This window comes from Microcaecilia unicolor, chromosome 14 (assembly GCF_901765095.1).
Source record: "Microcaecilia unicolor chromosome 14, aMicUni1.1, whole genome shotgun sequence".
NCBI lineage: Eukaryota > Metazoa > Chordata > Amphibia > Gymnophiona > Siphonopidae > Microcaecilia > Microcaecilia unicolor.
The window spans coordinates 34,119,938-34,241,833 of record NC_044044.1 but is presented as its reverse complement, the minus strand read 5'-3'; the positions used below and the strand labels follow the sequence as shown (position 1 = coordinate 34,241,833).

At 45.7% G+C, this 121,896-nt stretch overlaps 6 protein-coding genes and 1 long non-coding RNA gene across 12 annotated transcripts in view; 4 read left to right on the top strand and 3 right to left on the bottom strand.

The window, feature by feature from the left end:
- Positions 1-206: 206 nt before the first annotated feature.
- CLSTN3 (calsyntenin 3) lies at positions 207-16,909 on the top strand. The gene is made up of 18 exons (XM_030187084.1): positions 207-359; positions 1,785-1,907; positions 2,312-2,507; positions 2,767-2,975; positions 3,162-3,311; positions 3,446-3,631; positions 4,749-5,009; positions 6,017-6,129; positions 7,207-7,369; positions 8,373-8,420; positions 8,520-8,677; positions 10,749-10,897; positions 11,731-11,957; positions 13,337-13,507; positions 13,676-13,821; positions 14,514-14,649; positions 15,361-15,551; positions 15,999-16,909. The coding sequence occupies exons 1-18, from the start codon at positions 230-232 to the stop codon at positions 16,110-16,112; spliced, it is 2,871 nt and encodes a 956-aa protein (XP_030042944.1). The 5' UTR covers positions 207-229; the 3' UTR covers positions 16,113-16,909.
- A 5,204-nt stretch (positions 16,910-22,113) lies between these two features.
- Positions 22,114-31,398, top strand: PEX5 (peroxisomal biogenesis factor 5). Its single transcript, XM_030187086.1, has 16 exons — positions 22,114-22,323; positions 23,449-23,640; positions 23,821-23,856; positions 24,077-24,209; positions 24,367-24,498; positions 25,080-25,182; positions 25,402-25,492; positions 25,653-25,775; positions 25,951-26,040; positions 26,361-26,480; positions 26,675-26,818; positions 26,902-26,972; positions 27,703-27,903; positions 27,984-28,149; positions 28,566-28,723; positions 29,559-31,398. The coding sequence occupies exons 2-16, from the start codon at positions 23,479-23,481 to the stop codon at positions 29,758-29,760; spliced, it is 1,932 nt and encodes a 643-aa protein (XP_030042946.1). The 5' UTR covers positions 22,114-22,323; positions 23,449-23,478; the 3' UTR covers positions 29,761-31,398.
- A 6,369-nt stretch (positions 31,399-37,767) lies between these two features.
- Positions 37,768-42,959, bottom strand: LOC115457839. The gene is made up of 2 exons (XR_003940005.1): positions 42,880-42,959; positions 37,768-38,921 (listed from the first exon to the last, which is right to left on the bottom strand). It is a non-coding gene; the product is annotated as an uncharacterized LOC115457839 (long non-coding RNA).
- Positions 42,960-59,960: 17,001 nt separating this feature from the next.
- NECAP1 (NECAP endocytosis associated 1) lies at positions 59,961-65,486 on the bottom strand. Of its 2 annotated transcripts, none has more exons than XM_030187270.1 (8): positions 65,388-65,486; positions 65,168-65,268; positions 64,984-65,088; positions 64,806-64,887; positions 64,347-64,455; positions 63,179-63,341; positions 61,199-61,295; positions 59,961-60,961 (listed from the first exon to the last, which is right to left on the bottom strand). In XM_030187270.1, exons 1-8 carry the CDS (start codon positions 65,477-65,479, stop codon positions 60,919-60,921), a joined length of 792 nt encoding a protein of 263 aa, XP_030043130.1. In that variant the 5' UTR covers positions 65,480-65,486; the 3' UTR covers positions 59,961-60,918. The 2 variants fall into 2 exon arrangements, with proteins under 2 accessions (XP_030043130.1, XP_030043131.1); XM_030187271.1 differs by having other exon boundaries at positions 63,179-63,338.
- A 4,458-nt stretch (positions 65,487-69,944) lies between these two features.
- C3AR1 (complement C3a receptor 1) lies at positions 69,945-75,438 on the top strand. 2 transcript variants are annotated; one of them, XM_030187677.1, is made up of 2 exons: positions 69,945-70,036; positions 73,797-75,438. In XM_030187677.1, the coding sequence occupies exon 2, from the start codon at positions 73,810-73,812 to the stop codon at positions 75,085-75,087; it is 1,278 nt and encodes a 425-aa protein (XP_030043537.1). In that variant the 5' UTR covers positions 69,945-70,036; positions 73,797-73,809; the 3' UTR covers positions 75,088-75,438. The 2 variants fall into 2 exon arrangements, with proteins under 2 accessions (XP_030043537.1, XP_030043538.1); XM_030187678.1 differs by lacking the exon at positions 69,945-70,036 and adding an exon at positions 72,592-72,648.
- Positions 75,439-80,405: 4,967 nt separating this feature from the next.
- CEP250 (centrosomal protein 250) lies at positions 80,406-102,708 on the top strand. The gene is made up of 24 exons (XM_030187218.1): positions 80,406-80,498; positions 80,753-80,917; positions 81,007-81,051; positions 84,506-84,588; positions 84,943-85,108; positions 85,746-85,852; positions 86,265-86,513; positions 86,652-86,748; positions 87,302-87,394; positions 87,548-87,670; positions 87,748-87,935; positions 88,027-88,209; positions 88,421-88,565; positions 88,892-89,038; positions 89,360-89,590; positions 89,666-89,859; positions 90,648-90,775; positions 91,357-91,526; positions 91,802-91,981; positions 92,483-98,293; positions 98,384-98,542; positions 99,676-99,786; positions 100,951-101,019; positions 101,150-102,708. The coding sequence occupies exons 1-24, from the start codon at positions 80,487-80,489 to the stop codon at positions 101,468-101,470; spliced, it is 9,177 nt and encodes a 3,058-aa protein (XP_030043078.1). The 5' UTR covers positions 80,406-80,486; the 3' UTR covers positions 101,471-102,708.
- Positions 102,709-102,780: 72 nt separating this feature from the next.
- Positions 102,781-121,896, bottom strand: part of FOXJ2 (forkhead box J2) — a 584,760-nt gene continuing 565,644 nt past the window's right edge. The window contains exons 2-12 of one of the 4 annotated variants that reach the window (XM_030187236.1): positions 114,399-114,638; positions 112,786-113,116; positions 110,474-110,548; positions 108,973-109,047; positions 108,660-108,785; positions 108,401-108,578; positions 107,674-107,874; positions 107,077-107,178; positions 106,650-106,850; positions 106,342-106,425; positions 102,781-106,231 (exon numbers count right to left, since the gene is read on the bottom strand). In XM_030187236.1, the coding sequence (XP_030043096.1) occupies positions 106,098-106,231; positions 106,342-106,425; positions 106,650-106,850; positions 107,077-107,178; positions 107,674-107,874; positions 108,401-108,578; positions 108,660-108,785; positions 108,973-109,047; positions 110,474-110,548; positions 112,786-113,109 (1,500 nt within the window). In that variant the 5' untranslated portion in view covers positions 113,110-113,116; positions 114,399-114,638 and the 3' untranslated portion in view covers positions 102,781-106,097. Of the gene's footprint in view, positions 106,232-106,341; positions 106,426-106,649; positions 106,851-107,076; positions 107,179-107,673; positions 107,875-108,400; positions 108,579-108,659; positions 108,786-108,972; positions 109,048-110,473; positions 110,549-112,785; positions 113,117-113,788; positions 114,097-114,398; positions 114,810-121,896 lie in introns of those variants that run through there. The other 3 variants (XM_030187235.1, XM_030187237.1, XM_030187238.1) reach the window with 3 other exon arrangements.

Sequence of the window (121,896 nt, the reverse complement as noted above, 5' to 3'; positions counted from 1 at the left end):
AGCACCTGCTGCCTGCCCTGAGCTGGGGATTGGCTGGGAAACATCGTCAGCATGTGGGGCTCATCACACGTCATCCTGCAGTGCAGGGGCTGGGCTGGGGCTCTGGTCCTTTCCATTTCTGGAGCATCCTCCTCCTCCTCCTCTTCCTCCCATGCCTGCTCCCCCTCCCACCCTATCACCAGCACCTGCTGCCCCCCAAGCCTGGCTCCCATGCAGCACTGAGAGGGAAATGGAGTCTGTGATGGGGACTGTGCGCCTCTCCTGCAGCAGCCCCCGACACCCCCTCCTCCATCACCTCCTCCTCTCCCTCCGCCTTCTCTTCCTCGCCTCTCTGCTCCACAGTGGAGCCTGTAACAAAGGTTAGTGATGGAGATCAATCCTTTGTGTGTGTCTGGGTCTGTGCGTATACCTGTGACTCTGAGCCATTGTGTAGCTCTGCCTGAGCCTTTGTGTGTCTGCGATTGCAATATTTATCCCTCTGTATGCTTGCACAATACATGTATACACACATATATATTATATTGTGATAGAGAGATAGACAGTTGTACATTTTACTTTCCTTTGTAGTCTAATTTTCAGTTCAGACAGATGTCTGGTTTTGGACCAGCTCTGGATCAATATACATCTGTATTTATGTACAGAGAGGTGTCGGTTCTGTGTATAACACATGAGAAATCTCTGGAGCTGAGGATTATAAATGTGTTTATCTGTACAGAATGTGTAACAGTCCTACTGACACATATGTGTGTGTGCTCATGGTTTTACATGCACTCTGCAAGCCAGGGCTGAAAAGAGAGAGGATGAAGGGTTGTGTCTGCAGGGGAGGAGGGGCCACTTATTCACCATCACCATCTATGATATTCACATGGGGTGGGGGAGGGAACGAATACCGTGTGTGGTATTCTGGGAGACAGGAAAGGAGGGGGTGGACGATGTGACCTCTTCTGCACCCAAAACCCAAGGAAACAGTTCCCACTCCATCCTTCTCTATCCCCTAATCCTCTCGCACACCTACCTCCGCCTACATTCTCATTCAACCTATCCTCAAACATTTCCCCCTAATACTTCCCTCCACACACACCCTCATCTTAAAGCTACCTCCCCCACCTTAAATATCTCCCCCAACACATACCCTCATCGTACACCTATCTTCCCCAACACCTCCCTCCACACACACCTCATCACTCCACCTATGTGTCACTCAGCACCTTTCCCCACACACCCTCCTCACACATCTGTCTCCCCACCCTCCCCGTCCTCATACACTTTCCCCCATGTATCCCCACCCACACTCTCTCCTCACACACCTCTCTCCCCACACTCCCTCACCCCATCCTCACACACTTTCACTTCCATACATCCTACACCTTGCTTCTCCCACACCCTTCCTCTCTCTCTCCTCACATTTCATCTCTCATACACTGTCCTCTGAACACACTTTTTCCCAGCTCTCTCTTCTTTCTTATGTCTTTCTCTCTCTCTCCTTGTCTTGATTTTTTCCCTCCCTCTTCTGAGCCCCAATCTTCTCTATAGTCTGCTCTTCCTGGGTCATAGACTTATTTTCATAAGCCTCCAATGAATCCCTTTGCTGGGTGCGTGGCTGGGGGGATCAGATAAGGAAGCACCTCTTTTTACAATCTGTGTAGTGAAATGACTATCACGTATTTGGCATCTTATGTGTTTGGATGAGGGGTCTGGGTCTAGAGGCACAGATTGGGGGGATGTGAGGGTGTTTGGTATTCAGTATGAGCAGCAGCTACAGTGACACCTTGTTTTCCCTGCAGCCAATAAGCACAAACCATGGATCGAGGCAGAGTATCAGGGCATTGTCATGGAGAACGACAACACGGTGCTGCTAAATCCACCACTGTTTGCCCTGGACAAAGATGCACCACTTCGCTACGCAGGTAAACTTGGGAGATGAAAGGATAGAGAGGGAGTGATAGAAGAGAAAGAGAAGAGAGGAAAGAGGGAGGGATGGAGGGACACATGGGTGAGAAGAAGCGGGATGGGGAGAAACGGAGGGAGGGAGGAAGGGAGACAAAGGATGGGGAAAAGGAGAGGCAGGAGATGGAGAGAAGGAAATGGTGAGGGAGATTGGTGAAAGAGAGGGAGGAAACGAGATGGGGCATGGAAAGAGAGAAAGAGACCAGATTTGGCTGGAGAGAGAAATGATGCGACAACGGTGAATTTGTGATAGGTAAGTAAGAAATTCTCTCTTCCATGGGATTCTGAGTGCTGATTCTTGTCCATGATTTATTCTGTACCCCTACTTCCTGTGGGGTTTCTGTCTTCTCTTTCCCCTGCCCAGGAGAGATTTGCGGGTTCCGGGTCCATGGGCAGGGGGCCCCCTTTGAGGCAGTTATCCAGGATAAATCTACAGGGGAGGGGCTGATCCGGGCCAAGGAGCCTGTGAATTGTGAGGTGCAGAAGGAGCATACCTTCACCATCCAGGCCTTTGACTGTGGAGAGGGGCCTGATGGGGCCAATACCAAGAAATCACACAAGTAAGAGGCCCATCCCATGCGTTGCCTGCTTCAGTCCTAGAACTGTCATACTACACTCATCCATTCATCAGAGTCACGGTATTATCATAGCATGTGTAGTCATTTCTAAACATAGTCTTTTTCATCCCATGATCGGTCATTCCAAGTCATGGTCAATGACTATGGATGGAGAATTATCACACCGTGACTATCCTTTGCTTACTATGATTAGGAGTGGGAGGAGTTTGTATGTTTTACACTTACACTATTAATATCACAGGGCCACAGTCCATGTACGAGTAAATGATGTGAATGAGTTTGCGCCAGTCTTTGTGGAGAAGGTGTACCGTGTTGCAGTGACAGAGGGCAAGATGTATGACCTGGTACTCAAGGTGGAGGCCACCGATGGAGACTGTTCACCTCAGTACAGCCAGATCTGCTACTATGAAATCCTTACCCCCAACGTTCCCTTCGTCATAGACAATGATGGTGAGCAACCAACATGACCTACAAACTTGACCTCTATCTCATCAACTCCTGCTCACCTTCCCACCATCCCCATGAACTTGCTCTCATGTCATGGGTCCCTATATCCCTGCTCCTCTCCACCGTCATTTCTTGTGACTTCTTCTCTTCTCTGGAAGTAATGCCCCCTCTATCTCTACCTCCCCTCAGGGAACATAAAAAACACAGAGAAACTGGATTATAAGGGGGACCAGCAGTACAGGTTCACAGTGACAGCTTATGACTGTGGGAAGAAACGAGCGTCTGATGATGCTGAGGTGGAAATTCAGGTGAAACCAACCTGCAAGCCATCCTGGCTGGGTAAGTGACCATCATTCCCACCCATCCATCTGTCTGTTGGTCTCTCTGGGAGCTGGCTGTGAAGTGATATGGAGATGCCTATCTGTGAGGAAAAGAGATTGCCAGTCAGTACTTTTGTCTTCTGTCTCTTGCAGACTGGAACAAGCGGATTGAGTATCTACCAGGTGCAGGGAGCATGGCTCTCTTCCCCCACATTCATCTGGAGACCTGCGAGGAGCCACTGTGGAACATCCAGGCCACAGTAGAGCTGCAAACCAACCACGTAGCCAAAGGCTGTGACCGGGACAATTACTCTGAGAAATCACTGCGTAGAATCTGTGGTGAGTGCAAAAACCACAGATCCACCATGACAGTTATAGAATGAATCCTAAAGATCCACCACACCAGTCACAGAATGAATAAGATCCAGGACACCAGCCATAACATGAAACTGATTCCATATCCAGGGAGTAATCTAGTTTTTGATGGTAACTATGTGCAGAAATATTAGTTCCATATGTGAATGATCTCTTTTAAATAACGACCAGTGTAAAGGTCCACATGGACAGTACAGGTACATAGGTAGCTTACACAAGACTATGAATTGGCATGTTCTTGCTAACATCTAGGTACAGGGATTTGCAGCAGCCCTAGAGCCATTGGAGCCGACTCTGTGGGTGCTGTGGGTGCTGTGGGTGCTTGAGCACCCCCAATATTGAGAAAATTCCTTGTATGTGTCCAGGGATGGGTTATTTCCATTGGGCTTAGCACCCCCAATAATTCTGAAAAGTTGGCTCCTATGCCTAGAGCTGGTACCTTATACAGGAAAGTAGACCTGCTTTTTCTTGATAAAATAAGCTTCAGAGAGACACTTCCAGGAAGTCCATTCTAATAGTGAATTTGCAGTAAGCCCAGAACACTTCTGTTTGAATTTTGAATGGTTGCACGCGTATCCTTGACATTGTCTCCAATCAGCATAAATCTGTCATGTATAATGGGGAGATTTCTGCCCTGACCAGGTTTTGGCCCCTGGGAATGCTACCTTTTTCTTCAGTTAAGCCTACTTGTGTTGAGAATGTTTAAACCAGCCAAAAATCCACTTAGAGGATTTAGTCATTGTATCCTTGTAATCCCTGATGTTGTCTTTGTCCTTCCCCATGCTTTGGAAATGTAACTCCATAATGACCGGATCAAATTTCTCACTCTCTTGGTTTCTCTGTCTCTCTGCAATTTTTTTTCTCCTTTCAGCACTCTTTGTTTGTTTATAAACATTTTCCCCTCACTCTTTTCTTTCTTCATGTCTGTCTGTGGGCCATTCTCTGTCTTCGCTGTGTATGTCTGGCTCTGTCCCCTGTCTTAGTGGTTGGGTATCTGTCTCTGTTTCCCCTCCTTTTGTCTCTCTCCAGCTCTTCCTGCTTCTCTGAATTTACTGCCTCTTTTCCTCCTTTGGGAACACAGGTGCCTCCACTGGGGAGATAGACCTACTTCCAGCCCCAGCTCCTAATTCCAACTGGACGGCAGGACTGTCCATTCACTATAGCCAGGACAGCAGTCTGATCTACTGGTTCAATGGATCTCAGGCCACGTCTGTGCCCCTAGGAGTTGTGCAAGATGGGTTGAGTGACCACTTCACCCTCTCCTTTTGGATGAAGCACGCCTTGGGGTCTGGCAAGCTGAAAAAAGAGGAGGAGACTGTGATATGTAACACCATAAAGAATGGTAAGGGGTCCTGGGGACTGGCAGGAAAGGGGAGCTGGGAAAGGCAGAGATTTAGAGGCTACTCCGCAAAGATAAGTTGACGGGTATCTAAGCATGACATGGCAAGATTCTGTGCATTGAAACTGGGAAGAACTTCTGAATTACTGTCAGATGTCTAAAACCCTCATATGCTTATCAGATTGCTTAACAGTCTGGGGCAGCTGAGACCTGGGGGTTGCATTCCCCCTGCAGTTCCTTAGAGAGGAGAGACAGCCTCCAGTCTAAACCCTGATCCAAGAAATCAAGGAATTAAAATCTTCAGAACTAGATAAACAAGGAAGCTGGAGTTTGAAAACACAGACCATGAGGCATAAAGTGATAAACTCTCATCAGTGCGGCAGTGGAGGAGTGGCCTAGTGGTTAGGGTGGTGGACTTTGGTCCTGGGGAACTGAGGAAATGAGTTCGATTCCCACTTAAGGCACAGGCAGCTCCTTGTGACTCTGGGCAAGTCACTTAACTCTCCATTGCTTGCCGCATTGAGCCTGCCATGAGTGGGAAAGCACAGGGTACAAATGTAACAAAAATAAATAAATCTTGGCACTCCTTCCAGCCTTTATTTTCTAAAGTGACCCCAGAAACCAGAGCCAAAGGATTGGGAGAAAGGAGTGAATGAGTAGGTTAGAGTAAAACCAAAATCTATGATTTTTGGGGTGGGGGTCGTGAGAGGGTTTTGAGCTCCATGTTAGATACCTTGGAACATCACACTTGGTCGGGACACAGGGAACCCTGAAAGTCCCCGAGAGAAAGTGGGTGTGTTAAAGTTGAGAACACTGTTTCCCCTTGTCTCTCTGTGTGTTTGTGTAAGGGGGGAGAGGGTAGTGAGTGTTTTAATGTGAGTAACCCAGGTACAGCGCTAGAGATCTCTGGGCCATGTGACAGTATCATATTTAGAAAGCGCAAGACTAGGCTGTTTGGGGATTCCTCACACAAACCCTTTCCCCTCTTTTCTGTCTCTTTCATTCTTCAGAGGACAGTTACTCTCATTATTCTCTGGCCGTCCATGGCTGTCGCATTTCCTTCCTCTACTGGTCACTGGTGGATAGTGCACATCCTGTCAAATTCCTCTGGAAACTTGAGCAGGTAAAGAAGGCTTTATAAATTTCTGTTGTGTTTGTTTAGTGTCACTTGATACACTGCATTTCCATTAAAACAATCAAATCCATTTTATAATATAAAAATAATGACAGAAGGAAAAGAACTACAATCTTTGAATAGGAAGTTGAGCAGAGAATGGGAAAGGGAAGGTGAAAGGGGAGTAGGGATAGACAGAGAGAGGTTGCAATCACTGTGGGATCTCAATTGGTTATGAAAGCCCTGGAAAGCCTGGAAAAGAGCAGAGGTTAGGAGGGAGAGAGAGTTCCAAAGAGCTAGAACGGTACAGAAGAATGTGTAGTGAAATCATATTGGAAACAAAAAAAAACAGAGGGAATAAGTCAATGATTGAAAGCACAGTGAAGGTCCTGGATGGGCTTAAGGGGTGATCAAAGCAGCAAGATAAGAGTAGGATTCAATATCCCCATGTGTCCTATCTGTCTGTCCTACCCTTATCCCTTATTTGTCCTGTCTGTCCTGATTTAGATTGTAAGCTCTTTTGAGCAGGGACTGTCTTTTCTTCATGTTCAATTGTGAAGCGCTGCGTACGACTGGTAGCGCTGTAGAAATGATTTGTAGTAGTAGGATTCATTATAAAGAGCCTTATGAATCAGGGTTAGAATTTTATGCTGGATTTGAGAAGATACTGCAAACCCACAGTGACAGAACAGCAATGGAGTTACATGATCAAAGTATCACACATGGGTAGGGAGTCTAACAGAGGTGTTTTGAACTGATTGACCTTTTGACGACAGCAGAAGTAATACCAGCAGTTGCGATATTGCAGTAGTCAAGTCCAGTATAACTAGAGCAAAAACAAGGGTTAAACAAGCAGGCTCACCTATGTAGTTTCAAATAGTATGGATGTAGCTTAGTGTCAAACAACTAGATTTCATAACAGAGGCTCTCTGTAGGTCAAAGGCAAGTTGATAATCAAGGAGAACTCTTAAGTATGTGAGTTGTCTACATTCTTTCTCCATTTTCCTTCCTTCTTCATTGAAATAACCTTCTTGTTTTTCCTTTATTTCTCTCTGTGGTCCCTCCTGCTTTTTATCCATACCACAGGTCTGTGATGACGAGTGGCACCATTATGCACTGAATCTGGAGTTTCCCACCGTCACACTCTTTGTTGATGGGGTGTCCTATGATCCTGCTCTTATTCATGACAATGGGCTCCTTCACCCTCCCAGGCATGAAATCCACCTCATGATTGGTGCATGCTGGACAGGTAATCTACCCAACATGGCTTGATGTGAGCAGTTCCATCCAAAGATACTTTTTATTCCGAAGAAGACTGAGGAATTGTTGGAGATTTAAAAAAAAAACCCAGAGAAAACAAATGTAGCTTAATTCATGAAGATTTAGTGCAGAATCAGTTTATGGTGCTGAAAAATACGATCTGAGGGCCCAATACAAATGTAAAATCTGACTCCTCAGATATTAAAATCTTCTAATAATAGATCTATGGGAAGAGATTGAGTTACAAAGATTGAGGAGAGAGAGAGAGAGAAAGAGAAAGGAGAGAGACACAGAGATAGAGAACGAGAGATAGAGAGAAATCGATTCCTGTCTTCCACCTTTCTTCCAGAATATATATATTGAGATCTTGTAAGTTTTTCCTTGTACTTGTTCTGATGAAACCACAGACCATTTTCCAGCTTATGGGGACAGACTTAAAGATCTTAGTATGTATTCTTTAGAAGAAAGGCAGGAGATGAAAATATGATGGAGCAGTTTAAATACCTCCATGGTACAGGAGGTGGGTCTCGTTCAGTTGAAAGGAAGCTCTGGAATGAGGGGCATAGGATGAAGGTGAGAGGGGATAGACTCAGAATACTTCTTTATGGGAAGAGTGGTGAATTGGTGGAATGGCTTTCTGGTGGAGGTGGTGGAGATGAAGACTATATCTGAATTCTTGGGACAAGTATATAGGATCTCTAGGGCAGAGGAAGGGTTAGTAGATGGTATGGGTGGGCAGACTGGATAGGCCACATGGTCTTTATCTACCATCATTTTCAACGTTTCTATGCACAGATGATCTTCAAGGAAAAGGAAGGAATTGTAGAGTTTAGCAGATGGTGTGGATGGGCAGGCTGGATAGTCCATATGATCTTTATCTGCTGACATTTTCCTTGTTTCTATGGGGGAGATAAGCACAAGGGCTGTGTCATATGTCAGATCACGCTGTCTCTAAAATCGTGTTCTTTATTGTACATTTTTCTTTCTTGCAGATGAAAAGAAAGAAAAAACGACTGAAAACTCCACAGTTGCATCCCAAGGTATTGCTTTCTATGTGGGTTGTTTGTCAGCTTCTCTATCTCTTTGCTGCCTTCTATCTGTCTCTTTCTCCTTTGATGCTCTTCAATATTTCCCTTTAGGAGACTCAGTGCAGATATATCGATATTTTCATGGCTACCTGGCCGGCTTCACAGTCCGTCCAGGAAAACTGGAGAGCCGCGAAGTGATAGAGTGTCTTTATGCCTGTCGTGAAGGTTTGGACTATAGTGACTTTGACAGCCTTGGAAAAGGAATGAAGGTAAAATCCTTGTCTCAACGACTCAATACAACACAGCCCATAGGAGTGGTATAGCATAACAAAAAGTCTAACCAAGAGCATGCACAGCTCAATCAAGCCCTGGTCAGTGGTAGACAGCACTTCTGTGAAGCTCACATCATAGGAGAAATTCGACATTCAGCAGTACCATGGACAGCTCAGCTAGGCTCAGTGCATCACAGACCTACTAATGGGAGGGGTGGGGGGTGGAGGAGACAGTGCAGGATATTCAGCACTACAAAGATCAGCTTATTCAGTCTTTGTATATCACAGACCCAGTAAAAAGGTGTGGGGAGGGGGGAGACAGGACATAAGCAAACCTTAGTCTCTGTATCACAGGCCCACCATGGTGGTGGTGGGGGGGGGGGGGGGGAACTAGACCCTCAGCAGTACCATAGACAGTTCAGTCAGTCCCTGACTGTGGGGCCAATGCAGATAGCCTAGTGGTAGAGCTGGCTCAGCACCTGGCTCTACATCAAGATTAGTGATCCCAAAATACTTCAGTATGCTGTAAAAAATGAGAATGCAAATTACTGCCAATTTAAAACTGCATAGAGTTGTCCATGGTACTGGATGTCCTGTTCCTCCCACCCCCACCACACGCATGGGAGTGTATTTAATACAGTCCATGCCTGATTGAGCTGTCCATGGTGCTTAATTATTTATTTATTTGGAGTTTGCTCACACCTTTTTCATTAGTAGCTCAAGGTGAGTTACATTCAGGTACACTAGGTAGTTCCCTGTCCCAAAAGGGTTCACAATCTAAGTTTGTACCTGAGGCATTGGAGGGTTAAGTGACTTGCCCAAGATCACAAGGAGCAGCAGTGGGATTTGAACTGGCCGCCTCTGGATTTGAAGACAGGTGCTCTAACCACTCATCCACTAGTTCTCTCTCTCTCTCTCCTCTCTCTCTCTCCTCTCTCTCTCTCCCCTCTCCTCTCTCTCCCCCCCCCCCCCCTCCTCTCTCTCTCCCCCCTCTCTCTCCCCTCTCTCTCTCTCTCTCTCCCCTCTCTCTCTCTCTCTCTCTCCCCTCTCCTCTCTCTCTCTCTCTCTCTCTCCCCCTCTCTCTCTCCTCTCTCCCTCCTCTCTCTCTCCTCCCCTCTCTCTCCCTCTCTCTCTCCCCCCCCTCTCTTTCTCTCTCTCTCTCCCCTCTCTCTCTCTCTCCCCCCTCTCTCTCTCTCTCTCCCCTCTCTCTCTCTCTCTCCCCTCTCTCTCTCTCCCCTCTCTTTCTCTCTCTCTCTCCCCTCTCTCTCCCCCCCCTCTCTCTCTCTCTCTCCCTTCTCTCTCTCTCCCCCCTCTCTTTTTCTCTCTCTCTCTCCCCTCTCTCTCTCTCCAGGAGTGTATACAATACAGTCAGTGCCTCATTGAACTGTGCATGGTGCTGCTGGATGCACTTAGGCACATAACTGCAAATTATAGGTGTCAACACGTATGTAAGCTGCTAATATTGTAATATTTTGCAGCACTGTTGGTTACCCGTTTATAGAATGAGGATGTTTGTTATAGACACACATGAGAAAGACAGTCTATTCAGCACCAGGGGCAGCTTAATCAGACTGACTGTGTTTTATGGACCCACGAAGAGGGGGGGGGGGGGATGACAAGATGTAGGACATCGAGCATCACAGGCAGTTTGCAGCAAGTGAGATAATGAGGTAGATACTCAGATGGCTGATGATCATAGAAATTTCAAATGTATAACTGTGTATTTTCAGCACCACTCTTACTTTTAAACACTGTTTTGCAAGTCTGTCTGTAACTTTATATGTTTATCATACATTCAGAATCTACACCTGCTATCTGGGTGTTGACACATACATGTATAATTTCTATGATCAGTGGCTGATTCTTCCTTTTAAGAGTATCCTCACTCTGCCCCTTTTCCTTGACAGATGTATAGAACAGCCAAATGTATGTATCAGTTGATTGCTGATTGCATAAATGCTTTTGAGTATTGGTCCAAATTTTCTTTCTTTCCTCTCTCTCTGTTTCACTTTATTTGTTTTTTTTTTTCATTTCTTTTCTAACTGCTTTTCTTTCCCTTTTCCCGCAGGTCCATGTCAATCCCTCTCAGTCTCTCCTGACCTTGGAGGGAGATGATGTGGAAACTTTCAACCACGCTATCCAGCATGTTGCCTACATGAACTCCCTACGCTTTGCCACATCTGGGGTTCGGCCCCTCAAACTCTCCACCATTGTCAAGTGAGTCACCCAGTGACAAAAACAAGGAGCAGAATATTGTCCTAAAAACCAAAGTCATCTCAAGTCTTACATAGTGAAAGGCTGTGATCGTGCATTCAACCTCTCCTGGCTAGATGATAAGCAATATTACATAGTTTCATGTCCCACTAACCAAGCAAGCACCAAACATCCTCCTCTCCCCCCAAAGCTCCCTATAAGGTGTGCAGGAGTCCTTCTCCTGCATTTGTCATATCATGTTTCAGTTCTAAGGGCAGGTTAGCTCTGTGAGACTCCCAGGGTACTTGCCTGCCTCTCACCATCACTACCAGTACTGATGTAGGTGGAGGACTCCTATGCAGCTTAGAGGGGACACTGCTGAGCCCCTGTTTCTCTGCATGCGTGCTTACAACTCAGCCATCACAGTAATGTCACATTCTCCCCTTAAGCTTTCTGATTTGTGCTTTCCCACATGTTTTTCTCTTATTTCTTCCTGCTGCCTCTTTGCCACTGACTTTGCTCCACATCAGGCAATTTATTATAACGGCTCTCATGCTCCATTGATTGGTCTGGTTTTCAGGGTAACTGAAATATCATTAGCTGGATTCTTAGCCCAAACATATTCAATCATATCTGATGTATATTCATTGAGGACATCCTGAGACATTGATCTGTTTGGGGATCACAAGAATGAGACTGGAGAATCGGTACAGGAATCTGAAGCTCAGTGTTTCTATTCTAAATCAGCCTGCTGGCTGCTAGAAGGCGCTCCATTGGTACCACCAGATGGAATATTCTACCTATCTATAGTTAATTGTTCTCTGAATATTCTCTTTACTTGCTCTTCTCCCTTCCAGATGTTTCAGTGAGGAATCCTGTGTCTCTATCCCAGATGTGGAGGGTTACGTGGTGGTGTTGCAGCCTGATGCTCCGCAGATAACACTGAGTAGTAAATCCCATTTTGCCCGTCCTGCCTCAGAGTTTGAGAGACCTGAAGGAGTGCCCATCTTCCCAGAACTGCAAATCATGTGCTCCATTTCCCACCAGGTGGAGACCAAAAAGGACGAAAGCTGGCAAGGCACAGGTAGGCATCTTGGAAACAGTGACTGTAGAGACAGGAAGCAGTGGCTCTAGAGACAGGAAACACTGGCTGTAGAGACAGGAAGCAGTGGGTTCTAGAGACAGGGAAAGCAGTGGGTTCTAGAAACAGGAAACACTGGCTGTAGAGACAGGAAGCAGTGGGTTCTAGAGACAGGGAAAGCAGTGGGTTCTAGAGACAGGAAACACTGGCTGTAGAGACAGGAAGCAGTGGGTTCTAGAGACAGGGAAAGCAGTGGGTTCTAGAGACAGGAAGCACTGGCTGTAGAGACAGGAAGCAGTGGGTTTTAGAGGCAGGAAGCACTGGCTGTAGAGACAGGAAGCAGTGGGTTCTAGAGACAGGAAACACTGGCTGTAGAGACAGGAAGCAGTGGGTTTTAGAGGCAGGAAACACTGGCTGTAGAGACAGGAAGCAGTGGGTTTTAGAGGCAGGAAACACTGGCTGTAGAGACAGGAAGCACTGGCTGTAGAGACAGGAAATAGGTTCTTTTTAGCAGTAGACACTCATGTTTCCAAGTACAAGAGTTGGTGGTTCTAGAGACAGGAAGTAAAAGTTCTAGGGAAAGAATTCAAGGGTGTTAGGAATATGAAGGAACATTGCTTGCTGGCACAGAAATGAGATGTCGTAAATTCAGAAAGTGATGTGAATAGGCCTCAGTTCTGGTAGCTGTGCACTGTCTTGTTGTCATGTCCAGGAAATGATATGATGAGAAAGAGGGATGTGCATCAGTAGGTCCAGACAGAGGGAAAGTCAAGTCTGAGTCAAGCTGAGTTCAGTTGCCCTACGTGAGAAGGGGAGACAGGCTGTATCTTTCACTGTAGAAAGCATAAGGTTCAAGAAATGGAGCTGACTTCAGCAAGTACAGAGAAATGTAATAACAGAGAAACAAAAAAACCTAGAGGTTGATATTCAGTGTGGTTGAATCTCCCGCCCCCTTACACCACGCTGAGCGGGCCAGCTGCTAAAATTCAGCAGCATTTAACTGGGCAGTACTGCTGAGGTATTATCTGGTGAGTGCTGGGCTCTCAGTGAGTGAAGCTGTCACTTACAGCGACATTCAGTCCATTAACTGGCTAAGGAAGTGCAGAAAGTTTGGACAGCAAAAAGGTCCGTCCAAACGAGATCTGTCAGATTAACTGGGCACAGGTCTGAATATTGGCTGGAGCCCAACTAATTTCCATGTAACTGGGTAAAGAATCCTAGGAGAATGTGAGGGGGAGAAGGGACAGATTCCTGGGAATGTCACAGGGGAGAGCGTAGGGAGGAGGGCACAGATTCCTGGGAGAGCATGTGGGTGTGTGGGGGGGGGGGGGGAGGGAATACAGATTTCCCTTAACTCTTGCTTTCATATAACCTTTGCACAGTGATGGACACTCGGATGTCTGACGAGATTGTCCATAACCTGGATGGCTGTGAAATTTCGCTGGTAGGAGATGACCTGGACCCAGAGAAGGAGGTTCTCCTCGTAGACCTCTCCTTACTGCAGCAGCGAGGATTAGAACTGATCAATGCCTCAGCTTATCTCACCATTGCAGGTAATTTGCCTCATCCTCTCTCTCTCTTCTCTCCCTCATACCAGGTATATTTTCTCAACTTTTCTCCACCCCCTTCCTCCTGTTTTTGATTGATACTGCAGGGGCGGAGAGCACCTGAGTTGCACGATAAGACTGTATAACCCAAGCCCCACCCCCTTTCCCCTGCAGGTGTGGAGAGCATCGCTGTCTATGAAGAAGTCCTGAGACAGGTGCGCTATCGTATCAGACGGGGCGTGGCCCTGTACGAGAGGAAATTTCGTCTCTCCTGCACAGAAATGAATGGACGATATTCCAGTAACGAGTTAACTGTGGAGGTAGGAGCTGGGTGTATGAACGGTGGGTGAACGGGCAGCAGATGCGTGGTTGCCTGTACAGTACGTATGTGTACGTGAAGAGGGAGCAGGGCACTGAAGGGATCCTATTTCCCTCATTCTTTCTGAGTTGCACTAGTTAATGTTGAACTTTAGAATAAAGTTAAACAGTGTCACTGATTTTTAAGGGCTTCGCATAACTTGGGTCCGGTGTATTTAGTGAACTGCTTGAAAGCGTATAATGCAGCCTGCACACTTCAGCTAATACGTATCCTTGGGGGGAGGTGAAACTGGAGGGTGCATGAAAGAAATCCTTTTCCCCGTTAGGTCCCAGTTCTAGAATACACTCCCGGTGGGGGAGGGGTGAGCTTTTAGTATTTTATTACTGCAGCTTTCCTTCATTTTGTTATAGCATTGTATGTATACTATTTTATGCGTAATGTAAATGAATTAATTGTAATTCACCTTGATCTGCCATAGATGACCAATTACTACATTAGCACTGATGTATACGACAGTGTGTGTGTGTGTGTGTGTGTGAATGTGGGGAATGCGTGTGCACATATGGGATCTTGCGTGTGTTGTGTGCACGTACGAGATGAACAGAAACACATAAGTGAATGATCATTGTAACCGAATCTCGCTTTTCTCTTCTCGGCACCTTCATGTCTGACTCCCGTCTTGCTTTTTCCCAGGTGAATGTCCTGCACAGCATGAACCGGCCAGCCCACCCCAACCATGCCCTCACTGCACAGCAATACCTGCACGGCGCTCATCAAATCGCTCCTGAGATGACCAAACATAACTTGGGAAGTAACCATCACTACTCCAGTAAGTGTCGGCCCGTATCGTGGGAGACAGCGATGAAAAGCTGGTTTTGAAAGTTCTTTTACTAACGATCAGAACATGCCGACTGCGGCAGGGGCCAATACGTTTAAAACGGGTCCTAATGGTTGGTAATAAAAGAACTCCTTTGTTTTGTTAACAGTCTTCACCAACCATTTATTAGGAGGCTGTTCTAAGATATTCTAAAGGGGAGGGGCTGCATCTGTTAGAAAGTTCTGGAAGACTGAAACACTGAATGATGATTTTGCTCTAGAAAGGTCTAATACTGTGGATCCTCTGGAGACTTCTAGGCTTTTTAAAGGCCTTTCAGTACTATGTTGTAGAATATTTACTGGTCAGTAACTCATTCACCTACTGCATGTTAGAGATATTCTATTGTTCTGGTTTTCTTTTGGCCTTGGGGAGGTCGGGTAGACACCAGGATACATTGCTCCGTTGTCTGAACTGGAGAATTTTTGTTCATGAATGGTGCACAATGACTGAGGTCAGAGAAGATGTTTCATATAAACAGAGACTGCTGGATGGAGGGGGGTAGGGGGGAGAAGGGAATATCTGTGAGGGGGGGGGGCATGCGGAAACTTGTCTGTTCTGATCAAAGGATTGTTCTGCTTTGGAGGGGGACTGAGAAACACAAGGGCAAAAGCAATAGAGGCTGAGTGTTGCTTAGTACAGTTTCTCTCTTTCCCAACTTCATAGTGGTCCCTAATGCTGCCACCATCATTATCATCGTGTGTGTGGGGTTCCTGGCCCTGATGGTTGTCCTTGGCATCTTCCGCATCCATTCCATCCACCGGCGAGTCAGCCAGGAGGACAGCGGTGCAGGCGGAAAAGACAATGAGATGTTCTGGGATGATTCTGCATTGACCATTATAGTCAACCCTATGGAGGTGAGAGGTGAAGGCAGGTAAAGCAGAGATGGAGAGGGTGGGTGGTGGACAGAGGACACATAGACAGAGAGAAGAGAAGACAGGGAGAGACTGAAGGAGGATCAGAAGAAAACAGAAGAGAGGGAAAATAAAGGAAGGAAACGACTCAGAAAAAGATAAGAGAGATGAATAAAGATGAGGAGGAGGAGGGATAAATGAGAAGGCAGAAAGACAGGGAGAGGAAGAAAGAGAGAGAGAGAGCGAGACTAGAAGAGATGGGGATAGAAAGATGGTGAAGAGGAAAAGAGAAATGGGGAAAAAAAGAAATGGGAATATGAATAGAGAATGGGGATGTAATAGGAAGGAAGGAAGTGAATGACAGCAAGAAAAGGGAATGAGAAATATGATGGGCAGAGATTTTCCTGACTCCTTTTCCATGTCCTGTGCTCCCTTTTGTGAATTTCCCAGTCATATGAGCAAGGCCCCGAGGAAAGAGAGGCCGAGAAGGGACACAGCAGCGACTCAGAAGACCAGAGGATGTTGGGCGAGAAAGACGGGGCCAGCAATCTGCGATGCAACTAAAGGCCAAACTCTGAGCCTCCAGTGTCAATGTGGCTTCTAGTCCATTTTCCTTGAAGATTGATCAGGATCAGTTTTGGGGAGGGGAAACAAGGAGTCTCACACCCCAATCATAAAGCACTCAACAAATTCAAAACACATTCCTTCATCAGCCACTGCACTTATGAACACGAAGCGGAGAGTCCCCTGCCTCTCGTGTTCAATAAATGACATTAATCCCTCAGATATTCACTGGTAGAGACAGAGAAGGAAAGAGGCAGAGGGAAGGATGCCAACTCCCCCCTCTGTAAAATTCTTTTCCTGAAAGAATCTGCTGATGGTGGGCGAATCTGTCACCTCTGATCATTTTATCATATTTATTTCTATTCTGCCAAGCCAACAATCCTTCTGCTCATCAGATCACAGCACGTAACATAAAAACTCAAAGCATAACAAAATAAGGAACACAGCTAGAACACAACTGATAAAAACACGTAAAGCAAGTAATAAAACCACAAACAGAGACTGTCCGCTCAACACTTAACAATATCAAAGACACCAGTGTCCCCGTGCAGCTCGTTTCCGACTCACCTTCCCCCATGTTCCATCAGCTGCATCTCTGGGAACAGACGGTTCAGCAAAGATGGGGCTGAAGCTGGGGTGAGCGGTGGGAGGATGGGCTTTGGGGGTACAATAAAGATGAATGTTATATTATAAATATATTATATGATATTATCTATTTTTTCAATGTCTCACTGTAGCGTGTAACCGTTTTGTTCTCGTGTGTTATCTGTCTCCTCTACCACTCATTAAAATGAACTTGGAAGGACCTGGGTTTTAAGAAAAATACTCGAGTCTGTCGTTCTTCCTCTCCAGACAGAAAGGGGAATGATGAGAGTTTTTGGGAATGATCGACTGCTTGTGATGAGTTTTATAATGAAAAATGCAGAGTTATGCGGGGGTTGGGGTGGGGGATAATCATCTATACATCGCCTAAAGTTAGATGCCAGGATGATGCGAGATAAGCACAAGTGGCAACTGCTGTTATAAAATACTAGTGTAAGTCTGTGTTTACACACCTAACTTTATGTGCCAGCACTTACACTAACTCAATGGTGGTGTAAATGTAGGAGGTTGGGTGCACGATCGTTAGTAATTCTAATACCTGTACGCATAACTTCTGGCCACTTGGACAAGTTGAGATAATAATAATAATAAAAAAAAAACTTTATGGACATAGGGGAAGCCACTGCTTGCCTCAGGATTAGTAGCATGGAATCTAGGTCTCAGGTGCTTGTGACCTGGATTGGCCACTGTTGGAAGAAGATACTGCCTAAATGCTGGTCTGACCCAGTATGGCTGTTCTTATGTATTGAGTGGTGCGACATGGTTCCCTGGGAGTAGCCCTGAGCCCCAAGAGCAGTGGGGGATGAGAAGGGCTGCCCTTTCCCTCAGCCTGTGCATCTGGCATGACTTTCTACTACTACTACTACTTATCATTTCTATAGCGCTACTAGACATACGCAGTGCTGTACACTTGAACATGAAGAGACGGTCCCTGCTCGACAGATTTTACAATCTAATTAGGACAGACAAACAGGACAAACAAGAGATAAGGGAATATTACGGTGAGGATGATAAAATAAGGGTTCTGAACAAGCTCTTCTGTCCTTACATATAGCTTGAGCAGGAGAGAAGACTGATCACTTGCTTTTCAGCCTGCCCCTTGACCACATATTTAAAACAAAGAGGCACCACTTGATGCAAGTCTAGGTCAGGAAGGAAAGAGTAATCCAGTTGTGATCATACCCCATTCCACTCATTAATCCCCAGTCCCAGGGGAGTCTCAGCACTACTCAGAAAGATGCTGCCAAGTCTGTCTGTCTGTCTGTCCTCAGCTGGTGGCAGAGTTCTTGCAGGATCAGAACGTCCATCTCCAGGGCCGCTCACCACAAACCTTCAGGATGGACGACCTGCTGGCAGAAATGCAGGAGATCAGGACAACATGCACAACCTAGAGCTGGCCTGAAAAAAGAGAATAACTTTACCAAGAGTACAATATCCAGAAAAACACACAGAGCACACAGGCAGAGCTGCCGAGACACCAAACACAGATGAAAAGATTGCAAGCCTGCAGTGCTGATTCTATCGGGTATGTGTTGCAGAAGGTGCTGGAGTTCTGGTCTCTTGGATCTCTCTTTGAATGTGCTGCAGGAGGTGCTGGGCTCTGATCGCCCAGGTGTCTCTTTGCATGTCTTGCAGGAAGTGCTGGGAGCTCTGATTGCCCAGGTGTCTCTTTGCATGTGTTGCAGGAAGTGCTGGGAGCTCTGATCGCCCAGGTGTCTCTTTGCATGTGCTGCAGGAGTTGCTGGGAGCTCTGACCACCCAGGTGTCTCTTTGCATGTGTTGCAGGAGGTGTTGGGAGCTCTGATCGCCCAGGTGTCTCTTTGCATGTGTTGCGGAAGGTGCTGAGGACTTTGACCTCCCAGATGACTGTCTGTATGTTCTGTCAAGCAGGTTAGATAAAACAGGAGGCGGGGTGAGCACTATGGAGCTGAAGCCAGTAGGCGGAGCTTGCTGGCAGTAGGCAGAGATTGCCATTGCACTGGTTCACTCAAAACAAAAGCAAAAAAGATTATTAGAAATAAGGGACTGCCTATACGTGGTCCATCGGTAAAAAGGAAAACGCTGTTCCTGTTGGATAGGCAGTGCCTTAAAAGGTAGAGGACAAAAAAGAATTTTTTTTTTGCTTAATTTGACAGATTTTTAATTTATTTGAAAGCTTCCCATATCTGGATATAAATATCATGAAATAAAAATTGAGTATCACTATAACAGCTTAAAAAATTATTGCAACTTGTAGAAACAGCAGTTATAAACTCTGTATTTTGTGCTCATTTTTCTACACTGTTCTATACAATACAAATTTTGGTGAGGATATCCTGTTTCCTGATGGGTTCATCTTAACTGTTGTTTTATTCTGTTTTGAACATGTTGCAGGGACAAGTGGTTTTATAAGTCAAAACAAACATAAATATTTTGTTTCATGCAGATCTCTTTTGATTAAACATAACTAAATGGGCTATAAAACCCTAATGCAGTCCACTTGTTTCTATATTTTGTTCTTGTGCTGACTTATACTGTGCTAAAACTCTTATCTCTTCTTGGTAATAAAAGGAGCTCATTGTAAACACTAATCCACCCTAAAAGGTTGTTTTGTGTCTGTACATGAGGAATTGTGATACTGAATAAATAAATGTATGTTTTTGTCCCTAGTCATGCAGCCAAAGTTTATATAACTCTTTCAAGAAATCCAATTAATCATTTGACTTATTTGTGGAACATAACCAAAGGGTATGGTCGCATTTTCACTATGGTAATACTAGAGCCCAGCTAAGGAACAGATTATTTTGATTTAGTCTTCGCTGGACCAAACTTGCTTTCCTTGTGCCATGGATAGGCAGTGTCTTAAAAGGTGGAAGATAAAGGATTTTTTTTTTTACATTTATATCCCACATTATCCCAAGCAAACTTGGGTTCAATGTGGCTTACATTTGAAAATACAGTGAGACAGAATAATAGAATTCAGTTATATCATGTGAGTAAGGAGATGGATATGTCTGAAACATTTAACATAGTTGAGATTAGCATATACTGTATACCCAACTGGTCATTTAAAAGTCTGTACTTTAATGATGCCGTGTGTTCAGAAATCATAGCCATAAGTAGGCAGTTATTCAAAGATACGGTCTGTGCCAGATCCGGTGGTGGGAGGCGGGACTGGTGGTTGGGAGGAGGGGATAGTGCTGGGCAGACTTATATGGTCTATGCCAGAGCCGGTGGTGGGAGGCGAGGCTGGTGGTTGGGAGGTGGGGATAGTGCTGGGCAGACTTATATGGTCTATGCCAGAGCCGGTGGTGGGAGGCGAGGCTGGTGGTTGGGAGGTGGGGATAGTGCTGGGCAGACTTATACGGTCTATGCCAGAGCCGGTGGTGGGAGGCGGGGAGGGTGGTTGGGGGGCGGGGATAGTGCTGGGCAGACTTATACTTTGTGCCAGAGCCGGTGGTGGGAGGCAGGGCGGGTGGTTGGGAGGTGGGGATAGTGCTGGGCAGACTTATACGGTCTGTGCTCTGAAAAAGACAGGTACAAATCAAGGTAAGGTATACACAAAAAAGGCACATGTGAGTTTATCTTGTTGGGCAGACTGGGTGGAGCGTGCAGGTCTTTTTCTGCCGTCATCTACTATGTTACTATCACATGCACACACCAGAACAGGCATCCATCAGATTGCAAAAGTAAACAACAACTTCTACAGAGTACATTGAAAATGTATTTTTATTTTCTCATTTCCATCTTCCAAAATTCCAGACAGCAGATGTACAGATCAGCAGGACCTAAAGCCCTCCAAACAAAGTCAGAAACAGTTTATACCTAATTGTTCAACCACCCTTAGGATTCACCTTTGGTTTTAAAAAGCACAACCATGTGCATGTAAGGTCTGGATAAACAAATTAAAACAATCAAAGTTTAAAGCAAATGCCCGTAATATGTGGTAGCAATAGTGAAACAGTGATGGGATATTTACATAGAAGGCAGCCTGAGCCAACAGATTTATTTTCCACTGAACATAATTCACTTTTTGTATGAACTTGGTGTCTAATAGTGTGGTGAACTAGACAATGTTGGCACAAGACTGAGGCTGAACAGAAGTCTGCATGAAGGAAGCCCCTCCCTCATTATTCAATACCTCTCTGTGAAATAGCAGCAATTAAAAAAAAAGGCAAGTGCATTTTTATAGTATACCACTGCAATCCACAAAGCAAAGTAAGCAAGTTCCCATATGCCATCTTTTTCTTTTGATTTAGGCACAGGGGAAATTTTTTTTAATGCTCCCAGGTTTCAACCTAATTCATGTTTAATGTGGTATATAAATGTCATAAATAGAAACTCTGAATGTTGAGCACCTGATTCTCATAACATTTTGTCTGTTTTAGTGGCCTTTTAGCAGGAGAAAAAAAAATGTCTGCACGAATATAGCACATGCTAGGGTGTCCTTATAACCAGCACCCCCTTCCAAATGACTACTACTATTTAGCATTTCTATAGTGCTACAAAGCATACGCAGCGCTGCACAAACATAGAAGAAAGACAGTCCCTGCTCAAAGCGCTTACAATCTAATAGACAAAAAATAATCAAATCAATTAATGTGAACGGGAAGGAAGAGAGGAGGGTAGGTGGAGGCGAGTGGTTACAAGTGGTTACGAGTCAAAAGCAATGTTAAAGAGGTGGGCTTTCAGTTTCGATTTAAAGGATTTAAAGGCCAAGGATGGGGCAAGACGTAGGGGCTCAGGAAGTTTATATCAGGTATTCAGCGTGCAGCGAGACAGAAGGCGCGAAGTCTGGAGTTGGCAGTAGTGGAGAAGGGAACAGATAAGAAGGATTTATCCATGGAGCGGAGTGCACGGGAAGGGGTGTAGGGAAGGACAAGTGTGGAGAGATACTGGGGAGCAGCAGAGTGAGTACATTTATAGGTTAGTAGAAGAAGTTTGAACAGGATGCTGAAAACGGATAGGGAGCCAGTGAAGCGTCTTGAGGAGAGGGGTAGTATGAGTAAAGCGACCCTGGCGGAAGATGAGACGGGCAGCAGAGTTTTGAACCCACTGGAGAGGGGAGAGGTGACTAAGTGGGAGGCCAGCAAATGACACACTGATTACAATTTATAACAAACTACTACTCTGCCTATGAAAAGTTATTCCGTTATTATACTTCCTCTGTGTATATTCGTATGCTACACAAGCCAACATGTTTGGAAATACAAGTGAGACAGTTACACAATGAAGAAGGGACAACGTGGATGGTTCGCTGGCTTTATATTTGAGTGTACGGCGATGACGGCTGCGCGCGCGGGGAAGGGGAAACGGAGATTGCCCTAAGTGGCTTCAATTTGTTGACGTCACCCTGCTCCTGTTTTATCTAACCTCCCCGGGTGCTGCGGCTCTTGCGGGAGCTCTGACCTCCCGGGTGTCTCTTTTGCATGTGTTGGAGGAGGTGACGTGGATTCTGATCTCCCGGGGGTGGTGGGGGGTCTCTTTTGCATGTGTTACGGCTCTTGAGGGAGGTGGGGGGCGTCTCTCTCTCTCCCCCCCTCTCCTTCCGTTCCCGGGTTGCATTTCTTGCAGCTGCTGTGCTGGTTCAGCCTCTTCCTCTTGTGCAGAGAAGGAGGTGCAGGAGGAGGTGAGTTGAGCTTTTTTTGCGGGGGGAGGGTCTTCTCCTCCCCCCCCCCTTCTTATGCATGCAAATCGTCACCCCGATACCCCATTCCTGTGTGGCTACTGATACCCTGATCCTGCCCTGCGCAGTCTCTGACCTGGTCCGAGCACCGGATCTTGCTGGAGCCTGATTCAGCTGCCTCCCCCCCCCCCCCCCACCCCCCACACACACTTCCCGGGGGGGGTGAAATGTTTGTCTGGTTGGGGCGATTTTGCATTCTTAAAGGGCCCAGCGGGGTCCGCGGTGGTGGCACAAACTTTGTACAAATGTCATTTCTACTCCCACCGTGCAAAAGGTTTTACTTTCCCTGTTCTGCACTTTCTTCCAGCCAGGCTTCCCATATATTGGCTAAAAACAAGAGCTCTGCCCCCCCCCCCCCCAATGAACCAAGTATCAGAGTACTTCCTCCACCAGGTACTGTTCCTGTGATAAGTGTATCCCCTGCCCCCCCTCCCTCAGGAACTGTTCATGGGATAAGAGTGTTTCCCCTCTCCCCCTCCCCTCAGGAACTGTTCTTGGGATAAGAATTCCCCCCCCCCCCCCCGCCCAGGAACTGTTCCTGTGATAAGTGTTGCCCTGTCCCCCCTCCCTCAGTTACTGTTCTTGGGATAAGAGTGTTTCCCCTCTCCCCCCCCCCCCCCTAGGAACTGTTCTTGAGATAAGTGTTTTACCTCTTCCCCCCCCCCCCCCCAGGAGCTGTTCTTCGGATAAGAGCGTTTCCCCTCTCCCCCCCCCCTCAGGAACTTCGGATAAGAGCGTTTCCCCTCCCCCCCTTAGGAACTGTTCTTGAGATAAGTGTTTTACCTCTTCCCCCCCCCCCCCCCCCCCAGGAGCTGTTCTTCGGATAAGAGCGTTTCCCCTCCCCCCCCCATAGGAACAGTTCTTGGGATAAGAACGTTCCCCCTCCCCCCCTTAGGAACTGTTCTTGGGATAAGAGCGTTTCCCCTTTTGCCCCCCCCCCCCCCTTGGGTACTGCTTATGGGAATAAGACTGTTTCTCCTCTTTTGTTTTTCTAGTGATATAAGATCTGTGTAATGGACAACCTGTGATTCTTTGCCCTTCCAACCCCTTTCCCATTTTTCTTGGCAGGGCTGAGGAAGGGGCCGGCGCTCCCCCTTCATGCGACTCTTGGTCGCCATGGCGATGCGCGACTTGGTGGAGGCAGAGTGTGGCGGGTCAAACCCGCTGATGAAACTCACCAGTCACTTCACCCAGGACAAGGCACTCAGACAGGAGGGTATCCAACAGCCGGTGTGGCCCCTGGGGGCCCTGGCTGAGGTGGTGAGTATCTAGGTGCTGAGATGACCTGGGTTTTCTCAAGCTCTTTCACCTTATCTGCAGGTGTTTAGGGGCAGTGTGTGGGGGGGGGGGGGGGGGGGGGGGAGACAGAGTTTGGGTTGTTTGATAGAATGAGTCCATGGTAGGGGGCAACAATTCTTTCTCTTTCTCTCCACACGTCAGGTGTCAAAGCCCCTGGGAGCCGCCTCTGAAGATGAGGTAACGGATGTCTCTTGTTCTCTCCCCCCCCCCCCCCCCCCCAAAACCATCACTCTGGGGGGGAGGGGCTTCTCTTTGATCTGTATCATTGCTTGCCTCATAAGGGAGGGTATAAGGGAGGATGATTATGTGTCTGCTCTTTTCCTGGTTCTGGGCTTGGGGAAGTCTCGCAGCCTGCTCAAAAGTGTGCTGCCAAGTCTGTCTGTCTGTCTGTCCTCAGCTGGTGGCAGAGTTCTTGCAGGATCAGAACGTCCATCTCCAGGGACGTGCGCCACAGACCTTCAGGATGGATGACCTGCTGGCAGAAATGCAGGAGATAGAGCAGTCCAGCTTCCGGCAGGCACCGCAACGAGGTGAGGGTGAAGGAAGGAAAAGGCAGGAGGGAGACTGGGGCGACACTGGATTCAGGTGCAGAGAGATGGGGGGAAAAAACATACTGACCCCCTACCCTGAGATCATACACATCCTCTCCATCCCCTAGATCGCTGACCCTCTGCTCTCTCCTCATAGCTCCTGGGATTGCTGACCTTGCGCTGTCAGAGACGTGGGCTCAGGAGTTTCTTGAAGTGGAGGGGGCCACAGACGTTGCCCAGGATTACACTGAAGCTGATTGGTCGAAGGAGTTCATTGCTGAGGTTACCGGTGAGAGATGCAGCAAAGTCTGCCATATCTTTTTCGCTACCTTGCTGTTCTTATTCCTGGCTCTCCTTACGTTTATGCACAGTCATTTAATTTCATAGTGCTGTGGACTTAAAGGTCTGCACCTGTTCTCACGGCTACACAACCCCTTCTGTTAAAATTCGTTCACAGGGCTTTGATGGGACTGTGCTGTTCAGCTGACTGTACTGTAATTAAACTTCATCTGTGCCCAGACTGATGTCAATCAGCAATCAGCACAGCAGCACCCCTGAATTCTTGTGCCGCCTGTGATGCGTTTCAGTGTGAAGCCTGTCTGAGCTGTCTGATGTCAATCAGCACAGCAGAACCCCTGAATTCTTTTGCTGCCTGTGAGATGTATCAGCATGAAGCCTACACGGGTCGTCTGATGTCAGTGAGCACAGCAGCACCCCTGAGTAATCGGTGTTTATCACGTGCAGCACATCTCTGTGCTGTAAGAGAGGAGACTGAGGGTCGTGGGCTGGGAGTGGAGAGGTTTGGGGACAGTGGCTGGTTAGTACTGATAGTTTCCGGGAGTAACCACATGTGTCTCATCCTGCACTCAGACCCTGCGATGGTTTCTCCGGCACAGTGGGCACAGGAGTACTTGGAGCAGTCACAGGAGAAGCTGTGGTTGGGGGACCCCGAGGAAGAGCGAGCGGAGAGATGGTGAGTGAGGGACAGGGAGGAGGATGTTTGTCTGGTTTGTTCTTCCAGAGATGATGATCTTGTAATGGTGAATGTGTGTCTTGGTGCCTTGTGGAGGTTGGGTGGTCTCTGTCATGAAGGAGGAGAGGCCTCTAGTCAGCAGTGTGGCTGTATCATACGTAGGAGGAGGAATGAAGAAATACTTTTTAAAATCCCTCCCTCCTTTTTTTCCCCTCACAGGAATGAGGAATACCAGCCTGCGAATGAGCTGAAGAAAACAGCCTCTGACTTTCTGTCCAAGGTAGAGGACCCCAAACTATCAAAGTCAGAGGTGAGAACAGGGGGCGTCTCTCTCCTCCCCTCCAAACTCAACAGTTCCTGTACTTCCCCTCCCGCCCCTCTTTCTGTCTGACCTTGGTCTGATAGCTGAAAAGCTGTTTCTTACGCTGTCTCTTTCTCTTTTAACTCCTCTCTGACTGACCGTCTCTCAGTTTATGAGGTTCGTGCGGCAGATTGAAGACGGACAGGTCTCCATCGAGGATGACAAGGTGACGGTGAATGTCGGAGAGCCACAGCAGGCGGAGACATGGGCAGAAGAATTCCTGCAGCAACAGGTGGGCATCCTCTTCTCGCTCTCGCCCCTTCCTTCTGCTCTCTCTCTTTCTCTTCCCTGCATGTGAACATCGAACTGAGAACCTGCTCCCTTTGGGAGGTTGGGGGAGAGACACAGGGACACCTGACTTTGGTTCACTGTGTGATTTTTGGTTTTCTCTATGTTCGTTGCATCAGAGCTCCTCAGAAGTTTGGGTGGATGAGTTAACAGGTTCAGGCAGTGCGACAATGGATTCTGATTTTGAGAATGCCAAGGCTGCGGTGGAGGTAAAATCATCGTTTTCACTGAACTATGTCCGGGGCAAAATATCTGGGAGACTAGGACAGAGGAAGAACCCTTCTGCAACATTCTAGTGATGGGGGGTGGGGACAGTTTGAGAAGTACCGAAAGGGAATAGACATTGGGGGAGAAGGCAGGGGCTGGAACAGGACAGACGGCCTGTAATATCCTTTTACGGAGGGGCTGAGAGATACAGAAAGGGATACATACAAGAGGGCTGGGACACCCCATAACATCCTCAAGAAAGGGAAATCTCTGGGGACAGATGGTTATGCCTTTAGATGTGATCCGTTGTTTTTTTCTACAGTCGGACGTGGATTTCTGGGATAAGCTACAGGCAGAGTGGGAAGAGATGGCGAAGCGTGATGCCGAGGTTCACCCCTGGCTCTCTGATTACGATGATCTGACGGCCGCTTCCTATGATAAGGTATCGTATTCATATCAGCTGATGAACTGATGGTGGATAAACGGCTGTGTTAGGAGCATGAGGTATCGGCAGTAAGTCCCCTTTCCTGCACTGTCCTGAGAGTGATAGTGGATGTTTCAGGTGAAGGTTTTGTACAGCCTGTGCTGGATGTGGGTTGTGTGGTTTACAATCTGTTCTCTCCTCATTGATATCAGGGGTATAAGTTTGAGGAGGAGAATCCCATGAGGGATCATCCACAGGCATTCGAGGAGGGTCTGAAGCGGCTAGAGGAAGGGGATTTACCCAATGCGGTGCTGCTTTTTGAAGCTGCAGTACAGCAGAAGCCGAAGCATATGGAGGTGAGAACGTGGTGGGGAAGAGTGGAAGGGAGGGGCGGAGCTGGAGAGAGCGGCATGAGGGTAACCCGTGTTCTCTCTGGCAGGCCTGGCAGTACTTGGGTACAACGCAGGCAGAAAATGAACAGGAACTTCTGGCCATCAGTGCGTTGCGACGGTAAGTAGTGATAAAAACTAACCCTGCGTTGTTCACTTGTGACCTCATTTGCGCCCTCCTCTTTCTTAGCCTGACACCAAAGTGACATCAAGTGGTTGAAGGAAAGAATTAGAAAGTGGAGTGGAACGGGTAGAGCTGAACCGCTTGTTTTACTCTTTCCAAAAATATTAGGACTAGGGGGACGCGATGAAACGACAAAGTAGTAAATTTAAAACAAAATATTTCTTCACTGAACGTGTAATGGAATTCGTTGCCAGAGACTGATAAAAGCAGTTAGCTTAACAGGGTTTAAAAAAGGTTTGGATACTTTTCCTAAAACCAAAAGTCCATAAGCCATTATTAAGGTAGACTTGGGGAAAATCCACTGTTTCATTTCTAGGATAAGTAGCATTAGATTGATTTGCTTAGATGAGATTGTAAGCTCTGTTGAACAGGGCCTGTCTCTTTTATGCGTTCAGTGTACAGCGCTGCGTATGTCTAGTAGCGCTATAAAAATGATTAGTAGTAGTAAATTCAGTTTCTGTTCTGGGATTCTGCCAGGTACTTGTGACCTGGATTGAAACAGGATACTGGGTTTGCTTATGAAAATCCAGAGACAGTTCCTGGGTTCTGGTCCACATAGCCTGTGCCCGGATTCTGCTTCTGTTCTGAGGACACTGCCCATCCATCTCTCTCTCTCTCTCTCTCTCTCTCTCTCTCTCTCTCTCTCTCTCTCTCTCTCTCTGAGCAGCTGTCTAGAACTGAAGCCAGACAACCTCACCGTTCTGATGGCTCTGGCTGTCAGCTTCACTAATGAGTCGCTCCAGAAACAGGCGTGTGAAACACTGCAGGATTGGCTTCAATACAACCCCACATATTCCCATCTGATGAAGGAGGCAGCTGCTGCCGACTCCGCACCCCAGAAGAAGGCATTTGGTTCCTTACTGGCAGAGTGAGTAGATACCCCTTACCCTGTCCCTCACAGACTGTGTGTGTGTGTGTCTCTCTCATATATGTATGTCTGTCTCGCAGCTCTCTCTTCATGGATGTGAAGGAACTCTTCCTCCAAGCTGTGCACATCAATCCAGCCACCATTGACCCGGATGTACAGTGCGGCCTTGGTGTCTTATTCAATCTCAGTGGAGAATATGAGAAGGCTATAGATTGCTTCCAGGCAGCTCTCACTGCCAGGCCCGATGTAAGTGCTTCACCCTCCCATCCAAGTCCAGACATGTTAACTTAGACTGAGAGTTGGTGGGATAGGGAGCTGTGAGTTTAAATTTACCACAGAATCGCACAGAGTGGTCATAAGTCACACAGAGTTAGTGGGAGTTGGGTCTGCACTGCAGGTGTCCCAGATCTGAGTGGCTATGCTGAAGGTCACACAGCGAGAGATGGTGGCAGAGGTGGGATTGGGAGTTGGGTCTGCAGGTGTCCCAGTTCTGAGTGACTATGCTTAAGGTCACACAGCGAGAGATGGTGGCAGCGGTGGGATCGGGAACCGGATTTGCAGGTGTCACGGCTCTGAGTGACTCCTTGCTGAAGTTAACACAGTGAGGCATCTGGCATTTATAGGAATTACAGAGACCCAGGCTGACCGCTGTTTTCTTCTAGGATTATCTGCTCTGGAATAAGTTGGGTGCCACACTAGCCAATGGGAACAGGAGTGAGGAAGCGGTGGAGGCTTACCGCCGAGCCCTGGAACTGCAACCGGGCTACATCCGCTCCCGCTACAATCTGGGAATCAGCTGTATCAACCTGGGAGCTCACAGGTAGTGCTGTCTCTCTGGGGAGGGAATGTCTCGGGTTTTCTAATATGGTATTAAACTCCCTCCCTACCTCTAGGGATGGGAGTCTTAAATCCCTGTAGAAAGGGAAGAGCTTGTCCTAATTCCTCTCCTGCGCTGTTCTCAGACCTTCCCCTGCCCTCCTTTCTCAGTGGACACGCGGGAAGGTCAGGCACTCTGATGGCGCCTAGGACAGAAGCAACCTGAAGAGACTCCGGGGGAGGGGCAGAAATTTGGAATAGTTTGGCAACTATTTTAACCCTAAGTGTTCTCGGCTACATTCTTTCCCAGATATCTCAGCATTTAGAATTTACATTTGAAATGGGGATTTTCACTGCAGCACCCCTTCACGTCTGATTGTCCGCAGCTTGCTTAAACCTTATCCTTGAGCTCTTTTCAGGCATAGTCTTCTTCCCCCCCCCCCCCCCCCCCCCCCAAAGCAAGAGCAAACAGCCAGCCCTTCGCTGCAGAGACTAGTAAGAGAAGGAATCTACTAGCCACTAGCATTTCCTCAACCAACGGTTGGAGCACTGTGGGTTCATTGCTCCTCCATCTGCAGAACGCACAAGGGCGGGGTCCTTCCTGAACCAGGTGCAGCTGTAGCATCCTTAGGTATTTGGTAGAACACAAACCATTTAGTTCAGATCGAGGATACGTCTGTCTTTAGGGGCCATCGATGATACCTGTCCTTCTCCCCATGGAGAACACCAGTTCCAGGCAAGCAATGACGATCCACCCCGATTTTATCCACTCTGGCTGTCTCTCCCCTTGTTCCCCTTCCTTCTCCTGCTCTCACTGATTCTTCTCTCTGTCTCGATAGGGAAGCAATTGAACATTTTCTGGAGGCTCTGAACATGCAGCGCAAGAGCCGAGGCCCGTGGGGGGAGCACGGGGCCACCTCGGAGAATATCTGGAGCACCCTGCGCATGGCTCTGTCAATGCTGGGCCAGAGCGAGCTGTACACGGCGGCTGATGCGCGAGATCTTCCAACGCTCCTCAACGCCTTCGGCCTCCAGCAGTGACTCCCAGCCTCTGTCCCCTGCGAGTGCAGCACCTTGGCAGAGAGACAGCCATGAGCAGTCCAGCTCTCCCTGCCCACTAGAGGGCTAGAACGCTTCGAGTAGACCTGTGTGGGCTAAAGGCACTTGTCTTCTCCTGTGTTGGGGCCCTGGGCTGTTTCTGTTGCGGATGCCTCGCTGTTCTGCTCATGGTGGGACGTGGGTGACCTCTGGTGGCTCCTACTGTGCATTGCAGCTTTTGCTGTAGAAGCCTGAGTGCGGCAAGACACATTCTCTGATCACTTCCTCTTTCTGCAAGGAAGGGTTAATTAATAGTTTTCTGATTTATGTAATAATTGAACAGTACACTTTAAAACCTTATAATTTTCCCACTTAGCACCTGGGTCTCTTCCCCCCCCCGCACTCTGTCGGCAGTTAGGAGGCGGGGGTTGTAGGGGCCACTTATGACGTCTTTACTGCTTCTCATTTGGGTCTAAGGTGATCATCAGCCCGCACTGTCTCCTGTGTTTTAGTCAGAGAGGGAAGGGTAGAGAACAACCCTCCCCCACCGGCCAATGTTTCTATGGCATATGATGGGGGAGGGGGAGTATAGGAGCAGGAACAGCAAGTGAGGGAGGAAGGAGTGTGCTCTTGAATGAAGGGTTAAGTGAAACCCCTTTGAGGTTGCTGCCTCCTCTCCTTAAGGGTGGGAACAAGAGTCTTCCTCATTTTTGTTCTGGGGGAGGTGAGTAGTGAAGGGAGAGCTGAAGCCCTGATGTGATGAGGCCTTTGTGAGTCGTAGGATTCTTTAACTTCATGATCTGTATTTTGACCGACACTCCCCCCCCCCCCCCCAATGTTTTTATTTACAGAGAAATATGGTGCTTGTGCAAACGTGACTGTCTCTGTGCCATGCTAACGCGAGGCTGTCTCTCTGCCAAGTCTTAAAGCCGAGGGGTGATATACTTAGGGCAGAAGGTGCTCTCACCAGGCTGGGGGTCACTGACAGTGCAGGGGCAGAGGAGTCCCCAGGATAGAGAGTACAGAGAAAAAGTGAGTCTCTCGTACCAGTAGGAGGTGCTATCACAAGGACATTTCTAAGGTTTTCAGTATAATTTTGCTTTCCAGTTTTATAATTGTAAAAGTCTTTATTCTGTCTGTCCTATATCTGTTTAATTATGCTTTGGTTGAATATGTTAAAAATTGTAAAATACTTGTATATATGTATTGGCTAATTTGCAAGTGTGAATATACAGAAGTCTTGCATTTTTATCTTTAGTAAAAACCATTTTATAGCCATAATGAATGAAATACAGAAAAATGAAATAAAGAATTATCTAGCTCTGATATTGTAATGAACTTGTGCCGAGGCAGAGATTGATGGGAGATAGGCCGGATGTTAATGGTAACACTCAGTTCATCGAGGCATAAGGTCAGGTTTCCTAGGATGAGCAGGGATGTGTCAGCCACAGGCAGTCTGCTGTCCACGGGGGAACTCCAGTTACAGGTAAGTAACTTCGCTGTACCACAGAGCGGAGCACGGTGACACCTCTGATGGGAAATACCTTTCTGTGACCTTATCAGGCTACTCGAAGGGAACTTTAAAGAAGTCCAGGAGCGTAAAAGGCTTGAAATTAAATGATCGGACATATTGGAAAGGTTATGAAAGGACTGAAGGAAGGTCTGTCTTTCTAATTCGCTGTAAGCCCTGAACCCCTACTGCCAGTCCCTCTCCGATCACCCCCTCCCCCCCCCCCCGACTCCTCTCCCAGCAGACTATTGGCATGAGTCATATCGATTTGCTCAGAGGGAGGAGAGAGTGTTATAGTACTTAAAAACTTTAAAAAATCCTGTCACATTATTATATTTTGGGTTTTTAAAAAATTTTATTAACTTGTACTTCACTACATTCACTGCTTCTTTCTAGGATACTGTCAAAACACACAGGCACTTAAGTTGGGGTTTGTGAGCACACCGGTTTCAATAAGATAAGTGATACATAGCCTTTATATTTATTTATGCAATGCGATAAGCAAAAGTATGTAAAGATTGAGTTATTCGAGCATTGGTAGGGCGGGGGTAGAGTCTGTGATTAGAAATTCACACGGTACAACATAGTTTGACTCCTAGGAATCCTCTACTATCTTTTTTGTCTTTCTAGGATAAGCAACATAAAATCTATTTTCTGGGATCTTGCCAGGTATTTGTGACCTGGATTGGCCACTGTTGGAAACAGGATGCTGGGCTTGATGGACCTTTGGTCTCTCCCAGTACGCAACACTTATGTACTTGGGGTTCTGAATGGAATCTTGCTGCTCTTTGGGGTTCTATATGGAATGTTGCTGCTCTTTGAAATTCTGCATGGAATCTTGTTGTTCTTTAGAATTCTAGAATCTTCCTACTCTTTGGGGTTCTACATGGAATATTGCTACACTTTGGGTTTCTGCCAGGTATTTGTGACCTAGATTGGCCACTGTTGGAAACAGGATGCTGGGCTTGATGGACCTTTGGTCTCTCCCAGTACGCAACACTTATGTACTTGGGATTCTGAATGGAATTTTGCTACTCTTTTGGGTTTCTACATGGAATGTTGCTACACTTTGAAATTCTGCATGGAATCTTGTTATTCTTTAGAATTCTAGAATCTTGCTGCTCTTTGAAATTCTGCATGGAATCTTGTTAATCTTTAGAATTCTAGAATCTTCCTACTCTTTGGAGTTCTACATGGAATGTTGCTACACTTTGGGTTTCTGCCAGGTATTTGTGACCTAGATTGCCACTGTTGGAAACAGGATGCTGGGCTTGATGGACCTTTGGTCTCTCCCAGTATGCAACACTTATGTACTTGGGATTCTGAATGGAATTTTGCTACTCTTTTGGGTTTCTACATGGAATGTTGCTACACTTTGAAATTCTGCATGGAATCTCGTTATTCTTTAGAATTCTAGAATCTTGCTACTCTTTGAGGTTCTAAATGGAATGTTGCTACACTTTGAAATTCTGCATGGAATCTTGTTATTCTTTAGAATTCTAGAATCTTGCTATTCTTTTGGGTTCTATATGGACTGTTGCTGCACTTTGAAATTCTGCATGGAATCTTGTTGTTCTTTAGAATTCTAGAATCTTGCTGCTCTTTGGGGTTCTACATGGAATGTTGCTACTCTTTGGGTTTCTGCCATGTATTTAAGTACATAAGCATTGCCACACTGGGACAGACCAAAGGTCCATCAAGCCCAGCATTCTGCTTCCAACAGTGGCCAATCCAGGTGACCTGAATTGGCCACTGTTGGAAACAGGATGCTGGGCTTTCTGGACCTTTGGTCTGTCCCACTATGGCAACACTTATGTTCTTAAGTGAACTAACACAGCCACCACACCACTTTGTCCAGCCCGAGTATCACTGTGCTATTGTTGCAGGAACCATTTTATGCAATTTGCTATACAGCTTGGGTGAATTTCTTCAAAAAGGTGGTAAAGAAACCCTACTAAATAAATATTGTATATTAATGGTGTTGGAACACACTAATGTCCTAATTTATTTTAGTTAAATCTAGCCCCAGAGTTGACAGACTGTGAATATTTGTCCATCCCCCGCTTCCTCCAGTCCTAGTTCTAACGCAACAGAAATTAATTTCCTTCTGTACTGTGCAAAAACCCAAGCGAAGAGCTGCACATTTCCCAAAGAGCTGAGAGAGAGAAAATCAAAGACTTCAATAACAAAGAATGAGCAGGAAAAACTGTGTCTAATCCCGGAGAAGCAAAATCTGTGGGGCCCTGAACCCAGGTTCGAAGCAGAAATGCATTTCTTCCTTGACTGTGCAAAATGCAAAGAGAGAAGAGATGCACATTTCCCAAAGAGCAGAGAGAGAAAATGAAAGAACCCCCAGAAAGAATGAGCAGGAAAAACTGTCTAACCCTGGGGAAGGAGGAGAAACGGCAGCTGGAGCAGCAAAATCTGGGGCATCTTGAACCCAGGCTAGAAGCAGAAATGCATTTCTTCCTGTACTGTGCAAAAACCAAAGAGAGAAAAGCTGCACATTTCCCAAAGAGCAGAGAGAGAGAGAAAATCAAAGACTTTAATAGCAAAGAATGAGAAGGAAAAACTGTGTCTAATCCTGGAGAAACAGCAGGTGGAGAAGCAAAATCTGTGGGGCCCTGAACCCAGGTTAAAAGCAGAAATGCATTTCTTCCTGTACTGTGCAAAAACCAAAGAGACAGGAGCTGCACATTTCCCAAAGAGCAGAGAGAGAAAATCAAAGACTTCCCACAAAAGAATGAGGAAGCAAAACTCTGTCTAACCCTGGGGAAGGAGTGAATTCTACATATTCAGATTGCTAGTGTTGACATATTTGAATCACAAAATCAGCAAGAATGTGATTTTTTTTTTTGCTACCTTTGCACATTTTGGATCCTGACGGGGTAAGCTGTATTTAGAGAAAAGCATCGTCGTTTCTGTGCTGTTTGAATCTTCTAATATGTGCTTATTAGATGTTATTTGAATTTCTGTGCTGTTAAATGTGTATATTTTTGATCCTGTTTTCATGGTGGTCCTATTACTAGGTTTTCATTTGCTGTTCGCAAGTTTCTCATTTATTGTCTTTTTATAGTTGGTCAATTTTCCTATTGTTATGTTGTTTAACAAAATTGCTGTACATCGCCTAGAGTGAATCTCTTCATCGAGGTGAGTAATAAATGCCAATAAATAATGCCTACTGTACCATTAACCCTATCAAAGCTGTCTGCCGCTGTTCTAGTGCGGAAACCACCATTTATCGCATAGGAGTAGCCTAATGGTTAGTGTAGGGGGCAACTGGGTTTGATTCCCGTTGCTGCTGGGTGAGGCACTTAACCCTCCATTGCCCCAGGGACAACTGTAGTACAATGTACTACTTAGATTGTGACCCCACTAGGGACAGACCCAGTACCTGTAAAATGAAACTGTAAACCGCTTAGGTCTAATCTGAACAAACCTTTTCCAGAGCCAGATAAGCAGTAGAATGAAAGGACTGGAAGTGAGGTTGGAGTAACGTCAGGAGAGGGTGGCGGATGCCTTGAATGCCTTCCTGTGGGAGGTGGTAGAGTCAGAAACGGTAACAGAATTCAAAAATGCAAAGGATTCCTATATGGAAGAAGAGTGGAAGCAAAACAAAACGTAATGCTGCTCAGACAGCAACTCCAGTAATTGGAAAATAAAGCCGGTCTGTGCTTCAGTCATGGCTAGACACAGCTGGATGGGTTTCAGTGCCAACTCCGGAAGCTGGGGAGGAAGACCTCTGCTGGGCAGATTTCTATGGTCTGTGCCCCAAAAATAGCAGGGCCAGAGCATGATCAATTACGCCTGTGTTATATCGAATCCTATCATATGTTATGCGTTTATCTAGCTGGACTGTGGAAGTCTTTATCTGCCATCATTTACTATGTTACCAGGTGAACCCAACTTTGCCTTTTCTGTCACCAAGCTCTAATGTACAGCTTTAAATTTGGTGCATCCTATCCCCCAGCATTCTACAGTCCCTGCTTTTTATGAGGTCCTTTTCAAGCCCACAAACCAGCTCCAAATCCCATAATTTGGGGGGAGGGGGCGAATATAATGGGAGGTGTGCAAAAGTGCAGCGAGAATCATCACATTTATTACTTTAATCCTCCTCAACAATTCTATGGATGAAAGACCCCCCCCCCCCCCCATCTTTCCAGATTGGTCCCTGCTCTTTGTACCAAAGGCATCAAATTATATTGTGTAAAGATTTAATATTTTGTATGTAGTCAGACTCCTGGATCGAGGTCAAGTATCAGCTGTCCAGGTTTTAATTCTAATGATAAAACAAAGATTTGTACCACTTTATACAAAGACCCTCCAACCTCCCAGAAGTGTTCAGTACTGATGGCACTTTAGTTGGGGCCCGGGGGGGGGGGCATCCTGGGGTTTTGAATTAACAGCACAACCTGGTCTAAAAAAGATATAAAGTAATTGAAGAAGGTGTAGAGAAGGGTGACGAAAATGATAAAAGGGATGGTACGACTTCCCTATGAGGAAAGGCTGAGAAGGTTAGGGCTCTTCAGCTTGGAGAAAAGGTGGTTGAGGGGTGATATGATAGAAGTCTACAAGATAATGAGCCGAGTAGAGTGGGCAGATGTGAAGTGTTTGTTTATATTTTCAAACAACAACAAAACCAGGGGACACAAGATGAAGCTAGAATATGGTAGATTTAAAACAAATAGGAGAGAGTTTTTCTTTACTCAGCATGTAGTTGGACTCTGGAACTCGTTGCCAGAGAATGTGGTGGCAGCGGCTGGCCTTACGGAGTTTAAGGGGGGTTTGGACAGATTCCTGAAGGAAAAGTCCATTGAGCATTATTAATTTTTTTTTTTTTTTTTGGGGGGGGGGGGGGGGGGGGGTGGGGTTGCCGGGTTCTTGAAGCCTGGATTGGCCGCTGTCGGAGACAGGATGCTTGGCTTGATGGACCCTTGGTCTTTTCCCAGTATGTCGGTGCTTATGTGCAGTTTTGTTCCGCTAATAACGGAGACCGGTCACCTCCGCTGTGGCCTTTGACCTGGAGTTGGGTCTCTTTTGCAGGGCCCGCTAGCCCTGAGCATTCGCACTTCACACTGAAACCTGCAGAGGGAGACAGCTGCAAGTCACAAGCTGCTTTCCTCTTGCCATCGGGGCTGGCTTCACTAGCGGCAGTAATGAGAAGTTGCAATTAAAGCAAAATAGATCCTGCCTGCTAGACAGAGAATCATCAACCTGTGTTTTAACTGTTTAATATTTAAAAGTATGATATGGTACCCAAGTGTGTGTTTTTACGGGGGTCATTCAGGGACTGATGATACTGTTTAGTTATTATAATCTTTTGTGGGAATCTGAAGGGTAATAGAGAGTTACAACTGAAGATGTGTCTAAAGTGCCGATACTCTTGCATCGCCTCTGCTTGCCAGCCAGATGTTTCAGGGAGGAGAGGATTGCAGCACGTCTTCCCATAGTGTAGGGTCCAGGGTAGTTACCCCAAGCCTTGCTCGCCCCACCTAGTGACAGGCCTATATTCGAGGGAGCTGCCTTAGATTGCATAGTATAAAAGGTATTACTGGATTGCATCACGGATGATGATGGATGAGCTGTCATCTGCCTATACAAGACGTGAGATAAGCCTGTGATTTTTCAATCCAGACCTCGTCGGAACTCAGATCAAACTTCTAAACTTGATGCCTCATAAGACCCCAAGCTGGTGCAGTAGAGTGAGGGATATTGACTCACCTTGGAAGCTTAACAAAGAAATGTCCCACAGCAGGTCCATCAACTTCCCACCTTTTCCCATGTGGACATTTTGGCATCTTTATTTATTAGATTGTTTGTTACTCTGATCATGTATTAAAACTCCTGAGGGTAGTTGGTTGCACACAGACTAAATTCACAACCACATTTGCAGCTGAAATTCAGCCCCACGTTTAAGGGGCATTTGTAAGGAGTCGGATTATAGAGTAGTAAATATTGCAGAACAGCACCCCAGGTCCATCTTGTCTGCCCATTGGTATCTGCCTTCAGGACTTTCACGTCTCCTGCGGAGGGAGGGGGGAGGCACTCTGGGAGGGGGGGGGGTCATGGTTACAGTCTAGGAGTGTACTGACTTTAAAATACTAGCTCTGAGGTATGTGAGGCACTTTGGAACGCTGGCCCAGACCTGCTCATGTGACCCTTTAATGACCTTTGTGGGGTGAAGGTCAGTGTCTGGGTATTTAGAGATTTTATGTTCTGACCCAGTCTGGACATTGGGTTGAGTGTTATGAATATTTCATGAACACCCAGTGCTCTGTGAATTTTCTCAGTGGCAAACAGGATTTGAATTGGATTCATATATCAGTCATTTGGGGACCACAGTAAAAGAGCAATCTGACCTCTGACCTACTCATTAAACCCCATCAGTATGAAAGATCATCCAAGATTTTCAGTGTAGTCCCTCCTGACTTTTACTGACCACCCACACTAAGAATCTGTTTTCTAGAGATTTTACAATACTGTAAAAAATAAAACTAAGATTAAGTGATCTCAATCATCTTTATTTCTTATCAGCACAGAATCAACATCAAGAAAAGAGAAAAATCATCTTTAATCTTCTGATCCCAGAGACTGAGGGAGATGAAAGAATCGTCTTTAATCTTCTGATCCCAGAGAGTGAGGGAGATGAAACAATCGTCGTTAATCTTCTGATCCCAGAGAGTGAGGGAGATGAAACAATCGTCATTAATCTTCTGATCCCAGAGGGTGAGGGAGATGAAAGAATCGTCTTTAATCTTCTGATCCCAGAGAGTGAGGGAGATGAAACAATCGTCGTTAATCTTCTGATCCCAGAGAGTGAGGGAGATGAAACAATCGTCGTTAATCTTCTGATCCCAGAGACTGAGGGAGATGAAAGAATCGTCTTTAATCTTCTGATCCCAGAGAGTGAGGGAGATGTGTGGGTGAGGCAGCTGAAACCCTGAACCACAGGAGTGAGAGGAGAAAGTGTGGGGGGAAGCTGTAATCTTGAGCCCCTGGAGGGAGGGGAGCAGTAACCCTTAGCTCTGGAGAGGAGAGGAGAGGAGAGAGTGCGGAGAGCAGTTACCCTGAGCTCAGGGCAATGAGATTGTTCTCACATAGAAACTTCCTTGCTTCAGAGGCACAACAAGCTTCAACTTATCATTCAATTTGTTAGCTTCACAGTTGATTATACACTCTCCAGCCCTTGCCAAAAGGCACCTTCCTTTCTTGTCAAGGCTGTCATACAAGAGCCAGGCTCCTCTCTTGACATAGGTAGAAGAGGTCTTGTCATTGAACTCTACATCACATAGATTGGTTTCTTTGGTGATTTCGATGCTCCTTCCTGTAAAATGACTATGCTCAAAGACCAGAATGCATGGGTTCTGCAGGTCATCTTGGATGAGGCGGAGGCCAATGATTTTGAGTGCCGTTAGGTCAGCGTACTCCCCTTCCTCCAGGGCCCTGTTAAAATCTGTCATATAAGCACCCGTATAGACTAGCCATGGATTCCCACTCACTTTGGCAGAGCCCAACTTTCTCCCAAAATCTGTTTTCTTGACATCTTCAACATTAGCAGTGAATCGATGACTATGGCCTTGGAAGTTGGGAAGCTCAAACAGAATGATTTCATTCATTTTTTTTTATGGTGAGGGGCTCTTCTTCTGTGACAGACCTGTGCAGATATAAGAAAGTGTTAAGTGCCCATTCCATTCTGCTCCATGTTTTCAGAAGCAATGGAAATATTTTGAGATAAACAGTGACACCCAAAGGTGCACAAATAAATCATTGCAGAACTGATTAACTGCATCTAACCTAGCATTTCTCTGTGTCTCGTAAAGGAGAGGCGGCTCATGAGTAGATGTCAAAGAAGGGAGGAAGGAAGGAATGGTGGATGTGTTAGAAAAGGGAGAGAAGACCCATCGGGTGGGTGTGAGGAACAGTTGAAGGGCACAGACAGAGGGTGAGTCTGGAGAAAGGAGAGTGTGTATGAGAGGAGGCTCATTTGAGGGTGAGGAGACTCATGGGAAGGAGAGGAATGAAGGAGAGAGAAGAAGCCCATTGGTGGATGTAAGGGGGAGGGGATATAGGAAAAAGCTGTAAGGAAAGGAGGAAGGTATGGAGGTCTATGGGTGGTTGTGAGGGAGGAGGGAGAAAGCAGCAGAGGCTTATGGTGTCAGGATTAGTCTAGTTTGAGTTAAGGTCTTGTGTAGATTTCTTTGAGCTACAACCTGCTTGAAGGTGATGAACTAGTTACTGGAAGATACAGCATTACCCCAGGACTTAGGGCAGTCACTGGACACAAAGCATTCTAGGTAAGTTTGGCTTTCTTCACTCCCTTCCCTTTCCACTGTTTCCCTATTTCTCACCCTCCACCCAGTCCCTACTTTTCCCTAGCGACTGTCATTGGAAATATTTCATAAGAACATACTGGGTGAAACTGATGATCGATCCAGCCCAGTATCCTACTTCCAATACTGGTCAATCCAAGTTGCAAGTACCTGGCAAGGTTCCATGCTACCAATCACAGAGAGAAGTACAGACTTACCCCATGGCTATCTTAATAGCAGATTTTGGACTTTTCTTCCAGGAACTTGTCCAAATGTTTTTTAAACCCAGCTACATTAACTGCTTTTATCACATTCTCTGGCAACAAGTGCAAGAGCTTAACTGTAGACTGAGTGAAAAAATATTTTCTCCTATTTGTTTTAGAAGTCTTTGTACTTTTTGAAAGAATAAACAATCAATTCACGTTGACCTGTTCTACTCCACTCAGGGTTTTGTAGACCTCAACCATATCCCCCCTCAGCCATCTGTTTTCTAAGTCTTTAGCCTTTCCTCATACGAGAGCAATTCCATCCCATCTATCATTTTGGTCGCTCTTTTTTGAACCTTTTCTACTTCTGCTGTATCTTTTTTAAGATATGATGACCAGAAATGCATACAATACTCAAGGTGAGGTGGCACCATGGAGCAATACAGAGGCATCATCGTACTCTCTGTCTTTTTACCATCCCTAGCATCCTGTTTGCTTTTTTTTTTTTTTTTTGGCCACCACGGCACACTGGACAGAAGATTTCAGCATATATATTTTTTTGTTACATTTGTACCCTGCGCTTTTCCCCACTCATGGCAGGCTCAATGCGGCAGGCAATGGAGAGTTAAGTGACTTGCCCAGAGACACAAGGAGCTGCCTGTGCCGGGAATCAAACTCAGTTCCTCAGAAGCAAAGTCCACCACCCTAACCACTAGGCCACTCCTCCACCCAGAGGACCCTATGAACTTAGATTGTGAGCAGACAGAGAAACTACCTTCATGTATAGCACTGTGTATGTCTAGTTGCACTATAGTAATAGTAGCATCAGGTAACCATGATTTGGATGACTCTTCTCAATCTGCATCACTTTGCATTTGTCTACATTAAATTTCATCTGCTATTTGGATGACCAGTCTTCCAATTTCCTAAGGTCGTCCTGCAATTTTTCACAATCTGCATGCATTTTGACAAATTTGAATAGTTTTGAGTCATCTGCAAATTTAATCACCTCATTTGTTCTGATTTCTATTTAATATAAATATATTACATAGCACTGGTCACAGTACTGATCTCTGTGTCCACTATTCACCCTCCTGCATTGAGAAGAATGGCCATTTAACCCTACCCTCTGTTTTCTCTCTTTTAAGCAGTTCCCAGTCCAAACTCAACATTACTACCTATCCCATGGCTTTTTAATTTTCTCAGGAGTCTCTTATGAGGGACTTTGTGAAAAGTTTTCTGAATATCTAGATACACTACCCTTATATATCATGATGTTATCATCTTTTGCTCAGTCCTGGCATAGGGAAGAAGGTTCTGCCTTCGAAAGCTAGACATAGTGATGTAGCTACCATGGTAGACATCCTTCCTACTTCTCTCTTGCAACAACCCTCAGGATTAAAAGAGGATGTATTCATCCACTAGTACCTTCTGAGAACTCCCAGATTTATATAAATGAGGGAGGTATCAGGTCTGTGGCTGAGAGAGAAGGGGAGGGAGGATGGAAAGGAGGCGTGTTAATATATTGTGATAAAGTCACATCCAGGATAGTTGGGTTAGGGCAGTGTCAGTTTGAAATACAAGTCCCAGAAGGCATTGCAGGCAAGGAGCCAGGGGGTGAGATGAAGAACCCGGACTGGACTCCTAGCTGCAATAGGGGGAAGACAAGGGTGTAAGCTAGCAGGATGTGTAGATTGGCTGCCACTAGGGGGAAAGAGAGTTAGGAAACCCTGTGTGCAGGAGCTCATCATTAGTCTAAAGCTTAACTCAGCTGGTATGGGTCTGGTGGAAGCTAATGGAAGGAGAATGATTGGTAGTGAGAGCAGAAGCCAGGGGGGATTGATTAGGCAGGTGGGAAGGAGTCTCAGGAGTTCAATTCAGGAGGAGAGAGGCAGTTGCTGGCTGAAAATCCTTAGGCAAGAGAGGTCCCTAAAGTACTGAAGCAGGCTGAAATCCCTTGGGTGTGAGGAAGTCCCTAAAGTATTGAAACCTCCTGAAGGTAAAGGCTGCTTTGTGATTGAACTGGGATGATGAACTGATTACCTTTGGAATTGAACTACTGTTTATTGTGCACTGGATAAAGAGCCAAGACTGAAGCTGACTGTGAGTCTGTATTGAATTCTGGTAGGTGCTAGTAGCTTACTGCTTAAAAGGGGATTATTTGCCACACACTTTCAGGTGGTTTACATGTGCTTAAGATTAAAGGTGAATGCTGCTGTTGGAACCGTGTATCAGGTCTACTAGAAACCTGCCTGAAATAAAAGCCTTAAAATTGAAGTTGCTGGTGGACTGTGGCTGAAGGAGATTGTTCTATCCTTGGCTGCACCTAGAGGTACCTGGTTACTATATATATATATATGTATTTTGCATTTGTATCCCACATTTTCCCACCTCTTTGCAGGCTCAATGTGGCTTACAATACATGAATGGTGGAAATATATATATATATATTTTTTTTTTTTGGAAGAGCAGAGAGATGGAGGCAGCTGAGGTGATCCCTATAGGATGAGTCAATGACAAGAGGAGTGGAGGAGTAGCCTAATGATCAGTGCAGTGGGTTTAATTCCCACTGCACCTCCTATGGACCTTGGAGCAAGTTGCTTAACCCTCAGGGACGGAAGAAGTACCTATATATAATGTGTACATCAATGCATACGTCTAGTAGTGCTATAGAAATTATTAACAGTAGTAGTAGTGTTTCAGGCTGGACAACAGAAATGGTGTTTAGAGGAGGAATTTAAGAAGGAGAGAGGGGTGCAGCAGGGGTAGAATGCAAGGATGTGGAAAGGTGAAGGGGAAAAGAGCAAAGCATAAGAGTTGGAAGGAAGAGAGGCAAAGAATTGATACAGATGGAGAAAGAGAGACTTGGATGAGAACTTGTACTGTGTGTGTTTTCTCACACAGTACACACATGGATGATCCCCCCCTCCCCCCATTATTGTATCAGCTCCAGCCTAAGACCCCCATTTAGGAAGAGATTTCTGGTTTATGTGTAGACTCTCTGTGTCTCTTACCCCTCACCCCAGTACAGAAATCTCTCCCCCCCCCCCCACACCCCGGGGACTTTGGTTTCCTGCTCCCCCAGCATCAGACTCACCTCCTTGTTATGTAGACCCTGAGAGAGAGCTGCAGGTTTCAGCAGAACAGAATCTTCCTGTGCCTGAGTCTCTCTTATTTTATAACCCCGTTTACCCCAGGAGGGAGGAGGTGTATTCCAGAGATCTACCCTCTTCCCTCAGGCACTATTAGTTGATTGTACAAAGCATTGCCAGCTGTTCCGCCCACTTTCACTACCACATGCCAAATCAAACACCTGGAAGACTCTATAAACAGTACCTGGGGCAGATAATAGAAGGAGGCTCAAAGACCCTAGTGGAAGTCTATCATTGTTTGTACGTTTGGGAAGCTTGCCAGGTGCCCTTGGCCTGGATTGGCCGCTGTCGTGGACAGGATGCTGGGCTCGATGGACCCTTGGTCTTTCCCAGTGTGGCATTACTTATGTACTTATTGCTTCTGACTGGACCTCATCCCCTCTCCTTTGTGTCTTGCGTCTTCTCTAAGGCTGGAAGTAATATTTATTCCCTCCCCCCCTTTTTGTATGTTTGATTACAAACTGTGACCTAGGCCACCCCCTTGTATTTCCCCTTATTTTCTCCCCATCTTTTATTAAATTGTAACCTGCTTAGATATGATGAGTATTTGAAATAAAGCTGAGCTATGAATTATGACATACACTGATGAAAATTTGCTTAAATGCAAACTCTCCTCTCTTCTAGAATAACATATGTTCAGTTACCAACCGATTTGAAATAGCGTTGCCACAAAAAAGCCTCCTCTCTCTTCTAAAATAACGTGTATTCAGTTGGTAACTAGGAGAGGAGATCAAACAAGTTTGCGTTTAAGCAAATTTTCATCAGTGTATGTTCATACACTAGATCATTTTTAGATTGTTCAAGACCCCTGAGGTAGGTCTTAGGGCCAAAACACAGCTGTGTTGGGTCGTTTTTATACAATAAAGCGTCTTTTGCTATCCTAACTTGGTTTTTTCCTCACTTTTTTTGTTTTATATCTCACGCTTTCGTGAGGGTTTTTACCTCCTTTTTTTTTTTCTCTATGAACTATGACACCATTCTCTGCCCCCCCCCCCCCCCACCCAATCATGTGACATCTGAATATATCTATTCTGCAACCCAGAGGATGGTTCAGAAAGGTACCATGAGCCTAAGTGCATGATTATCACAGGTTGACGATTGCAGACAGGGGTTGAGTTCGGGTGTTGCCCTGCGCGGGCGACACGGCTGCAGACTGCATTCAAATGGATGGTAAATGAGCCCATGAAATCTTCTGCAGCAATGCTCAGGAGGAAATGGTGGCTTTTTTTATTTTATTTATTAATTTTCAATTACATTACAAGTATATACTTGTTTAAGAAAATTGGTTGATAGAGATTACAAATATCAAAGGAAAATTTTTACCATCTATATTAAATATTTATCAAACCAATATAAGTCTACATAAAGGAGTTCAAAATTTCAATATTGTTGAAGATTAAATAAGCAAAATATAATAGAAAAGATTAGACGGATGTGCATTGGACTCTGTATTTCAATATCAAGCATCATTGCTAGTTGGAAGATATTATTCCAACTGCCCTTCTTCTTGTACCACATACAGTTCAAGCTTCTCCTACTAACCTACAAATGCACTCGATCTGCAGCCCCTCCCTACCTCTCTACCCTCATCTCCCCTTACGTTCCCACCCGTTGCCTCCGCTCTCAAGACAATTCCCTCCTTTCAGTACCCTTCTCCACCACCGCCAACTCCAGGCTCCGCCCTTTCTGCCTCGCCTCACCCCATGCGTGGAACAAACTCCCTGAGCCCATACGCCAGACCCCCTCCCTGCCCATCTTCAAATCCTTGCTCAAAGCCCATCTCTTCAATGTCGCCTTCAGCACCTAACCACTACACCTCTACTCAAGAAATCTAGACTGGATCAACTTGACATTTCGTCCTTTAGATTGTAAGCTCCTCTGAGCAGGGACCGTCCTTCTTTGTTGATTTGTACAGCGCTGCGTAACCCTAGTAGCGCTCTAGAAATGTTTAGTAGTAGTAATAAATTACTCGAGTTGGGAAAGGTCATAAAATACAAATTTTTCAGATTGGTAGTTTAACTAAACATTTGCATGGAAATTTAAGAAAAAAGGATGCTCCCAGTTGAATCGTTTCTTCTGAAGGAATCTGGAAATGGTGGCTTTTGATGTCAGTGTAACGAGAGAAAGTTTTGCCCTTTTTGCAATTGAAATGTCTCATTTTGTTTTTCCAGCCAGTATACCATCTGTAGCTTAAAAACACATGTGGGAGTTAACAGCAATAATTAGCGCAGGTCTGAAGAAAAATGAAAGTGACAGAGTGCATCTGCCGCTATTATTCTATTTTATGCGCAAGAAAGTGTTGCGAGGCTGTTATTTATCCGCACGACACACAGCCGCAGAAATTCATTTCTTCAGCCGTGCACAAGAATCCATGCGTGCCAACCAGTCTTCCTCTAATCAGCGCGCAAGTTCTGGGCACAAATCATTTGCATAAAATTACTTTTCGCTATGGTGCCGTTTTTAGCTTGCAGTAGAAGCCGCGCTCTCAGCTATCCGCGCACGGCTGTACCATGTGGCTTTTCTGCATCGACCTCAAAATCTGTGAATCCAAGAAAAGAGCCTCAACTAAAAGAGTTTATGAAGGTCTCAGTGCTGGAATAGCAGAGGGGGCTGCAGGGCAGGAGTGAGGGGCATTGACAGAGCTGTGGGGGGGGGGGGTCTCTGTACTAGAATAGCAGGGGCTGCTTTTACAGAACACAACTGCCAAGATGATCTGTTGTCATAATAAGTTTGACAGGGTCACCCATTGTTGTTAGATCTGTACCGGTCGCCGGTGAAGGCTTGGATTATTTTCAAAGTATCCTGCCTTGTTTTGAAGTCATTACATGGTTTGTCATCTGTACTATTATACGATTCTCCTTTATTGCTTTTCTGCTCAGCTTACTCGGAAATTAAAAAATAACAATACTCTCTTATTGTCCCCAGTTCGTTGTCTTATCTCTAAGAAAAAAATTCCTTATCAGGCAGCTAATGTTTGGCGATCTCTTCCTATTGCGTTAAAGTTGGATTATTCCTCTGTCTTTTCGGAGAGCTCTACTAAACTGAGTGATGATTGATTATATAAATTGGTTAGATAACGTTTGATTCTAGATTGTAACTGTTTTAATTTGTGACTCTACTGATTTTGATTGCTGTAATCATTGTATAGTAAACTTTTCTTATTGTTGACCGCCTTGGACCCTTTTGGGAATATGGCCCAGAGAAGTCTTAGATTAGATAAATAGATGATCAGCTAAACTCTAGGCAAGTTGTGAATCACAGGAGGGAGAGAGTGGGGTGTTGTGACCCTGAGCCCAGGGATGGAGAGGAGAGAGTAGGATCTTAATCTTAGGTCAATGAAATCATTCTCATGTAGGAACCTCCTGGCTTCAGAGGTTGTACGTCAGTTGTTATATTTTCAAATTCAAGGCTCTTGTAGTTGGGTTCAGCCTCACCAGACCTGGCCAGGAGAACCCTCCCTGTCTTCCCTGCATGCTCATAGAGCAACCAAGCTCCTCTGTCCACATAATGAGAATTTGCCTTGTCATTCCAGCTTAAAGGAATCAACTCTGCTTCCTTTGTCAGGGTGATGCACTTCCCTTTAAAGTTAAAATCTTCAAAGAGGGTGATCTTGGGATTGGTGAGGTCATCTGTGATGAGACGAGCAGATTGGATCTTCCGCCCAGCCAGGTTAGAGTAGTCTCCTTCTTCTAGGGCCTGGATCAAGTTTGTGTTGTATGCAGACTCATAGAGCAACCAGGGCTGTCCTTCAACTTTTGCTGATCCGATGCCCGCCCCAAAACCGATTGCAGAGAGGTCAATGTTGTGATGGGTAAGTGTTTCACTCCTCCCTTGGAAGTTGGGCTGCTGGTATATAGTCAGCTTGTTCATTTTGGAGAGGCTGATGGATCTGTGTAAAGATTAAGAAAGACCTATTGATAGGAATTTGCCCTGCTATGTGTTTTTCAATGGAAGCTGATCTAAGGCAAAGTATTTCATGATTTCACCACTCTAAGCACAGAATTGTTTCCTCTTAATTTATGAAGCTGCAAGCTCCCACTTCACCCCCCCCCCCCCCCCCCCACCATTCATACTTTTCAGATCCTCTTCCCCAACCGAGTCACAGTTTCATTATATACACACATCATTTTGGGTTCCAGACAGTCACAGATCCTCTACCTGTCTTTGTCTCTCTGCTACTGCCAGCTGTGCCAACCAGACCAACATGTTGGCTGCCACAACCATCCAGGTCCATCCCAATGCCACCACAACTGTCACCTTTGACCCAGCAGTATAGTAACAATGTGCTTCCAGCCGATGATACATCGAACTCTTTCTCTTCATCCATGCCACTGTTATACATCACTCATTATTATTAACACCCCCAACCAGAAACTTACCAGCTCAAAGAACCCACCTCCTGTGAAACTGCTCCAACCCCCTGCCATGACTCTGCAAACCTAACCACCTTCAGAGGTGTGTGTGTGTGTATGGGGGAGGGGGGGGGAATGTAGCAGGAAAAGAGGATGTGAGTCCAATGGTTTGCCTACTTTAACAATTACCTGCTGGCTCGCCCTTCCTTAATTCCAAGTTTTATCTTTCCTGGGGGGGGTGGGGGGGGATGGTGCCAAATTAATGTTCCTGCCCAGCCCCTCTCTTGAACTGGGTAGGTAGAATGTGGTAGGTTTAAAACAAATCGGAGAAAGTTTTTCTTTACTCAGCGCATAGTTAGACTCTAGAATTCATTGCTGGAGAAGGTAGTGACGGCAACTGGCCTTGCTGAGTTTAAAGGGGGTCTGGACAGATTTCTGAAGGAAAGTCCATTGATCGTTATTAAATTTGGGGTTTTTTGCCAGGTTCTTGGGGCCTGGATTGTCCACTGTCGGAGACAGAGTGCTGGGCTTCATGGACTTTTGGTCTTTTCCCAACGTGGCAGTGCTTATGTACTTATGAATTAAACATGTCACTACTAAGTGGTCATATGTGGAATCATTTTAATTTTCAGAAAAATAAACCCCACCAAATCAAAATGTTGAGTACACTCAGAGTGTGATTTGATGTATGTATAATTCAATGCCTCATATATTATTAGCACATAATCGGTGATGGAAGGAAAAAGCCTCAGAACCCACTTCCCAATGTTAGAAAGTATTCATTCACCTCATCGGCTGAAAAAAAACCCTTCCACCATTGTGATTCTTCGTTGTTCAAATTAAGGAACTGCTTCAAAATAATTTAACTAAATTTTTAATAACATAGCTGTTACTTCAGATGATAAAAAATGGTCCCACTGACAGTGACCAGTGTTTCACTAGAAAGCTGCATCAGGGTTTACAGGACCACCTGTTCTGTCCAAAACGGCATGATCATTGCTCCATGCTCAAAGACTCCTTTTGCAACACACATGACATGACGTTTCTTTACATTATTTTGAAGCAGTAAAGAGACACAAAGGTGGAAGGTTTTCTCAGTTGATGACATGAATACCTTCTAATATTGGGAAGTTCTAACGACACTCCCGAAGTGGGTTCTGAAGCTTTTTTTCTTCCATCACTGAGAATGTGGCAATACATGAGGCATCAAATTAGACATCCAATCACAATCTCAGTGTGTCAACATTTTGATTTGGTGAGATTGTTTTCCGACACTTGTATTGGCCACATTCCTCCTTTACTGGACTGGAATGAGGGTTATTCTTGTAATTTTGCCCTCCCTTATTCGCAATCCTGCCATCTGTGATGACAATAAAAATAGACCAGGCAGATGTCCAGAAGTAATGCTCCTGCTTAAATGTTCACCCCTGAGAAAGGAGAGGAATGGAGGATACAGACGAGCTTATAGTCTTTCATAAACTAAGAACTGAGCAGTGACATTATTGGTACTCTTAAAAGATAGGATATGAATCTTTAGTAACAGATTAGCAATCTCGCATCTTAATAATCTCAAAACTGTGGGGTGTATACCATCCAGTTCCAGTAATTTATTACTTTTTAGTCTGTCAGTTTGCTCTAGTACATCTTACAGTAATTTGCTTTAGTTATTCCAAATCATTTTCAAAGGTTTCCAGTGAGGTACGATCCCCAAAATCCTCTTCAGTGAAGACTGAGCCAAATAAATTTTCTTTTTCCTGCTATTACCTTATCCTACATTTTCCCACCTATTTGCGGGTTCAGTGTGGCTTACAATATATTGTAAATGATGGAAATACAATTTGTTACAACTCGGTTATGGATTACATTGTGAGGAGTTATGCGAAGACAAAGTCAGAGTATCGTTGAGGGAAAAGAACAATGGAAAGAGACAACTGGAAACTGATAGGGCAACAAAACAATAGTAGGAGATCATTCGGTATAACATTTTTCTGTAAGTGAAGCTATAAATGTGGTAATATTAAAGGGGGATGAAAATTCCAAGAGAGTGTATTGATGCATTACTGACAGTGTGTGTGGACTTCGTGTGTTTTGATCCTTTCAATAAATTTTCTCAAAGAGATGAGTCTTCAATAATCTGTGGAAGTTGGTCAGTTCGTAGATCGTTTTCAGGTTGTGTGGTAGTGTATTCCAGAATTGCGTGCTCATATAAGAGAAGGTTGATGCGTGCAGCGCTTTGTATTTTATGCCTTTGCAATTAGGGAAGTGGAGGTTGAGGAAAGTTCGGGGTGATCTTTTAGCGTTTCTGGGTGGTAGGTCTATTAAGTCAGACATGTAGGCTGGGGCTTCACCGTGAATGATTTTGTGGACTAATGTGCATACTTTAAAAGTGATGCGTTCCTTGAGTGGGAGCCAGTGTAGCTTCTCTCGTAAGGGTTTGGCACTTTCGTATTTTGGTTTTCCGAAGATGAGTCTGGCTGCTGTGTTCTGGGCTGTTTGAAGTTTCCTCAGTATTTGCTCTTTACAACCTGCGTATAGTGAGTTACAGTAATCCAGATGGCTGAGTACGAGGGATTGCACTAGGTTGCGGAAGACGGATCTTGGGAAGAATGGTCTTATTCTTTTCAGTTTCCACATGCAGTAGAACATCTTTTTGGTTGTGTTGTTTGCATGAACCCTCCCTGAACACTCCTTTTAGTTTTATAAAAGGTTATATTCTGCTGTTTCCAAATTCAAAGTAATGTACAACTGATATATAACTATAACTCAAATAAATAAACCATGCACAATTTAAAGCTACAACAGGCAGAAAATAATGATAGATAAAATCAAAACAAATCAACCATCCACATCACGCAATCCTCCGCACAGCACAGTCGATATCCATAATTCATTATAAGGCATTGTCATGGAACTGTGTTCTTGAACAAAAACAGCTTTAATTGTCTTGTGTTTATCAAGAAATGCTATTCTGTCAGACTAATTGTTTGTTTAAGAAGAACTTGTTTTGCCTCTACACCAATCTTCTTCTTTTTGAAGTCTCTCTTGCCCTGCCTGATTACAGTTTTACATCTGTCTTGCCCGTGCTTGTCACTCAAATAGTTAACCTCTGGAATCATTGCTGGAGGATGTGGTAGCAGAGATTAGGGTATCAGGGTTTTTAAAAGGTTTGGACAAGTTCCTGGAGGAAAAGTCCATAGTCTCTTATTGAGATGGACACAGGGAAGCCATTGCTTGCCCTGGGATTGGTAGCATGGAATGTTGCTACTATTTGGGATTCCGGAATCTTGTTACTCTTTGAGGTCCTGGAATCTTGCCTACTAATTGGGTTTCTAATAAAAAGGGAACAAAAGAGACTGATGTGAAAAAAAGACCGGTGGCATCAGATATTAACCAGTGGCCGAGCTATTAGGTCTTCTATAGGGCTCATCTATTTCAAACCCTTGAGCCTACTCCGTGACATCAATCACTTGCCAAACCAGAACCCAAACCACTAAGAGCATGCAAACTATTATTTTTCTTTAGGTGATTTTATTAAGAGAGTTTTAGTTTAAGTCCCATTTTATTAACATGTGCTCTAAACTGACTATTGAAAAACAAGAAAATATAACATTTGCTAGGTATGGCATACTAGCAAACCCTTAAGCAAGCAACCCATAATGGGAAAAGTGAATGGCGATTACTTATCTGCATTAGCAGGTTCAGCACTGGGCAGTAGAACGTTTTTTATTCAGCGCTGAAATTTAGAGCACGTTAATACATGGGACTTAACTAAAACTATCTTAATAAAATCACCTAAAGAAAAATAATAAAGTTTGCATGCGCTTAGAGGTTTTGGTTCCGGTTTGGCAAGTGATTGATGTCATGCAGTAGGCTCAAGGGTTTGAAATAGCTGAGCCCTATAGAAGACCTAATAGCTCGGCCACTGGTTAATATCTGATGCCACTGGTCCCGTTTTTTCCTGTTTTTCTTTCCTTTTTTTCACATCAGTCTCTCTTGTTCCCTTTTGTTATATGATTTACTAAGGAACATTAGTTTATTTTTCATGATTGTTCCCCCTTCTCTAATAGATGAATACTAATTGGGTTTGTGCCAGGTACAATCTTTGAGGAGAGGGCTAATGTGAGCAATAGCGACTTTGGCGGAAAATGAGTCACGCAGCAGCATTTTGGATTGATTGAAGATGACGCCTGGAATAGACTTCCCAAGTTTCTGCGTCTAGTCCTGTCTTTGGCTGTTTTCAAGTCCAGGCTAAAAGCCCACCTCTTTGACACTGCTTTTGACTCCTAGCCACTTCTCACTTGCCCTGTACCCCTCTTCTTTAATTCTCTTACCCCTTAGTTGTTCTGTCTACCTGTCTTATTTAGATTGTGAGCTCTTTGAGCAGGGATTGTCTTTTCGTGTATGGTGTACAGCGCTGCGTATGCCTCGTAGCGCTATAGAAATCATAAGTAGCAGTAGTACAATCTTGTTACTCTTTGAGGTTCTGGAATGTTGCCACTGTTTGGGTTTCTGCCAGGTACTTGTGACCTGGATTGGCCACTTTTGGAAGCAGGATACTGAACTAGTATGGCTACTCTTATGTTCATTTTCGGAAAGACCACCTCTTACACCTCACCATTAAACCATGCTGGCTGGTGTTTCACCTTCATTTTACCTTTTTTAAAGCATAGAATATATTTTATCTGGGTTTTTGTAATGATATTTTAAAATAATGTCCTTACCTTGTACAAACTTTTGACCCTGGCAATCACTCCTTTCAGAATTTTTCTAACTCTGGGACCCCTTTATAAAAGCGCACTGAAAAATGGCTTGCAGTAGGTGTCGTGTGGGTTTTGGGCGCGTGCCAATCCATTTTTCAGTGCACCTGTAAAAAAAAAGTCCTTTTAAATTTTTTGCCGAAAATGGACGTGCGGCAAAATGAAAATTGCCGAGTGTCCATTTTTGGTCTGAGACTTGCTTTGTAACTGGGCGGTAATGACCTACGTGTACCAAATGCCACTTGGCGTGCGTCCATTCCGTCCACACAAAAATAAGAAATATTTTTCAGATGCGCATATTGGATGCACGCCAAAAATAAAATTACCGCAAGAGCCGTGGGGTAGTTGGGCAGTAACTGCATTTTGGAGCGCGTTGGACACGCATAGACGCTTATGCAGCTTAGTAAAAGGGCCCCTCTGTTTCCTCCGTCGTCTCTTGGTTTGAATCGACTTATTTCAATGAAATGCCATTGAACTGTTCCAGGATCTTTTTTTTTTTTTTTTAATTTTAGAACAAACCAGTCCTAAATTGCAGTTTTCTGACACATTTCTCTATTTTGGATCTACTTTTACATGTATTACTTTTTCAAAATCAAAGCTGTGGGTCAGTTACATGAGTTTTTTTATTTTTTACAAAATCGGTTTCATTTTAGCTGTACCTGGGATTATGGTGGGTGAAGTTATTTGCCCAAGACACAGTAGGAGAAGCTCGATTTGACCTCTTCCTTCTCTGCTTTGCAACCTAAGTCTACAGCAGCTAAATTATTCCCCCACTCCTTTTCTGGTTATGACTCCTATGACTGCCCCAGAGGTCCAGAATAATAATGCATCTACGGGAAGCCCACCTAGGTTGCAACCGCAAACATGGGGTTTGCGATGAAATTTGCAGTCCCAACTCATAGTTTGGAAAGCTCAGCCCCTTCCCACAATAAAATGTGCTCTGGTGGTTAAGAAGAGAAGCTTCATTTGCGTAAAGTGTTCCTGTCTAACACTTTTGACCTGGGGTCCACAGATATGCGTAATTACAGAAGTAAAAGTGATTAAAATACACCGAAGGACTAATGAGCTTGCTGAGAGGATTTTGCAGGACATATCTTGTGGTATAAAGTGTGGCTGGTTCAGGTCATATAAAAGCCACCCTCTGGTTGCTTTGAGCTCCCATTTCCTGAGCTCTGCTCATAAGACCATGACAATAACATGGCTGGAAGTCTCTTGGGGTGACTCCTACAGCAGACTTCACCCCATCTCCATTCCTCAGGCACCTCCCTGGGGTTGTGAGGAGTTCGTACCTGCAGGTTTTGTGTCCCTGCACCCTGTATCCGTGCTGAGGACTCTCCTCTCTCACACCAGTGCATAAATCCCCCTCCTCTCCCAGGACTCCTGCTCCCCAGTACCAGACTCACCTTTGGATTCTACAGGCGCAAAGTTGTGGGTCTCAGCACACCAGAATCTTCCTGCTACTGGGTTTCTCCTAATTTCTCCCTTTATAAAGCCCCATTTAACCCAAGAAGGGGGTGGGTGGTGGGAGGAGCACTGCAGGCATTTTTTTTTTGTCTCTTTGGCATCCTCACCAGATTGGCTAACAGTACTAGAGGTTCCTTTCACTGGTGATGCTCGAGGTAGGATCCTATTCCTAGAAGACTTTATTAATACCATGGGCACGGTATGGATGAGGGGCACGGGGTCCAAGACCCAGGGAAAGTCAGGCCCCCATCTCTCCAAAGCCCAGCTTAATGAAAAATAGCTATATATAAACAACATAAATTATAAAACATCCTCTATAATAAAACACACCTCCAACATTCTGAAGCTGACTGCATGGCTGAGGCATTCCTGCTCTCTGTATCCATCTCCTGAATTGACATCACGTACTTCCAGGTTCGTCACAAGCAGAAGTGACCAACCACACGAGGTTTCTCGGCTTCAGAATGTTGGAGGTGCATTCTATTAAATAGGATTGGTCAGTTCCTTGAAGCACAGCCAGAGCTCAGCGTTCTGCACAGTAACGCTCAGACACCAGAGAGAGGGGGGGCCTGACACCAGAGAGGGAGAGGGAGGTATCTCTGTCACACACACACTTTCTCTCTCACAATGTCTCTCACACACTCTGTCTCACACTGTATCACATTCACTCTCTATGTGTCACACAGTCACTCGCACACTCTCTTGGTCTCACTCAGTCTCACAGAGTGTGTGTCTCACACACACACTCTCTCTCACACATACTGTATCTGTGTGAAACACACTGTCTCTCATATGCACTTGCACACACTCTCATTCTCACATACACACTCTCTCTCACAGACACACTCGCACCCAGACTCACTCTCTCTCACACACACACTCGCACATTCACTTTCTCTCTCACACACAGTCACTCTCACATACACTCCCTCAACCATACACACTCCGGGGAAAACCTTGCTAGCGCCCGTTTCATTTGTGTCAGAAACAGGCCTTTTTTACTAGTATAAAATAAAAATACGACAAAGACAGTGACTGTCATATGGTAACTATCAAATTTGAAATGTTGTCCTGGTCATCACCCAAAGATATTATCTTGAGCCCACCATACATGAATTTGCCCTGCCTTTGCCATAAGTGTTGCCATACTAGGACCGACCAAAGGTCCATCAGGCCCGGTATCCTGTTTCCAACAGTGGCCAATCAAGGTCACAAGTACCTAGCAAGATCCCAAAAGAGTAAATCAGATTATATGCTACTTATCCCAGGAATAAGCAGCAAATTTTCCCAAGTCCATCTTAATAAGTTAACTCCTTTTACCATAATATAGGTCCAGAAATAAAGAATGCCTGGTCTCAATTTTCTGCCAGATGGAAATGTTTTACTGTAGGAACATCCACAAGCAATTGGCCTTCAAAGCATAAAGATCAAGGAGGTCGATGTATCTTCAAGACAGAATAAATGCTCAGATGAGCTTCTTTCATCAATGCTTTCAATATCAATGTGATAATGTTGAACTGCATTCTTCACTCGCAACCAGTGAAGAGAGATACGAATGGACCACATATGGTCAGAGCAGCTACTTCCACTCATAATTCCAGCCACCACGTTCAGAATGAGCTGCAGGGCATATAAAGACGCTTGAGGGAGACCTAAGTAATGGCCATTGCAACAATCCAAAGGTGATATTGCCAAACCTGGATGCTAGTACCAAAAGTGTTGGATGATAAGAAATGTCTTAGTCCACGAACAAGTGTATCTTGACAAAGGGCGTCTTAACAACAGATTGAATGAGCTTTCATTGTAAATTGAGAATCATGAGGAACTCGTAATCTCTTTGAATAGAAATAGGAATACCCACTGATCTACACATCATCAGAGGAATCTCATGGGGATAAACCTGTGTCAGTACAAAAATCCAATTTCACAGCATCAAATATCAAATCAGTTCTCTCAATCTAAAGATATGGACCGTACTAGACTTCTATCACCACCCCCTCTTTACTTCTCTGTTGCTTTATACTTATGCTTCGTACATGCTTACTACTGTACTATGTATTTGTATTATTGAACCGGAGCCTACCTCTACGGTATTGTGTAAGCCACATTGAGCCTGCAACTGAGTGGGAAAATGAGGGATATAAATGTGTTAAATAAATCTTCTGTGCTAATGATTCAGCAAATACCTGACCTCTAATTCCAAAATATTTTAAAAGTTGCACAGTGAAAGCAAATTTTGAACAACTACAAATAAATATGATGTGGAGTTAGGGCACATATCAATGTGAGCAAAGGAATCTAAATTCTGAAATAGCTTGAAGGAAAGTGCTGCAGAACAGGAGCTGGGAATATTTCCAGACCTTCGTAGGGTGTCTTAATACTGAAATAGCAGAGAATGCGACAGGACGGAGGGGAGTCTCAGTATTGGCATAGCAGAAGGTGCTGCAGGGCAGGAGTGAGGGGAACTGGCAGAGCTGTGCATACGTATGTGTGTGTGTGTAAGGGGGTCTCGGTATTTGGAATATCATTGGCACTGCAGTGAGGGGCACTGATGCATTTCAGTGTCATGAGACTCCAAATTTCAGCTGACTGAGGGGAATGGTCATACAGTGCTTGTGGTTTTAATAATGAGTTTCTATATAATAACATTATTAAGTTATTGGATCATAAGATAAAGGCCTGATCCAAGAGATTTTTTTTTTTTGGAGCAGCTTCAAATATTTGTGTATCTGAGATATGCCTGGAGCCCTAACTGTACCCCTGGTAATGACTGTAATGTTCTAGTGAAGGTTCTGATGGTAATGTACTGTGTAATCTGAAGTACAAAAGTATTGCCATACTGGGACAGACTGAAGGTCCATCAAGCCCAGTATCCTGTTTCCAACAGTGGCCAATCCAGGTTACAGGTACCTGGCAAGATCCCAAAACAGTACATTTTATGCTGATTAGCCTAGAAATAAGCTGTGGGTTTTCCCGAAGTCCATCTTACTGCAATACCTAAAAACACCACCAGCAAGATCACTGACATCGCAAACTACAGACCAGTGGCTTCAATCCCACTACTGACCAAAATGATGGAGGGTCTGGTAGCACACCTATTTCAGTATCTGACACAATTCTCAGCTCTTCACAACTCGCAATCCGATTTTAGACCGCTGCACAGCACTGATACGGTCACTACAATTCTGATTAAAAAATGTTCACAAGTCTAATATATCAAGGATAAAAAAATCTTACTATTACAATTCGATAAGTCAAAATGTGTTAAACCTAGTAGACCACATGATACTAATGACCGTTCGACAACTTGGGAATTAGTGGTGCAGTAACGGTATGGTTTAATGGCTTTCTACGGACCCAAGGCCATTAGAAGCATTGCTAACTATCTTCAGTTCAGAAAAGAGCTGAAGACCTACCTTTTCAACATACTCTATAGCTAAATCCATAGAAAATGATCTCACTTTCCACTTTGTAACTGCAAAACACTACTGTAATTTTGCTCCTGTGACTGCACCATAATATTGTAAGCCACATTGAACCGAAAGCTGTTTTTGGATAATAGTGCCCTGAGCAGCGTAGACAAGACTCCCACCCCTGATGCAGTAGGCTGCCAGGCGCTCTGCTGGCTTTTCCAGTATCAAGTGAAGACACTGCAGGTATGGCTGCTGCAGCGGCCACCCTCTTCACAGCTCCCAAATCCACTTTGTAGCCCTTGACTTGCAGCAAGGGGGAAGTAGTGCCTGATTTTCAACCTTCACAATACTCTTCTCTTTGATAATTTAGGGAAGACTCCTTTTGATCAGTTTCAAGATTTTGGTGCTCAATTATCTAAGGGACCCTTTTACCAAAGGGCATTAGGATCTGGGCTTAGCATGTCATACTGTAGGGCTTTCCTACGCACTAAGCCCATACTCAATAGAACCGTACGTAGTTTGGTTTTTAACATCTCGCTCTCCTCTGCCTGTCAGGACTCTTCTTCAGTTGAGTTCCTCCGAGCGTCGCTGTTCCTGCAGCCAGGACTCTTTTTTTTTTTTTTTCTGTTGGGACTCTCTCTCTGTTCAGTTCCTCCAAGCGTTTCTGTTGAGTTCCTGCGAGCGTCGCTGTTCCTGCAGCTGGGACTCCTTTTTCTGTTGAGTTCCTCCGAGTGTCGCTGTTCCTGCAGCTGGGACTCCTTTTTCTGTTTGAGTTCCTCCGAGCGTCACTGTTCCTGCAGCTGGGACTCCTTTTTCTGTTTGAGTTCCTCCGAGCGTCGCTGTTCATGCAGCCGGGACTCCTTTTTCTGTTGAGTTCCTCCGAGCGTCGCTGTTCCTGCAGCCAGGACTCTTTTTTTTTTTTTTTTTCTGTTGGGACTCTCTCTCTGTTCAGTTCCTCCAAGCGTTTCTGTTGAGTTCCTGCGAGCGTCACTGTTCCTGCAGCTGGGACTCCTTTTTCTGTTGAGTTCCTCCGAGTGTCGCTGTTCCTGCAGCTGGGACTCCTTTTTCTGTTTGAGTTCCTCCGAGCGTCACTGTTCCTGCAGCTGGGACTCCTTTTTCTGTTTGAGTTCCTCCGAGCGTCACTGTTCCTGCAGCTGGGACTCCTTTTTCTGTTGAGTTCCTCCGAGCGTCGCTGTTCATGCAGCCGGGACTCCTTTTTCTGTTGAGTTCCTCCGAGCGTCGCTGTTCCTGCAGCCAGGACTCTTTTTTTTTTTTTTTCTGTTGGGACTCTCTCTCTGTTCAGTTCCTCCAAGCGTTTCTGTTGAGTTCCTGCGAGCGTCACTGTTCCTGCAGCTGGGACTCCTTTTTCTGTTTGAGTTCCTCCGAGCGTCACTGTTCCTGCAGCTGGGACTCCTTTTTCTGTTTGAGTTCCTCCGAGCGTCACTGTTCCTGCAGCTGGGACTCCTTTTTCTGTTTGAGTTCCTCCGAGCGTCGCTGTTCATGCAGCCGGGACTCCTTTTTCTGTTTGAGTTCCTGCGAGCGTCGCTGTTCCTGCAGCTGGGACTCCTTTTTTTTTTTTTTCTGTTGGGACTCTCTCTCTGTTCAGTTCCTCCAAGCGTTTCTGTTGAGTTCCTGCGAGCGTCACTGTTCCTGCAGCTGGGACTCCTTTTTTTTTTTCTGTTGGGACTCTCTTTCTGTTGAGTTCCTCCAAGCGTCCGGGACTCTTTTTCTGTTGAGTTCCTCCGAGTGTCGCTGTTCCTGCAGCTGGGACTCCTTTTTCTGTTTGAGTTCCTCCGAGCGTCACTGTTCCTGCAGCTGGGACTCCTTTTTCTGTTTGAGTTCCTCCGAGCGTCACTGTTCCTGCAGCTGGGACTCCTTTTTCTGTTTGAGTTCCTCCGAGCGTCGCTGTTCATGCAGCCGGGACTCCTTTTTCTGTTGAGTTCCTCCGAGCGTCGCTGTTCCTGCAGCCAGGACTCTTTTTTTTTTTTTTTCTGTTGGGACTCTGTTCAGTTCCTCCAAGCGTTTCTGTTGAGTTCCTGCGAGCGTCACTGTTCCTGCAGCTGGGACTCCTTTTTCTGTTGAGTTCCTCCGAGTGTCGCTGTTCCTGCAGCTGGGACTCCTTTTTCTGTTTGAGTTCCTCCGAGCGTCACTGTTCCTGCAGCTGGGACTCCTTTTTCTGTTTGAGTTCCTCCGAGCGTCGCTGTTCATGCAGCCGGGACTCCTTTTTCTGTTTGAGTTCCTGCGAGCGTCGCTGTTCCTGCAGCTGGGACTCCTTTTTCTGTTTGAGTTCCTCCGAGCATCGCTGTTCCTGCAGCTGGGACTTCTTTTTCTGTTGAGTTCCTCCGAGCGTCGCTGTTCCTGCAGCTGGGACTTCTTTTTCTGTTGAGTTCCTCCGAGCGTCGCTGTTCCTGCAGCTGGGACTTCTTTTTCTGTTGAGTTCCTCCGAGCATCGCTGTTCCTGCAGCTGGGACTCCTTTTTCTGTTTGAGTTCCTCCGAGCATCGCTGTTCCTGCAGCTGGGACTCCTTTTTCTGTTTGAGTTCCTCCGAGCGTCGCTGTTCCTGCAGCTGGGACTCCTTTTTCTGTTGAGTTCCTCCGAGCGTCGCTGTTCCTGCAGCTGGGACTCCTTTTTCTGTTGAGTTCCTCCGAGCGTCGCTGTTCCTGCAGCCAGGACTCTTTTTTTTTTCTGTTGGGACTCTCTTTCTGTTCAGTTCCTCCAAGCGTCCGGGACTCTCTTTCTGTTGAGTTCCTCCGAGTGTTGCTGTTCCTGCAGCTGGGACTCCTTTTTCTGTTTGAGTTCCTCCGAGCGTCGCTGTTCCTGAAGTCGTGGTTCTTTTGTACATTATTGGTGAGCAAAACTTGGAGGGTCTGAACAATATAAAAAAAAAACAACTCTGGTTGCAACTATTTTCAGGGACTGCATATTCAATGGGAACCAATTAAGCAGGTGAACTCTGGAATAAGTTCAATACAAGAACTTTTATCATGTGTGGTTTCATACGTGTCAATAAAACTTAGAAACGATCTCCATTCAATGCCATTTTCAGCTTTATTTTTCTTTTATTGCACAGATGCAGAACATAACTTTTATATACACATTATAGATCATAATTTCATTCTACCCCAAAGGGGCTGCAATGCATTATATATATTAAGATTTATATCTTATACTAAACGGACAAAGCACATCACATGCATGACTAGAACACTGATTGCACTTCTATCACTGAGAGACAGAACATCAGAGGGTGCTCAGAGCAGCTCTCAATACTTAATTCTTTTAAAGATATTACTGTCCATGATCTTTCCAGACAGTACGTGGTCTGGAAATGGTATTTGCATTAAGGTTCTCCCCCCACCCCCCTCCCCAAGCTGTTTTTAAATAGTATTAACAGTGAGCACCCGACATCATGTTCCTTCACTAGCACATTTAACACTACGGGACTGTTTATTAGAGAAGAGCATGCAGAGCTTTGTACAGGGCACCTGACCGAGCTCTAAGAAGCCTCATCTCGTCCCCTCCCCCTTGAAGTGCACATGCATGCGTGTGCTAAGACTGGCAACGTTATGTACGTGCATGATGACGCCTTCACTAGAAACGAGGAAGTACAGCAACACATTGGGATGGGGCGAGTTTGCCGAAGGCAGCAGAGTTATAGGAATGGTCTTACTCGACTCAAGGAAGGAACTTCTGACATGCAGGAAGTAAGGTAGTGTGTGGATGTAAACTAACTCCTGGAAGGGACAGCTACCTTACGCTGACTGGCTGGAGGTCTCTATCCTGCGATTCCGAGACTGGGGAGGTCTCCAGGGCCAAAGGGGGCTTTATTCTGCCTGTGTCTGTTCACAAGTCCTACTATTTACAGCAATGTCAGACAAGTCTCTGTGAACAGCCACAAAGCGTAACCTCGGTCGAGTTGAGAAAGAGAGCCACGTGGCGTTTCTCTGCAGCAGTGATTTGGTCCTCACCGTTCTCTTGTCTTTTCCCCGCAGCCCTTCTCAGAACTGGACCCAGCTAGACTGCTGCTGGGAAGGCAGGCCACTGTAAAAAGATGGGTATCGAGAGGTTAACGAAGGTGCAAGAACCCCTCTACCCACCTCCCCCAAACATTCCACTTGGAACCCATGGGGCTGATAATTCTCAGGAACGGTGGTTCTAGAATGAGCCCAGATGCAAATCACAGGCATGACTGGCTATCTGAACGAGAACACTGCCTGGGTGTACGGTCTACAGCACACACGGAGTAAAAACTGCAAGTTAGCTTTGATGATCCCTTACCTAGCTGCACTGCTGAAGCCCTCCCACAGATCGCTGGGGGGCTGGGCCACCGAGTCTTTTGAGGACACAGCAGGAGAGCTGAAATCAAAGAGGATATCTGGGGAAGAGAAGAGGAAATGGGGTCAACACCCTTCCTGTTTGCACCACACAATTATACATCTGCTCCCACTCCAGAAACTCTCTCCTGCTATACCCCGTTTGTGTCTGTTAACTTTTAAATACTGCATAGGAAAAAGTGTTCTTCTTTCCACTCAAACCTTTCTATAAAGCAGCTCAATTTCCTCAACAAATCAGGAGGGGGAGGGGGGGGGGTCATTTTATCATAACATTGTATGTACTTATTCCAAGCTCTCTTGAATTCAGATACAGTTTTTGTCTCTACCACTTCCACCGCGAGGCCATTCCACAAATTAATCACCTTTTCCGTGAAGAAGTACTTCAGGTTACTTCTGAATCTCTCCCTAAACTGTACCATTCCCTTGGGTTTTTGGAGCCCAAATGCAGGACCCTGCATTTTTTTTAGCATTAAAACTAAGCTGCCAAATTCCAGACCATTTCTCTAGCTTCGTTAAGTCCTTCGTTATATTATCCACACCATCAGGGGTGTCTACCCTATTGCAGATTTTGGCATCATCTGCAAAGAGACAAACCTTAACAGACAGCCCGTCGACAATACTGCTTACAAAAAAATCTTAAATAGAACCTGCCCAAGCGGCACTGGTAACATTTATAACCATCTCTCTAACCTCATGTGCAACTTTCTTTAAATTAGTCACCTTACTTTCTCTTCTTACTCTCTTACCTATCTGTATGTTCCATCTTTGCTTTATCCTTCACTATCAATTCTATTACGTGTTGTGTTGACATTGTAAGTAATAACTATGCCATACTTTGTATTGTTACTTGAATATTTTTACTGCTGTAATTGCCTATTGCTCAAGTTTGATCTATTCTTACTGTACACCACCTTCAAAACGGTGGTAAATAAATCCTAATTAAAAAAACAAACAAACATGCTTTTCCTCAGAATAAGCTCCATTTATCACTACCCTCTATCGTCTTCCACTCAACCAGTCCCTAACCAAGAGCACTCACATTTTATTAGTCATCTATGCAGAGCGTTCCTAAAATCTAAATACACCACATTGATCCAACTCTCTGGTCACCCAGTCAAAGAAACTACTCAGATTTGCCTCTAGTTAGCCCGTGTTGCCTTGGGTCCTGCACTCTTTTGTTTTAGAAGTGTTTAAATTAATTTAGTCGGCCTATAGTTCCCAAACCCCTCCTTAAGTACCTGCTGTATCTGAACGTAATTCATCCTGAACTACTACCAATACAGCATAAGTTAAATCCAACAAGAACTGATACTCCACCATAGGAACCAACGCAATTCAACACAAATCACCCTGCTCAATACTGAGCGCTCTGAAGCGCCTACAGAACTGACACCTGAGCGCTCTGAAGCGCCTACAGAACTGACACCTGCGTGCTCTGAAGCGCCTACAGAACTGACACCTGCGCGCTCTGAAGCGCCTACAGAACTGACACCTGAGCGCTCTGAAGCGCCTACAGAACTGACACCTGAGCGCTCTGAAGCATCTACAGAACTGACACCTGCGCGCTCTGAAACGCCTACGGAACTGACACCTGCGCGCTCTGAAACGCCTACGGAACTGACACCTGCGCGCTCTGAAGCATCTACGGAACTGACACCTGCGCGCTCTGAAGCATCTACAGAACTGACACCTGCGCGCTCTGAAGCGCCTACGGAACTGACACCTGCGCGCTCTGAAGCGCCTACGGAACTGACACCTGCGCGCTCTGAAGCGCCTACGGAACTGACACCTGAGCGCTCTGAAGCGCCTACAGAACTGACACCTGAGCGCTCTGAAGCGCCTACAGAACTGACACCTGAGCGCTCGTAAAGACGACTTGTTTCCTCTTGCTTAGGCTGCGAGTTGTGTCAAGAGGACCTATTACCTGAACTGGCTGGCTGCTGTGATGGAAGCGGCACATGATTCGAGATGACAGAAGAGGAGAGGGGTGGAGGGCCAATCTTCCCCCCAGGAGGGGGCGGGAGGATGCCCAGGCCTCCAGCTCCTGATGGGCGTGAACGAGATGTCCCTTCTTTCTTCTTCATCTGCTGTTAAAGACAGATACAAGTGGGAGATTACCAGAGAGAGCATGACGAGCGAAGCCACAGCAAAAAAAAATGAAACGCATAGTTCCCTAAAGCAGTCACTTTTATTACCCAGAACATTCCTGCATAAAGAACCCAGAAAAATTAGAGGCTGTCTCTCTACAGGTCTTGCAGTTCCAAGTGACTCCATACTAAACATTTCTGGTGCCACCGAGAATTGGGTTTGCTGGTCTCAATTAAGACTCGGTACTGAACACTGAGAGTGAGAGTTATAACGTACTCAATATTAAAGGTCACACAATTAACACCACTGGTACTCAGGGAAGACAAGGCCACAGCGGAGAAATTAAAAGGACTCCTTCCTTCGGTCTTCACCAAGGAAGAAGTAGGAGAGATACCAATGCCAGAAATGGTATTCAGTGCTGACGAGTCTGAGAAACTGAATCAAATCTCTATAAACCTGGAAGATGTAATGGGGCAATTTGACAAACTGATGAGTAGCAAATCGCCTGGACCAGATGGTATACATCCCAGAGTACTGACAGAACTGAAAAATGAACTTGAGGCACTATTGTTAGTAACGTAATTTATCTTTTAAAATCAAGAATGGTACTGGAAGATTGGAGGGTGGCCAATGTAACGCCAATTTTTTTAAAAGGCTCCAGAGGTGATCCTGGAAATTATAGACCAGTGAGCTTGATGTTGGTGCTGGGCAAAATGGTAAGAGACTATTATAAAGAACAAAATTACACAGGATATTCAAAGCATGGATTAATATGACAAAGTCAACATGGATTTAGTGATTTTTGCCTTACTGTTCTCAGATCTTGCCATGAACTTGTGACCTGGATCGGCCACTCCTGAAAACAGGATACTGGGCTTGATGGATCTTTGGTCTGTCCCAGTATGGCAACACTTATGTTCTTAATTACTAAACACCCTCAAAGTTGTGAATCCAGGGTAGCTCATCCCCCCTACGTTACAAGAGGGCAAGGGTTATCTGCTTACTCCAATATTTAGCTTGATGGTCTGTCCTTCCTTAAAACCTAAGTCCAGCTTAGGACGATTGTCTGTCTCCTGGGATTCCTTTGAGAGATCCGACTCCTGCCTTACCCATCTGTGGGAAACATAAAACCAGGTCATACGATCTTTTACATCCATAAATATCTGCTCACAGCCACCTGTGAAGGTACAACCAAGATAATTGATTTGTTAGGTGCTCGCCTGAAAACTCCCCAAAAGTCCATCCAGTGAGAGATGTGACAGAGGGGTTGAATGTTCTACAGGTGTCAAAGCTGAGTGACTCCATGCTAAAGGTCACACAGTGAGAGCTGGTAGGAGAAGTGAGATTGGGAATTGAGTGTGCAGGTGCGAAGGTCACACAGAGATGGTGGCAGCGGTGGGATCGGAAAAGTGATGAAGAATTGCCGGCAGTGGGGTACTGGAGGCTGAACCTACAAAACCTACTTGAAATGATCTTGAAGGGCCACATTGAAGTCAAAAGCGTCGCCGCGATCAGTGAAACCCACTCCAATAAATGCGCTTCTTCCTGGGGAGAAGGAGACAGGGAGAGAATGAGACCCACTCCGGCCGGACCTCTTGCCCCCTCTGGGGGTCTACGGCCGCCTTCCTTCCCCTCTCTTACCGTTCCCGTCCTGGATGCGGATCACAAAGTAACGGCTAGAGTCGGTGACGGCTTCCACTGTGATGCCGGGATACTGGTCCACTGGAGCCTGTGCAAAAAGCTCACCTGACAAGGGAGAGAGAGAAAGAGGATGAGGTGGGGGGCCACACCCGGGACCAGGGATGAAGATCTCAACCCTCCTTACCGGACACTTTGTCCTCCAGCTTGATGAAGGCCAACTTGCCCTTGGAGGTGACCCTGAGGCGGCCGGTCCAGTCGGGCTGATCCAGTTTCCAGTCTGAGGCCCTTTAGAGCAAGAGAAGGACATGATGTTACTTGGGGGGGGGGGGGGTCGTACAGCAGCTGCTGCTAATGCCTGACCCCAGGGAGAATGTGGGGAACAGTCAGCTCTCTGGACCAGGTACCTGTAGCCGCGGTTGGAGGCTCGGGGTGGGATGCGGTAGACGCTGATCTCGGGCTTCACGCACAGCACCGACTCGTATTCCACCTCCGCCATCTTTCCCTCCCTCCCTCGCGCCGCCGCGCTTCCGGCGTCGCCATGGAGACCACTTCCGGGACAGGAAGGGAGGGCGGAAGCTACTCGGCGGCCATATTGAAAGCGGGCAGCGCCCGCCCGGGACTGGACTGGGGGGTTATATTAATGATTAAGAAATACATCAGTGCACGTAGGAGTTCACAGCCCCCCCCCCTCCCTCCAGGACCAGAGATGCTAAGTTGTTATTGGCACTTTCAGTACTGATTTTGCTCAACGGGGCAGGATCAGGAACTACAAATCCCACAATGCTTTGCAATGTCAGTTCAAAACCAGGACTGGACAACCTTCTATAGGAAACAAAAAACATATTTCATAGGTCTGACCCATCACCTTTGCATCAGTATTAAGCAGTGTCTGCAGGTTTAGCGCAAATATTCAGCCACCGCAAATATAGCTAAGCGGTTTACTGTGGCCAAATATCATTTTTCTAGTGCCGGATATGACTGTTCACTGTTTAGTAAAAGGGGGCCCTTACCTGGCCAGGTTAACTGCATAAAGGACCACATGAAAGTCAGTCTTTTTAGTTCAAATATTTGTATTGAGTTTCTGAAAACCTATTCAAACAAAAATAAACTAGTTTCTTATTGCTTTTGGTGGGCCAATGTTTGCTTGATTTTTAAGTATGAAAAAATAATTGCAGAGTGTAATAACCTTATTGCAATGTATGAAACTACTGCTGTATCCTGTATGTGAAAGTTTGTTTATTTTTGTTTGAAAATGTTTTTAGAAATTCAATAAAAATATTTGAACTAAAAAAAAAATAAGCAAACAGTAAACTTTTGCATACAGGATACAGCAATACTTTCCTACATTGCAATAACATTAATCAGTAGTACCAATACAAATAAGTGGAACGTTTTTTACTGATGAATTTCGAGTTACGTTGGTTTACTTGATCTTGTGATTTGCAAAATTGTACAACCTGATCCAATGTCTGGATAAATATATGCATGAGGTTATTATGCTCTGCAATTATTTTTTCATATTTAAAAATCATGTAAACATTGGCCCACCAAAAGCAATAAGAAACTAGTCTTATCTTTATGTGGTAACCCATAATGCTGGTGCCCAGGTTTAACGCGGGAGGCAGTCAGCAAAATGGTGATCACTGCCAGCTGAATGTCGGAGCTGCTGAGTTTTAGCGCATAACTTATCGTATTGTATATTGAAGTTATGTGTGTTAATTTGGGACCTGCCCGTGCCCCACCCATGCGCCTTCCCCTGTGAACACCCTCTCACAGATGTGCGCTATTTGCCCTGCATGTTCACATTCTACAAAATCCCCTGAGAGTGAGTAACGTTCACGGACTAAGTGCTAGTGATTTCTATAGTGAGTGTGCAAATGGCGCTTACGTTTCAGCACTAAGATTACATAATACATAACTTTGCCCTGTGCCTCCAAATTTTACAGACTAGAAACCTCAATATAAGTCTGAATTCACAACTGGATTTGCCAGATTCGTACAGATGCGCCTCTTTATGCCTTTAGCGGAGAATAAGAGGAGACTGAGTTGAGGACTATACTATTGCAACTTGCTTCTCACAGGTCTCCCACTTAGCCATCTCTCTCCTCTTCAATCTGTTCAAAATTCTGCTGCACGACTTATATTCTGCCAGTGTCGCTATGCTCATATTAGCCCTCTCCTCAATTCACTTCACTGGCTTCCTATCCGTTTCCGCATACAGTTCAAACTCCTCTTATTGACCTATAAGTGCATTCACTCTGCAGCTCCTCAGAACCTCTCCACTCTCATCTCTCCCTACATTCCTCCCCGGGAACTCTGTTCACTGGGTAAATCTCTCTTATCTGCACCCTTCTCCTCCACTGCTAACCAGACTCCGTTCCTTTTATCTTGCTGCACCATATGCCTGGAATAGACTTCCTGAGCCGGTACGTCAAGCTCCATCTCTGACCGTCTTCAAATCTAAGCTAAAAGCCCACCTTTTTGATGCTGCTTTTAACTCCTAACCCTTATTCACTTGTTCAGCACCCTTATTTTATCATCCTCACTTTAATATTCTCTTATCTCTTGTTTGTCCTGTTTGTCTGTCCTAATTAGATTGTAAGCTCTGTGGAGCAGGGACTGTCTCTTCTTGTTCAAGTGTACAGTGCTGCGTACGTCTAGTAGCGCTATAGAAATGATAAGAAGTACTAGGACTGAAAGGAGAGTGGAAAACAGGTTTGAATCGTGCCTTAAGTGGAAGCTGCAGGAGGTGTTCTCCCGCCTTCAAGAGGAAAAAGCCCACCTCCACTATAAACAGACAAACTGCAGTCCTGACAGCACACCCTAAAGAAAGCCTCAGCAAGATGTCTGAAACATGGGTTCCACTAACTCAGACATGGCAAGATCTTGCAGCAGGAGGTCCAGAATGGAATGTGTTCTAAGGTGAACTGGTATTCCCTCTAATGCTGATCTTCTTCAATGTGTTTTTGGCCCCTTTAGGATTCTTGTAGCATTCCTGGGGTTTTAAAATTTATATTTACTCGGATGACAGGCATGTTTTTTTGCCTTAAAAAAAAGAGGAAAAAAACATTCAAAAAACTCTGGAAGGAAAATATTACAAGAGTGCAAAGGAAAATCCCACGGCGATCAATAGTACTTAATAAAAAAGAAAAAAACCTTCTATAAAGAATGAAAAACAAAACAACAATCTCTCTTAAAAAGCGCATGCAGTAAACTCGTAACCACACAAGGGGCAGCCACTGATCTAAGTACAGATCAACTGTTCATCTCTCATATAAATATACTCCCTACACTTGTGCTTGTTATCCAAAACTTTAATTAAATATCCAAAATCAAACACATCAATGATCCTCTTCAAGAGTCCTTGTAACATGTGAAAAGTCTGGAAGTATTTTTACATTCTGTTGTTTTGTAGGTTTATCAAAATCACTGTTACATAGTTCTAGATGGTCTGCCTATTACTGAAGTTATTACCTTCAGGATCTAAACCAATGTGTCTGGTGCATTGACCTTTTTTGCAGGGGGAGATGCTGGTCATCTGGATGAGCAATTATTAAAGGTTCATCTGAACATAGCCTTCAATGTAAGGAGTCTAAGCAGTTGGCTGTCCCCTCTGAAAATGAGTTTAGGGATCGTTTGTTTTCTGAGGTGGTGCTTTTCTTATGGAACGCTTTGCCGCTGGAGTTAAGGAAGATGCAGGATCATTGTTGGTTCTGAAGAGAATTACAGGCTTGGTTGTTTGAGAAGGTGTGTAACTGACTGTTCAAGCTGGGGTGGGAAGGGATTTGTTTGATTTTTAAAGAGGAATGTTGGGGGGGGTTGTTGTTTGATTTAGAAATGTTGGGGGGGGGGGGGTTGTTATTGTTTGATTTAGAAAGGGATTGGTGTGGGGGAGGTTTTTTGTTTGGGGTTAGATTATTGTATGGTAGTTTGACATACACTAAACTATTTTTTTTTTAACTATTTTAGTTTGTGCACGCACTAAAAATGCTAGTGCACTCTAGTCAAGAGGGCCATTAGTAACCTATGGCTCTTTGTAAGTCTAAGTACTTTGAAAATGAACCCCTCAGTGTCTTTATAAAATAGGGGAAAATGCTAGAGTGAAAGCAGCAGAAATCATACCTAGCTTGAAATGAAAGATATTTAGGCCTGAGTGGTGTAGAATGTGTAGAAGTGAATCGATTTTTTACTCGTTCCAAAAGTACAAAGAACTAGGGGACGCTCAAGGAAGTTACATGGAAATACTTTTGAAACAAATAAAAGGACTTTTTTTTTTTTTTTTTTACTCAGCAAATAGTTAAGCTCTGAAACTCTTTGCTGGAGGTTGTATTAACAGCGTTAGTGTTTCTGGGTTTAAAAAAGGTTTGCCCCAATTTGACTGCCCCTATTTGACTGACTGTACATTTGTCCTTTAGATTGTAAGCTCCTTGAGCAGGGACTGTCCTTCTATGTTAAATTGTACAGCGCTGCATAACCCTAGTAGCGTTTTAGAAATGTCAAGTAGTAGTAGTAGTTTATTTTTATTTTTTGTATAATTTTATGGTAATTTTATTTTGATGGTTTTACGATTCTTTTGCATTTTTGCCTGTCCTTCCATTGTGGTTGAAAAGGCAGAATATAAATATGGAAATTAAAAATTACATTTAACAGTAGAAGCAGAAACGACCGTGCAGCACCTAGGACAGGCTGAGCCAGTGCCAGTCTACCTCCATGATGAATAACCCTGACAAATACTGGCTCTGGTGATAACATCAGAGTCCAGCCATCTGGGGAACTGAAGTCTGTGCAATCCGAAGGACAGAAGCTGGACTACCCAGATACGAGTCAACTCAGCAACACTTCCTGTGGCTATGACACTGTGTGTTCACAACATTAAAAAGTCAGCAAAGTAAGTGACTGGGTAGAGGTTGCATGTTTTGGGTATGGGTAAACCAACTTCCTAAAAATATTCTGTGGTGAAGCTAAGCTGCTGTTTTTCAGAGGAACCCCTAACTTTCTGTACTGCTGTTGCCACCATCACATTCATCCCTGCTTCCTGCGGTGGAGCCCCTCGGTAAGTGAGGATTCATCATATTGTGTGTCCCCTACAATTAACCATTCCATGTAAGCTGTGTAGTACATGACATCTGATTGCATCTTCCCCTCCTCTTGTGTTCCGTGTGGGCTAGAGATGTGCGTAAGGGGAGAGGATGGTGTGGAGAATTAGATCTGAGAAAATCACCTCCCTCTGGCTCAGATCCCAAGGGAGATACAATATTTATTTGGTAGCTCTTTTTTGGACAGCATATAATCTTCTGTGAGATGAATCTTGTTTTCTAGATGATCATCTGAAATCATTCTCTGACTTCAGATGATCTGCTTGAGGTCCCCTGACTCTAGATAGCCTCCTGAGGTCGTTTCCAGACTCATCTCTCTCTCTGACATCAGGTGATCTCCTGAGATCTCTCCCAGCTTCATCGTTCTCTTACTGGAGGTGACTTCCTGAGGTCCCTCTCAGCCCCACCAATCTCTGACTCTAGATAATCTCTTCATATCCCCTTCATTGTTTTCTCTTACTGGAGGTGACCTCCTGAGATCTCTGTCAACTCAACCTTTCCTTGATCCTATGAAGTCTTTATTCTGGATTAAGAAATATATGTGTTAGGAAGTGAATCTGATCATTTTACTTATTCTGCTCTTAGAACTAACAATCATATAATGTGAAAGACAGAAATTTGATGTTATTCTCAGGAATAATGTTTTATGTATTTGTATGTCTGTCTATACACATACTTACATCTCAGTACATACGTGTATGTACTTATATATGCATACATGTAGACATGCATGTACAGTATACATTTTATTTATACATAGATAAAGGAAAAGGGGATGGAATTTGATATACCACCTTTCTGTGTTTACAATCAAAGTGGTTTACACAGTATATACAGGTACTTATTTTGTACCTGCCCATCTTCAAATCCTTGCTCAAAGCCCACCTCTTCAATGTCGCCTTCGGCACCTACCCACTATACCTCTACGCAGGAAATCTAGACTGCCCCAACTTGACATTTCGTCCTTTAGATTGTAAGCTCTTTTGAGCAGGGTCTGTCCTTCTTTGTTAAATTGTACAGCGCTGCGTAACCCTAGTATATACTCATATCACCCCTCTCCTCAGGTCACTTCACTGGCTTCCGATCAGATACCACATTCAATTCAAGCTTCTCCTTCTTACCTACAAATGCACTCAGTCTGCTGCCCCTCACTACCTCTCTACCCTCATCTCCCCTTACGTTCCCGCCCGTAACCTCCGTTCACAGGATAAATCCCTCCTCTCAGTACCCTTCTCCACCACCGCCAACTCCAGGCTCCGCTCATTCTGCCTCGCCTCACCCTATGCTTGGAACAACCTTCCTGAACCCTTACGCCAAGCCCCCTCCCTGCCCGTCTTCAAGTCTTTGCTTAAAGCCCACCTCTTCAATGCTGCGTTCGGCACCTAACCCTTACCGTTCAGTGAATCCAGAATGCCCCAATTTGACTGCCCCTATCGGACCGACCGTTCACTTGTCTATTAGATTGTAAGCTCTTTGAGCAGGGACTGTCTCTCTTTGTTAAATTGTACAGCGCTGCGTAACCCTAGTAGCGCTCTAGAAATGTTAAGTAGTAGTAGTAGTAGTAGTAGTAGCGCTCTAGAAATGTTAAGTAGTAGGTATAAGTGACTTGCCCAGAGTCACAAGGAGCTGCACTGGGAATCATTCTCCTGATTCTCAGGGCACCACACTAACCATTAGGTTACTCCTCCACTTCTTAGATGTGTCCTAAATGCTACTAGCCAGGAAGAAATTGAAAACCTTTTGCATATGGAGGAGTTTTCAGCAATTTTCAAACTTGCCCTGGAGTAATTCACCTCCCACTAGGGCGCGCTCATGTTCAGTAGGGTACATTCCAGGATCATGGTTTATCATTCACTCTGAGGAAAATGACTGTGCTTCTGGATAGACAGACAGATGGAGTCTGTCAGCACAGCAGCTTGTGTGCACTGAAAGCATGAAATATAGCACATGACAAGGTCCGGTGCTTCCCTCTTAGACTGCTGAGCCTTCTCTATAATTAACCAGTAAAAAATGCTGATGGAGTTGAATTTGACTTTTGGAATGAAACATGAGGAAGGGAAAAATAGTTGTGTGTGGCAGGAGAGGGAGGGCCATGGGGATGGCATAGAGTGAAAAGCAGGGGCATCACCCTTGACTTTTTCCAGCTCCTTTTGCTTGTGATAGGGGTGGGTTTGTGCCTGTGAAGGGAAGTCTGGGCAGTCATTAAACTAGCATGGAACTGGTACCTGGAATAACAAAAGAGAGAGGAGGCGAGAAAGACAACAGCGCCCAATGTGTCTGTAGTGGGACGTCTTTCCATTACTGTGATTCTCGCTTCTCAGCATCAGAGGGGGCTACTTACAACATTTTTCTGTCAGGTCCTAGGGTGAGCAGGTGCAGCTGAGGACCAGGGTGTCCTGTGAACTTACCACCAAAATTCAGATGAGGGACTCTTGTTAACCTGCAGAATTATTGATCAGTCTAAGCTCTTTAATCCAAGTTCAAATCCTGCCCTGCCATATTGATTCTGTGTTGCGAGTGTGATCTCTGGAGTGAGAGTTCTAATCCCCAGCTCTGCCACTCATTCTAGGTATGTGACTTAGAGAAGCCACTTTATCCCCTTGTCCCATAGCTCTGTTTTTGAGTAATGACGACACTGTTCTTTACCTTCTGCCTGAGAATGTTTAATGTAGTCTAGTCAGACGAGTTTCCGAGTCTCCTGTAGCAGCGGTGGCTGCAGCTTCCTTCTTTGGGATCTTGCTGTAATGAAAGTCACTATCCAGCTGATATTGAAAGCAAGTTAACCAACCACGAATGGCTGCCGACCGGTTAACTCTTGTCTCGGTTGATAACCGGTCATTTTTTTTTGTGGAACTTAACCGCTTATCGCTGCTGAAAATGCCCGGTTAGCACTGAAAAAAGCCAACAATGTTGGGGGCATTCCAGGGCCATGACCGGTTAAGTCCAGATAGCAGGCAAATAAGGATGCATGAAAAGCAGGCTTATCTTTGCCCACTAAGCCTCGGCTGGTTATGTCTGAATATTGACTTAACCAGTCTTGCGCTAGCCGACGTTGAAAAAACCGAGATATACAGTGCTGGTCGGCATTGAATATCCGGGTCGAACGTTGGTGGCTGAATATTGGGGGAATCTATTCTTTGCTAATTAGTATTAACAAGGCACAAACTGCCTAATTCTTTAAATTTGTGTGCTCAGATTTAGAAATAGTGTAGAATAAGGTCAGTTACGCATGTGAAATTCAGTAATTGGCTGTTAATTATAATTAATGGCCAACTATTGGCACCAGTTACGCACATAACTTCCTCAGTCGCTAGTCTATAACTTGTGACCTCAAATTCCAGAGTGAAGCAAGTTCAAGGAGGGCCTGGACCTGGAAGGGTCAAGCAGTTAGGGAGAAGGTTATACAATACTATCTTTATGGGTCTAATTGTCTGCAGATAAGCACAAGCAACTGACGCCAGTCATTGAGCTAATGTAAGTGCTGACGTCTAAAGTCAGGCATGTAAATGCGGACTTAACCCTAGTTGCACACAGAATTGCTGTTAGAAGTCAGGCTTAGCTCGCATCATTACATAAAAGACTGAAAAACAGCCAAACGCTATCTCATACTGTTATTGCATAATTTACTTTAGCTCGCATCATCCCAGCGCCTACATTTTGGTGACCTTTTGAGACTTTACCCATAATGCATCATTAATCTCCAGTCTTACATTACAGCACACTCAGAAGAATGCTCACCACCCAGGGGAACCATAGCACGGACTTCCTGGGTGATGTGGACCCACTCCCACCAGAATATGCGGTCACCATAGCGATCTACGCTCTCACGTGCCTTCTGGGACTCCCAGGCAATGCCTTAGTGATCTGGGTGGCAGGCTTCAAGATGAGACGTACCGTCAACACTGTGTGGTTCCTCAACCTGGCACTGGCTGACTTCCTCTGTTGCCTGTCCTTGCCCTTCTCCATCGCCAACTTGGTTCTCAAAGGGAACTGGCCCTATGGAGCTGTCCTCTGCAAGCTCATCCCCTCTGCTGTGATGCTCAACATGTTTGCCAGTGTCTTCCAGCTAGTGGTCATTAGTGCTGACCGCTGTCTGCTGGTAATTAAGCCAGTCTGGTCCCAGAATCACCGAAAAGTGGCTCTGGCATCAGCACTGTGCCTTGGAGTATGGTGCTTGGCTTTCCTGATGTGTGTGCCAGTCTTTCTGTACCGGGAAACCACAGAAAGCCATGGTAAGACCACTTGTGAGTATAATTACTATAGCAAGAACCTGGATTATGACTATGGACCAACTGTAGACTACAGTTCCTTGGATCATATGACTTTGATATTCAGCCGTCCAAATGAAGACCATAAGGATGCTTCAGCCTATTCCCCAATGGATAGGAGCACCATAAACTCTGGACTTTCAACCGTTGAACCTCATGAGGAATTCACAGTCTCAAATCTACCTGATGATATGCCTGGTCACGGCCAACTAGATGACCTTCAGAGTTTCCTTCCAAAAACTGAATTGTATGATTGGTACAATGATTATTCTTTTACTGAAAATCTCACCCTCAAGATTATCACCTTCACTCGTGCAATTTTTGGCTTCTTGGTTCCATTTTCCATCATTTTGGCCTGCTACATCAGTATCGTATGGAAGGTGAGGGGTGCCAAGTTTGCCAAATCTCATGGCAAGACGGTGCGAGTGGTCTTTAGCGTTGTGGCTGCATTTTTCTTCTGCTGGATTCCTTATCATGTATTAGGCATTCTGGTGCTCTATGTAAACTCTCCGATGGTGCATTGGCTCGATCACATGTCCCAGGCTCTGGCAATTGCCAACAGTTGTGTGAACCCACTGCTCTACGTCTTCACAGGGCGGGACTTCAAAGAGAAAATCCACAAGTCCCTGCGTGGTATCTTTGAAAGCGCCTTCAGTGAGGAGGTCACACAGTCTACCGCTCCTTCTAGGAGCAAGACGAGGTCTTTCACAGATGACAACATGAACAGCACCGTTGTTTGAGGAAGAAGGGTCTATCCTACCATCTGTCCTAGGAAAGGGGGGGTTAAGAGAGAGGTCATGTGTCACTTCCTATCTGCAGCATATATTAATCTAATCCCACCCCTACCATCAACTCTCATTATGACCATCTGCCTGGAGTCTCAGGGCTGGAAAACTTGAAGATTCAGCTTTCAGTTCCACTCTTGCCACCAACTCCACTGTGTAGCACTCAAAAAAAAAAACATGACACCTGCAGACCCAACTCTGAATCCCACCATGTGATATTCAGCTGGAGTCACTCAGAACTATGAAACTTGAAGATATGGCTTCAAATCCCACTGCTACCACTATCCCTAACTGCATAAGGGGGAAATGGGACTTGATATACTGCCTTTCTGAGGTTTTTGCAACTACATTCAAAGTGATTTACATATATTCAGGTACTTATTTTGTACCAGGGGCAATGGAGGGTTAAGTGACTTGCCCAGAGTCACAAGGAGCTGCAGTGGGAATTGAACTCAGCTCCCCAGGATCAAAGTCCATTGCACTAACCACTAGGCTACTCCTCCACTCCAAGCATTCAGCATTGAGCCACTCAGTGGCTTCCAGTTCCACTCCTGTTACTAACTGTGAGGCTCATTTTCAAAGCACATACGCCTCTAAATCACTTAAAATCTCCCTGCACCCAAACATACTGTAAAACCCTTCAGGGCAAGAGACTGTATATAACCTTCTGATGCATCTTTACCGCACCATATATCATAAAGAGGGGCATAATCAAACGGGGTGCCCAAGTTTTCCTGAGGATGTCCTCGCAGGACGTCCCCGCGAAGGGGCGGGAAACCCGTATTATCAAAACAAGATGGCCGTCCATCTTTCTTTTTGATAATACAGTCGGGGACGCCCAAATCTCAACATTTAGGTCGACCTTAGAGATGGTCGTCCCCGGTTTTCGGCAATAATGGAAACCGAGGACGCCCATCTCAGAAATGACCAAGCCATTTGGTCATGGGAGGAGCCAGCATTTGTAGTGCACTGGCCCCGTCACATGCCAGGATACCAACCGGACACCCTAGGGGGCACTACAGTGGACTTCAGAAACAGCTCCCATGTGCATAGCTCCCTTGTGTGCTGTGCCCCCCAAACCCACTCCCCACAACTGTACACCGCTACCATAGCCCTTAGGGTTGAAGGGGGGCACCTACATGTGGGTACACTGGGTTTCGGCGGGCTCACATTTACCACCACAAGTGTAACAGGTAGGGGGGGTGGTCCTGCCTGAAGTGCACTGTACCCACTAAAAACTGCTCCAGGGACCTGCATACTGCTGTCATGGAGCTGGGTATGACATTTGAGGCTGGCATAGAGGCTGGAAAAATATTTTATATATTTTTTTAGGGTGGGAGGGGGTTAGTGACCACTGGGGGAGTAAGGGGAGGTCATCCCCCATTCCCTCCGGTGGCCATCTGGTCAGTTCGGGCACCTTTATGAGGCTTGGTCATAAGAAAAAATGGACCAAGTAAAGTTGCCCACGTGTTTGTCAGGGACGCCCTTCTTTTTTCCATTATCGGTCGAGGACGCCCATGTGTTAGGCACGCCCCAGTCCTGCCTTCGCTACACTTCCAACACGCCTCCGTGCACTTTGGTCGTCCCCGCGACAGAAAGCAGTTGAGGACGCCCAAAATCGGCTTTCAATTATGCCGATTTGGGCGACCCTGGGAGAAAGACGCCCATCTCCCGAAAATAAGCCTGATAGTAATCTATAAATACATCTTAACTGTTTGATATTGTTGAAACTTGTATTGGACTGCAAAGGTAAGAAGCTACTGTGGATGTTGATGGAAGGAGGAAAATACATTATTATAGAGAGATCCCGCCAAGAACTGGGTTCTGCATGTGTAAATAACTGTTTTCTTCTTCACTAAACTCTGAATTAGCCCTTTATAGTTCTAAGGATGGTAATTTTGTATCAGACTGAAATAAAGACAGTATAATTGATCAGCTAAATTCTTGGATTCTTTATCACACTGAGTTTTCCTTGGGGGTGTTCTCTGCAGTCAATACAGAGTCTAAAAGAAAGCAGAAAGTTAAATGCAAAGATTCAATACAAATCTGATGTGACACTTAAAATGCCGTTTAAATTGCAACTATTTAAAGATATAAATCTGTTATCAGAACAAGTGGGGAAAAAGCAAAATTGTCCTAGCCTCAGTTCATGCATCTCCCCTCCACACTTTTTAAAATACTGTAATGTTTCCCCAGTGACCCAGCTCCACATCAGCTTAGAGAGGCACAACATTTCCAAAATTAAGAAAAGGATTGACACAAACACCACATCACAGCTACACATCAGCACAATCTGATAACCTTCAGTTTACCAACCACCACTAATCCTTGTTCTCTGGAAATACAGAAAACCATTTTGCACTTGTATAAAGGGAGAGGAATTCCTTCACAAGTACCAGTCCAAGAATATTAGCTAACCAGCCTTACACACAGCAGAGTTAACACAATGACAACACAGGTTCTTTCAGCCTGACACAAAACATAGAGGTACTTATAATACTGTATCTTGCCATTCCTGACTAAGGGATGGAGTTACTGACTGACAGTCCAGCAGTGGGCAAGGAACCAGCCTCAGCCAATGTTCTCCCAATTTAATGTTCCCAAGAAGCAATCTCTCCCTGACTCTGCTCTCAGGTTCTCTGCAGTACCTACAAACGGACATGTATTTAAACATCCACAGCTCGCATGATCCAAAACTGAGTGCTGAGGCTGCCAAAATGTTTGGCATAGAAATATGAAAGGATAATAGGACTGGGAATGACAAAGGCTGCAACGGTAGAACCAACGGGCAGCAAGCACACTAATACCTAGAAGCTCAAGTGGGATCTGTCTGGCAGACTCACTGGTAATACTAGCCCTATCAGAGCTTCTGGGGTCCTGCAGCTGCGCTCAAAGTTGAGATGCCTCCCCCACTCTGCGATAACCTAGGGAGGAGAGATGCTTGGGGGGGGGGGGGGGAGGGTGCAAGGTTCTCATGCCCACCCAAAATAGGGTGTGTGGCTACGCCCCTAAAATTTAAAAGGGAGTTGTAAAATTGCTTAAATCCATTCACTTTAGTCCAAATTCCAAAGATTTCATTTGTGAGCTGAACTAATGTACGGACAAAATAAATAAGGGAGTGCTCCAGGACACTACTTTAATATCTAACTTACGGACACACTGGGAGAGCAGTAGGGGTTCCTTTCCCAGGCATGAACCCCCCCAAATGTAAGGCCATTACCCCTCTCCCTGATAAAGTTATCACTACCCCCTGCCTGAGGACCAAAAGCTTTGCATTGCTTTGTAAAAGCATCCTGCTCAGAAATAAATAATTGCCATATCCTGTATGGGAAAGTTTATTGTTTGTTTAATTTGTACCCTGCCCTTTCCCACTCATGGCAGGCTCAAGGTCAATGGAGGGTTAAGTGACTTGCCCAGAGTGACAAGGAGCTGCCTGTGCCTGAAGTGGGAATCTAACTCAGTTCCTCAGGACCAAAGTCCACCACCCTAACCACTAGGCCACACCTCTGAATATGTTTTCAGAAATTCAATAAAAATATTTGAACTAAAAAAAGAAACAAATAAGTGGTGAGACCAGAATGAGGAGTGGAATGCAATGAGAGAGAAGCTATTCGCGCACTTATGAGTCTCTTGAAATTTAAGCTAGTGAGAGAAACTATTGGATTTGGAGCACCAGAATGAGGCGTGGAATATACACTGCGAGGCTATTGGAGGATCAGAATGAGGCGTGGAATATACGCTGCGAGGCTATTGGAGCATCCGAATGAGGCGTGGAATATACGCTGCGAGGCTATTGGAGCACCAGAATGAGGCGTGGAATATACGCTGCGAGCCTATTGGAGCATAAGAATGAGGCGTGAAATATACGCTGCGAGCCTATTGGAGCATCAGAATGAGGCGTGAAATATACGCTGCGAGCCTATTGGAGCATCAGAATGAGGCGTGAAATATACGCTGCGAGGCTATTGGAGCACCAGAATGAGGCGTGGAATATACACTGCGAGGCTATTGGAGCGTCAGAATGAGGCGTGGAATATACACTGCGAGGCTATTGGAGCGTCAGAATGAGGCGTGAAATATACGCTGCGAGGCTATTGGAGGATCAGAATGAGGCGTGGCAGAACAAATGAAAAAAAACCGGCCCAGATGGAACTAAAGTAGTCCAAAATGCTGCAACCGCAGTGGGTAATGAAAAGGGGGTTTAATAGACCCTCTTTGGGTATTGAAAAGTGTCCCAATGTGTGGGAAAAGCAGGCCAACAATGTTAAGCACAGGGCGAACGCGCCCCCCCCCCCTCCTGCTCTCGCGCCCTCTGGTTGCTAAGGCTGGTCCAGCCTGGTTGTCAAGGGGAAGTCGGGGGGCTTGTCCGTCCGCGGGTCAGAGTTCAGTTCAAGGTTGAAGGGTGAGAGGTCAGGCAGCGGATGGAGGGAGTTTGAAATAAAGAATCTTAATCATAAAAAAAGAGCAGCAATAGGGACTGAGCTTAAATGTAGAAGTGGCAGCGGGGAGGAAAGGAATAAATCAGAAGACTTGGGTGGGGGGGCTGCATCGAGTCCCCCCTCCCGTTATTCAGCTCAATTTCCACCGTTTGCGTCCGAAAAAGCCGTTCCAGGACCTAAATGCAAAGAATAATCTCTGCACCCAAAGCAAAACCCTGAAGTATTGACCAAAAGAAGGAGGGAAGGGGCTGGTCTCTGCAAAAGAAAGAATTACGGTGCTGAGCAGCAAGAAATGTGACCCCCCAGAGAGAAGAGGGGGCGACAAGGGTAAGAAATACTGATGGGTTGGGGGGGGGGGGGAGGGAGCAAGGGGAAGTGTATTTTTCAGAAAAATATACAATGGCTGTCTTTTGTCTATTAAACACTGAAAAGGATTTATTGTACAAAAAATAGAACTTGCAAGACCCAGTTCCAGTATTGGTTTCGAACTCACATCCCAAAACAGTGCAATATTTATAGTTCCTGATGATACTACCCTTGAGATCAGTGCTGCAGGTCCCAAAATGCTTCATGATGAGGTTGTCAGAAATCTAGGACTGGTCTGAAAGCTCCCGGAGGTTGACATCTTTGCATTTGTAATAAAATCAAATGCTTAACTCTTATGTCCTGTCTCGGCACCCTTTCCCCTAGTTTGTTGCTGGGTTTATGAGCAGTGTGTGGGTGTGGAGGGGGAATCAGGTGTGATACCCCTCTCTCTCTTTCTCTCAGCTCCCTTCTCCCCCCCCCCCCCTCAATGAACAGATGGCTGCACTCAGGTCACTGCAGGAGGAAAAACGCCTGTTACGGGAGGCACTGGTTGACCTCCGGGTACAAAATCGCCCTTTGCTGGAGGAAGAGCTGCCGTTTGTCAGAAACATGGTGGTACAGGTAAAAGCGATAGTATCAATTTTATCTACAATTTTACAGCTCTGTTTTCCTAAGTAATGAGTTTACAAAATGTCACTGGTCCACCAAGGGAAAATGGTAACCCACCTGGGATGACCATACTGACAACAGAGTCTTCACTTCTTTCACTCAGGATTCCCCTCCTGCACCTAAGGATTAGTTTCATAACTTTTTTTCACATCCCTCTCCTTACCCTGGTGAAGTCTTTCCCTACAATCCATTTCCTTCTCTTCCAGCTGGCTGCAGGAGATGCAGCAACAAATCAGCTGCCTCACTGTCATGCAGAGGTTGAGTTGCAGAAGCGGCTGGCACAAAGTGAATCATCTTACCGGAGCCAAGTGCAAGGATTGCGAGAGGCGCAGCAGCGGCAAGCCATGCTAGTAGAACGACTGCAAGCCAAGGTAAGAAGAATAGAGGCAAGAGGAGGAAGGAGAGAGCCTTCTTGTATGCCAAAGATAGAACCTGATAGATCATGTAATTCCTCCTACAGGTTGTGCAGTATCGCAGGCGGTGCCAAGAGCTGGAGCGAACCAAGGTATACCAGTGCATGGAGGAGGGAGGTCACTTTGTCTCCACTCCTAAATGTGGAAGCTAGTTAGCTGGTGAAGAGAGAAACTATCCCAACCATTTGATGCAGTGCTAGCAGGAAATATATCTTTACAAGGCTCTAGTATGTGTGAAAGGGTGGGAAGGACACAAAGTGTGAAGTAATAGGGAGAGAGAAAAAAGAAGGAAAGCAGGTAAGCGAGGAAGCAAGACAAGAAAAGAGGTCAAAGATGGGCAGTAAACCAAAGCCTTCTAGGGATGGAATGGGAGAATGGAAAGTTAAAATGCAGAGAGCTAGGAGAAAGAATGTATACATGTGACTTCATGTCCTAACCAGACCAGTCTAGAACATACGGGTTGTATTCGTGAGCTAGCAGTGGAGACAAACTACCCTAGTATTCAACTGTTGGAGGCGTTAAACGTGGATATTCGGCTGCTGGCGTTGAATATCCAGTTTTTTTTTAAGCCAACTAACTTGATATTCAGAGCTAGCCGTCCATATGTTAGCGCATAAACATAGAGCATCATTGCAAGCAAAGCAGCTGTGTTTGACTAATTTAGAAAACTTGAGGTTCATTTGGTGGTCTCACTGGATGGGGGGTTTGGACCGATAAAGTGTGGCCACTGCAGTAGGCAAAACTGCCTTTGCTGTCCTATTTGCACATTCTCATCTCGGGTGTTCATCAGAGGTGCCTAAGTTTTGCTGTTCTTGGTCAGCATTGCCAGCTTCAGGTGATGTTTTTTTGGTCTGGTGAGAGCTCCTCGGACCTTCTTCAAGTCATGGTGGTAGTGGAAGCTGCCTTATGTAGGCAAGGGATCTTGGTTTGTCCCTGTTTAAAGGATTGGCTCATCAGAGCAAAGATGGAAGAAGAGAGTCCGTCAAGCTATGACTCAAGTGATCCAGCTTTTTCAGTCTCTCTGGGTTGGATTGTCAATTTTGACAAGAACAAGTTGGAGCCAGCACAGTTGATAAGAGTATCTAGAGGCTCGATTCAATACAAGTGTGGAAAAGCTGTTTTTGCCAACTCAGTTCTAAAGTTTAAATCTCAGATTCATGCGATTGTGAATCAGAGAGCTTCTCAAGATTGGGATTACATGCAAATTGCTAAAGGCAACAGCCAGTTTTTGCTGGTAGATTACCTCTCAAAATCTGTCGAAAGGAGCCATCACGGCTTAATGTAAGCCACATTGAGCCTGCAGATAGGTGGGAAAATGTGGGATACAAATGCTACAGATAAAATAAACATATTTGGGTGAACTTCCTCAATAGGCTTATGTGGGACCCAAAAGAATGGAAATTGCCCAACAAAGCCTTCAACATGATCACATACTCATATTTTGCCAATTTGGAACCCGGGAGTACCATCCGGTGGTTGTTGATGGAGCGAAGCAACCACTAGGGGGGAGGGGGGGGGGGTAAGGGTATTGGAAGTCAATGATGGCTTTGTAAGAGAGGGGAAACAGTCATATTTTCTGGCATGACAAATAGGCCGAATGGCGGTGTTTTGGAGATGCTTGAGTTATTCTAAAATTAAAAGTGACAGTACTAAAGCATGAAATGAATCAACACAAAGAAGCCAGATCGCAAAGAAAGAGGAAATGTGAGGGGCAAATGATAACTGGGAATCCAGAGTAACTCCCAAATAACGGAGTAATAGTAGTTCCAGGTTACTAATGAGTTTCAAAAGTCAGACTGTGTTTTTGTGTTTAGTGGGTAGTAAGGATGAGGATTCTAGAAAGCTGACAATTGCAAAATGTCTAAAGAGGAAATCGGTTCAGTTTATTTGGTTTTAGGTCGATAAGCTAATTTCGGTCTCAAAGCTCATTCAAACAGAGACATGGCATGAGTGTCCATGCCTTGAAGCTGCCATTTTGTCCTTGGAGATTTGTGAAGCCATTATTTTGATCTTCTTTACATACATTTACAATTTTTATTTTTTACAGATTGGATGTTGAGGCCAAACAGGACACTGCCTTTGGTACAGCAGTGTTCTGTTGGGCCTGAACAGGCTATCATCATCCCATCCAATGCTATGATTGCTTTGCTACATCTCGTGTTGTGGACTGGTCTGGTTAGGAAGAAAAGGAAAGGAAAATTGGTCTTACCTGCTAATTTTCTTTCCTTGACTGCAGCCAGACAAGTTTAGAGACCCACTCTATAGCTTGAGCTGTATTTTCTTTTCATTGTTTTCTTGTGTTAACATTTTTTTCAATTTTTCTTTGAAGAGAGTCCAGAACCTCTGAAGAGTTTCTAAGTATTTCACTTTTAATTGTGTTAGGATATATACAAAGGAATCAGGAATCAACCACCAAGGTGGAGGAACGTCAAACACTATGAACGGAGAGGAATATTAAGTACATAAGTAATGCCATACTGGGAAAAGACCAAAGGTCCATCGAGCCCAGCATCCTGTCCCCGACAGCGGCCAATCCAGGTCAAGGGCACCTGGCAAGCTAGCCAAACGTACAAACATTTTATACAAGTTATTCCCGAAATTGTGGATTTTTCCCAAGTCCATTTAATAGCGGTCTATGGACTTGTCCTTTAGGAAACCGCCCAACCCCTTTTTAAACTCTTGCCAAGCTAACCGCCTTCACCACGTTCTCCGGCAACGAATTCCAGAGTTTAATTATGCGTTGGGTGAAGAAAAAGTTTCTCCTATTTGTTTTAAATTTACTACACTGTAGTTTCATCACAAGCCCCCTAGTCCTAGTATTTTTGGAAAGCGTCAACAGGAACACTTCCAAAAAACGAAAGGGAGGCAATGAGGCATATTTTCAAAGCACTTTGGGAGGCTAAGTTCCATAGGTTTCTATGGAACTTTGGGAGGCTAAGTGCTTTGAAAATATGCCTCGATACCAAAACACAAAGTTTATTCATAAAAAGACTCGACATGGCACCGTGTTTCGGCAAAAGTGCCTGCCTGAGTAGTGTATTAAAAAAACTGTCTCTAGCAGCGTATTAATGTATGCAAAACCAAATGAGACGGCACAGTCTTGAAAAGACACAGAGCAAACCTTGTGGTGTAAATAGCCAATAAATGGCTTTGTCACAGAACGCAGATACTGTGGAAACAGTGTTGCCATTGTCAAGGTGTGCTATGCGTCTTTTTCAAGACTGCGCATCTCATTTGGGTTTGCATACGTTGATACACTATTAGATAACGTTAGTTTTTTATACGCTACATACGACTCCTGAGGCTGGCACTTTTGCTGAAACACGGTGATGTGTCGAGTCTTTTTATGAATAAACCTTGTGTTTTGATATTCATCGCCATGTATAAAACCTTTTTCTAGCACAGAACTCGCAGCTATTGGGTCTCTGTCTCCATCTGCTGGCTGAAGGACACAACGCATGCGTTCTGGACTGGTCTGGTCGGAGTCAAGGAAAGAATATTTTCAGTAAGACCAAATTTCTCCTTGTGTTCGGTTTCTTTTTGCAGTACCTGCATGAGGAGGAGCCAGAAAAGGGAGTAGGCTACAGCTTAGAGAAAGTACTGATCCGCCTGGAAGAGGAACAACAGAGGTGTGTAGGGGAATATGTCTGACCCTGAAGTATTAACTTTTGGTGCACCTATATAGCAGTTATTAAAAGGTTATACTGAGTGGCGCAGTGTTAAAGGAAATGTCTCTCAGAGTGATCTTTAGTGATAATTTAACCTTCCTTTAGTCAGGGCTTCATGTGTGATTTTCAGTATGTTATGTAACCTTTCTGGACCCAGCGGCCACATTTATGTGCTGTTACACTTGCACACTCAGTTCTCTGGGGCATGAACAACTCAGTCGTGGATTCTGTCTCACTGACAACCCTATTTAAGGGGTAATTACCATGTTATGGTCATTATGACTCTGCCACACTTTTCTTTCCTGCTCCTTTCAGATGTGAGAGCCTGGCAGAAGGGACCATGCTACTGCAGGACCAGCTGGACAGTGCCAACAAGACCATTGAGGCCCTGGGAGGAGACCTCCGCAAGCTGACAGCAGACTGGACTAGAGCTGTGGGGGAGCTAGAAAGGAGGCAGGGAGAGTGGCAGGAGGAAAGAGAGGTGAGAACCTGTCGGGGAGGGACAGAGGGCCAGGAAGTGGGTCTGAGAGAAATGGAGAAGAGTTAAGGGGTAAAAGTACGGGGAAAGGGGGGAGAGAGATACAGTGGAGGAGTGGCCTAGTGGTTAGGGTGGTGGACTTTGGTCCTGGGGAACTGAGGAACTGAGTTCAATTCCCGGCACAGGCAGCTCCTTGTGACTCTGGGCAAGTCACTTAACCCTCCATTGCCCCATGTAAGCCGCATTGAGCCTGCCATGAGTGGGAAAGCGTGGGGTACAAATGTAACTAAAATAAAAAATAAATTTAAGGATGGTAGAAAAGGGTAGGATGCAGGACAAGAGAGACAAGAGTGAGGAGCACACACTGTCTCTGAAGCTCTGCAGGATACTTTTGCCCCTCCCCCCTCTCACAGCACTGTCTGTTTTGCTCGATACCCTGCCCCCCCCCGCAGTACTATGTTTCCCTGTTGCCCCATCATTACCCTTCTCGATAATCCAACGTTACTCCTGCCTGTCAACCTCTGCTTTCTCCCCTTCAGTGGTTTGTATTTTTCCCTGGCCCCCACCTCCTTCACTCTCCATTACATCTCCAGTCTTTAATTCTCTTTCCCATTCTTCTTTCTTTCTCTGGGACTCTCAGCTCTTGGACAACCACCGCCAGGGTGAGCGGTCACGGCTTCTCCACCTCTGGAAGCAGGTCGTAACGCTTCGCCGTCACTTTCTACAGCTGAAGTCTGCCACGGACAGGTGAGGGCCATAACTCTCACCTCCTCCTCCCCCCCCCCCCCCAGTGTATTCTGGGAATTTTGGTGCTGATTCAGGAAAGGAATGGGTGGAAACCAGTGGTGAGGGTGGAGGGAATGCCCCACTTTCAAGGAAATGGATCAATCCTTGGATCATTTGGTAAGTATATTTCCATGGGCTAATGCAGGAATTACAAATCCCAGCATGCACGAGGAGTAAAACCAGGATTCGCTTGGCCTTTCATGGGAATAGCGATGCAGTGTGTGGACATCGATCCACAATTGGACATTTTAAATGATATAAAAAAAACTCAGTTTTCTCCCCAGAAAACCTCTTTTTACATATGCCATCAACTGAGCGGTTCTCTGACTTTTTCGGCCGCTGGAACGATTGCATTTAATTCTCTGTTCCCCAGGGATTTGTCACAGGTTAGGATGGATTGGGCTCGCTCCTCTGGCACCCTGCAGGTCGTTTGCCTTAGCCTGACCTCTGCCACCCTGTGCACGAGGGACCCAATTTCCAGTCAGGTGACCGCAGTGGAAATGCTTAATTCACGGTTGGAGGCGAGGATTGCGGAACTGGAGCAGGAAGTGAGCGAGAGGAAAAGGGAGGTGATGCGGTTGCATGTCAAAGGGGAGCAGGAGAAGACAGAGCTTCGAGAGAGGTAATGGGAATGGGAAGATGATACCTACTGTCTGAGGGTTGTTACACATACTGGCGTGCTAATCCTTTTTCCTGGGATAGTGTGAAAGCAGAGTAGGTGTCTTGGGACCTCACGTCTCCTTTTCTCGCTTTCCCCCAGGGTTGTGGATCTCTCCTCCACACTGACACAGCTGCAGAGGGAGAAGGTGGAGAACGAGGAGGCGATAAGGGTGATGAATGACACCCTGCAAATGCTGGTACGGAGCAGGGAATAGATGAAGAGGGTGTGGAGGGCTTCATAGAGGCGAATGAGGGTGTGATCTAAGCCTGAGCCACATGTATCCGTCGGAAGTGTTGTGGGATGAAATATGAAGAGTGTGTCGGTGGGGGGGGGGGGGGGGGGGGGGAGGGAAATGTATGAGAGATAGGGGCACAGTCTCGGCCTGAGGCCTACATGAGGTTTGTGGGGATGCTGCAGAGGGATGCTGGAAGGAAGTGGGGGGTGCAGAGTGTTTATGGGGGATGAAGACACAGTCTCAGCATGAGGCACATTTGAAATCTCTGCAGAAGAGGGAAAAGGTACTGCAGAAGAAAGCTGGGATGGAGGGTGGGGGAGGAGAGGGTACTGCAGAGGAAAGCTGGGATGGAGGGTATTAGGTTATTAGAGGGGGATATAGGTACACTGTCTCAGCCTGAGGCACATGTGGACTACCTGAGAATAGGGGAGAGGCAGGGTGGAGGGTGAGGGGAATTTGTGGCTGTAGCTGGGTTGATGTTTGCATCCCTCACCCTTGGTGTCCTTTCTTTCAGGAGTCGAGTCGCTCAGAGACAGAGGCCTCGTTAGCCAGGAGCATGGAGGAGGAGACACTGTCATTTCAGCAGGCTCTAAGGGACATTGCCCAGGTAGGATTCAGAAAGCAGAGCGCAGGAAAGTCTGTGCATGTCTCGGGCTGCTTGTGAGTGTACTGCACACGTATGGCAGAGGTGGGTAGTATGTTCTCCAGAAAGACCTGCTAACACAGCTGAGGACTCATCTCTGTTGGTTTTGGTGTTCAGGTGCTGGTGGAGGGGTCAGAAGACAGTGGCATCGAGCTGTCACTGACTGAGCCGTCAGCGGATGTCCATGGATCTCTCATTTTGCTACGGGAAGCGCTGGAGAGAAGGGAAGAGGGAGTCAGAGTAAGTCTTCTTTTCAGAGCTGTCACTGGCAGCATGTTCCCTCTTTAGGTATTTGAGGTTTTTTCGCTGTGTTGCAGGTGCTGCGGGGTCGGGTATCGGAGCAGCAGGAAAGCTTGTCTGCCCTACAGAAGGAGCTTGATGAGAGTCGCTGTCTGAGAGAACATCAGCGTCAGCTCCATACACAATTGGAGGCTCTGGCCCGAGAGCTAGAAGAGGGTAAAGAACGGGAGCAGAGACTCCAGGTCCAGATGGAATCCTTGAGTGGGTCCGTAGCCTTTCCACTTGCTCCCTCAGTCTGCCGTCATTCCTCCTGGCTCTGACCTTACCTCTCATCTGTTTCTCCCTGTCACTCACAGTGAGCACTCTCATCTGGTGCAACAATCGGAGACCCTGCGGCAGCGGCTTGAGGTCTCAGATCAAGAGGTGCAGCGGTTGGGACGTGTGAACACAGACCTGCAACTGCAGGGAGATTCCTTGCTGCAGGAGAAGGAGGATCAGAAACAGGAGAAAGAGGAGGCAGAGCGGGGCAGCCAGCAAGTGTGAGTATAACCCCAAAATGAATTTGAATTGTCAGAACAGAGCTACCTCCCAAAAAACCCAGCTCAGAAATCCTGCAGAGTTCAGTTCAGATATCAGACAATCGGAATACAGCATTAGTTTTCATTGACATCACAGTCCAGCTTTGCTGCTTTCTATAGCCTGATGGGTGACTCTCTCTCTCTCTCGCCCTATCCCATACCGACCTCTCAGTCAGAAGTCCCTGGAGACTCTGGAGATGGAGCACTCCTTGTTGCGGACAGAGCTCAGGTCTGCGCGAGAGGCCTTGCAGAAGTCCCACCTGGAGGGGGAGCTGTTGCGGACGGAGCATCAGGAGATGGAGGCCGCGCTGCGGAAGGTAGGAAAATTCTGACGCTCGGAGCTGAGACTTCACAGGAAGGTCACTGAGCTCTTTGGTACTTGGGCATTTGAAAATAGCGAGTGTTGAGCCAATACTGAGTGTTAAGGTCACTTTTCAAGTGTGACGCAGATCAAATCCTGCTGAGTCACTTTTAACCCTCCATTGCTTCAAGTACAAACTTAGATTCTGAGCCCTCATGAGACGGGTAAATGCCCGCTGTACTGAATATACCTCATCTTGAGGTACTACTGAAAAAAAGGTGCGAGATAAATGAGTTAGTGACAGGTGTAATGGAACATCTTCCTTCCTCCCCCCCTACACAGGTGGAGATGTCGGTGGCTGAGCTGGAGGCGGAAAAGACTAGGCTGAGGTCAGAGGTCGCAGACCTACGAGACGCAGGGTCCAAGCTGGGAACCCTGAGTGAAGCAGTGGTACAGGATAAGGTGGAACTGAGTCGGCAGCTGTGGCAGGTGAGCTGGACCTCATCAGTACAGCATAAGAGACTGGGTTACTTTCTCTAAACTGCTGTAGCTAACGATCTTCTAATGGTCTGCCGAACAAGCTCGACTATCTGCATCTGATCCCTCGGAGGATCACCCATGTGCTGGGGGTGGGGGGTATGAATATGAGAGTCTCTGCGATGAGACAGCCTCTGGAAGACTGGCAGTGCCCTCGGAGCGTCTTTCTGCCCAGTTCCTTTCTAAACTTGCATGCTGAAGCCCACCCTATCTGTGAGTGACTGTGTGTTCCAAGTACCAGGTCAGTGATTACTTCCCCACTTCTCACTTCAGCTGGAGCAGGAGAACGAGTCGCTGTCTTTGCGGGTAGGAGAGGCAGACCGTGCCAGGTCTTCCATCCACGAGGCGCTGATTGTGTCTCAGACACAAAAGGAGCAGCTGCTATCGGAGAAGGACCGCCTGGAGCGGCATCTGAGAGATGTGAATGAGGAGCGACAAGAACTGGAGGCAGAAGTGAAGGACCTGAGACATGAGAGAGAGGAGATTCTAGAGAGGCTGCAGCAGGTAAGAGAGGACGGGAGGGGGTGAGGGGTCATAACAGGTGGCGGGAATGAAAGAGTTTGTTCTCCTGTCCCGTAGATCGTCAGGCAGCAGGGTGGGTACAGCCAAGACCTGGAGCGCTCTCGTCTAGAGGCATCTCGCCACAGTGAGACAGTGGGACAGCTGTCTCGGGATAAGGAAGCACTAGCTCGAGAACGGGCCAGAATGGAGGTACAGCTGGGAGCTGCCGAAAGAGACAGGAGGGGGCTCTCTGAACAGGTGGCAGAACTGAGGTATGAGGGGACCAGGGGGGCACTTTTAACCTGTATACTGCCCTCCCTCCACTGTCTTTTTTTCTCACATTCACATTCACGTGTATCTCCCTTTCCTGCTCGTCTTCTCATCTTCCGAAACTCATTCTTGCTTGACAGGGTATTTCTGTGTGATCACAGTAACCTAAAGTGGTAGTTGCAGAAGAGAATTTGTTCAGGTGCTGGTCCAGATGGTGTCCTGTAGATTTTACTGCTCCAGCTGCTGTTTCTGCTCTTTCCCCAGGATTAGACACAGGTTTTTCTGTTCATTCTTTTGTGGGGAGTCTTTGATGTTCTCTCTCTGCTCTTTTGGAAATGTGCATCTCTTGTCTCTGCATTTTGCACAGTGCAAGAGGAGATACATTTCTGCTTCTAACCTGGGTTCAGGATCCCACAGATGTTGCTGCTCCAGCTGCTGTTTCTCCTCTTTCCTCAGAATTACACACAGTTATTCCTGCTCATTCTTTGTTATTAAAGTCTTTGATTTTCTCTCTCTGGATTTCGCACAGCTCAGGATGAAATGCATTTCTGCTTCTAGATCTGTGTGGAGAGTCTGGATTATTTGGATCTGCAGATTTCTGTTTCTTCTTCCATCTCTCACCCACAAATGTGGGTCTCCTGCAGCCCTTCTCACACACGTCTTCATTTACTTTTTCATCTCGCTGTCTCTTGTAACTGTCTCTTACAAAAGTTGCTTGTCTCTGTAAGCCAATGTGTCTCGCACATTTCTAAAGGTGATGTGGAGATCAGTGTTTGTGTGTGACTTTCAGGTCACTGAAGGAGACCCTGGAGGCCAGTCTGTTTGAGGCTCAAGAGCACATCTCTAGGCTGGAGATTGCGCAAGACCAGCTGGAGGTCAAAGTTCAAACAATCACTCAGGCCAAAGAGACCCTCCGAGGTGAGGGGATTGAGAGGTCGTACCAATGAATTGTATAGGCAGGATGACAGCCTCCTCCCAGTGTGTGACAGAAGAGCAGGTTCTAGGGGCAGCCCAGTCAGGTTTTCAGGATATCCACAGTGAATATTTATGAGAGGGATTTGCCCAGATATTTCTCATAGATACTCGTTGTGGATATCCTAAGAACCTGACTACTACTACTACTTACTACTACTTAACATTTCTAGAGCGCTACTAGGGTTACGCAGCGCTGTACAATTTAACAAAGAGAGACAGTCCCTGCTCAAAGAGCTTACAATCTAATAGACAAGTGAACGGTCGGTCCGATAGGACTAGCTGGGATGCCTCCAGGACCAATTTTAGGCAAGGAGAAGAGCATCCCTTCCACTGGGGGGAGGGGGGGGAGGTTGGAGATGAGAGACATGGAGACAGTGCCCCCTGGGGGTGAGAGGGAGCAAGGGGTACAAGACAAATGTTAACACCCTAGACGTATTCCTCCTGGGTCTCTTGCTGTGGGGAACTGATGAAGCGGGTGGTAATTCTGTGGGTTAATCCTCTGCCTTGGGGGTCTCTTGCGGCAGGAGAGGTGAGCTGCTTGCGGAGTGAGCTAGAGTCTGAGAGAGTGAAAGCAGAAGCAGAGAGAGAAACTCTGTTGCAGCAGCTGTGCCACGCAGAGCAAGATCACCAGCGTACTGCGAGCCAGCTGCGCAGAGAACACGAGGAAGAGGTTGAAGCACTGCTAAAGGAGAAGGTAAGAGAGAGATTAGAGCCCAGTGACTGTACGAGGGAGGCTGAGAAATGCCCTTTCTAGAGCTTTTCCATAGCACGTGCACACATCGAATTTATTTTCAAATTTCAGCACACTGTTTCCTCTGTTTACTTAAGAGAACGGTTCACATTCCTTTCGCACTTTTACCTGCACGGATTTCAAAGGGAATGTCGGTCAGGCCTGAGCCCTTCAATATTATCCAGTGCCTCATCTTTCTAATAAATGTGATTGTTTTCTCCTCCCGACTTCCTCTTTAGGACAGCACGCGTGCGCAGCATGAGACGGCAGTGACCCTGGCCACAGAACGCCTGGCGCAGCGTGAGGCAGAGCTGGTGATTAATTACGAGGAGAGGTTGGAACGGCTACATCAGGAGAGAGTCACTGTGCAGCAGGAGCACCATAAGACCCTGGCCCAGGTGGAGCACAACAAGCAGCAGGTGAAAGAAAAAGCCCCAAATAAAGCCCTGAGCCCACCCCCAAAGAGCATGGGAAGATTTCCAGGCGTTTGTATGCAGGAAGTGTTTATACCTGGAATTCTGGATTCAGGAAACCGGAGATGAATGAGGGACTTGTTAGATTCAGGGTATCAAAATTGGGTTTCATTTCAGAGTGCTGAATTGCTTCCCAGGACTTACTGTCCTGCAAATTCTGGAAAGCAAAACATTTATTTTCTATTTTCTTTTTAATCTACTGGCCTTTTTTCTGTTTTCAGTTTTTTCTTCATCTTTAAGTTTTGGTTTCTTTTGTCATTTTTATCTTTCAAGTTTTTGTTCAACCTTTTTTTCTGCTTTTTATGTTTTCTCTCTCTCTCTTTTTTTTTTTTTTTTAATTGTCCCTTTTATTATTAGGTGATCTCTGGTTTGTTTGTTTGTTTGTTTTTTGGCTCTTAAACATTTGTTTGGTCTTTTTGTTTTATGTTCTGTTTTGGCTTCTCTTAGGAGCTGGCCCTGCTGCAGGACAACCAAGCACTCTTGCAAGATGAGATTCAGCACCTCCGGGAAATATTGCGCGCCTCCGAGGAGAAGGCTGCTGTCACCGAGGGCTGTCTTCACAATCTCGAGCGTGAGGTCCAAGTTGCTCATCACACTGTGGAGATAACAGAGAGTGAAGCACAGGCCCTGCATCTCCGAATTCAGACACTGGAGGCCACAGAAGAAAAGGGGGCAGCACAGAGGGAGGTGCTACAAGGCAATTACTTGCGACTGACAGAGACCGTGGCGGAGAGAGACACTGAAGTAGCAACACTGAGAGAGAAGTTAGATGACAGCATACTGGACCAAGAGACACTAAGGAGTGAGCGAGATACGCTGAAGAGTGAGGTACAGAGACTGTCTCTGTGTCTCATTGAGAAAGATGGGGAGATTACAGCCCTGAGAGAGAATATTAAAGAGAGCAAAGAGGCTAGAGAGACATTGAGAACTGACAGAGAAGCACTCTCTCTACATGTTCTAGCAAGAAATGGAGAAATCAAGGTTCTGCAGGAGAGAATACAGGAGATTGAGAAGGAAAGGCAGACACTCAAGAAGGACACACAGACACTGTCTCTGTGTATCACACAGAGGGATGTTGAGATTACAATCCTAGAACAAGGCATACAAAAGAGCGAGAAAGAAAGAAGTATACTGAGAAGTGAAACTGAGAGACAGGCTCTACGTGTTCTGGAGAGAGATGAAGAAATTGAGGCCTTGCAAAAAAGAATTCAGGAGAATGAGAAGGGTATAGAGAGACTGTCTCTACACATCATGGAGAAAGAGAGAGAGATTACAGCCCTGCAACAGAGGATACAAGAGGGTGAGGAGGGGAGAGACAGACTGAGAACTGATAAAGAGAGGCTGTCTCTAGATGTCATAGAGAGAAATAGAGAGATTACAGTTCTGCAAGAGAGGATCCGAGAGATTGAGGAGGAGAGAGACACACAGAGAACTGATAAAGAGAGGCGGTCTCTAGATATCATAGAGAGAAATAGAGAGATTACACTCCTGCAAGAGAGGATCCGAGAGATTGAGGAAGAGAGAGACACACTGAGAACTGATAAAGAAAGACTGTCTCTAGATGTCATAGAGAGAAATAGAGAGATTACAGCCCTGCAAGAGAGGATACAAGAGATTGAGGAGGAGAGAGACACACAGAGAACTCATAAAGAGAGGCGGTCTCTAGATATCATAGAGAGAAATAGAGAGATTACAGCCCTGCAAGAGAGGATACGAGAGATTGAGGAGGAGAGAGACACACAGAGAACTGATAAAGAGAGGCGGTCTCTAGATATCATAGAGAGAAATAGAGAGATTACAGCCCTGCAAGAGAGGATCCGAGAGATTGAGGAAGAGAGAGACACACAGAGAACTGATAAAGAGAGGCTGTCTCTAGATGTCATAGAGAGAAATAGAGAGATTACACTCCTGCAAGAGAGGATCCGAGAGATTGAGGAAGAGAGAGACACACAGAGAACTGATAAAGAGAGGTGGTCTCTAGATGTCATAGAGAGAAATAGAGAGATTACAGTTCTGCAAGAGAGGATCCGAGAGATTGAGGAGGAGAGAGACACACTGAGAACTGATAAAGAGAGGCTGTCTCTAGATGTCATAGAGAGAATTAGAGAGATTACAGTTCTGCAAGAGAGGATCCGAGAGATTGAGGAGGAGAGAGACACACAGAGAACTGATAAAGAGATGGTGTCTCTAGATGTCATAGAGAGAAATAGAGAGATCACAGCCCTGCAAGAGAGGATCCGAGAGATTGTGGAGGAGAGAGAGACACAGAGAACTGATAAAGAGATGGTGTCTCTAGATGTCATAGAGAGAAATAGAGAGATTACACTCCTGCAAGAGAGGATACGAGAGATTGAGGAGGAGAGAGACACACAGAGAACTGATAAAGAGAGGTGGTCTCTAGATGTCATAGAGAGAAATAGAGAGATTACAGTTCTGCAAGAGAGGATCCGAGAGATTGAGGAGGAGAGAGACACCCTGAGAACTGATAAAGAGATGGTGTCTCTAGATGTCATAGAGAGAAATAGAGAGATTACACTCCTGCAAGAGAGGATACGAGAGATTGAGGAGGAGAGAGACACACAGAGAACTGATAAAGAGAGGTGGTCTCTAGATGTCATGAAGAAAAGTGGAGAAATTGAAGTCCTACAGGACTGGAAACGAGACCACGAGAAGGAATGTAACACACTGACAAGTGAAATAGAAAGGCTATCTGTGTGTTTTATGGAGAGAGACAGACAGGTCGTAGCCCTACAGGAGAAGATGCAAGAGAATGAGGAGGAAAGAGACATGCTGAGGTGTAAAATAGAAGAACTGTCTGTATGTATCATAGAGAAAAACCGGGAGGTCACGGTCCTTCAAGAGAGCGAAAAGGAGAGAGAGAGACTGAAGAGTAAGCTAGAGAAATTGTCACTACATTTGACTGAAAGAGACAGAGAGGTCAAGGTTCTGCAAGAGAAGATACTAGAGAGTAAAGAGGAGAGAGATAATCTGAAAAGTGAGAGGGAAAGACTCTCTCTGTGTATGAAGGAGAGAGAGATGGGAACGTTACAAGAAAGGATAAGAGAGAGTGAAGATAGAGAAACGCTGAGGAGGGAGCTTGAAAGACTGTCTCTAGATAAGACTGAGAAAGAGATGGAGGTCAAGACCCTGCGAGAGATGATACAAGAGAGTGATGAGGAGAGAGCCTCATTGAGAAATAAGGAGAAGAGCATGTCTCTTCATTTGACAGAGAAGGACAGAGAAATTGAAATCCTGAACAAAAGGGTAAAAGAGAGCGAGATGGAGAGAGAGATACTGAGGACTGAGACACTGTCTATATCCATGACAGAAAGAGAGATGTTAGAAAGTAAAATAGTGAAGCTACCTTTACCTATGATAGAGAGAGAGATGCTGAGCAGTGACAGAGAGAGATTCTGTCTGAGCATTAGAAAGAGCGATGAGACAGATTGGCAGAGAACCGAAGCACAGCACCTATGTCCTACCATTGTAGCGAAGAACAGTGAAGCTGCATCTATGAGACTGCAGATCCAGGTGCTACCAGAACCTTGCCAGTCGGAAACATCACAGAATTCGGAGCAAATTGGAGAATTTCAGGTGATGATGAAAGAGGACGAGTCAGGGGTGAAGGATGTGGAACACTGGAAGACAATGCTACGGGAGAAGCAGAGAGAGGCAGAAGCTCAGCGCCAGCAGATCAGTGTACTTCGGGAGTATGAAGGACAGCAGGAAACACAGCTGCAGCTCCTCCAGGGCAGGGTGCAGGACCTAACCCAAATGTTACTCCAGAGGGATTGTGAGCTTGAATCACAGCAACGGCAGCTCCAGGAACATGAGGAAGAAGAAGAGGCCAGAGAGCTCGCTCTCCATGAGGACCTGGCACGGGTTAAGTCTGCTCTTCAGGAGCGGTCACGTGAGGTGGAGTCCCTCAGGGAGTGGGAGGAAAAAGAGAAGGCACGAATGAGCTTGCTGCAGGCTGCACTAGAACGTTCTGAGACGGCTGTTCGTCAACGGGACAACGAGATTGCATCCCAACAAGATCAGCTCAGTGAACTTCGAGAGCAGGAGTGTGATGCAGAGGCAAAGATAAAATTGCTGCAGGAGAGCTTGGGGCACCTCAAGGTATCGCTGAAGGACAGGCAGCAGGACCTAGAGTTACTTAGGCAGCAGGTCGAAGAGCAGGAGGAAGAGGAGGTGAAGCAGACAAAGATCTTGCGGCAGAACTTAGAGCATGCCAAAGCTATGCTGAGAGAGCGGGATGGAGAAATTGAAGCATTGCGTGATGAGATCCGAGAACAGGATGAAGAGGAGGCAGCGCAGGCAGAAGCTGTAAGCCATGTCAAGGCCACTTTACGGGAAAGAGAAGAAGAAGTGGAATCTCTTAAAGGTCAATGTGAAGGACTGCATCAGGTGATGAGGGAGAGAGAAGAGGAGCTGCGAGTTCAAGAGGAAAAGCTGAGGGCTTTGCAGCAGTGGGAGGAAGACACACAAGCAGCCCTTAGGTTATACCGGGACCGTCTTGTGCAGCTGGAGGAGGTTGCTGCAAGAGAGGGAGAAAGTGAAAACACAACTCTGAGGATGAGGCTTGCCCAACTCCAGGATCAAGAGGAAGAGGAAGCAGCCAAGACTAGGGCAACACTGGAGATCCTGGAGCATCTCCGGCGAGTGCTAAGTGAAAAAGAACAGGAGATAAAAAGCCAAAAGGAGAAAGTCAGGCAAGTTGAGGAGGCTATGAAGGAGAAGGAGATGGAAATAAAGACCCTGAGGGAAAGAGGCCGAACAGTCCAGAAAGAAAAAGAAGAGAAGGAAACATTGCTGGGGAACCTCAGCCAACTACAGCACATGTTAACCAGAAAGAATGACGAGGTGAAAGCTCAAAAGGAGAAGATTCAAAACCTTGAAGAAGCTGCGAGGGGCAGAGAACAGGAAATGCAGATTTTGAACCAGCGGGTTCAAGAACTTCAGGAACAAGAGAATAAGGAACATCATGGCCTACAAGAGAACCTGAACCAATTACAAGGGTTGCTGATCAGAAGAGATATGGAGATGAAAAATCAGATAGAAAAGGTCAACCACTTAAAAGAAGTTCTAGAGGAATCAAATAAAGAGATGGAGGCCCTGAGAGGAAGAATCAAAGTGCTTCAAACACAGGGGGAAGAGGCAAATCTCCAACTGACACTGAGCAGAAAGGATAAAGAACTGAAAGATCAGAGGGAGAAAGTTTGGCATCTTGAGACTTCTTTGAGGGAGCAAGAGTTGGAATCGGAAGCCCTAAATGAGCAAGTCAGAACGTATGAGACTTCTTTGAGGGAGAGAAAGATGGAAATAGACATTAGGAGGGAGAAGGTCAGAAGACTTTGCATGCAAGAAGAAGATGAAAAGGATAGTTTGGGGGACCTGAATTATGTCCAGCAGAAATTGACCAGGCAGGAAGAGGAGTTGAAAGGTCAGTGGGAGAAGATCAGTTATCTTGAGACTTCTCTGAGGTCAAGAGCAATGGAAGCAGAAAGCCTGATGGAGAAACTCCAAGGGTATGAGACCTCTCTGATAGAAGTGAAGAACCTGAGGGAGAAGCTTCAAGGATATGAGACTTTTCAGAGGGAGAGAGAGATGAAAATGGAGAGCCTGAGGGAAAAGCTCCAAGAATGCAGGGCCTCTTTAACAAACAGAGACATGGAAGTGGAGATCCTGAGGGAACAGACCAGAAGACTTCAACTGCAAGAAGATGCTGGGAAAGAAAGGTTGATGGAGAATCATAGTCTTGTCCAGTGGACACTGTCCAGGAAGGAGGAAGAGCTGAAAGATCAGTGGAAAAAGGTCAGGCACCTCGAGATCTCTCTCAAAGAGAAAGAGATGGAAGTAAAGACCCTAAGAGAAAGAGAGGTGGAAGCAGAAACCCTGAGAGAGAAGATAAGAGGACTCCAGGTGCAAGAAGAAGAGGAGAAGGCTCTCAGACTATCACTGGAACATCTCCATCTGAATCTCCAGCAGAAAGACCAGCAATTGGCCGTGAGCAGAGAGAGAATCCGACAGCTTGAGGAAGAGGAAAGTGTGCAGATAAGGGCCGTGCAGTGTGACCTGGAATGTGTGACCTCTGCCCTTCAGCAAACTGAGAGTGCAGAAATTAAGTGGAAGGACAAAGTACAAGCATTGACAACTGCCCTGCTGGCGAGTGAGGCTGAGACAAAAGCACTGAGAGAGAACATGGAGGTCTGGAAGAGCAAGATGTCTGAGAGAGATCATGACTATCGGCTTCACCAGGTCGGTAGTTGACTTCTTTCTTCCTTCTCAACATTCTAAAATAAATGTCAGCTAGATAACTGTGTAATTGTTTTTGCTCTTTTTCCATAGAATGCTAATGACAATGGGGAGGGAACTCGGGAGCAAACAGAAGATCATGGAGTTCTGCAGGAACGTCTAAACCGTCTCCAGCGGGCAGTAGCAGAACTGGAACATGACAAACATGGCCTGGAGAACCTCAACTTACAACTGAAGACAACCTTGGAGAGGGTGAGGGTTTACGTTGTCTATCTCCTGACTGCATTCTGCCTGCAGTATCCGAAAGTCAGAAAAAAGGCCATGACTGGTCCTCTGGGTCCTACTTTAGTATTTAAATACAATCAAACTGAACAACTGCAGTGATCTAGAGCAGAAACAGTAACCTAATACCAAAGAAAAACGCTCTAGTAAAATTAACCAATAGGTGCTAATTTGTTGAAAAATGGAGAAAAGCCCTCAGAAACCGTAGGCTAAATTGCCACTGGGTTTAGAGCGTGGTTAGAGCTTATATTGACTTATAACACACGCTACAGTTTAATCACTGGGCAGAAAAACTCCATTTGAAAAACAAGGCTCATAAAATTTTTTCGCCCCAAATTATTCTGTGTGAACACACAAGAAAATGTGTGAACACAAAAGAAATTTTCTTTCAATATATATTTTTTACAAATGTTTTTTCAAATGTTTTTATCAAAGTGTTAACGCATCAGCATATCAAAAAAAGAAGAACACTTAGCTTTGTAGTGTGTTAAGACCGGGCACTCATCACTATCTGTTCTACGGGAACCCGTTTCGCCTAGAAACGTGGCTTCTTCAGGAACAGAGTGCTATTGACATATGCTGACAATTTTTAGCCAGACGTCTACAATACTTCAAGGCGTGATGAGTGCCCGGTCTTAACACACTACAAAGCTAAGTGTTCTTCTTTTTTTGATATGCTGATGCGTTAACACTTTGATAAAAACATTTTGAAAAAACATTTGTAAAAAAATATATATTGAAAGAAAATTTCTTTTGTGTTCACACATTTTCTTGTGTGTTCACACAGAATAATTTGGGGCGAAAAAATTTTATGAGCCTTGTTTTTCAAATGGAGTTTTTCTGCCCAGTGATTAAACTGTAGCGTGTGTTATAAGTCAATATAAGCTCTAACCACGCTCTAAACCCAGTGGCAATTTAGCCTACGGTTTCTGAGGGCTTTTCTCCATTTTTCAACAAATTAGCACCTATTGGTTAATCCTACTTTAGTATTCACAGGTCATAGCTGTGGCTTGGCAGGGTCTCAAAAGTCCTACTGGCTACACCCTGTCCCTAGTGTTCGAAAACGCCAAACTGAGACTGAAAAATTCTCTCTCTCTTTCCAGGTGGAGAAAGATAGGAGGAAGTGGAAGAAGGATTACAGGCACATGCTTGTGGAAAGACTTCATTTCTCAGGACTTAAATCTGACGACTTTGGCCATCCATCGATGGGAAAGGTTTGACTATTCTGTTGTTTTTAGGGCAGGGAGGGCAGAAAGCTTTAACACACATTTGAAGTGCTGCTGTTCTTATTACAATCCCGTCTGACAAGGTTCCTGACCTGTTGTAGCCCATTGCTTTCCTTGGGTATTTAACTCTCATCGTTAGCCAACAGTACCGACTTTTTTTTCATCAACAGTCCTTTGTTTCTCTAAGTATCTATCAAACCTGTGCTCAGGTCATGAATGTCTTTAAATCAATGTGGCTTTAGCAGAGGGCTGGGAGAACCTCTGTGATCCTGGTCGATATTTAGAAATTTTAACTTCTGAACCAAAGTGTGATACATTTTTTTATTATCTTATGATACATTTAAGAAGGGGCTAAAGATGTTACTGTTTTATTAATACATGGTAAGGAAATAGTGTGTGTTTATTCTGTTATACTCTTTTTGAAAACGTTACATCCTAGACACTTTGTGATCTAGTGTCTTTCTGTAATCCGCTTTGAGCTATGCAAATGGAATTAGCGGAATATAAGAAAAATAACTAACTGTACGTATACGTAGGCACACAAAGAAAAAAAGAAGGCAACCTACCCTACTGTAGTCCACCAGAAAAAAAACACACGAAAAGTAGGGTAGTGCAAAATAACATCTCAAAGTAAGGAATCCACAAAGGGCAGCCTTGACTGCTGTTCAATAAACATTGCCCTCTGTGGATTCCTTATTTTGAGATTTGATTTTAAAGGTCTATTACACTACTCTACTTTTGGTGGTTTTTTTACATGTATGGCCAGATATTGTGAACATTTCCAGTAGACACAAAATGGGAAAACCCCTTTGGTATCTGGTGCATAAATTCTTCAATCCTGATGCTCTCTTATTTGTGACTTGAGTAAATCTATGAAAAATTCAGATTTCACAGCCAGAACCAGGTCAGAGAGGAGATCCTGGAGCCAGGTCTTCAGTTTATATGTCGATTTGTGACCCGAGATCGCTGGATTCCAATTATCTCCTGATCACGCTGGCCCCTGCCCCAGGCTGCATATAATCTCTTGTTTCCATAAAAAGTCTCTCCCCTTTCTGTGACAAAGAATATTCTCTTAATAGGTCCTCACAATTGGTAAGTTTCCTGGAATAATACTAAAAAAAAAATATATATATGGTTTCCATTTTTCCCCAGCTGATCGCAGGAGATCAAGTGAAGGATCTAGAAGAATCGTGGCAGAGTTTGCCAGAGCTACTGAAAGAGGTAAGGAACTTGGGGCAGGAGTGTCCGGTGATGGGGGCAGTACCGCAAGGAAGCGAGCACTGCCTGCCGCGGACAGAGGTTTTCTTTGCTTACTTTCGTTGACCTTTGCCCTTTTTGCCTCCTTTGCCAGGTCTCCTTTCTACGGACTCAGTTGTTATTGGAGCGCCGTCAGAAGAGCGATTACATTGAGCGCTGCACCAAGAACAGCAATGAGTTCTCTGACCTCCACCGTGACCTCTCGCAATCGTTGGCCACTGTGAGCCGCTACCCTGAGCCTGCAGTCCTGGAACTGGAGACGCTGCGTCTGGACGAGTCGCTAAACCAGAGCCTGGTGTCATCCAGTATCGGTCCACATCTTCCCGAAGACTTTCTGATGAGCTCCACGCCACGCCATGGGGAGTCGAAGCAAAAACCAGAAAGCAAAGTGGGAGGAGAGGAGCCTGTACCTTGAGTGTCGTCCTCTGGGGTGTTAGAATTGGAGAATGTGAGGTCTGTTCAGGTTGCATACGCTCTGCAGCCCTTGTATACAGAATCCCACAATTGCCGGCCAGTAAGTTCAGCATTCCCCGGGGCTGTTTAAATATCCCGCCTGCCAGGAGAGGGGATCCTCTGACTTTGCGCTTGGGCCTGGCAGATCTTCCACCACTGAACGGAAGGAGATGTTGTTCTAGGTGGGGGGAGATCTTTATTTTCTGTCCTCTAGTTGAGGATCCCTCACACCCAATGTGAAGGCATTTGAGCTTTTATTTTAATTACTGAAACGTGGGCCAATTAGTTTGTATTACAAATGTACCTCTACACAGGATCTGGTGTGGATCTATATGGAGGATGTGTAGGATTAGTCACTGGTCAGCTGGTACTGCTCAGAGATTCAAAACTCAGGGAGAACTCGGTCGTAGGATAGAGTTGGCTGCAGGTTTTGTCAGCTTTGCCTTAACCTGATTTTACAGAATTACAGTGAAAGAAGTGATGCCGTTATAGCTAAAAGAGGCTTTTGGATCAAGTCCTGCCGTGGGCTACTATGAAGACAGCCGCTTTGCATTCGTGTGTTAAACGGAGACATCAAGCTGTATAGCCAGCGTGTGGTGTTGTTTTCCGTCTCCAGCTTCTGTAACAAGGTGACAATCAGCTTTGTGTGCAATGGCTTCACGTCCTGTGTGACGTTCGTTTTATAAAGCAAGGAATCGGTAGTTTTGCTGACAGTGACATGACTCCCTGCCTTAGGATTCCATTCCAAGCGAACTGGGGAGAAGAAAGATCAGCTCAAGAGCGAGTGACTAGGGGGACACTTTGCCAACTTCCTTCAATTTTCTACCCATTCTGCCACATGTAGCCATAACAGAATTGTTGCACATTTTTAATGGAAGAAAAGCAGCTGAGGTTGTGCTAAAATATTTCAGAGGAGGGTCCTAAACAGAAGGAAGGGATAATCCTGATACTATGAAGGAACATTGCTCTGTCTTTGAAGTCTGTTTTTCTCCAGCCCTAATCTAAAAACTGCCAGAAGCCCAGCAAGGATCGATGTAAGGGAAGTCTGGCTTCCTCTCTCAGCCCCACCTCAACATTCACTATATCCCTCCTTATTTTTAATATAGACCATTTCAGTAATTGTATATATATATACACACATTTTATATATTATACATATATATTTTTCGTTGATTCTGTAATAAACTCATTACAAACTGTCATATTGTAGCTTGATTTACACAGGAAATGTGTCTTCCCCTCCCCGGTCTCTCCATCACCTGAAGCCCTTTCCTTCCAGGTGAGCAGGGGTCTGTGTTGCAGGAAACATGTACCTCTAGGGGGGAGCTGGCCTGGATGCCAGACTTTCGGCTTGTTCTGGCTGTGGCTCCTATGCAAGTGGGTTCTGTACTCACAACCTACATTGTAGAGACAGTTTGTATAGCCCAAGTCTAAGAATGAGAGGCCCAAGTTCTTACCAGCATTGTTTAGTAAAATAGGTATAAATGAATTGTTAAGACAGTAATGTGCAAAGTATAAACAATAAGACTAATTCAGAATCAGTCTGTGAAATTGCAAGTGAACCCCAGACTCTGATGCTTAAATAATTGGGTAGCAAGTAAACCATCCTGCTATATATAATGTTCTCAAAGACCCTTCTATAATCAAAAGACATTTCAGAGGATGTATATAAATGATTAGTTGGCGCTTACTGTATAGACTGTAATACAAGACCATTTCTAAACATTTGGGGCTCTATCCATCATTGTCGGACAGTCTACTTCAGTGACCACCCAGAAGCAGTCATTCTGTCAAGAGCAAACGGGAAAATCGATGAGCCTCAGGCTAACATCCAAAAGATCTGCAAGCCTGTGGATGCAGCTCCTTTGAGGCTCCATGCATCAACCAGTAGGGAATGGGAACATATGTAGGAAGAAACCACTGGTCTCAGGTTCACCAAAGAGCACCTGGGTGAGCCCTAGGCCTTCTGGACAGAAAAGTCAAAACCTGACCCTTAATCAGAATACAAAATGGCAGAAAAGAAAACACTTTATCCAAAGGACGAGCTTCCTGCTGTCTATAAGCACGGTGCTGAAGGTATCCTGGTGTAAGACTGCTTTGAGCTGGTGACTTGCCATCACTGATGAACTCTGTAATTCTGCTTTATATCAGAAAAGTCTAGAGGCTCATGCAGGAAGTCCAGGACCTTTAATTCTTGGGTACAGAAGGGCTGAAGAGAAGATATTTCATGTTTTAGACTGACCAAGTCAACCTGACCTGAACCCAACTGCAATGTCATAGAGCCGAAGCAAGCTGTTCACAGCGTTGAAACAATGCTGTATGGAAGATGCCTTTGAGGAGCTTTGGCCCAATACGAGACACCAACCAACAGTTACAGGCAAGGTTAAGTTGAAATGATATGGTTGCTCAAGGTGGTGCCACCAGTTTCTGAATGAAGACTTAATACGTTCTCCTTGGGACAAGCAGGTTGAAACAATGCTGTATGGAAGATGCCTTTTGAGGAGTTTTGGCCCAATATGAGACACCAATCAACAGTTACAGGCAAGGTTAAGTTGAAGTGATATGGCTGCTCAAAGATGGTGCCACCAGTTTCTGAATGAAAACTTAATACGTTCTCCTTGGGACAAACAGGATGAGAGTCGGCCACACCCTCTTGTATCCTCATGCACATGCCCAACGGTTCCTCCCTCCAGCATATGACCTTAGAGCTTTGGGGGACCCAATATTGAGTCTACACGATTGTGCCCCCCCTACAATGAGGTCCAGCTCCCCACTACTTTCCCAGTGCATAGTTCTGGAGTCTGCATAGGAACTCGCTTGCGCAAACTGGTACTGAAGGACAGGCCGCTCTGTGCCACCACTTCTGGTATCTCGGTACTGATGACTTACACACCAGCATGGATTTGGGTGCTGATATGTTTAAATGGACTGTAGCGATGATGCTAGTATACTTTGCTATCACTGCAACATTGGCTGCCATTCTGTCCCCAGCGAACCTCCACTACAGGTAAGTAACCTCACTTTTTCACACAACAATCTTGTGTTATTTATTCAGTGGTGTTAACAGTGAGAGATCAGGGTTTAGATGGACACAATTTATAATTGAAAAATGGTTAGATCTTAAAATACAGACATGCCAGGGGCTTCTCCCATGTTTTCTTACCATTGTAGGAGGGCATACTTCTAGTGAGCCAGTTATGCAGCTTAAAAGCTTTGAAATTTTCTTCCAATCAAACCAACATACACACTTCTCATGTCTATCATTGACTGTGCATCTTCATGCAAAGCCTTATCCCTCTCACAATGACTGTTTTGGTTGGCGCGGGGCTTGGGTTCCTCCTCAGTATAACTTTTACGGAGACTCACTTGTTCCTGCTTTGCAAAAGGTCCCCGGTGGGGTGAAGGAGCTTCTTCCCTAATTAAGTACTTCAGTTAGTGTCTCTGCCTCACCCTTTCAATGGGTAGAGGCCCACCCATGATGAGGACAGCCACACTCTTACCCTCCAGAAAACCTTCTCGGTGTTATAACAGACATCTCACATGGACGTTAGGTTAGAGGCTGTTTATTTTGCCCATGGAAGTATCATGGGGCAGGTCTGTTTCCATGATGGCCACCCCAGGACATAGTTCTTGGCCTGTGTACAAAATTTCTTGGAACCTCTCTAAAGGTATGTTTAATGATTCTCTGCATGCCAGCATCTCAGAACAACTTGGTTTTTTTCACTTATGATACCCCGCACCTGTCCCTTCTTTTTGTTTTTGGCATCTCTACATGGACATGCTTTGGGTCTTAACGTCCTAATCCACGAAGACAGAGCAATAAATGCTTTAAGGAAGTGATCTTCAATGCAGGGCCCAGGGAGGGCCCCCACCTTCATCATTCAGGTTCTTTTTTCTGCTTCTATAGCCAAGCTCCTTCCAGATGGAAGGAAGAGCTACATACTTGAAGGACAAGGCTTTTGTGAAGCAACAATGGGAATGCATTTGAAAGTGCTCACTTTGAGGATACCCCCAATGAAGAGTTTGAAGGTGGGCTGTTGGGCATGGATGTCCTTGACACACCTGGTCCATAGTATCACAGCCCTGCACAGGAAGATGTAGGGCAGCTCGTTAAGAGCCAACGTGGCCCCGACTTCAATGAAGTCCACTGCTTTTGAGGCCTCTGCCACAATGATGGGCATAAGGCAGTAGTAGGAGTGACAGAAACCTCCAAGCTAACCAAGGAACTGAGGGGGACCCTGTTAGCATCACCCTCCACTTCTGAGGAGGAAGTGCAGTGGTAGAAATAACACACTGAAGACCCTTCTTGTGTCCAGTTTTTCGCTACAGTCAGGTGAAGAGCCGTCATGCAGTCTCTTACTGTTTCCTTTTGCAATTCTGTGATTCCCGACAGTGAAAAGAAGAAAATGGGAAATTTACAGCCACATGAGGACAGTAAAGAAAAAAAAGCAAGGCATGACATTGGCCCTGTACGGTGGAGGGATATGATCTGTTGTTTTGGGGTTTTTTTTTAAGTTAGATTTCTCCCTCCCTCTTTCTGTGCTGGGGAGGAGTAGGGGGGGGGGGTGATTACATTGGTCATCCAGTTTCTAGGCAATAGAGTCCCAGTCGAACTCGTCATGAATCTCTCCGCTGTTGCTTTGGTACTGTGAGAGGTTGCAGTGGCCATCGTAGGAGGGTCCACGGGGGGCAGAGGGCTGAGGGTGCAGAGCTGAGTGTTGTCCTGAGGAGAGGGAAAAACAAGGAAAGGGAGACAGTGTGAATGTGGCTCTGTGTCCCAGGGCTGTGCAGCTGTTCTGCCTCTCTTCATCCCTCCTGCCATGTACCACTCACCTGGCTGGTTATACACAGGTGCCAGCGGTGCCTGGATAGGGTATGCTGGCATCACAGGGTAGGTGAGCTGCCCTTCTGTACCTCCTGACGGGCCAAATGAGTTCAGTGTGGACAGACCCAGCACCAAGGAGAGGGAGGGAAAAAAGCCAGAAGAAAAGATAAGAAGCATTTTTTCCAGTACGTTTCTCTCCTCTGTAACCCACACTTTCACAGCACCTTTTCTCCAAGCTTTGTCTCTTCTTTCTAACGATCTTGTTTCCCTTCTCTCCCTGTCTCATTTCCCTCCCTTCCCCCATCCTCAAGTGTACCTGCATTCACTCTGTGTTGGGGTTTGCCAGCACTTGGATCAGAGGAGCTGGTAGTGGATGGCTGGTGCTTGTTTTGGCTCTCTCGGGACAGGAGGCCTGTGCAGCTGAGGAAGTGGTTAAATGAGTCACAGAGGCTGGCGATGTGTTCCTGCTCCAGGCTCCAGTTCTTCAGCTCAGCTTGTCGGAGGCTCTCCATCAGCTCTGCAAAGAAAGGACAGAGACAGTTTAGATGGGGTTGGTAGAGACAGAGAGGGTCAGCGGCACAGGACGAGGTGTCTCAGCTTCCACTGGCTGCTATGGGCAGAGGGGGTTAGGATGTGAGGCCTCCTCAGCTCCTGGAAACAATAATGCACTGAGTGATAGGAACAGAGTCGGGGGATGAGAGGACAGACACAGGCAGAGAGGAAAGGCAAAGAGCGGTGGTCACCTGAGAACTGAGATAGGTCGATGCTGGACCAGTCCAGTCTGTTCACAATTTTGAAACTCTCCTTGAGTGAGTCTATGTTGAAGGACCAGTCCATGGGGAGCGCTGGGGACAGGGAGGAAGAAAAGTGATGCAAGACAACCGTCACACAATGATAGTGACCAGTTTTAACCAACAACACGAACCCTCTCCTCACTGTCCCTCATCTACGAGTTACAGTGTATAAACGTATGTATTAAGATAAAACTCCACTGCCCCCTTGTACAAATGACTATTAAGCAGGGCCTGATATTTGGCTGGCAGTGGGCACCGCATTTGCTATCCACCACCGGTGATAAACCCAGATGTTCAATGCCGGGCTTATCTGGCGACTGGCATTGAATATCCATTTATATTGGCCTCTAAAAGGTTAACCAGCTATACCGATAGTCAACGCTAAGTGGGTAATTTTTTCGCGGTCAAAGATAGGCCTGATATTTAAGCAGATTATTGGTACTGACTGAATCTCCATGCCTAATTGTGTTATTCAGCGGGAGATAACTGGTTATCTCCTGACTATTATGTGCTTAAACCTAGTCTCTAATGGCTCCTCTGACTTACCTGGCGTGGGACTTCTGAGTGATGGATGTTGCTGAGGGTGGTAGGGGGAGTGAGAAAGTGTGTGAACCTCAGAGGTGCTTCCGTTGTACTCATCTTGCCCCTGCTGCTTCCCTGCACACAGGTTCAAGTTTGCCAGGTGAAGGTTTGGGCTTCCGTCGTACACGGAGTAACTCTGCAGGTCTTCGGACACATGCGAGAGAGCTGGGGAGGGAGGGAGGGGGGCAGTAAAAGAAGGTGATTCATGGAAACCAGACTTCTCTAACTCAAGCAGCCCAAGAGGCACTTCAGCTCATAATATTGGGAGAGGGTACATTAACTGCAAATCGCATTCGCTCTGCAAGAAAAGTATGCACTCCTGACATTTGTTTCCAACAATGGACAGAAATTACACCTCCCCTGTGCTAGAATGATCAGCCCCAGACCACTTCTGACGTTCTCAGTTTTAACCCATTACCTGGAAGAGCTGTTGCTTCATTTCACTGTCTTGCAGGGACATCTGGCCTAAAACATTTGCATGCAACATCGCCTGAAGCAGGGCTCCGGTGTCCTGGAAAACTCCTATCGATTCCTCTACTATTGGTTAATGAAAGGGTATCACACACTTGAGCATCTGGGACTGTTATTTTCGCTGTCTAATTATTAATTGAGGTGCAAGGGAATGCTGGGAAGCAGTTGGCCTTCCCCCTGCTTTTTTCCAGCGTCAGAATGCTGTGGCCGGTGCCCTCACCTGCCTGGCTGCTGGAGTATCTTCGCAAGGAATTGTACAGGTTGCGGAAGGAGTAACTGAGATCCTGGAAGTTCATCCCAGAGAAGGAAAACTTGTCGGTTGTATCGGAGACATTATAGGGAGCTGGAGGAAAATCAGCCGCTCTCTGTGATCCGGTGTCTGTATTATCAGCATCGGCCTGTGGGATGGAAGCATCGCAGGAGTTAAACGGCACAGAATGCTGGAGACTCCATGTCTGTAGGGACAGGCTGTGGTTTACCTGGCTGTATGTGGATTCTGGCATAGTGCTATCCAGCACAAGGTGCTGAGCAGCATCCCGTGGTAAGGCAGTATCATTGGTGGCTGCTCCTTGGGGACCTGCAGTCACCTCCTGCTCCGGGGAATCCTGTTCAATAAAAAGGAAGGAAAGAGGGGGTAATGCAGATTAAGAACTAGTCTGGAATGTTAGAATTACAGACCCTCTTATTCTGCAAAGAAACTGCTTCCCTTTGTTTGTTTATTTACTCCTCTTCTTCCTTCCCCATTTCTAGATCATACCCAGCTTCTCATGTGCCCACACGCTGCTCACTTACCTCATCGTCAGGGAAGGGTCTCTTCCTTCGAGGCAGGATCTCCTTAGAGCAGGTGTCAATGGTCCAGTATGAACCCTGGAAGCACAGTCAGAGCTATGAGACTCGATTCCAGGACTGTAACCTGAAGGGGATCTTGGGTACTCTTTCTGTCCAATAGGGCTCTGGGACAGTTGCTCTACAATGGCAAAAGGAGGTAAGTTCATTCTAGCTGATTTGTGGGGAAATGAGAGAACCATGTTTTGCTTGGTTTCTCTGCAATGAACTTACTTCCCTTTGCCTCTGAAATATTGGGGGTTGTGATGGGGTTCTGCAGAAGTCCAATATGGATTATGATGGGACGCACTTCCTAGATTACAGAAAGGCACTTTTAAACATAAGAACTTAATCGTTGCCATACTGAGACAGACCAAAGGTCCATCAAGCCCAGTATCCTGTTTCCAACAGTGGTCAATCCAGGTTACAAGTACCTGCCAAGATCCCAGAACAGTAAGACAGATTTTATGCTGCTTATCCTAGAAATAAGCAGTGAATTTCCCCAAGTCCATTACATCCAGGATAGTTGGGTTAAGGCAGTATTAGTTTGAAATACAAGTCCCAGAAGGCATTGCAGGCAAGGAGCCAGAGGGTGAGATGAAGAACCCGGACTGGACTCCTAGCTGCAATTGGGGAAGACATGGGTGTAAGCTGGCAGGATGTGTAGAGTGGCTGCCACTAGGGGGAAAGAGAGATAGGAAACCCTGTGTGCAGGAGCTCATCATTAGTCTAAAGCTTAACTCAGCTGCTATAGGGTGAAGCTAATGAGAGGAGAATGATTGGTTGTGATAGCAGAGGCCAGGGATTGATTAGGCAGGTGGGAAGGAGTCTTAGGAGTTCAGTTCAGGAGGAGAGAAGAAGTGAGAGAGAAGCAGTTGCAGGGAAAATCCCTTGGGTGTGAGAAGTCCCTAAAGTATTGAAATCTCCTGAAGGTAAAGGCTGCTTTGTGATTTAACTGGGATGATGAACGGAATGAACTGTTTGTCTTGGGAATTGAACTACTGTTTACTGTGTACTGGATAAAGAGCCCAGACTGAAGCTGACTGTGAGCCTGTATTGAATTCTGGTAGGTGCTGGCAGCCTACTGCTTAAAGGGGACTATTTGCCACACGTGTTCAGGTGGCTTACATGTGCTTAATATTGAAGGTGAATGCTGCTGTTGGAACTGTGTATCAGGTCAACTAGAAACCTGCATGGAATAAAAGCCTTAAAATTGAAGTTGCTGGTGGACATTTGTTTCTGGATTGTATCAGGAGCGCTGTCCCTGGTGACACCATCTTGATAATGGTTTGTGGACTTTTTTTAAAACCCTGCTAAGCTAACTGCCTTTACCACATCCTCTGGCAGAGTAACCAGGGGGATCTGGGTTCTCTCAAATGGTGGAGTCACTGAAAAGGAAGTGGGGGTCTCCCTCTGACTATAAGATTCCTGGGAAGTAATTGAGGGGGGGGGACATAGGGTCACTTACCTTTCCTGGATCATCCCTGGGCCTTGGAACCTTCTGGAAGCAATTGTTGAGTGAAAGATTGTGCCGGATAGAGTTCTGTGGAAGTAGATAGATTTGGTTCATCAGTGCCTCGCAAGAAAAAAAAATAGTCTTGACCTGGGACATCTCATTATTGAGGGGAGCAGATACAACGTACTGGAAACTCCTGACTATATTCTAGAACATCTACATAGATATTTCCACAGAAATTCCCCCCCCCCCCCCCCCCAAGATGGTCAGATATGTGCAGAATACGAAACGTCCCTTTGTCACGGTACAACTGCTAGATCACATTGTAAGGGTCCCATTTAACACCAGTCATGATACGTCCTGGATGAGATCTGACGAAGTTCTTGAACCTTCTCTGGTCATTTTGTCCTTTGAACTCATGTCCTGCTTCGCTTTGGCAACTCCCCTGTCAATCGGTTGTACAGCGGATAACAGCCTGCTTTTAAGCGTAGGATTCTTTTCTTCAGAAATGGGTAAAACCATTCTTACTCCTATTCCCAAATCTCCATCTTTAGATTCCTCACAACCTTCAAGGTATAGGCCAATTGCAAACATTACTTTTTCTTTTGACAAAACTTATTGAATCACTAGTAGCAACTCAATTGTCTCAATCTATTGAAAGATACTCTTTACAAGGTACAGAAGCTTTGCTTTTAGCATTGACAACAAAAAGGAAAACAAGCCATTCTCCTCCAGCTTGGCCTATCAGCAGCATTTAATAGGGTTGATCATACCATCCTTTTAAATCTCTTGGGGGAATTAGAGCTCAATGAGGTGGTGTTGGCCTGATTTAAAAATTTCTTGCAGTATTGCTCCTGTGTTGTAAAAGGAAGGGGAGTTTTTGCAGCTCAGTTTATGGAGTGCCTCACAGCTCACCTTTGTCACCAGTATTATTTACATCTATAAGAAAGGGATCTAGGTGTTGTCGTTGATGATATGTTGAAACCTTCTGCTCAGTGTGCTGCTGCAGCTAAGAAAGCAAATAGAATGTTAGGTATTATTAGGAAAGGAATGGAAAACTAAAATGAGGATGTTATAATGCCTTTGCGACCGCACCTCGAATATTGTGTTCAATTTTGGTCACTGCATCTCAAAAAAGATATAGTGGAATTAGAAAAGGTGCAGAGAAGGGCGATGAAAATGATAAAGGGGACGGGACGACTTCCCTATGAGGAAAGGCTAAAGCAGCTATGGCTCTTCAGCTTTGAGAAAAGGCAGCTGAGGGGAGATATGATAGAGGTCTATAAAATAATGAGTGGAGTTGAACGGGTAGATGTGAAGCGTCTGTTTACGCTTTCCAAAAATACTAGGACTAGGGGGCATGCGATGAAGCTACAATGTAGTAAATTTAGAATGAATCAGAGAAAATATTTCTTCACTCAACGTGTAATTAAACTCTGGAATTCGTTGCCAGAGAATGTGGTAAATGCGGTTAGCTTAGCGGAGTTTTAAAAAAGGTTTGGACGGCTTCCTAAAGGAAAAGTCCATAGACCATTAGTAAATGGACTTGGGGAAAATGCACTATTTCTGGGATAAGCAGTATAAAATGTTTTGTACTTTTTTGGGATCTTGCCAGGTATTTGTGACCTGGATTGGCCATTGTTGGATACAGGATGCTGGGCTTGATGGAAAGGGAAATGGGACTTGATATACCGCCTTTCTGAGGTTTTTGCAACTACATTCAAAGCGGTTTACATATATTCAGGTACTTATTTTGTACCAGGGGCAATGGAGGGTTAAGTGACTTGTCCAGAGTCACAAGGAGCTGCAGTGGGAATCGAACTCAGTTCCCCAGGATCAAAGTTCACTAACCAGGCTACTCTTTGGTCTTTGCCAGTATGGCGATACTTAAGTACTTATGTGTTCTTTAAACTCTGTAATATTAGACAAAGGCTAGTTCCTGTATTCATATTCCGATGACATCTTTGTCCTCCAGGAAGATTTTCCCGATATAGATAAATCACACCAGAGATTATTAAATTGTATTTCAAAAATAGAAAAATTGATTGAAACTGAATCCATCTGAAACTAGTTATAGCTTGGAACAGAATTTCCTTCCTTTCCTTTTACAATTGAAAAAGCAGTATAAAAATGCAAAGATTAGCAGCAAATGTAATCTAAACTAATCTCAGGAATGTATGCAAAGATGAGGCACACTGGACTGATTTCTCTGAGATTAGTGTCCATGTCTACTGGGAAAACATTGAGGACACTGATTCCAGTCACAGGGAAGAGACAGACATCCTTTAGCACAGACACAATGATCTCAGTTTAGCAATGCTCACCTTCCAGCCCACAGCCGTGTTCTTGTAGTAGGGGAAGTTCTCACACACCCAGCAGTAGATCTCACTCAGGGTCATTCTCTTGCTAGAGGTAGAGTTGATAGCATTAGTAATGAGACTTGCGTAGCTATAGGGGGGTTTCCCCTCCCTGTGAGCCACTGCTTCCTCCTTCATCATGGCATTAGGATCGGTGGGGGAGCTGGAAACTTTGCGTGGCCCCCCAAAGCCTTGGGCGGCCCCATTGGGAGTCTTCCCCATGGTAGAACGGAAGGTGAGTTCAGGAAGCCAATCAATGGAGGTTAGGCTACTTCCCAAATCTGAAGCCATCTTGGAGCTGGGAGAAGACATAAAATGAACAAAGGGAGGTGTAAAGGAGCACCTGCTATTCCAGCCCACCCCCCCCCACCCCATGACGAACACAGCTCTGCCAGTGCCCCTCACTCCTGCCTTGCAGCGCCCCCTGCTGTTCCAGTATTGAGACCCTCGCACAAAGCTCTGCCAATGCACCTCACTCCTTCCCTGTAGCACCCCCTGCTATTCCAATATTGAGAGAGTTTTGTACCCTACTTCTGCAGGGACAGAAACAGTTAAAGGAGGCCTGTATGCAACTCTCACATAAATAATACCATTACTGAGAAAAGCCCTGATTCAAAGCAGCACTTGGTACTGTTTCAGCACTTGGGGTTGAGTCCCTGAATTGCTTTTAAACTGGTCTCTTCAACCCCATCCTGTGCTATACCCCAGAAGAGATGCTTCTGTCTGCCAGCCCCCCCCCCCCCCCCCCTCACACACACACACACACAAAGGAGAAAGAGAATGGGACTTGATATACTGCCTTTCTGTTGGGTTGGGGTTTTTTTTTGCAACTACATTCAAAGCGGTTTACATAGTATATAGAGGTTAAGTGACTTGCCCAGAGTCACAAGGAGCTGCAGGTAGCTGATGGGGCACCCTCTTAACTCCTGTTAAGGAGGACGTCTGACAGGGTCCAGCTTTAGCTACTCACCCAGATCCCAGGCTAGTCCAGGCGTGAAGGTCATGGCCTGCCACCAGTTTACTGTGCTTTTAAGGGCAGCTGACCCTGAGCAGAGAGCAGAGTGAGATGCCCCTTGGTCAGTTACCCTGTTAGATTCTCCTTCCTCTAGCAGTCATGCCCCCCTCTCTCACCCTGCCCCTCCTTTACTATCTGGATTGGGGGGGGGTTTACCTTGACTGCCCAAGAACTCTCTTCCCCCTGGGTCCCTCCCCCCTCTTCACTCTACTTCCCACAGTGTCTCCCCAGATCCGGAGGGGAGGAGGGTGTCCCTGCAGCCCCTGAAGCTACTTTCTCTCCTATCTCACCCTCCTTGGCTGTCTTTTCCGCCCTCCCTTTGCTTCTCTTACACAAGCATTATGTCAGAGACTAAAATAAAAATCTCCACCCAGATTTAAAGAGGTGCTGCCCCGGCTACTCTTCTCTCAGTGCATCTGACCGTCTCCCTGTTCAGCAAAGTTTCCGCACTGTCAACAAGCTACATCACACAGAAAGATATATAATACTGAAAACAATAAAATAAATACAGAGCAGGGTTTCTGGTATTGGTCCGGATTGTCTCCCTTCAGATTCTGGTTCTAACCTGGGTGCAGGATCCCACAGATTTGCTGTTCCAGCTGCTGTTTCTCCTTTCCCCCCAGGATTAGACACAGGTTTTCCTGCTCATTCTCTTATGGGAAGTCTTTGATTTTCTCTCTCTCTCTGCTCTTTGGAAAGTGTTCATCTCTTCTCTCTTTGCATTTTGCCCAGCAAAGGAGAAAATGCATTTCTGCTTCTAACCTGGGTTCAGGATCCCATAGATTTGCTGCTCCAGCTGCTGTTTCTTCTTTCCCAGACAGTTTTTCCTGCTTATTCTTTTGTGGGAAATCTTTGATTTTCTCTCTCTGCATCTCTATAACTTTTAACTAAATAAAACCTGTGTAGGATGGAAGGCTCAGCTCTGCTCCATTTTCAAGACACATATATTTCCTTCAAAATCCAGAAAGTTACATCGAAGCATCTCCTGCTGGATTTACAGGGATACTGTCATCAGTGACAGACTTCGCCCCGTGCTCCTCTGCAGGCACCAAGGAGTTAATGGCTTTTGCATTCCTCCTCCACCCACATCAGCAGCCCAGGGCTTCCCCATCCTGAACAGGGAGGGATAAACTTCTACCAGCTACTCCCAAGTACCTATCCTGAAGCAGCTAGATGCCTGTGTAAAGAGGTCTTGCTTCCTTATGCAGACTGCCCCTGTAGCTCAACTCCCTGGACCTTCCTCTCCCTCCCTTCCTATCTCTCTCCACCCTCAGCAGTTCCTGTATCTCTGGTTATTGCCCCTGCAAAGTGAACTGGTTAAGTAGACATTGGTTCCATCCTTAGACTTCTCTGGACAACGCCCTGCAATAGACAGGGCAACCCCAGGCTCGCTCTCTGTCTAACCTTTCTGGAGTTAATTAGCGCCTCTGGCTCTTTTCCATTCAATAAAAGTCCAGTAGCTGTGGGTGGCGGCCATATTGGGATTGGCTTATAGAGAAATCTCTGGGGCAGGCTCTGGTTTCCATTACTACATTTATGAATCAGTAGAATTATTCCATTCCTAAATGACCAAATCACACAGAACGTTCACCTTTCTCTTCTCATTTTAATTCTTTTTCTAGAGAGAGTTTAAAGTATTTTCAATAACCAACAACAGACAAAAAGGCAGATTGAAGCTCAGGAGAAAAACAATATCAGAGTTTATCTTGTTGGGCAGACTGGATGGACCGTACAGGTTGTTCTCTGCCGTCATCTACTATGTTACTATGTAGTAGAACAAAGGAAAAACTAAAGCAGTAGATGTTGAGCGAAAACATTTTCATTCCACATACAAATAAAGATAACAAGTTAAATAAAAATAAATAAATATAACATATATAAATAACAATCCAGTCATTTGGAAAACAGCTAGTCCAGTAAGAATAGAAGCTCATCAGAAGCCCGGAATGTTTTGACACTAAGGGGTCTTTTTTTTTTTTTTTACTGGTGGTGGTGAAAGGGGGCCTCAGTGTGCACCAAATCCATGTGTGACACCACCGCAGGACCCCCTTTTCCGCCTCTTGATAAAACGGCCCTAAGATAGAATCCTGCAAGATCCTGATGCAAGCAGGAATGTGGGCAAGTGATAGGACTGAGGAACAGAAGAAAAACAGGGGAAATGAAAAGATAAAAAAGGGGGACAATGGAAAAAGAAGGCCGTCAGAAGGAGAATTTAGAGAAGCAGGCCAAACAGAAATATACAGGTTAGTGAAAATGAAAATAAAATATGCTAGTGGAGCCATTGTTCCCCAAAAGGCTTGTTATGTGGAGGACCTACAGGAGCATCAACTGGACCATCAGCAGGATATCAGAGAGGGAGCAGTACTCACCGATCCACAAACTTCTAAACTAGCCCCGCCTCCCCCCACCGGCTCTGCCACCCAATCTCGGCTAAGCTCCTGAGGATCCCTTCCTTCTGAACAGGATTCCTTTATGTTTATCCCACGCATGTTTGAATTCCGTTACCGTTTTCATCTCCACCACCTCCCGCGGAGGGCATTCCAATTATCCACCACTCTCTCCGTGAAAAAATGCTTCCTGACATCTTTCCTGACTCTGCCCACCTTCAATCTCATTTCATGTCCTCTCGTTCTACCGCCTTGGGCTGGGCCCAGTGCTTTGGAATAAATTGTCCCGGCCTTTATGGATTAAACTATCCATTAAGAATTTCAAAGTGCTTTTGAAGACTTGCCTTTGGGAGCTGAAGATGAGGCTGCTGAGTTTCTGCATTCCTGCACAATGGGAGTGATTTGGCTCGATTGTGCTTTCCTATCAGATGATGGAGTTCCTTTCCTACCTTAGCCTTCCTAGCACAATTTTGTATCTTTTACGTTCAGCACCGTGACCTGCTTTGGATTGGAGGGTGTATCAAATCAATATAAATGTAACATATAATTACTAGTAAAAAAGGCCCGTTTCTGAAGGCAAGCAAACGGGCCCTAGGCAGGCAATTCCTCCCCCCCCCGCACTACGGCCCTCTCGCCCCCCCCTTTCGGCGAACCTGTCGCCCTCCCCCCCGGACCGCCGAAAACCACCCCCCGTCGCCATTGTGTACTACCTGTGCTGACGGGGGACCCAAACCCCCGACAGCCGAAGTGGTGTTGTGCCCTTCGCGTTCCTTCCTCATCTTCTCTGGAAGTTCCTCTGCGTGCGTCTGACGTTCCTTAATCCTAGTAGTTTTTGAAAGGGTAAACAACTGTTCTCTGTTTACTCACTGTAGTGCATTCATGATTTAATAGCACTGTGGACCAGCCCATTTGGGTCTCCAGGTACTTCCAGTGCATCCTCAACCGTTGGAGATAGGGTGCTAGGCCCGATACATGATCAATTTCATCCAGTGCACCTTTGTTTGGGATCCTGTGACATGTGCTCTCTCACACAGTTCCAGCCCCCTTTTCTTCACCATGAATTTGCGCGGAACTCATTCCTCAACCATTTTTCACCTCGGGTTAGGTGCTCGCCTGAAAATAGCTGGAAGGAGGGACCAGCTCTTTCCCGACTCCTGAACACCTGTTATGATATTTCATGGCTTTGTGCCTTTCATTTATTTATATTGGCCACAGTTGTTTCTGAGTATATGAAGTGAAGACCCGTTTCTCCGGGACAGGATTTTGTGCTTCTGGTTTACATTTCAACATAGGGATGGTATTTAAAACAGGCCACTGTATCTCTGTGGCAAGAATGTGCACAAGTTAAGCTAATTGTGTTTTTTTTCCCCCTTTTAAACATTCCCCTGTGGAAAGTACCTGCCCTTGTGGTTGTATTTCTGAAACACCACCCCTAGGAATTCCTGCGACCAGCTGAAAGGAACCTGCGTGTGTACAGGGTGTATCAGCACGTACTCAGGGCAATTTAACAAGAGGCATAAAATGCTGGTTTTATCTGAAGTGCCTTCCATCCCGCTTAAAATCCCCTGCATGCAGAGGGAATTTTCATAACCATTTATATTCCAACTACAACTAAGCGAATCACAATAAAACCATTCATAAAGCGATAACATAAATATGATATCCACAAGGTGTCGCTGTTGAGGAAAAAAAGAAGAATGGGATTTTATCTTCATTCCACTACTGTAGTGGAGGAGTGGCCTAGTGGTTAGAGTGGTGGACTTTGGTCCTGGGGAACTGGGTTCAATTCCCACTTCAGGCACAGGCAGCTCCTTGTGACTCTGGGCAAGTCACTTAACCCTCCATTGCCCCATGTAAGCCGCATTGAGCCTGCCATGAGTGGGAAAGCGCAGGGTACAAATGTAACAAAAATAAAATAGATACTACTAGAGATTCTACATGGAATGTTGCTACTATTGGAGATTCTACGTGGAATGTTGCTATTCCACTAGCAACATTCCATGTAGAAGGCTGGACGTCAGACTCACAGAAACAGAAGCCTGCGCAGGCTTCTACACGGAATGTTGCTACTATTGGAGATTCTACATGGAATGTTGCTACTATTGGAGATTCTACATGGAATGTTGCTATTCCACTAGCAACATTCCATGTAGAAGGCTGGACGTCAGACTCACAGAAACAGAAGCCTGCGCAGGCTTCTACACGGAATGTTGCTACTATTGGAGATTCTACATGGAATGTTGATATTCCACTAGCAACATTCCATGTAGAAGCCTGCGCAGGCTTCTGTTTCTGTGAGTCTGACGTCCTGCACATACAGACTCACAGAAGCAGAAGCCTGCGCGGCCACATTGGTGATCTGCAAGGGCCGACTTCTACATGGAATGTTGCTAGTGGAATAGCAACATTCCATGTAGAATCTCAGTAGCAACAGTGGAGGAGTGGCCTAGTGGTTAGGGTGGTGGACTTCGGTCCTGGGGAACTGAGGAACTGGGTTCGATTCCCACTGCAGGCACAGGCAGCTCCTTGTGACTCTGGGCGAGTCACTTAACCCTCCATTGCCCCATGTAAGCCGCATTGAGCCTGCCATGAGTGGGAAAGCGCAGGGTACAAATGTAACAAAAATAAAATAGATACTATTGGAGATTCTACATGGAATGTTGCTACTATTGGAGATTCTACACGGAATGTTGATATTCCACTAGCCACATTCCATGTAGAAGCCTGCGCGGCCACATTGGTGATCTGCAAGGGCCGACTTCTACATGGAATGTTGCTAGTGGAATAGCAACATTCCATGTAGAATCTCAAATAGTAGCAACAGTGGAGGAGTGGCCTAGTGGTTAGGGTGGTGGACTTTGGTCCTGGGGAACTGAGTTTGATTCCCACTTCAGGCACAGGCAGCTCCTTGTGACTCTGGGCAAGTCACTTAACCCTCTGTTGCCCCATGTAAGCCGCATTGAGCCTGCCATGAGTGGGAAAGCGCAGGGTACAAATGTAACAAAAATAAAATAGATACTATTGGAGATTCTACATGGAATGTTGCTATTATTGGAGATTCTACGTGGAATGTTGCTACTATTGGAGATTCTACATGGAATGCTGCTATTCCACTAGCAACATTCCATGTAGAAGGCTGGACGTCAGACTCACAGAAACAGAAGCCTGCGCAGGCTTCTACACGGAATGTTGCTACTATTGGAGATTCTACATGGAATGTTGATATTCCACTAGCAACATTCCATGTAGAAGCCTGCGCAGGCTTCTGTTTCTGTGAGTCTGACGTCCTGCACATACAGACTCACAGAAGCAGAAGCCTGCGCGGCCATATTGGTGATCTGCAAGGGCCGACTTCTACATGGAATGTTGCTAGTGGAATAGCAACATTCCATGTAGAATCTCAAATAGTAGCAACAGTGGAGGAGTGGCCTAGTGGTTAGGGTGGTGGACTTTGGTCCTGGTGAACTGAGTTTGATTCCCACTTCAGGCACAGGCAGCTCCTTGTGACTCTGGCCAAGTCACTTAACCCTCTGTTGCCCCATGTAAGCCGCATTGAGCCTGCCATGAGTGGGAAAGTGCGGGGTACAAATGTAAGAAAAATAAATATAAAAAAATACTGTGCGTGTTGTGACAAGGATACATCCCAGATGTATAGAATGAAGCAGCAAAACCCTAAACTACATCTACCAGAAGTCATTGCAGGAGGGAAGGTAGAGGGTGATCAAGAAAGAAGGGAATGCATTTCCAGTCCCAACAGCGGGAGCCCTGGGGATAGGCAAGCTGGCCATATACCATCTCCGACCACAAGAGGGAGGGAAAATGAAGGAGCCCATTTCCCCTGGACCCGCAATCAGTATATCATGCCGCCCACCTGTACTAGGGATGGGTGGGGTGAGAACCAGGAGGAGAATTGGATGGATTGTATGGAAGAGGGGGTTAATCAGGCTGAGCAGGGGGAAGAAACCTCAATGGAATGGGAGTTTGAGAGTACTGAGGAGCACAGCACCTGAAGGTTTGCAAATCTACATTGTTTGGAATTTAGTTTGGTTTAAATCCTGCTTAAATAGAGAAGCCTGCTTTCTTTTGTGGGACCTGTTTGCTTTGGGAGAAAGCCTGACTGTTGGAAAGTTTGCTGGGGAGAATTACAAACCTGTTTCCCAAACTGAAACCTGATTATTTTGAGAAACTCTGTTGAATTGGAAAGGCTTGTTTATGAAGGGGGGAAAATCCTGCTTGGGGGCAGGGACTGTTTGTTTGCTACTGATTTTGACAACCAAGGAGGGATTTCAAAAGGACTATTGCCTCCCCCTCAGGGAAGGGGGCACAGACTTTGTGTTTAGTGGGCTGATGTACTAAGCAAGGCAGAACAGCCCTGCCTGAGAAGCCCTAACCCAGGGCTCTGGAGTGAAGTTTTGGTCATTAACCTGAAAAATAAAGGAATGTTTTGAAGTATCCCCTGGTGGCAGTTTGTGAATATCTGGCTATTCGGGGGGCTTCCTCCCCCATACTGGAGCAGCGGGCCCGTTTACAGTGTGAAGTTTGTGTACTGCCTGTGTTCATGCGTGTATGTGAAGTTTGTAGTCTGTGTGCGTGTGGTTTGTATTGCCTGTATTCCAGTGGCGTAGCCACAGGTGGGCCGGGGCCCACTCACTTAGGGCTCAGGCCCACCCAACAGTAGCACACATTTAGCGGTAGCTAGTGGGGATCTCAAGCTCTGCCAGCTGAAGACTTCCTCCTGATGGCAATGAAAACGCAACTCTCCACGATGCTGGCACCTGTGCATGCTCAGTTTTCAGCACATGCCTGCTGCAGACTGCTAAGGTGGAAAGAAACGTTTTCCTACCAGCTAAGATATTTTTTGGTGTGGGGGGGAGGGGGGAGAGAACTTGGTGCCCACCCAAAATCTGTTGCCTGGCTACGCCTCTGCTGTATTCATGTGTGCGTGTGGTTTGTATTGCCTGTGTTCATATGTATGTATGTATGTGTGTGCGTGTGTACCTGCGCTGGCCGTCTTCTGTGGTATGGAAGAGATGAATTTTATGGTGAAATTGTTTCCTTGCACTGCCACTGCTGATAGCAACTGTGTAACATACCATTTACCGGAGAAGGAGCAAACAGCTGTGAAATTTGTAATTTTTTTTTTTTAACCTTAAATGGGGTCCGGATGCTTCTTTCACATCAACTTAACCTCTCGAACATCCTTCCCCTACTGGAAAGGAAATGTGTTACGCTACCTGATTAGGTAACAGGCCAGTTACAGCTGAAGCAATGCACAGATAGGTTTTTAGGAGGGGGAGAGAAGGGGGGATACGCTGTCACATTCTGCTCTTTGTGTTTTCTCTAACACTTTGAGTAAAACCTTGAGTTAATTGATATTTTCAGAACCTACTTCCCTGTAAAGATGTAGGTGTGAACTGGCCCAAAGTGACTGACTTCAGTATTCCTCAGATGTCCATGGTGCACAATGTTACCCCCCCCCCCCCTTGCCAAACCATCATGCTTCTATGAATTCTGATGCTGTCCTTGGCCATTGGGAGGCTGTTCCATGCATCCATCACCCTTTCCATGCAGGTTACAGACAGGCTCATTTTCAAAGCACTTAGCCTCCCAAAGTTCCATAGAAACCTATGGAACTTAGCCTCCCAAAGTGCTTTGAAAATATGCGTCATAGTAACA

What these genes read in the sequence shown, in the direction of transcription:
- CLSTN3 (XM_030187084.1), top strand. Translation starts at nt 230, where the DNA reads ATGGAGTCTGTGATGGGGACTGTGCGCCTCTCCTGCAGCAGCCCCCGA. An exon ending in CTCCACAGTTGCATCCCAAG is followed by an intron (nt 8,421 to 8,519) that starts GTATTGCTTTCT and finishes ATTTCCCTTTAG; the next exon opens with GAGACTCAGTGCAGATATAT. An exon ending in GTAACGAGTTAACTGTGGAG is followed by an intron (nt 13,822 to 14,513) that starts GTAGGAGCTGGG and finishes GCTTTTTCCCAG; the next exon opens with GTGAATGTCCTGCACAGCAT.
- PEX5 (XM_030187086.1), top strand. Translation starts at nt 23,479, where the DNA reads ATGCGACTCTTGGTCGCCATGGCGATGCGCGACTTGGTGGAGGCAGAG. An exon ending in AGAAGCCGAAGCATATGGAG is followed by an intron (nt 26,819 to 26,901) that starts GTGAGAACGTGG and finishes TCTCTCTGGCAG; the next exon opens with GCCTGGCAGTACTTGGGTAC. An exon ending in ATCAACCTGGGAGCTCACAG is followed by an intron (nt 28,724 to 29,558) that starts GTAGTGCTGTCT and finishes CTGTCTCGATAG; the next exon opens with GGAAGCAATTGAACATTTTC.
- NECAP1 (XM_030187270.1), bottom strand. Translation starts at nt 65,479, where the DNA reads ATGGCGGAGGTGGAATACGAGTCGGTGCTGTGCGTGAAGCCCGAGATC. An exon ending in GCTGGAGGACAAAGTGTCCG is followed by an intron (nt 65,089 to 65,167) that starts GTAAGGAGGGTT and finishes CTCCCTTGTCAG; the next exon opens with GTGAGCTTTTTGCACAGGCT. An exon ending in GCCCTTCAAGATCATTTCAA is followed by an intron (nt 64,456 to 64,805) that starts GTAGGTTTTGTA and finishes TGTTTCCCACAG; the next exon opens with ATGGGTAAGGCAGGAGTCGG.
- C3AR1 (XM_030187677.1), top strand. Translation starts at nt 73,810, where the DNA reads ATGCTCACCACCCAGGGGAACCATAGCACGGACTTCCTGGGTGATGTG.
- CEP250 (XM_030187218.1), top strand. An exon ending in TGAGTCGGCAGCTGTGGCAG is followed by an intron (nt 89,039 to 89,359) that starts GTGAGCTGGACC and finishes TTCTCACTTCAG; the next exon opens with CTGGAGCAGGAGAACGAGTC. An exon ending in GAACAGGTGGCAGAACTGAG is followed by an intron (nt 89,860 to 90,647) that starts GTATGAGGGGAC and finishes TGTGACTTTCAG; the next exon opens with GTCACTGAAGGAGACCCTGG.